Source organism: Homo sapiens, chromosome 3 (genome assembly GCF_000001405.40).
Source record: "Homo sapiens chromosome 3, GRCh38.p14 Primary Assembly".
In the NCBI taxonomy this organism is placed as follows: domain Eukaryota; kingdom Metazoa; phylum Chordata; class Mammalia; order Primates; family Hominidae; genus Homo; species Homo sapiens.
Genome location: NC_000003.12, coordinates 5,306,130 through 5,450,308, shown reverse-complemented (window position 1 = coordinate 5,450,308; position 144,179 = coordinate 5,306,130). Strand labels below are relative to the sequence as shown.

General features: G+C 40.9%; 1 long non-coding RNA gene and 2 pseudogenes across 1 annotated transcript, besides 7 other annotated features; 1 reads left to right on the top strand and 2 right to left on the bottom strand.

Annotated features, from left to right (window-relative positions):
• On the bottom strand, nt 3,206-3,333 carry MRPS35P1 (mitochondrial ribosomal protein S35 pseudogene 1; annotated as a pseudogene).
• Nucleotides 8,762-12,638, top strand: LOC105376936 (uncharacterized). Its single transcript, XR_940567.3, has 3 exons — nt 8,762-8,831; nt 11,517-11,619; nt 12,566-12,638. It is a non-coding gene; the product is annotated as an uncharacterized LOC105376936 (long non-coding RNA).
• Nucleotides 20,963-21,042: an enhancer, noted in NCBI's record as "active region_19387". NCBI's record gives its function as "activates an Ori minimal core promoter by ATAC-STARR-seq in GM12878 lymphoblastoid cells {active_cell/tissue: GM12878}" and the evidence as "EXISTENCE:reporter gene assay evidence [ECO:0000049][PMID:35858748]".
• Nucleotides 21,093-21,272: an enhancer, noted in NCBI's record as "active region_19386". NCBI's record gives its function as "activates an Ori minimal core promoter by ATAC-STARR-seq in GM12878 lymphoblastoid cells {active_cell/tissue: GM12878}" and the evidence as "EXISTENCE:reporter gene assay evidence [ECO:0000049][PMID:35858748]".
• On the bottom strand, nt 63,938-143,767 carry LOC124906205 (UPF0764 protein C16orf89-like; annotated as a pseudogene).
• Nucleotides 73,366-73,485: an enhancer, noted in NCBI's record as "active region_19385". NCBI's record gives its function as "activates an Ori minimal core promoter by ATAC-STARR-seq in GM12878 lymphoblastoid cells {active_cell/tissue: GM12878}" and the evidence as "EXISTENCE:reporter gene assay evidence [ECO:0000049][PMID:35858748]".
• Nucleotides 100,315-101,514: an enhancer, noted in NCBI's record as "MED14-independent group 3 enhancer chr3:5390480-5391679 (GRCh37/hg19 assembly coordinates)". NCBI's record gives its function as "activates an origin of replication core promoter dependent on BRD2, BRD4, P300/CBP and CDK7 cofactors, and independent of MED14, by STARR-seq in HCT116 cells {active_cell/tissue: HCT116}" and the evidence as "EXISTENCE:reporter gene assay evidence [ECO:0000049][PMID:35650434]".
• Nucleotides 100,750-100,894: an enhancer, noted in NCBI's record as "145 bp enhancer 18 fragment used in the MPRA reporter construct; PK_construct_3751". NCBI's record gives its function as "activates an SV40 promoter by MPRA in HepG2 and K562 cells {active_cell/tissue: HepG2 | K562}" and the evidence as "EXISTENCE:reporter gene assay evidence [ECO:0000049][PMID:23512712]".
• Nucleotides 100,817-100,827: a transcriptional cis regulatory region, noted in NCBI's record as "NFE2L2 motif; enhancer activity is reduced when this motif is scrambled". NCBI's record gives its function as "necessary for full MPRA enhancer 18 activity {active_cell/tissue: HepG2 | K562}" and the evidence as "EXISTENCE:site-directed mutagenesis evidence [ECO:0005528][PMID:23512712]".
• Nucleotides 118,934-120,133: an enhancer, noted in NCBI's record as "P300/CBP strongly-dependent group 1 enhancer chr3:5371861-5373060 (GRCh37/hg19 assembly coordinates)". NCBI's record gives its function as "activates an origin of replication core promoter dependent on BRD2, BRD4, P300/CBP, MED14 and CDK7 cofactors, with strong dependence on P300/CBP, by STARR-seq in HCT116 cells {active_cell/tissue: HCT116}" and the evidence as "EXISTENCE:reporter gene assay evidence [ECO:0000049][PMID:35650434]".
• Nucleotides 143,768-144,179: the final 412 nt, after the last annotated feature.

The window sequence follows — 144,179 nt, the reverse complement described above, 5'->3', positions numbered from 1 at the left end:
CCCTTGAAAAATTTGGAGTCATCTTTAGATGGGATGCATGCTCTCCAATTTGCCTCGCACACTCCATCTCTCCAGACTTCACTTAATTATGAACCCAACTGCATCGTGTATCATTGGATTTTGGCACCCTTCAATCAGACTTCACAACTCTCTTCCCATATTCTCAAAATTTCAGCCACACTGGCTTCCTTTCAGTTCAATGAACTCATTAAGCCTCTTCATATCAATATCATTCAACCATTTATAAGAAAAACAGAAGTCTAGATATTTTTAGCAGAAAAATACTTAATACAGAAAACTAGAAACAAAGTTTTGAAGAGCTGGGGAATCAAAGGTCAGGGAAAAGGTCAAATCAAAGGTCAGAAAGTGGAAGGATCACAAAAATACTGTTCCTGATTATCAGCTGCTTTCAATGCAGAATGAGTGATTCTCAGGAGAACACTGGAATCTGCTGGCAAACCTCTCATCTCTAGCACGTCCACATCTATGCCCTGTCCACAGTAACTGCTAAAGAGAAATAGCTGCTTCTTCTCTTCTGTATTTCAAATCCCACATAGTAGAATCCTGCTGGCAAGGAGGTCTGGGAAATGAAGTTTCTAGGCTTCTAGTCATTGCTCTTCAAGGGAACACTAAAATGAGCAGGAACAAAGCTGAGTATCAAAACAGAATTTCCAGCACACCATCACCAAGCCTTTGCAAATAACTCTTGCCTCAGCCTAGAACACACTTCCCACCCCCTTCCCCCAAATCTGGTTAACTTTGGAGGAGAGAAATTCTAAAATTGCTGAGGAAAGTCCTCCAAAACTGATTCCTCAATAAAAGCAATGAGAACACTGAAAAAATTATCAAAAAAATCAACATTTTGAGAACTCAAAAAACTAACCAAAGGCTTGCAGCAATTCAAGGTGGATTTATCCAAGAAAAATAGCTGAATCTTGTTTTTTTTAATGTGAGCTTTGAGGTATCTTATTCTGCCCTATCCCCATTCCCCTTCTCCACAGCTCCCTAGCATGAAAACCAACAGCCTCATAAACATAGTAGCCAGGAAAATCAACAACCTAGCAGTCACTGGAGAAGGCAAAACTGCTTTGGAGTTCTCCCGAAAAGCCCCATTCCCAGATAACTGTCATTATTTGACCTGTCTAGCAGGTCCTTAAATGTCTTTAACCCTCACTTACATGGCTTACCTTGATTTGATCTCAGAACTTGCTTAGTGTAAATATAATTTTCCCTAGGGTATCTGTGCAAAACAATCAGTGGCAAGTGTTTAACATTGCATCTGACTGGGGTGAGAATAACAGCTGACCAAAACAAGAAGCTGACCAAAAAGTTTAAAAGGAAAAGCTGGAGAATGAGATGTTCTTTGGACGCTTTGAAAAGCTCCACCATACCTCCTGGGAACCAGAGGGCAATATACATATGCAAAACTGTGCACATGCCCAGGAAAGAATTGAGAAGTTTTAATCTCTCACCTCTGGATGAACTTGAGGCTCTGTGCAAGCAGGAAGTAAAGATGATTAATAAAGAATATGAACTGCCTTCTGGAGTTAAAAACATGCCTCAGCACATATACACACAAAGCCATTTAGCAAAGTCTCAAAAACTTATTGGTTCAAGACATTTAAGGAAACCTTTCACTGCCTAATTATTAGCTGACCACCAAGCTAAACAAAAAGACATCAGGAGCCACACAAAACAATACGAACTTTATATATTATTTCAGGAAAGTCACGACACAAACAAGAACAGCAAGCCTTGGAGTGGGAAGGAATCTAATTTCCAAAGTTGCCACATTATTTAAAGTGTTCAACTTCTAATAAAATGTACGTGACACACAAAGAAATAGGAAAGTGTGGCCCACGCATGGGGGTGGGAGGAAGGCAGTCCATAGAAACTGTCCCTGAGGTAACTCAGACATTGGACTTACTAGATAAGGAATTTAGATCAGCTATTTTAAATATTTCACAGAACTAAAGGAAACCATGTCTAAGTATCTAAAGGAAAGTATGAAAATGACGTCTTACCAAATAGAGAATAAAGAGATATAGTTTTTTTTAAAGAATCAAATAGAGATCCCAGAGTTGAAAAGTGTAGTAACTGAAATTTAAAATTTCCTAAAGGAGCTTGACCGCAGATTTGAGCTGGCAGAATAAAGAATTAAGAAGTTATAAAATTGAATAATTGAGATTATCTATCCTGAGGAGGAAAAAAGAGAAAAATGAACAGAGACTCAGAAATCTTTGAGATATCATCAAGCATACCAACATATGAATAATGGGAATATCTGAAAAAGAGGAGAAAGGGAACAGAAATAGAAATAATATTTGAAGAAATAACCACTGAAAATTTCCCAAATTTATGGAAAAAAAATTTATATATTCAAACTTTAAAAATACAACTAGGATCAACATAAAGAGATCTACAGAGTAGGATAAATATAAAGAGATGCACATTTAGAATCATTGTAATCTAACTGTAGAAAGCTGAAGTTAGTGGGTGCAGTGCACCAGCATGTCACATGTATACATATGTAACTAACCTGCACAATGTGCAGATGTACCCTAAAACTTAAAGTACAATAAAAAAATAAAAATAAAAAAATAAATCCAAAAAAAAAAAAAAAAGAAAGCTGAAGACAGAATCTTGAAAACAAAAGAAGCAACTCATCACATACACGGGATCTTTGATATGATCAACAGCGGATTTCCCATGAGAACTATTAAAAACAGAAGACTGTAATATGACATATTCAAAGTGCTAAAAAAAAAAATTTTTTTAATTAAAAAAAAAAATTTTGAGACAGAGTGTTGCTCTGTTGCCCAGACTAGAGTGCAATGGCATGACCTCAGCTCGCTGCAACTTCCACCTCCCAGGTTCAAGCAATTCTACTGTCTCTGCCCCCTGAGTAGTTGGGATTACAGGCACGCGCCACCATGCCCAGCTAATTTTTGTATTTTTAGTAGAGACAGGGTTACGCCACATTGGCCAGGCTGGTCTCAAACTCCTGACCTCGTGATCCGCCCACCTTGGCCTCCCAAAGTGCTGGGATTATAGGCATGAGCCACTGTGCCTGACCAGAAAAAGATAATTGACCAAGAATTCTATGTCTAGCAAAACCATCTTTCAAAACCTAAGGTGAAATTAAGGCATTCCCAGATAAACGAAATATGAGAGAACTCATTACTAGTAGATCTAACCTACTCCTCCTTTACTTTCAAATTTTTCTTAGCAGCTTTAATTTGGAGAAATGTTTCCAGGATTTTTTATCCCAAGGATTTATTTTCCCACATATATTCTCCCACATCTGCTTCAGTCTTATTTTGTTTCCATTCTTTGTAAACCTTTTTGTTTGTAACTACTGCCTTATCCTATTTGATTTAAAAGACAACTGCATGAAGCAATAATTAATGTATAAAGATATACTTTGTATTACAAGCACCAAGAATAAGGGAAACCTCAGAGCTACACAGGAGCAAAATTTTTGCATACTATTAAATTGATAATAAGCCAAACTAGATTTTTATAATGTGTTCATTGTAATCCCCAGAGCAACCACTATGAAAATTAATCAAATATAAAAGAAATAACTATAAAACTTAAATAATACATTTTAAAATATCTGTTTAACACTAAAGATGACAGTAATGAAAGGATAAGCCAAAAAAAGACATAGAAAAAAAGGTAAAATAGCAGACTTAACTCTTATCTCATCAGTAATTATATTAAATGGAAATGGTTAACTCACCTATCAAAAAATAGAAACTAGTAGGATAGCCTTAATATATCCTACCTACAAGTGGCACACTCACATACTTTACATTTAAAGGCACAAATACGTTTGGAAGAAAAAATACATAAAACATACACAAACAATAACCAAAGAGATCTGAAGTAGCTACACTAATATTAGACAAAATAGACTTTAAGACAAAAATTTCAAAGGAGATATTTTACAATGACAAAAAGGTCAATCCATCCAATCCATGAGGAATATACTTATAAGTATATATGCACATAACAGAGCTCCAAAATATACGAAGCAAAAACTGCCCGAATTAAAGAGAAATAGACAATTCAGCAGTAATAAAGACTTAAAACCCCTATTTTCAGTAATAAATAAGCAGAAAGAAATAGTAGACTTGAACAACACTGTAAATCAATGTGGCCTAATGGAAATCTCACTTCACCCAGCAACAGTGAATACACATTTTTTCTTTTTTTCTTTTTTGAGATGGAGTCTCACTCTGTAGCCCAGGCTGGAGTGCAATGGAGCAGTCTTGGCTCACTGCAACCTCCGCCTCCCAGGTTCAAGCGATTCTCCTGCCTCAGCTTTTTGCATAGCTGGGATTACAGGCAGGCACCACCACACCCAGCTAATTTTTTTATTTTTAGTAGAGACGGGGTTTCACCACGTTGGTCATGGTAATGAATACACATTTTTTAAAGTACACATGGAATACTCTCCAGCATAGACCATATGTTAAGCCATAGAACAACTCTTAGCAAATTTAAAAAGATTGACATCATACAGCATGTTCTCTGGCCACGGTGAAATAAAATTAAAAATCAGTAACAGAAGGAAATTTGTGAAAATCACAAATATGTAAAAATTAAACAATGCCCTGCTAAATAATTGATAAGTCAAAAAAGAAATCACAAGGGAAACTGAAATACTTTGTGATGAATGAAGACAAAACACAACATCCCAAAAGTTTAGGATATTGCTAAAGCAGTGCTTATAGGGAAATTTATTGCTTGAAACATGTATATTAAAAAAGAAGAAAGATCTGAAATCAATAACAGTCTTCCACCTTGAGAAACTAGAAAAAAAGAGCAAACTAAAAACAAAGTAATCTGAAGGAAGGGAATAATAAATATTAGAGGTGAAATAAATATATAGAGAATACAATAATATTTTTAAAAAATCAATAAAATCAAAAGTGAATTCTTTAAAAAGACCTTCAAATTGGCAAACCTTTAGCTAGAATTCCAAGAAAAAGAGAAGAGACAAGTTACTATAAACAAGAATGAAAATGTTGTTACTATTGATCTTACAGAAATTTTAAAATAGAACAGAATACTATGAACTGTTGCATGCCAATAAATAACCTCAATGAATTGGACACAAGCTCCTGAAACTGAGTCAAGCAGAAATAGAAAATATAAATTGATGTATAAAAATAAAGAGATTTCATCAGTAATTTTTAAAATCCCACAAATAGGCTGGGCGCAGTGGCTCACACCTGTAATTCCAGCACTTTGGGAGGCCGAGGTAGGCGGATCACGAGGTCAGGAGATGGAGACCATCCTGGCTAACACGGTGGAACCCTGTCTCTACTAAAAATACAAAAAATTAGCCCGGCGTGGTGGCAGGAGCCTGTAGTCCCAGCTACTTAGGAGGCTGAGGCAGGAGAATGGTGTGAACCCAGGAGACGGAGCTTGCAATGAGCTGAGATGGCGCCACGGCACTCCATCCTGGGCGACAGAGCAAGACTCCGTCTCAACAACAACAAAAATAAATAAATAAATAAATAAAATAAATAAAAATAAAATCCCGCAAATAAATGTCAGGAACAGATGACTTCACTGGTGAGTTCTACCAAACATGTAAGAATTAACAAAAATACCTCACAAACTCTTCCCCCTCCAAAAAAGTGAGGGGGAGATAATGCTTCATAATTCATTTTATGAAGCCAGTATTACTCTGATATCAAAAACAGACAAAAGATAAGAAAACTACAGACCAAAATCTCTTCTGAATATATATATGCAAACATGTTTAACAAATACTAGCAAACTTAATTCAGCCACATATCAAAACAATTACACACCATGTCCAAGGGATTTATCCCAAGAATTCAAGGTTGGCTCAACATATGAAAAATCAGTCAATGCAATACGCCATATTAAGTAGAACAAATTATTAAAGCATGACCTTCTCAATAAATGCAGAAAAAAAGCATTTGACAAAATCCAACACTCCCACAGAAAAAAATTAAAAATTAGGAACAGATGGAAACGTCAACATTGTAAAGATCATGTACATAAAAGCTCACAGCTAGAATCATACTCATTGGTGAAAGACTGAAACCTTTCTCCCTGAAAATCCAGCACAAGACAAGGAAATCATTTTCACCACTGATGTTCAACATTATACTAGATGTTTCAACCCAGGCAATTAGGCAAGAAAAATAAAGGACATCCAGATTGGAAAGGAAGAAGTAAAACTATCTCTATACACAAGTGATATGACTTTGTCTATAGAAGGTGTTTTTTTTAGCTATTAGAACAAATAAGTTCAGCTAGGTTGCAGTTTACAAGATCAATATATAAAAATCAATTATATTCCTATACACTAGCAAAGAGCAATCCAAAATTGAAATAAATAAAACAAATAAAAAAATATATATACATAGGAATAAATTTAACAAAAAAAGCATAAGCCTCCTCATGAAAACTATACAACATTGTTTTTAAAAAAGAAAAAGTAAAAAAGACCTAAATAGATTGAAATGCATCCCATACTCATGGATCAGAAAACTTAAGATGGCAATACTCCTTAGACTGATCTACAGATTTAATACAAGTCCTATCAAATAATCAGTTGTTATTTTTGCAGAAACTGACAAGTTGATCATAGAATTCATATGGAAATCCAAGAGACCCAAATAGCCAAAAACATCTTGGAAAATATACAAAGTTGGAAGACTAATATTTTCTGATTTCAAAACTCATTACAAAACTATACTAATCAGGACAGTATGACACTGGCATAAGGATACACATATTGATCAATGGAATAGAATTGAGAGTTCAAAAATTAACCCTAACATTTATGGTAAATTTCTTTTTGATGAAGGTGTCAGGACAATTCAATGAGGAAAAAAATTATTTTCAATAAATAGTGATGGGACAATTGAATATCCATATTCAAAAAGATAAAGTTGGACCTAGAGCTCACATCATATAAAAATATTAACTCAAAATCAATCACTGACCTAAAAGGTAAGAGCTAAAACTTTATAAAGAGCTAAAACTCTTGCAAGAGTAAGCCTTTGTGACCTTGGATTAGGCAAAGATTTCTTAGATCTGATGCAAACTACACAAACAACAGGAAGAAAAATAAAGCAATTTAGACTTCATCAAAATTAAAATGTTTGTGCTTCAAAGGACAAAGTGGTGAAAGATAACACACAATGGGGAAAAAATTGCAAATTATATATGCAATAAGGAATTAAAATCCAGAATATAAATAACTGTTACAATTCAACAATAAAAAAGCCTCAATTTTAAAATGGGCAATGAATTTGAATAGACATTTCTTCAAAGACATATAAATATTGAATAAGAATATAAAAACATGTTCAACATCATTAGTCATTAGGGAAATACAAATCAAAACAACAATGAGATACCACTTCACACCCATTAGAATAGCAAAAATTTAAAAGATAGACAATAACAAGTACTGGCAAGAATGTGGGGAAATCAGAACCTCCATACTTAGCTGGTGGGAATGTGAAAAGCACAGTCACTTTGGAAAATAGTTCAGCAGTTACTCAAAATGTTGAGCATAGAATTACTATATGACCCAGCAATTTCACTGCTGGACATAAATATGCATTAGTCATCTCAGTATGCCATAACACCACAGTCTAGTTGACTTAAACAACAACAGTTTATTTCTCATAGTTCTTGAGGCTGGGAAGTCCATGATCAAGGCCCCGGCTGATTTGGTTCTAGGTGATGGCTCTCTTCCTGGTTTGTAGATGGCCACCTTCTTACCGTGTACTTACACAACCTCTTCTTTGTGAGCCAAAAGCTGGCAGTAGAAGATGGGGGTGGAGGTGGGGGATAGAGAAAAAGAGAGATCTGTCTTCCAACTCTTACAAGACTACCAGTCGTATCAGATTAGGGCCCCACTTCTTTGTAATGCTGGGTACCCTTGCTCTTTCTGTAGCACTTGAGAATTCCCAAGAGATCTCAAAAAATTACCTATTTTCTGATTCCTTCTCATCAGGAATCAAATCATCTTCAATATGTGTGAAGTCCGTTTTTGCAAAACTTTATCAGTTTGGATAGTGTGTTGGCCACAGGCAATGATTCATCATTTCTCCTTAATTGCCCTTCTACACAGTCAACCCATGGCTGTTATCAGAAAGAGAAGGGTTTATACAGCAAGTCTGATTTTTTGTGCACTTTATAAGCAATAAATGAAATTAACATGCTTTTCACTTACTTAACAAGAAAGCTAATCAGTTCAGCAGAACTACTCATTCTCTCTCCCCGTAGCCCATCTCTAATGCATATGCCTTATTTCATAATTCTTTGAACTATAGGGAGAAATGTTCTTCACTGGCGTTCCCTGAGAAAAGATTCAAAGAACTAGATGATTTCATAGTACTTTCTCAAATGATTTTGACTTTTTTTTGCTTCTTGTCACTGGAAAAATTTTACTAATTTCCTACATTTTTGGATACTTAAAGACTAAACTCAAATGCATAGGTGAAATGGACTCAATTGTACAACTTCCCAAAGTCATAGGTTGAAGTCCTAATGCCTCCCCACATACTATGTGACTATATTTGGAGACAGGGTCTTTAAGGAAGTGATAAAGGTTAAATGAGGTCATAATAGTGGGGCCCTAATCCAATAGGACTGCTATTCTTACCAGAACAGGAAGAGACACCAGAGAGCCCTCTCTGTGCATACAGAGGCAAGACCATATGAGAATACAGCAAGGAGGGGGCCACCTGCAAGACAGAAAGAGGCGCCTCACTAGAAACCAATCCTGTTGGCACCTTGATCTTAGACTTCTAGCTGCCAGAACTGTAAGAAATAAATTTCATTGCTTAAGCCACTCAGTCTGTGGCATTCTGTTATGGCAGCCTTAGCTGACTGATACAATAGGTACATGGATGTTATCTCCTATAACTTCTATGTGGATTTATTTCAAAAGGGACCAGGAGGAGTGCAATTTTTCCACAGCCCCAATGGCCCTTTTACTACATGGTATTCCTGGTGCACTTAGTTAAAGGCAACAACAACAACACAACTAACCAAAACTTTGAGGTTAAATATGTACCACTGACTTTTGTTTTACTTTTTATTTTGAAATAATTTTAGACTTATAGAAAAGTTGAAAAAATAGTACAGAGTTCCTGTCTCTGTCATCCCTCTAGCAGGAATGAACTAACCTGCATTCTCACAGCAATGCATAGATAGTGCCTGTTTCCCCACAATCTTCACCAACAGAATCTGTTGTCATATTTTCTCACTTTTGCCAGTGTGATAAGAAATATCTCAGTGTTGTTTTAATTTTATCTATTTAGGGAATTTGAAAACTTTTCATATGTTTAAGGACCATTTCCATCTTTGTAAAAAACTGTTATTTTGGCCAGGCATGGTGGTTCACACCTGTAATCCCAGCACTTTGGGAGGTCGAGGTGGGTGAATCATGAGGTCAGGAGATCGAGACCATCCTAGCCAACATGGTGAAACCCAGTCTCTCCTTAAAAAAAATAAATAAATAAATACAAAAAATTAGCTGGGCATGGTGGCACGTGCCTGTAATCCTACCTACTTGGGAGGCTGAGGCAGTAGAATTGCTTGAACCAGGGAATCGGAGGTTGCACTGAGCCGAGATCGCGCCACTGCAATCCAGCCTGGCGACAAAGCAAGACTCCCTCTCAAAAAAAAAAAAAAAAAATTTTTATTTCTTCTTCTGATTTTCCTATTAGGTTTTTAGTCCATTGCCTCTAAATTTCTAAAAGTTCTTTATATATTAGGGATATCCACCTATGATATATGCTATGAATACTTTTTTCCAATTTTTCAATTGTCTTTTCACTTTGTTTTTTGTGAGGTAAGAACTGTATGTAGTCAAATTTATCACTTTTATTGCCTTTGAATTTTGAGTCATAATGTGAAAGTCTTCTCAGACATTAAAAAGGAATTCACCCATATTTTATTCTACTATTTGTATGGCTTCAGTTTTTGCATTTAGGTTTCCAGTCTATTTGCTGTTTATTCTTATATATGGTGTAAAATATGGATCTAACATTTAACTGCTTTCCAAATAGCTACCAAGTTGTTGGAGCATGATTTATTTAAAAATTTATCTTTATGCTATTGATTTGAGATGCTGCCTTTGTCGTATCTGACGTTTTCACATGTATTTGGGTCTCATAAGCATTTCTTTCCTAGGACATTAGTCCGTTTATCTATTCATGTGCCAGTGACCCACCAATTATCAAGGCGTTAGAGCATTTCACATCTAGTAGTGCTTACCCTCCTCTCAGAGCTTTTCTTTCACAGTGTTTTCCTTCTTTATTTGTAGATGTTTGCTTTACTAAGGACTTGTCTAACTCTGAAAAATAGCTTATGAGCATTTTCATAGGGATTGCATTTTGTCCTTGAATTTGGATCACAGATTTAAAAGATTCTAAGAAACTGTGGGTATGATCCCTCAAACTCTAAAGGGAGAAATGGCTAAATGGCACAAGACATTTAAAAATAAGTTGACAATAGAATTGAAAACTGTTCACTCAGTATGATAAGGTGGAGGAATCTAAAAAACTAAAGTGGTTTTTAGGGCACTCACTCTGAAGGTTAACTTCTTTTTAATGTATTTTCAACATCACTAAAAGCTTGCTGATTCTTTTTCCTTAGATTGTCTTTAGAACTGGTCCCCTTCCCTTTTTTGGCATCCACTGTCATTGCCCTAATGCAGCTTCTCAGCTTTTCTCTCTTGCATTCTAGCAACAAAGTCTTAAAATGTGTCTAATATCCTAAGAAAATAATAATGGTAATGACTTGTCTGAAACTGAACTCTCATTTCATGACATTGCAACTTAAAACCCTGTAATAATTCCTTGCTGCCTTCAGGAGACTTCCCAAATTCCCATTCAAGGCCCTTTATAATCTGACCTAGCTCAATTATTCTAGGTTTATTTTCCCTCTTTCTGCCATCCTCCTTCAGGATGTCACGTTGCTCATTTTCATATGTCACGTTGCTCATTTTCATATTTTTGCCTTAAATGCCCATAACATTCTTCTCCTATTGAAATTTCCTACACATCTTTTAGGATTCAACTCAAAAGGCCAATGTGCTGGGATGTTACTGTGTCTTCCCTATGTGCTCTGTACTTATTTATACCATAGCATTGATCAGCACTTTAGGGTACGCACCTACAGGACTTACTCAGTCCTCGCTATGAGGCCCATGACGTAGCATAGTCTCTGCAGCTTTGACAAATTGACAAAGGGAGTTATAGTGGAAGACAAACACATAAGATGAACTCAGTCCACAGGAATCTCAAGAAAGAAAAGCAGAAAATGAACTTAGACTTTAGAAATATTTTAAGAACGATAAAACAGAATTTGTCATGTATGTGTGGAAAAAGAACAGCAAGACAGGGATACACTCATGCATAGATTCTTAGTGGAAATGATAATAGACACCAGCCAAAGAGCATGGAGTGTCAATTCCTAACTTGCTTACATCTTTACCACAGAGAACGGGACCACCCATCTTGATGTACTATTTGTGCAAATAATGGAAAAGCATCCCTGTCTCAAGACACTTGACAATAACCTGCTAGAAAATTGTCATAACAAGTATGTCTTCATACACATATATATAAAAATTCATACAGAATATGTATAAGTTATATATTATTTTGAATATTATCTTATATATCACATATAACATAATATAGTTATGTATAGTACATACAGCAGCCCTATCCACAGGGGATATGTTCCCAGACCCCCAGTGGATGCCTGAAACCACAGATAATACTGAACCCTATATACACTACCTATTTTTCTATATATACATACCTATCACAAAGTTTAATTTGTAAATTAGCCATAGTAAGAGATTAACAACAATACTAATAAAACAGAACAATTAAGTACACTGTAATACAAGTTATATGAATATGGTCGCTCTGTCTCTCAAAATATCTTATTACACGGTAAAATACTCACCTATTTTCAGACCACAGTTGACCACAAGTAACTGAAACTGCAGAAAATGAAACATGGATAAGGAGGCACTACTGTATTATTAGTATAAAAATACTAATCTATGGTGGCTACATTGTGAATGGCACCTCCTAGAGTTGTGCAAATAGTAACAATAGAATTATCATCTGTCTGATAAAGTAACTGCAGTTAAGAGGGACTAGAAGCCTAAAGTAGCTAAGGAAGTTATACATCGTAGGAGATTGAGGCTCACAGCCAGGAAACACACACACAGTCTTCTGCAAGAGCTGATAGTTGCTATACAGGCACACCCTCGGGAATCCTCCAGCATTCACAGGGGATGGGAGAGCTTCCAGAAAGAAGAATGGAAAGGAGGATTTTGAAAGAGTAACTGCTGCCTAGAGGTTGGTTGTCAGCACAATTCGACATGAAATATTTTTAAAGATGTCTCAAGAGCATTTAGAAATGAAAATGCCTCTCTCTAGAACATGGCTCCCTAAGATTAAATCAGGCTATACTAACTTAACTGACTTTTCGATAATGTGGCCACACTATCTTGCCCTTTTTCATACAGACACACAATGGGCATTTATCAAGAGACAAGAGAAATGGCTTAGACAGATCTCAACTTCATCCAACTGTTTTTCAATCCCTCGTGATAAATTTCTGCATAAGATGAAGAAGCATGGTCTAGTTAACCGTGGAGCTACGTGCAGTTATTTTTAAAATCTGTAAGGTATGTTATTGGGTGGAAGAAAAATAAAAACAAGGTTAAAACAGTGTATGTGATGTCATCAACTGTATGAGAGAAGGAGAGAGTATGTATTTTATCTGCCTGTATATGCATGAAAACATCTCCGGCAGGACATTAAAGAATGTATAGTCTTTGGGAGTCATGAAGAAAGGGCAGAAGGGAGACAGAGATAAGAGAAAATCCTTTTGCTGTGTGATGCTTGTAATTTCTTAAAAACCATGAGAATGTATTATTACCTATTCAAAATAAATACAAATACACATACATATAATTATGTATCACAACTCATTTAGAAAACTTATCAAAAGACCATTAAAGGGATGGATACATATCTTCCCAGAGTGGGGACTCTGATGATAACCTCTCCCATTCAACAGATCCTCACCAAGTGCTTACCAAAAAGAATGATTATATAATTAAGGTTGGCTTAACCAACAACTAAAGAACCTAGGTCACTTCAGTAAGCCAAATCCCAAGGAACTCTTCAGTTTGAATATAAAATAAGAAAGTAGCATGACCATGTGGGTTAACAGAAGTGAACAGACACAAAATACATTAAAAATTAACCCAACTGTAAAAGAAATTACATGAACAATAAGAATAACAAAATTCATATAACTTTGAGCTACTCACATAAGCCAAGAACTGACAGTATTGCTAAGAAACTGGTTTACAGAGCCATTGCCAGTGAATGTATTTTCAGGTTGGCAGTTCTAAAAATATCTGATGGTTATGAATATGCAACTTGCTGAACATCATTATAGGTAGGTAGGAAAATAACATTAGTAATCATATAGCACTTTGAGATTATTTAGATGAAGGTTTCATAACTCAAACAACTTTCAGCAGCTTTCCTTCTCCAGTTTCCACCTTGCTACAACTTGCTGCAGAAAATCTACACTTTGTTCTTTTCATTTACAGTTAATCATATTAGAATAGATCTGGTAAGTAAACATGCCTCTAGAACTTAGAATTATTAACAATCCTGGAGAACAAGAACTTTAGTGCAATAATGTGTTAAGGTATAACTCAGGGGAATGTTAAAGCAAAAGTATAGGCTATGTTTTTGCCCACTCTGGCATAAAAAATTAGGAGTTTCAGCATTCCCAATAGGTAGCAAGGGGTGCCAAGGAAATCTGTCATGGACCAGTTGCAATAGCAAAGAGCAAAGCTGCGTCAACAAGTCCCCTGCATAAGCTGGTCCAGGAACCTCTCCTCCCCTCCCTTTTATTTTATGAATTAGCATGATTGGAAAGGAACTAACAATTGGAGAAGAAACTGGGAAAGTTATTTTAGAAAATCCCCCTGGAAGCTTCTTATTCTGAATAAGGTATGGATCAGAGCACTCATCCTTGGTTCCTATAGAACATGGGGTGTCATGCAACCAATAAATTATCCTGAGATTCTGCCCCACAGAGGATCTCTGTCATATTTTAAGTTGCCCCCAAAACCCAGAATCTTCCAAAAGTCATGACTGCTCTGGAAATGGTCTGAGTATGAAGACGTACCTTATATGATGTTATAAACATCTTCCTAAAGATCTCAGTGGGGCCAGGTGCAGTGACTTGCATCTGTCATCTCAGCACTTTAGGAGGCTGTGGCAGGAGGATCACTTGAGACCAAGAGTTTATGATTAGCCTGGGAAACAAGATCCCCATCTCTACAAAAAATTAAAAATTAGCTGTGCATGGTGGCATGCCTGTAGTTACTACCATTACCTGGAAGGCTGAGGCAGGAGGATGGCTTGAGCCCAGGAGGTCGAGGCTGCAGTGAGCTATGATCGTGCCACTGTATTCCAGCCTGGGTGACAGAGCAATATCCTGTTTCTTTAAAAAGCAAAAAACAAAAATAAAAACAAAAAAAACAAAAAAAAAAACGATGAGGGAGTACTTGCTATGCAAAAGAATTTTACTATAAATTCACAGAATTTTATTGTGATACTACAGAATCATCCCTCGATCTACCTTTAGTCATCTGGTTCTTGATGTCCCAGGAATTATTCAAACATAAATACTTTGCCCCAAAGTTTATGTTTCTGCAATATAAGGGGGAAATTCCTAGCCATGTAATATATCCAAGTTCACGTATCTCAGGAATACACATTTTCCTTAAGGATTTCTGTACGTGACCTGGGGCATTTTAGCCAGCTCAGCATACACATGAATAAAAATCACATCAGGGAAAGTGAAAAGTAAAGGGAAACATTTACTTCTATTATACTTTAAAGCATTATAATTACATTTACCCTGAATGTATTGGACAAAAAAAGTCAAAGATAATATAAGCCCCAACCCCATTGTATATAAACCAGAACCACATGATCCCTAATAAAGCATAAAGGCATATTTAACAGTTCAATTTTTTTTTTCTTTTTGAGACAGAGTCTCGCTCTGTTGCCCAGGCTGGAGTGCAATGGCACAAGCTCAACTCACTGCAACCTCCGCCTCCCGGGCTCAAGCAGTTGTCTCGCCTCAGCCTCCTGAGTAGCTGAGCTTATAGGCATGCACCACCATGCCTGGAAAATTTTTGTATTTTTAGTAGAGATGGGTTTCGCCATGTTGGCCAGGCTGGTCTTGAACTCCTGACCTCAGGTGATCCACCTGCCTCGGCCTCCCAAAGTGCTGGGATTACAGGAGTGAGCCACTACACCTGGCCAACAGTTCAATTTTTCTAACATATACTAAGCATCTATTTTAAATATAGCAGTGTGATACTTCCTGTGGGGCACACACCACTAAATTGTCAGTATCTCCTCACTCCAGTGCTTCCGAATTGGTGGGGCATGGGGGATTTACACTGCCTAAGTATACCTGAATCAGAGCCACAATGTGACATACTTTCATATTTCTAGTTCCCATGCAATCAATCCAAAAGCATTTTCATATAGTCCTTTTGAAAATCCTTTTACATGAAAGTAGAGATTCCTGGTAGATTTTCAGTTTTGACAAAGCAGTCATTAACAAAACCCCAACTACGGATGCTAAAACCAGACCTAGACTTGACTTTGGAAGTAAAGAACCTGCTCCTCCCTTAACATTTACCATATCAGTAAATGGTACCAACTACCCAGTTGTCCATGCTCAAAAAATGTCATTCATGTGTCTTCTTTCTTCAACTCTCACATCCAGTCCTTCAGGAAACGCTCATCTTCCCCTCCAAGTCAGTCCTCTCCCTACCTCATGTATTACCACCATGGTGCAAGCTACCATTACCTCTTGCCAAAAATCCTGCAATAGCCTCCTTACTGGTCTCAGGATTCCATCCTTTTCCCTCTATAATCTCACAGTTTAAAGCAACCCTTTAAAACCTGAGTTGACCATTTGTTTTTATAAGTAACATTTGATTGGAATGCACCCATTTATTTTACATTGTCGATGGCTGTTTTCATGCTCAAGCAGAAATACTTGTCATTCAGCTATTTACAGTTTACTAAGCCCTCTTTTAAAGTATAAATCAGATCAGGCCATCCATCCCCTTCTAAAAAAAAGCTCAATAATTGATCTTTACAGCTGGAAGAAAATCCAAACTTTCTTCCTTTAGTCTACAAAACCCTAAATGAACTAGCTCTTACCCCACCACACCTCTCTGTCTGAGTCTGCCTCCTGCCCACATTGCGGGAGTCACACTGATTTTTGCTCCCAGTTCAGGATCTGTGTAGGGCATCCTGTTCCCTCTGCTTGGGACCCTTCTCCAGACCTTTGCCATTCTGGATCTAGCATTAAGAACCCCTTGCCTCTGGCCACCCAATCTAGATTATTCCCTCTACTTTAAATCATCGTGCTTACTTGCGTGCTTATGCTTTATCATAGCATGTAAACTTCACAAGGACTGGGAGCATATCTGATTCATTCACAAGTCTCCCTAGCATCTAACAAAGCATACATATTAGGAGCTCATAATATAATTATATCAAATGAATGACAGAAATCCTACTGGTTCATCAAATTTGGTCTCTTTTCTATGCAAAGGGCACTACATTCTAACCAAGAGGAATGTACATCTAAAAACCCATTATTGAGGAATTAGGGGAATTGCTTAGATGAGGTGGACATAACACAGGCACCAGAATCACACTGACCAGGGTTTAATTCCCAGCTTCAACACTTACTCACTGGATTCCATTTCCCAAACTGCAGTAATGCAATTTTTTTTTTTTTTTTTTTTTTTTTGAGACAGAGTCTCGCTCTGTCACCCAGGCTGGAGTGCAGTGGCACAATCTCAGCTCACTGCAAGCTCCACCTCCCGGGTTACGCCATTCTCCTGCCTCAGCCTCCCGAGTAGCTGGGACTGCAGGTGCCCACCACCTCGCCCGGCTAATTTTTTTTGTATTTTTAGTAGAGACGGGGTTTCACCATGTTAGCCAGGATGGTCTCGATCTCCTGACCTCATGATCCGCCCCGCCTCGGCCTCCCAAAGTGCTGAGATTACAGGCCTGAGCCACCGCGCCCAGCCTAGTAATGCTATTTATCTCAGGGTGTCTTGGGGAAGATTAATTTATGTGAACACACTGGCACGATGATTTTACAATCTTTGATCACATCTCTTCCCAGCCAAAACTGAACACCCTTCACTTTTGAACCTGTCCTAACATAGGGTCCTTGACATGAAAATTGCTTGTGCTAGAAATAAAAAAAAAGCAACACATAAAAATAATGTCTCAGATGCAAAGGCATTAAAAAGTCCTTCTTCGTTCCCTAACAGAACCATTTTTGTCACAGAATTTGCATCCTTTATGTAATTCAAATACAAGCACCTCTTTTTCAGTCAGCTGAGATGTAGTTATACACTAATATTTTCACTTCTAGAGTCATTTTTTATCAAAGAAAGCTTGGCAGATGCAGTAATGAAGGCAAGACAGGGTTTACTATTGCTTCAGATCCTAGCAAATGCCTTCTGATGATATCTACGTTATCTCATGATGCATGGAAACAGGCTCCTTTTGCTATACCCTGTCTAGGAATGCATATGAGTTTATCGCACTCTGCGCCATCAGGAAATCGAGTCCAGGAAAAAAAAAAAAAGACATCAAGTTTATGAACTCAGTTCTGGTGCAGGTAATTTTAACCAGACAGAATTGCTGAAAAACCAGTCAGCCATCTCTGGCTTGTTCCATAGGGTCACACAGCGCCATCGCTTCTCAAGAAGCAGACCTTGAGACAAGAATTTGAGTGCAAGTAATTTATTTAAAACAGAATCCTAGAAAACACCAGTAGGGGAGTTGAGAATGAGACAGGGAAACAAAAATAACCAGTAAAAAGCAAGTTATTATTAGGGGGTAACTGGAGTTTAATATCCCCAGGAAACTCTGGGGCTCAGAGTATCCCCAAGTTATCCCTCGTAGGGGCGAAAGAGCCATGGTATTTACAAACTGCCTCTAGTAAGTCACTGGACGATGGCTGTTCCCAGAGGGCACTAATTCTCCAACACCAGGAGCAGAGTGTGCTCAAACCACCAAGGCAGCCTGCAAGACAACAGAAGCAGAAGCTGACAACTGAAAGTCTGCCCTACGTGAAATATGATGGAAAGTCTAAAGGGCTGTAGGAGGAACACAGGCAGTATCTGCCCACAGGCCATCTATGAGTCACTAAGTCTGGTTGGATACATGCAACTCCTACCCTGAGACCAAGGTTCAGAAAGGGGATGTGGGGGAAATGTTGGAGTGATTGATTCGCCTATTGCATGTTAATTAATTACCTACTACATGACAGAGGACATGGTCATGAAAAAGAACATTTATAACCCCTGCTTCTGCTTCTCTTTAGCACTTGTGTTAGTCAGGGTTTGACAGGGAAACAGGACCAATAGGAGACAGATTTATCGATTATGAGGAACTGACTCATGTAACGATGAAGGCTGAGAAGTCCCATGAACTGCCATCTGCAAGCTGGAGACCCAGGAATCCCAGTGGTGTAATTCAGGCCAAGTCTCAAGGCCTGAGAACTGGGGGAGCTGATGGAGTAAATCCTAATCTGATGGCAGGAGAGGATGAGATGAGAGATGTCCCAGCTGAAGCAGCTGGACAGGAGAAAACGGGGTAAATGTCTCTCCTTCCTCCACCTTTTGTTCTATTCAGGCCCTCAATAGACTGGATGATGTTCACCCACATTGTGATCCACTTTACTGGGGTTACCAACTGAAATCTAATCTCATCCTGCAACACCCTCCCAGACACACCAGAATGATGTTTCATCTGGGCGCTCCCTGGCCCAGTCAACTTGATGTATGAAATCAACCATCACACCAATCCATGCCCCTCTGCACACCCTAACCTCAAGCAAGCCGGCTCCTTCACAGGCCCATGCATCCTCACAGGTTCTGTTTGAATGACATTCTCCCTTGAAAGGCTCCTTCATCCTCCTCCTGGGCTCAACTCAGCATTCAGCAGCCTGTGTTCCTGTAAAACTTCGTGTCTCTACTAATGTTTGTCAAGGTATATCATAATTCATTATTTTATATCTGTTTGCTCCTACCAGGCTCCAGGTTCCTTAGGGGCTAATAGGGTTGGGCTGTGCATCCCCACCCAAATCTCATCTCAAATTATAATCCCATTTCAGGGGAGGGGCCTGGTGGGAGATGACTGAATCACAGGGGCAGGTTTCCCTGCTGCTGTTCTCATGATAGTGAAAGAGTTCTCACAAGATCTGATATAGTTTAAAATTGTGGCACTTCTCCCTTCACTGTCTCTCTGCTGCCACCATGTAAGACATGCCTTGCTTCCCCTTTGCCTTCTTATTGTAAGTTTCCTGAGGCCTCCCCAGCCATGGAAAACTGTGAGTCTTTTATTTATAAATTACCCAGTCTTAGGGAGTTCTTTACAGCGCATGAAAATGGACTAATACAGGGGCACAGAGACTATAAGCACTCAGCACCGAGCAGGTACTCAATAAATGTTTAATTGAATTGAACAAAAGGAGAGTCATAGCAGAGGGACAAATTAAATCAGAATGACAGTATTCTAAACAATAAGATAGACCATTTATAAGCAGAAAGATGTTCATTAAGAAGTGTTTATAAAATATGATCTTAAATAAATGTACACATATATGCAGTAAAAGATAATAAGCAACCACATTTTAACAGTGAACTGACTTTTGGTTTATCTATATTTTCTAATTTTCCTGGCCATTAAAGCATATTAACTATATAATATAAAAGTTAAGTGGATCTTTAAGAACAATGTAAGCTCTATTATTGAAAAGCGAGGGTCAGGCCAGTGACAACTAGCAGATCTGCAGGTTAGACAAGGAGGCCAATGAGCAATCAAATACTCAGGGCCCACAGAGGAGATGACTTTGAAATGGAGGCAGCTTCTGTCTTGGATACAAACCTTCATTTCCATCCTATGATGAATCCATCCTATGAGAGCAGAAGCCAGTGACTGGTTCTCAGAGTGAGACCATCTGGGACTATGTGGGAGCTAGTCTATTAGGTTAGGGACATGGTAAGAGCCAGGCTGAAGGGGACTGGGGAGACAGGAGATGAGGGTGTGGATCCTCACTGCTTCCTGGCTCTTGGTTTCCTGGTCTTGTTCCCACCTTTCTCATAAGCAGCCCCACCTTACAAACTGAGTTCTTGATTGTGTGCAGAGCATCAAATAAACAAAGGGTGGGAGCTGAAATAATCCAATCCCCAATGATCCACTTCTCTATCTCTTAAAACACTGGAATATCAAATGAGAAAGGCCTTTAGTGATCATCTTCTTCAAATGTCTGGTTTTACAGATAGGAAATATCAAACATCAAAGAAGAGAAACATTTTTAACCCAAAGTGGTTATTTGCTTTCAATTAACATGCCAAGTTGGTTAGATAGGGGGTAGCTGCTGGAAGTGCTATTAGAAAATATCTCTGACTCCACAATCAGGCCCAACTGTGAAGAGAGTTGAGTTGATTAGTAATGTCTGCCCAGGGCAATGGACAGGGCATAGGTGGCCCACAAGCAGTCCTCTCCTTAAGCCCTCAGCAGCAGCAGCAGGAAAATCTAGTACTTGTAATAGAAGCCACACATGGAAGGAAATGGCACCATACACAAATTTTCTAACTTAATAGAAAGCTGATGCTTTGAAAGATGACATGATATGCTCAAAGTAATTTAAATGGCAAGCAATAGAATACGGATTCCAATTCAAGTCAGCCTGCTCCTAAAACCCAAGCTCTTGACCATTATGCTATAGGATCCTCCTTGGCAACTGTCCCTTTTACATTAGCCCTTGATGCACCTTGCTCAGCTCTCACAGCTCTTCTAAAATAGCCTTAAGACTCATCTACTTCTGATTTCACTAGCCAGTGCTGTTTGCTTCACACACAAGGACCAGATGTCCCAAATCAATCTTCTTTCAGGTCGAAAGTTTGCCATTTTCTGAACCTTTACCACAGAACCTCTTTTACATGTCATTTGGTTCCAGCCCTTCCTCCTAACCTGCTTGATTTATTCACATGGGGAAGAATGACTCACAAGTTGCACGCAGACAAACCCAGCTGTGTACCAGAGATAATTATTTCAGAGTAATTAAAATGAGCTATGGGCTGCCAAACTGAACACCAGAACGTGATTCTGCACTTTCTCTCTTATCTGCCTAGTCCGTTTTCTTCTGTCAAAGGGACTGCTTGCTAGGATGGGGGCTCCCCAGCCCTAATACATTAATCATCACACTTCAACTGGCTTATTAAGGGATCGTCTCTACACAGAAGACTTCCTACAGCTCGACAAAACTGTAGTCTGAAATCAGAGGGCTCCAAGGTGACCACTTACGCCACTTGCTGTTGGTGAGCTCCCCCATCATCTGTCCCAATCTGACACCAGAGTGTCACAGGACAGTAGGAACGGTGGGAGAAAAGGAAAAAAGCAGCTGGGACAAAAGGGAGGAGCTGGATCTCAATGCAGCTGCCCCTCCACCCTAAACCATTGCACTGACGTTCTATAGCATGGGTTTTAGCTCCTCCATATAATGACCTTGAGTTCCACTCTGTCTTTAGGTCCCCTCAAGCAGAGCTGAGATGGAGATGTTTGTGCAAGTGATTTACTGAGGAACTGCTCTCAGGGAAACCTACAGGGGTGTGAGAAAGATGGGTTAGGGCAGAGGAGCATCAAGGCAAACCATACCTCCAGAAAGCTCTCAGCCTGGTGCCATGAGGGCTCAGAAACGTATATAGTTTGTATCGCAGAGTTGGAACCACCAAATAGCAAGGGAAGCGAGTTACTGTACTCTTCCAGGGTCAAGAAGCAGCAAGGATTCACTCTCCTTTCCTGTCTCTCCAGTCCCCTCCAGCCTAACTCTCTTACCATGCCCCTAGCCTAACAGACTAGCCACCACATAGTCCCAGTTCTTCCCATTCTGAGAACCAGTCACTGCTATACTCTTCAGTCATTACCAAGGGCCACCTCTGTGTCTGCGGGGCAGAAGGTGGACTATCTCCTGGCCTGGCACTCCCATGAGCCAAGAACCACCCTTGGAAAAGAAAGGTAGGAGTGAATCGTTAGCAGGCAACACCCACAGCAGCTGGGAGAGGGGAACGCCAATAAGGTAACAAGGAACTGAGTGGGACACTAACAGTGCCTGCTAAACTCTCTTAAATTGTTTTACTTCATTTAGACTAAGAACACTGAACTTGCAAAGGATCTCAAGTCAGGAGTCCTGAACCTGGGGTCTATGGCCCCCAAAATATCCATGCTTGACCTCGGGGATTATGGGATCCCACTAATTAGAGGATTATGGTTTGCAAAATGTGCATAAACATCATTGACACGGGACAAGGGACACAGGTCTCATTTGATTGTCTGTAAAGTAGATGACCCTCTTGGATTCAGAAATTTTCCTCTGAATTTCTTCACAGCAAGGGCAGCTATAACCAGCCTCCTCCATGCAGCTTTCCCTGATTCTTCCTAGTAAAAGTGAATTGCTCCTTTTTTTTTTTTTTTACCTGGAGTGTACCTCAGAGGCATATCTGGGGGCATGGGCAGTAGACACTACCTTACATATTCCAAAAGTAGCAACTTTTTAAATTTGAAGATGGTGATGACAATGATTAAAGCTAAAGTTTATTAAGTACTTGCCATTGTCCAGTTGTCATTCCAAATGTTTGCATGTACCATCTCATTTAATTTTCAAGCAGGAATGGTTATCCTTGGAAGAAGGAATGGTTATCTCATTCTCTCATATAAGAAAACTGAGACATTATGTAACTTGCCCAACTTCCAAAAGCTCGGAAGCAGTAGAATCAGAATCCGAGCTCACGCAGCCTGACTCCAGAGCTGCAAGGATGTTAGAGGAAGCCATGTAAAAATCAGCAGCTGAAGCATCAGGGCTCAGACTCAGAGCAGGGAAGAAGACACACAGAGGACTGGGGGCCTTTTAATGCTCCTGTTTCCCCACGACCGATGGCACAGGCTGTGCCCTTGGGACACAAGTACTCAAACTGCTTATAAGCGAATAAATTAAACAGTTTAATGAGATAAATTGAGTAGACAAGTACCTAGCTCAGTTCCTAGCACCTGGTAGGAGCTCAGTAAATGGTTAGCTTACCTTCTATTTAAAGAAAGAAAGCTACTTTTATCCCTTTTCCCCCAGATACTTCACAGTGTCTCAAAAAACTATGTTAGGTACAAAACTACTGAATTGAATTAAATGGGTGTCAGAAAGAGGAGGATTGCAAAATTCAAATCAGATAGTAGGAGAGTATTGAGGAAGGAAAGAAGAAACGAGAGAAAAAAGGAAAGAAGGGAAAGGAGAAGCCAAACTTCTATTGCGAGAGATATACCCAGCACGTCCAAGTCAGCGAGATGCCGCTGACACACATCTGCAATTTGATTTGAAAGAGCCCAGTGTAACTTGCATCTGTAATTGGATTTTCCTGTGCATGCCCAGAGCGGAAAGGGAAAATGCTCACCTGAATTGGAAAGACACTGAATGAGAATGCATATTCATCTTGCCCCTCTCCAAGCCAGTACTCCCACTCCCTGTTTTTTCCAGACACTTCTCCATAGCATTTTATCACGCGCTCCTTTAATCAGTCAACACCACAGCGCCACCTACCGTCCCTGGATGCACACGGGTGAGGTAGGCCTCGGCTTGGACCTGAGGGAGATTGTAACGTGCTAGACTAGGGCCCATTCATCAGTCCTGTGACAAGCCTGGCTACAACGAAATTGCCACTCAGCATTTCCAGTGGCAGACTCGCTCCCCTCCCCTTCTCGATGCCAGGCTCTTTCTCTCCACCGAAGCATTTTCTCACCGAGTAAATGGGTAATTCAAAGAAAAGGAAAGTCTCCCAGGAAATTCGACATGGTGCTGGACTGGTCACGGATTTTCTCGTGCTATGACTAGGAGGATTTGTGGCTACAAGGAAAAAATGCTCAATAGAGCTAATCACTCCGGCAAGTGGGAAGCGACCCGGTAGGCTGACATGCACGTCTGACTGGCAACTATTGAAAGATTTCATTTGGTTTCAAGCTCTAAAACTATACCAACAATTACAAAATGAGTTTTCTGAATGCATGGTGCTTGCTTGAGCAGGCTAAGTAAACTGCTCTTCAGTTACCCCAGCTGGGTTCAGTGTCTTCTCAGGGAGCTGCCCACAGGCACCTGCAAAACATGTCAACCACCACGACTGACAGTACCACCGGCCAGTCATACAAATGGCGTTGTGTCTGAGATCTCCCCGCTTCTCAGCCCAAGTCCACCTTGTCCATTCTGCTGTGCAATGCTGAAACTGTTTCCCAAGCACCCTCATTAATTGACTTCCAGTTAGATTCTGTAGTGGGAGATACTGGAGGAAATAGGAAGGAGGGAAAGTGACTTTCTTGTGTTTTCAGCTCATCCTGGCCTTGCTGCAACCCATCAGATAGCTCCTGCATCTTTCAGTATTCAGGGCATTTGCCCCTCAATGTCCTACCCTGGGGCCCCTGAGCCAGCTAAGTACCAAACATACGGCAAGCTCCCAGAGACTGGCCACCAGCCCTGCGTACGGCAGCAAGCTTCTCTGCCCCACTCAGCACCTGGATTTCTGTAACATCATGTTGTCCCGAGGGTGGTGACTGCTCCCTCAGTGATTCCTGTGCCGCTTCAATGTCTGCTTTTTATCTTTTCCGTCTTCCCACACCATGTAACCAACTCCCTTGATTGTTTCCCCTCAGCTGGAGATTTCTGGACTGGTTTTGATTTCTTGACTTTATACAGCAGATACTGTGCACAGACAGTCAAGGGTATAAACAGTGAAATGTTTTTGAGAGATCAAGAACTGGTTTATGAGTCCTATATGCTTTTTTTTCAGGATGCCTGTTAAGAGCAGGCAGATAGAGGCCAGGCACAGTGGCTCACCCCTGTAATCCCGGCACTTTGGGAGGCCAAGGTGGGCAGATCACCTGAGGTCAGGAGTTCAAGACCAGCCTGACCAACATGGAGAAACCCCATCTCTATTAAAAATACAAAATTAGCCAGGCATGGTGGCACATGCCTGTAATCCCAGCTACTTGGGAGGCTGAGGCAGCAGAATCACTTTAACCTGGGAGGTGGAGGTTGCAGTGAGCCAAGATCACGCCACTGCAGTCCAGCCTGGGCAACAAGAGCAAAATCTCTGTCTCAAAACAAAGAGGAGGCAGCTGGGAGCCAGACAGATGGGTGGGGAGGTGTCTTTAAACCCTGACTACGCCACTTACTATTTGTAGAACCTTAGACAAGTTACATGATCAAATGGCCTCAGTTTTTCTCATCTGTAAGATGGGGATAGTCATGACACCCAATGCAATGAGTGTAAGGAAAATTCCAGGTTCTGGGTTTATTCAGAAAACTACTACCCTGAACAGTCTGCGAATCCTTGAGCTGATAACAGAGATTAAATTCCAATCGAGAGAAGTCTCATGCAGGAGAGCTGCAATGGGCAAGGCAGGGACCTGACTGACAATAATAGCTACATTTTGTCTCTGCCTAGTATATGCTAAATGCTTTATATGCACTGACTCTCTTAACTGGGACAACCAACATGTAAGATGGATAGTATTGTCTCCAATAAACAGATAAGGAAACCAGAGCTCGAAATGGATAAAACACACACACACCTCAAATCACACCAGTAAGGAGTTGGCTAATCCCCAGCCCCAGTCTGGCTAAGTAGTTCCAGAGCCCATGCTCTTAACCATGAAGCTGCCTAGTAGAAGAATTGATAAGGTCACAAGCTAAGAAAGTAAGGAGAATGGAGCAAGGACAGATACGTGGAAGCCATGCACGAAACAAAAATAGCAAACAGGGAACGTACTTAGTACATTTCTTTTTTGTACACCTCAGGACAGAGGTTCCTGCATGAAGGCATCATGTAAGACCAGGTTGCAGGGATGTCCTGGCAAATATCGAATCACTTAACTATTATAGGCTCAAAGGCTTTGAACCCCTAGGGTCCTCTCAGAATTTTGAGCTTTGAAGAATTCCAATATTAAGGAAGCCCACTGAGAAAATTGGCTCCCATGAGACTCTCCCCACCAGGCACTCAGTAGCCAGTTCCACACAGACCACCAATAACTGATTCCAGCAGTGAAAGCAGGTGCTGGGTCTTATGCATAGAGAACATAGCAGTGTGGTGCCATATGTATGTGAAAGTAGGTTGTAATAAGTCCACACAAATCACTGGGTTCAGTGCATGCGTGCTAGAAATAAGCTTTTCATCTACAAGAAAATCATTGATCATTGCTAATAAAATAAGTAAGCACTTCCTGTATCATAATCAACTCTGCCAAGGCTCAGCCCAGTGGGGCCCATCAGAAGCTTTGTAATAAGAATGAAAAGTTACAGAAGCCTTAAACAATAGAGCAGCTGAGAAAAGGCCCCACTGGACTTGGGCGGTGCCAGAAATCCTGGCACAGTGAAATAGGGAACTGGAGGGAGGGTTCATGAGATAGTCAAAAACATCTTGGTTGCCTGCCTGCATTTGCTGGAAGGGACTGTTTTACAAAATGCTCACCGCAAAAATCACTGTCAAAGAAAACTCCCACTCCTACCCACCCACCCACTTAGTGGAAAGAACTTCTAGGCACTGGTGGTGAACAAAGCCACAAGAAAGATCACAAAGGTGGAAGATGATCCCCCAACCCAGAACACCAGAAAGGATTTTTATGTGATAGCAGTCAACATTCCTAACCCTAACCAATACACCACATGTCCCAGGCAGAGCAAGTCCCAACTTTAGTTCTTCTCTGCAGAAAGTAGCAACAGGGACACAAAGCAAACAGCAGGGTGGGTCTGGGGACTTCCTTCTGGAGCTTCCTCTGGGTTATGTTGGGTCATCAGGGGTGACCACAGCTTGGCAATAGCACAAGTGAGAGCTTCTGAGTGAGAGAGAGCCGGACGCTTTCAATTAAATAACTTGCCACTTTCAAAGCACGCTGAGGAGGAACACATCTCACCTGACCCCGTCAGTCACTCCCTTTTATTAATAACAGAGGGTTTGTGTTTTGACTCTTCTCCCTGGAGGATCAGAATGAACACTGACAAGATTTGGTAGCATTTCAAGGTTGGCAACCTCTCAATAGCAGCTTACAAATATTAAAAAAGAAAAAAATACTCTCATTGACCAGCAGCAAGAATGTAGGAATACGAAAGAAACTATTATTCCCATGACATTTAATCAGTCTGCCCAAGCACCAGAACAAACTATCCCCTATCACTACTTATTGGTGATGGTACCCAGGGGGGATGGTGGTATAAAATACTGAGGTTTTTTTTTTGCAGTTTGAGTAAGAAGTATTTATTTTTGTCACTACCTTACTGTAAGTCTATTGTATTTTTTTTTTATTTTTTCTTGAGACAGGATCTTGCTTTGCCACCCAGGCTGAAGTGCAGTGGTACAATCATAGCTCACTGCAGCCTCAACCTCCTGGGTTCAAACGATCCCCCTGCCTCAGCCTCCCTAGTAGCTAGGAGTATAGATGCACACCGCCACACCTGCTCTTTTCATTTTTTTTGGTCGTGGTGATGGGGAGTGGTGGAGGTGGGCATTGAGACACGGTCTTCCTTGTTGCCCAGGCTGGTCTGAAACTCTTGGCCTCAAGCGATCCTCCCGCCTTGGCCTTCCAAAGTGTTGGGATTATAGGCATGCGATACCATACCCATTGTAAGCCTATTTTAAAGATGATGCTGGCTGCTGGAATAAATGAGCTTGAAAGTATCTGTAGCTTGACTTGAACTGACATTCATATCTTGCTCACAGAACAGTCTATGGAGGGCATTCCTGATCTGTGGTCTGCTTTCATCCACCTGGTAAGTTAAGAAAACAGGCTACTTCCAACTGTCGCTCTGCCATCCCTGAAGGTCTTGGAGTTGGCTTCCAGCTGGCAAAGAAGAATAAATGCGTGTACAACGTACACACACTGCTTACAGTTCTGGGCCCAGAAATGACACCTCACTTCCACTCACACTTCAGAAGTAAGATCCAGTCTTTGGATCACATCTAGACAGAACAGATAGAACAAGGAAATGAGGTCTCTAAATGAGTAATTCTTAGCAAGAATTCTGTATCACGGAAGGACAGACACAAATATCAGGTGATGACTACCTGCCTCTGCCATACTCAGTGGACCTGGATTTCCATGTCTACGAACATAGAATAAATTTACTTTTAAGTGAAATGTAAGAAATGAGTCAATTTAAAGAAAAATATACATGTATAAATACTAGTACAGATGGTGTGTGATTGACCCCAATTTTCAGAGTGAAAGAAATTTAGAAAACTCAAAACTGTTACACACAGGAATCCCCTTCTCGCTGTTAATAGAGGTGGCATATTTTCCCTTCAAATCTTCTACCCCCATCAGAAGACCTTTGTTTTAAATAGTTGATAGCAGCAGTTCAGGTAAGTTTTTGGAAGAACAGTTAGCCACTAGAGCTTATCAGCAACAGGTAAGGTGAGTCTCTCTCTAAAGTAGAATTTCCTTAGCTATTCAGGCTGATGAAAATCTTCAACCATATCAAGTCCAGACCCAGGGCACTCATAAAGTTTTCATTTGTTTGTTTTGGTTTGTTTTTTGTTGTTGTTTTGGAGATGGAGTCTCACTCTGTTGCCCAGGCTGGAGTGCAGTGGCACGATCTTGGCTCACTGCAACCTCCGCTTCCCAGGTTCAAGTCATTCTCCTGCCTCAGCCTCCCGAGTAGCTAGGATTACAGGTGTGCACCACCAAGCCCAGCTAATTTTTAGTAGAAACAGAGTTTCACCATGTTGGCCAAGCTGGTCTCGAACTCCTGAGCTCATCATCTGCCCACCTCAGCCTCCCCAGGTGCTGGGATTACAGGTGTGAGCCACCGTGCCCGGCCAAGAAAGGTTTTGTATTACAGTTGTTTTGTTATTTTTACAAACATTTATCTAGTAAGAACTTATTATTAGTTTCCTCTTTATCAAGTGCATTTGTCTCTGTCACCTTTGTCAAAGTGCCTGCATGTCATACTCTTTTCCTCTGAAAATTTGCTATTTCTTTCAGGGCTATTTCTTTTGTGTGTCTCCTCAATGTCTTGCACAAAAATTACATTTTCCAAAACAACTGTATTTACTGAGTGTATTTGTCAATTTTTGCTGCAATGTAGCTATGTAATAAAAATACCCTAAATTCAGTGGCTTATAAAAACCAGCATTTATTTCTCAATCCTGAGTCTGCAGGTAGGTTGTAACTCCACTGCACCTCGCTGGAATAACGTCAAGCTTGGCTCCAAGCTGCAGATTGCATTCTGATCAGCTCCACAAGCCATTTTACTCTCCTTCAACTGGTTACCTAAAACATATTCTTTTAATGCAGGAGGCCAAACTAAACCACACAAGATTGTTTAAAGTTCTGTTTACTGTCATTCCCTCTCATATTCTATTAACCAAAGCAAGTCACATAACAAAGTTCAACACTAATGGGGTTCTAGTCCAGGGAGGCACCAAAGACGATTGACAAGGAGTGCAGATATATCATTCTCTTCCTGGGAAGGAGTAAAGAGTTGGAAAAAAAAATACAATCTGCTTCCCAGAGAAATTTTTATTTCCAAAGCATCCTGAGAAAATCCCACACACAAGCAGCCAACTCAACTAACAAGGAATTAGATGAGAAGAAATGAAGATCTTTAAGACTTTGCTATAAAACCAACCTGTGACCTCACTTGGAAACAAACCAGATCATTTTTTAACTTTTCATAAAGTATCTCCACTTGCATTTCATAAAGCAGTTAATGTCAGATCATCTCAGAACTGATGGTAGCAGAAAAGCTCATTCATCATTCCAATCTACTCACGTTTCACTGGTAAGATCTAGTCACACAGATACATTGAAAAGTGAGGCCAGTAGACAGTTCTCTTTGGTGATGAGGATTCTGAGGTCATGTCTGGGTTCATCAGGAAAGCTTTCCACAATGTATTTATGATGTCTGTGTTTCCAAGGGGCAATTGCAGCATATGAACACGAGTCAATTTAAAGGAAAAAAGATTAATAATAGCACAGGGAGTTTGTGACTATGGCCATAATCTTAGGAGTAACTAAAATTTGGAAAACTCTAGACTAGAAATGCCTAAAATACTGAGCCTAAGTCTTACCAAAGCAATAGATTTTACACACACGAAATTCTCAGGCCCCATTAACCCACCTTGTTAACTCTCAGGAATTTAACCTAAGAATATAATGCCCAAAGAAGATGCTTTATAGCACAGACACAAATTGCAGCTGAGCAAGAAGAGCTCAAACTGCATTAATAGAACTATAGAATATTAACATAGCCAATAGGCTCATTAAGGAAGGCACATCTGGAAAACTAAGTTCAATTTGGATGCATCATTTTAAAGTTACACAAGTGACACAATTACAGAAATCCAGAGACTCAGAATTCTATTACTCTAATAATCTTTTAATTCAACTTTTCTGTCCTTATTCACATTTGTATATAACACTTAAATAAATATAATCAACAATATAATCACGATTTTTTCAAACTTATTTTTCTGACATCTCACACTTTTTCCCATGTGGTTACATTTCTCCATATTATAATTTTAACATTTGCATAATAACCCATTAAATTTTTATTTGATATACCATAACACCAACTCCCTATGTTAAATTATTTAAACCAGTTCGCATTTCTTCATATTATGAAATTGTTGTCACTTTACTGAAATTGAGACCTAGTTTTCTTCTAATCTACAGATCTAATAATATCCAAAAGTCAGATTTCTAGCCAGGCATGGTGGTGCATGCCTGTAATCCCAGAACTTTGGGAGGCTGAGATGGTCAGAGCATCTAAGGCCAGGAGTATCACTTGAACTTCGGAGGCAGAGGTTGCAGTGAACCCAGATCACACCACTGCACTCCAGCCTGAGCGACAGAGTGAGATTCCATCTCAAAAAGAAAGAAAGAAAAAAGTAGATTTCTATGCAGAAGACAGGAATATTTGCCCTTTTCCTTAGAGGTCCAGATCAAAGAGATAAATTGTTAAGTCTGTTGTATTGGCATTCAAGTGTATCACTATAGTCAAAGCATTTGTCTTTAGACAAGCAAAGACCAATTCTGAAATGAAATCTATAGTGAAGTCACATATATGCATATATACACATATGTATATATATTCATACATACACATACATATATCTGAAACTTTGACACTATCTTCCATTAGAAATAATAACATTTAGTCAAAACGAAGATGGTAGTTTTTTTTTTTATTAGTATTATTATACTTTAAGTTCTGGGACAAGTGCAGAATGTACAGGTTTGTTACATAGGTATACACGTGCCACGCTGGTTTGCTGCAACCATCAACCCGTCATCTACATCCGGTATTTCTCCCAATACTATTCTTCCCCTAGCCCCTAAACCCCCGACAGGCCTTGATGTGTGATGTTCCCCTCCCTGTGTCCATGTGTTCTCATTGCTCAACTCCTACTTACGAGTGAGAACATGTGGTGTTTGGTTTTCTGTTCTTGTGTTAGTTTGCTGAGAATGATGCTTTCCAGCTTCATCCATGTCCCTACAAAGGACATGAACTCATCCTTTTTATGGCTGCATAGTATTCCATGGTGTATATGTGCCACATTTTCTTTATCCAGTCTATCATTATGGGCATTTGGGTTGGTTCCAAGTCTTTGCTATTGTGAGTAGTGCCACAATAAACATACGTGTACATGTGTCTTTATAGTAGAATGATTTATAATCCTTTGGGTATATAGCCATGAATGGGATTACTAGGACAAATGGTATTCCTGGCTCTAGATCCTTGAGGAGTCACCACACTGTCTTCCACAATGGTTGAACTAATTTACACTCCCACCAACAGTGTAACAGCATTCCTATTTCTCCACATCCTCTCCAGCATCTGTTGTTTCCTGACTTTTTAATAATCACCATTCTAACTAGAGTGAGATGGTATCTCATTGTGGTTTTGATTTGCATTTCGCTAATGACCTGTGATGACGAGCTTTTATTCATATGTTTGTTGGCCGCATAAATGCCTTCTATTGAGAAGTGTCTGTTCATATCCTTCACCCACTTTTTGATGGGATTGTTTTTTTCTTGTGAATTTGTTTAAGTTCTTTATAGATTCTGGATATTAGCCCTTTGTCAGATGGATAGATTGCAAAAATTTTCTCCCATTCTGTAGGTTGCCTGCTCACTCTGATGATAGTTTCTTTTGCTGTGCAGAGGTTCTTTAGCCTAATTAGATCCCATTTGTCAATTTTGGCTTTTGTTGCCATTGCTTTTGGTGTTTTAGTCATGAAGTCTTTGCCCATGCCTGTGTCCTCAATGGTATTGCCAAGGTTTTCTTCTAGGGTTTTAATGGTTGTAGGTCTTGTGTTTAAGACTTTAATCCATCTTGAGTTAATTTTTGTATAAGGTGTAAGGAAGGGGTCCATTTCAGGTTTCTGCATATGGCTAGCTAGTTTTCCCAGCACCATTTATCAAATAGGGAATCCTTTCCCCCATTGCTTCTTTTTGTCAGGTTTGTCAAAGATCAGAAGGTTGTAGATGTGTGGCATTATTTCTGAGGACTCTGTTCTGTTCCTGTTGGTCTATATATCTGTTTTGGTACCAGTACCATGCTGTTTTGGTTACTGTAGCCTTGTAGTATAGTTTGAAGTCAGGTAACATGATGCCTCCAGCTTTGTTCTTTTTGCTTAGGATTGTCGTGGCTGTACAGGCTCTTTTTTGGTTCCATATGAACTTTAAAGTAGTTTTTTCTAATTCTGTGAAGAAAGTCAATGGTAGCTTGATGGGGATAGCATTGACTCTATAAATTACTTTGGGAAATATGGCCATTTTCACAATATTGATTCTTCCTATTTATGAGTATGGAATGTTTTTCCATTTGTTTGTGTCCTCTTATTTCCTTGAGGAGTGGTTTGTAGTTCTCCTTGAAGAGGTCCTTCACATCCCTTGTAAGTTGGATTCCTAGATATTTTATTCTCTTTGAAGCAACTGTGAATGGGAGTTCACTCATAATTTGGCTCTCTGTTTGTCTGTTACTGGTGTATAGAAAAGCTTGTGATTTTTGCACATTGATTTTGTATCCTGAGACTTTGCTAAAGTTGCTTATCAGCTTAAGGAGAGTTGGAGCTGAGATGATGGGGTTTTCTAAATATACAATTACATCATCTGCAAACAGAGACAATTTGATTTCCTCTCTTCCTATTTGAATACCCTTTATTTCTCTCTCTCGCCTGATTGCCCTGGCCAGAACTTCCAATACTATGTTGAATAGGAGTGGTGAGAAAGGGCATCCTTGTGTTGTGCCAGTTTTCAAAGGGAATGCTTCCAGCTTTTTCCCATTAAGTATGATATTGGCAGTGGGTTTGTAATAAATAGCTCTTATTATTTTGAGATATGTTCCATCAATACCTAGTTTATTCAGAGATTTTAGCATGAAAGGCTGTTCAATTTTGTTGAAGGCCTTTTCTGCATCTATTGAGATAATGGTGTGCTTTTGTTGTTGGTTCTATTTATGTGATGGATTACATTTATTGATATGCGTATGTTGAATCAGCCTTGCATCCCAGGGATGAAGCTGACTTGATCATGTTGGATAAGCTTTTTGATGTACTGCTGGATTGAGTTTGACAGTATTTTATTGAGGATTTTTATATCGGTGCTCATCAGGGATACTGGCCTGAAATTTTTCTTTTGTGTGTGTCTCTGCCAGGTTTTGGTATCAGGATGACGCTGGCCTCATAACATAAGTTAGGGAGAAGTCTCTCTTTTTCTGTTGTTTCGAATAGTTTCAGAAGGAATGGTACCAGCTCCTCTTTGTGCCTCTGGTAGAATTTGGCTGTCAATTCGTCTGGTCCTTGGCTTTTTTTGGTTGGTAGGCTATTAATTACTGCCTCAATTTCAGAACTTGTTATTGGTCTATTCAGGGATTTGACTTCTTCCTGATTTAGACTAAGGGAGGGTGTATGTGTATAGGAATTTATCCATTTCTAGATTTTCTAGTTAACTAGCATAGAGGTGTTTATAGTATTCTCTGATGGTAGTTTGTATTTCTGTTTGATAAGTGGTGATATCCCCTTTATCATTTTTTTATTACATCTATTTATTCTTCTCTCTTTTCTTCTTTATTAGTCTGGTTAGAGGTCTATCTAGTTTGTTGATCTTTTCAAAAAAACAGCTCCTGGATTTATTGGTTTTTTGAAGGGTGTTTCATGTCTCTATCTCCTTCAGTTCTGCTCTGATCTTAGTTACTTCTTGTCTTCCGATAGTTTTTGAATTTGTTTGCTCTTGCTTCTCTAATTCTTTTCATTGTGATATTAGGGTGTCAAATTTAGATATTTCCTGCTTTCTCTTGTGGGCATTTAGTGCTATAAATTTCCCTCTAAACACTGCTTTAGCTGTGTCCCAGAGATTCTGGTATATTTTGTCTTTGTTCTCACTGGTTCAAAGAGCTTATTTATTTCTGCCTTAATTTCATTATTTATTCTTAATCCCTAGTTTTAATTTGATTGCACTGTGGTCTGAGAGACTTTTTGTTATGAGTTCCATTCTTCTGCATTTGTTGAGGAGCTTACTTCCAATTATGTGGTCAATTTTAGAATAAGTGTGACGTAGTGCTGAGAAGAATGAATATTCCCTTGATTTGGGGTGGAGAGTTCTGTAGATGTCTACTAGGTCTGCTTGGTCCAGAGCTGAATTCAAGTCCTGAACATCCCTGTTAATTTTCTGTCTCATTGATCTAATATTGACAGTGGGGTGTTAGAATCTCCCACTATTATTATGTGGGAGTCTAAGTCTCTTTGTAGGTCTCTAAGAACTTGCTTTATGAATCTGTGTGCTCCTGTATTGGGTGCATATATATTTAGGACAGTTAGCTCTTCTTGTTGCATTGATCCCTTTACCATTATGTAATGCCCTTCTTTGTCTCTTTTGATCTTTGTTGGTTTAAAGTCTGTTTTATCAGAGACTAGGATTGCAGCCCCTGCTTGTTTTTGCTTTCCATTTGCTCGATAAATATTCCTCCATCCCTTTGAGCCTATGTGTGTCTTTGCACATGAGATGTGTCTCCTGAATACAGCACACTGATGGCTCTTGACTCTTTATCCAATTTGCCAGTCTGCATTTTTTTAATCAGGGCATTTAGCCCATTTACACTTAAGGTTAATATTGTTAGGTGTAAATTTTATACTGTCATTATGATGCTAGATGGTTATTTTGCCCGTTAGTTGATGCAATTCCTTCATAGTGTTGATGATCTTTACAATTTGGTATATTTTCGCAGTGGCTGGTACTGTGGTACTGGTTGTTCCTTTCCATGTTTAGTGCTTCCTTCAGGAGCTCTTGTAAGGCAGGCCCAGTGGTGACAAAATCTCTCAGCATTTGCTTGTCTTTAAAGAATGTTATTTCTCCTTTGCTTATGAAGCTTAGTTTGGCTGGAAAAGAAATTCTGGATTGAAAATTCTTTTAAGAATGTTGAGGCCAATTGCAGTGGCTCATGCCTGTAATCCCAGCACTTTGGAAGGCTAAGGCGGGTGGATCACAAGGTCAGGAATTCAACAGTAAGCTGACCAACACGGTGAAACCCCATCTCTACTAAAAATACAAAAATTAGCCAGGTGTGGTGGCGTGCACCTGTAATCCCAGCTACTCAGGAAGCTGAGGTAGGAGAATCACTTGAACCTGGGAGGCGGAGGCTACCGTGAGACGAGATCGTGCCACTGTGTTCCAGCCTGGGTAACAGAGTAAGACTCTGTCTCAAAAAAAAAAGAATGTTGAACATTGGCCCCCACTCTCTTCTGGCTTGTAGGGTTTCTGCAGAGAAATCTGCTGTTAGTCTAATGGGCTTCCCTTTGTGGGTAACCTGACCTTTCTCTCTGGCTGCCCCTAACATTTTTTCCTTCATTTCACATTGGTAAATCTGATGACTATGTGTCTTGGGGTTGTTCTTCTCAAAAAGTATCTTTGTGATGTTCTCTGTATTTCTTAAATTTGAATGTTGGTCTGCCTTGCTAGGCTGGGGAAGTTCTTCTGGATAATATCCTGAAGAGTGTTTTCCAACTTGGTTCCATTCTCTCCTTCACTTTCAGGTACAGCAATCAAATGTAGGTTTGGTCTTTACACATAGTCCCATATTTCTTGGAGGCTTTGTTTGTACCTTTTTATTCTTTTTTCTCTAATCTTGTCTTCATGCTTTATTTCATTAAGTTGATCTTCAATCTCTGATATCCTTTCTTCTGCTTGATTGATTTGGCTATTGATACTTGTGTATGCTTCACGAAGTTCTTGTGCTGTGTTTTTCAGTTCCATCAGGTCATTTATGTTCTTCTCTAAACTGGTTATTCCAGTTAGCAATTCCTCTAACCTTTTTTGAAGGTTCTTAGCTTTCTTGCATTGACCTAGAACATGCTCCTTTAGCTCAGAGGAGTTTGTTACTACCCACTTTCTAAAGCCTACTCCTGTCAATTTATAAAATTCATTCCCTGGCCAGTTTTGTTCCCTTGCTGGTGAGGAGTTGTGATCCTTTGGATGAGAAGAGGTGTTCTGGTTTTTGGAATTTTCAAGCTTTTTGCACTGGTTTCTCCCCATCTTCATGGATTTATCTACCTTTGGTCTTTGATGTTGGTGACCTTCGGATGAGGTTTCTGAGTGGACATCCTTTTTGTTGATGTTGCTGCTATTCCTGTCTGTTCGTTAGTTTTCCTTCTAACAGGCCTCTCTGCTGCAGGTCTGCTGGAGTTTGCTGGAGGTACACTCCAGACCCTGTTTGCCTGGGTATCACCAGTGGAGGCTGCAGAACAGCAAACATTGCTGCCTGTTCCTTCCTCTGGAAGCTTCATCCCAGAGGGGCACCTGCCAGATGCCAGCCAGAGCTCTTCTGAATGAGGTGTCTGTCAGCCCCTGCTGGGAGTTATCTCCCAGTCAGGATGCACAGGGGTCAGGGACCCACTTGAGTAGGCAGTCTGTCCCTTAGCAGAGCTCAAATGTTGTGCTGGGAGATCCACTGCTTTCTTCAGAGCCAGCAGGCAGAAACGTTTAAGTCTGCTGAAGCTGTGCCCACAGCTGCCCCTTCCCCAGGTGCTCTGTCCAAGGGAGATGGGAGTTTTATCTATAAGCCCCTGACTGAGGCTGCTGCTTTTTTTCAGAGATGCCCTGCACAGAGGGGAGGAATCTAGAGAGGCAGTCTGGCTACAGCGGCTTTGCTGAGCTGTGGAGGGCTCTGCCCAGTTCGAACTTCCCGGCAGCTTTGTTTACAATGTGAGGGGAAAACCGCCTACTCAAGCCTCAGTAATGGTGGACACCCCTCCTCGCTCCAAGCTCGAGCATCCCAGGTTGACTTCAGACTGCTGTACTGGCAGCGAAAATTTCAAGCCAATGGATCTTAGCTTGCTGGGCTCCATGGGGGTGGAATCCGCTGAGCTAGACCAGTTGGCTCCCTGGCTTCAACACCCTTTCCAGGGGAGTGAACGGTCCAGTCTCACTGGTGTTTCAGGTGCCACTGGGGTATGAAAAGAAATTCCTGCAGCTAGTTCAGTGTCTGCCCAAACGGCCGCCCAGTTTTATGCTTGAAACCCAGGGTCCTGGTTTCATAGGCACCCGAGGAATCTCCTGGTCTTTGGGTTGTGAAGACCATGGGAAAAGCATAGTATCTGGGCCGGAGTGCAATATTCCTCAGGGCACAGTCCCTCATGGCTTCCCTTGGCTAGGCGAGGGAGTTCCCTGACCCCTTGTGCTTTCCAGGTGGGGCAATGCCCCACCCTTCTTTGGCTTGCCTTCTGTGGGCCGTACCCACTGTCTAACCAGTCCCAAAGAGATGATCCGGGTACCTCAGCTGGAAATGCAGATATCACCCGCCTTCTGCATAGATCTGACAGGGAGTCGCAAACTGGAGCTGTTCCTATTCAGCCATCCTGCCAGCCTCAGTACAGTTTTTTTTTTTTATATAGTAATTTTTATTTTATCAGTCTTGAAACTGATCTCATCCACAAAGGCATCAAGGCTAAGGAGAAACCTGAGAACTGGATTAGTTATCTATTTCTGGGTGATTTTTGGCTCAGGGACTCTGATGAGGTTGCAGTTAGGATGTCAGCTGGGGTTGCAGACATCTGAAAGCTGCTTGGCCAGGGCTGGAGTATCAGCTTTCAAGGCCACTCACTCACATGGCAGTAGGTCTGTTCCTCACCACATAGGCCTTCCTAGGGCTGGCTGTGTGCCCTCATGACCTAGCAGCTGACTTCCTCAGAGTAAGTGATATAAGAGACCAAAGAGGCTGGGCATGGTGGCTCACGCCTGTAATCCCAGTACTTTGGGAGGCTGAGGCGGGCATATCATGAGGTCAGGGGTTTAAGACCAGCCTGGCCAACATTGTGAAATGCCATCTGTACTAAAATACAAAAATTAGCCAGGCATGGTGGTATGCACCTGTAATCCCATCTACTCAGGAGGCTGAGGCAGGAGAATTGCTTGAACCCAGGAGGCAGAGGTTTCAGTAAACCGAGACCATGCCATTGCACTCCAGCCTGGGCAACAGAGGGAGATTCAGTCTCCAAAAAAAAAAAAAAAAAAAAAAAAGAGAGAGAGAGACCAAAGAAATCACACCATCTTCTATGACCTAGATTCTTAAGTTGCAGTCTTTCATTGTATTTTGTTTGTTTTATTCATTAGAAGCAAGTCACTGAAAACAGCCCACACTACAGGGAAAGAGAATTTGGCTGAACCTCTTGAAAGGAGGAATATCCAATAATTTGATTATGTATTTTAAAGCCACCAAAAAATGGAGAAAGTATGGATTTTATAGTCATGCAGAACATCTGTCAAGTTCTGGCTTTTCCAATTATTGCCTGCTTAACATCAAGGAGATCGCTCAGTGCAATGCCCTTGGCCTCTTTCTTCATCACCAAGTCAGATTATTTGTCTGCTTACCTCACTGAATAATTATGAGACTTAAATGAGATCAAGTAAAATGGTGGGTTTTGTTAGTCATTACTAACACAATAATAAATAAAAATTGAGTATTACTAATGGACACCATCAAAACAGTGATGATTGCTCAGGACTCTAGGTGACAAATAACCTCACTTGAATCACACTCAACAGCGGTCAAACCAAAAATCAACTGTATTGATTCACATAACCAGAGGTACTTCAGGAATAGCTGGGTCCAGGGTCTTATATAGGCAGAGTTCTTTTTCTTTCTATCCATCTTCTGGTTTTTTGTTTTGTTTTGTTTTTTTAATTTCTCTTTTTGTATTGGCTTCAATATTTCCATGCTATAAGTACCTTTATCTATGTGACCAGGAAAATGACTGTAGCAGCTCCATCTTACATCATTCTAATAGCTTATCATCCCAAAGGTGAAGAAGTACCCTTTCTCTGCCAGTCTCCCGAAGTCACAGCTCAGGAAAGCTTCTGATTAACCCTTTTTGGTCACTGCTGTATTCAAAACCCTCCAAGGTCTTCCCTTCATACATCCAATGAACCCAAAGTCCTCATTATCCATGAGCTCCAGTGTGATTTTGTCCCAGCTGCCACTCTGTCGTCATTTCCTATTATTCTGGCCTTGCTCTTGCTATTCTAGTCACATTGCCCTCCTGGCTACAGCTGAGGGCCATTGCACTGGGCAGTTTCCCCTGCCCAAAATGCTTTTCTCTAACATAGTCATATGCCATATTCCTTCACTTCTTTCAGATCAAATGTCACCTTACCATAGAAGTCTTCCATGAGCTCCCTTTCTAAAATCGCAGCTCACCATTCCCATCACTCTCAAACCTCTTCCATGCTTTTTATTTTTTAAGTAATACCATTATCTGACTTTTTGGGGTTTTTTTTTTTTTTTTTTTTTTTTTTTTTTAGAAACAGTCTCACTCAGTCACCCAGGCTGGAGTGCAGAAGCACGATCTCACTGCAACCTCTACCTCCCGGGTTCAATTCGTTCTCACGCCTCAGCCTCCCAAATACCTGGGATAAATGGTGCGTGCCACCATGTCTAATTTTTGTATTTTTAGTAGAGATGGGGTTTCACCATGTTAGCCAGGCTGGTGTCAAACTTCTAACCTCAAGTGATTCACCCGCCTTAGCCTCCCAAAGTGCTGGGATTACAGATGTGAGCCACCACACCCGATCCCTGAGATTTTTATTTAATTTCTGTTTACTGGCTTAGTTTATGTCTTCTCCAACTAAACAGTAAATTCTGTATGGACAGAGACCCTATTTTGCTCACTGCTGTATCCACAAGAATAAAAACCAGTGCCTCACACATGCTCCATAAACATTGTTGAGTGAATGAATGAAAATGCCAATTTATAAACCAATCACTATGACCAGGAAGTGGGGTATTCTGATCAATATTCATGACATGCCCTTCCTTCCAAAATAGTACAGTAGGTCCATGGAATAGGAGAGGCAGTGGCCTCCAACAGAAAGGCAAAGTACAGTTATCAGAAGCAAAGAGATGAGATGTAGGGCAGAAAAAAAACCATAGCTAGCCACCAGATCATGTTTATCCCAATCCCACACAAAGCCCTACAAATAAATGCGAAAAAGAAGGTTGGAGCTAGATGGAAATTTTAAAACTGTTTTATGTACTTCCCAAGACCCACACCCAAGAGCCAGAGTGAAGCTCATGCCTATTTCATAGATAAAAAACACACAACCAGAAAATATACAAATACAAGATTTATCACAATGCCTAATAAAAACTGCAACAACCCCAGCACTCTAAATTAATGATCACCAATATGTGGCACAGCATTAGAAAAGTGAAAGGCATTTTGTGCAAAAGCTGGCATTGAGAGAAAGGCATTAAATCAAACTGCAGTACCATGAGAAGGCAAAGTAGAGGTGGAAAGGATAATTTCTCAAAAAGTAACTTTCTGACTGCGAGAATGGATTGATAGTACTATCCATTCTTTATAGGAAAGTTCCCAACAATGAATTTCCTTGTCATCATGATCTAATATTGGTTACCAGCTATTACTCTCATTCGTCATGTTCCACATTCACGCGGCAGTATAAACAATATCATGGATTTCTTCAGTCGTATTTCACGGCACTTCTTGGAGGGGGTGGATTTTGTATTCAAGTGCAAACCAAAGTGTTCCAAATCTATCTAGGCTTGTAAAAACTATAAATGACCTTCTTGGGGTGCATAAATGCCCAACAGTGCTATAAAATGTAAGGCTGGTTTGCTAGAAGCCTCCCTTACTATAGAAAATTTACTTATCCCTTTACTCAAATTGAAATGAGGCTGCTCACTGAAACACTCCATCTACACAAATCAGATCGCTTCTGCTCACCATCTACGGTCTTCCTCCACCTCCAAGACAACTTGGTTTTCATCTCCCTCTCTCTTTGTCCCATATAAATTGTAGCTAACTTCTCTTGAGTGCCTAATATTTTCTGCTAACCTCTATACAATGTCTGAAGCCTTCGTAGCAGTTCAAGATAGGCATTATCACCATTTTCAGGACAAACCAAGTTCAGCACCTTGGAATAGCTCATCCAATGTCTCCCAATTGCCACTTAGCAGAATCAAGAATTCAACTCTGATCTGAGTCAAAAACTCCCAACTTTTTCAATTCTAGCACATGCTCTCCTCTGCCAATTGCAAAGTTCTGTCATGACTTATTTCAAGTATTCCTTGGATTGACCATTCCAATTCCAACCTTCACCACCTTATGTCTAAATCACTACAACCCCATCCTGATTTGTCCCCACAACTCCAGTTTCTTCAAACTCCATAATTTCCTGACATATTAGTATTCATACATGAGGGTGGGGGGGAAAGCAGAGAGAGACAAAGAGATACAGAACTAGAGCTAGAGAGAGACATCAGCATACAGGCAAACATGAATGGCTTTATGGACAGGGAGAGACACTGACAGAAATTGCCATAAAAACACAGAAATTCACACACTCATACACATAAACATGTGGAGAGAAATAGATACGGTTACAGATCCAGATCTTCACACCCTACACCTGAAGGCTCTGTGTACTCCAATATTACTGACACGATTTCAAAGCTACCTTTCATTGACCTTTTTCATGCTGTTATGTAATTTTCATAATCATCTTAGAAGACCTGTACTATTGTCCCATTTTATAAATGGAATTTTGGAGTCCCTTCTACGTTGACTTGCACTGCTCATAAATGACAGAGTAATAGTTCAACACAGGGGTATTGACTCTCAAATCCAAGATTGTATAGACCAGCAGTTCTCTGCTGGTATAGTTTTGTTCCCCCAAGAAATATCTGACAATGTTTGAAGATTTTTATTATCGAATGGGAGGTAACGGAAGGATGCTGCTGACATCCAGTGGGAAGAAGCCAGGGATGCTGCTGAAGATCCCACATTGTGCAGGACAGCCTTCATAACCAAGAACGATCCAACCCAAAGTGTCAGTAGGATAACCATTGAGACACCCTGGTATAAGCATAAAATCAGATTCTAATCCTCAGGTTTTCCCATGCAGGCTCTAGACTACAACATTCCCACCCTCCTAGACATCTAAATCATTTGAAGTATGTATTTATTCATTAATACAACAAACATTTGCTGAGAGCCTCCTAATTTCAGGCACTGAGACCAAAAAAACCTGATTAAGACATGGCTCCTCATAGTCTATTACAAACAGAGATTAGATATGGAAAAATAACTTCAATTCAATACGCCAAATGCTAATGATAAAGATATATGCAAAGGGATATGGAAGCACAAATGAGGAGCATGTGGCTATGGAAGCACAAATGAGGAGCATGTAACCCAGAAAATACAGGCCCATAATCCCTGATCCTCAATCTGGAGACCTGAGAAGTCTGACAAACTGAAATGAAAAGTTTTAGAAAGTGAAAGTTGTTTTTCCTTTCAATGTGGCACCAAAATAATTTGTGGCAAAACCCAACTTGAACTGAAGCGTCACCTGGGTATCAGTGATTCTGCCAGTCATAAGAATATCTTCTGTTCCTTGCTATTCTTGTAATTTTGGATTTAATTACACCATGAAAGTATCAGAAAGAACTAAATATATGCCAATGGATAACAGAACAGGAATTGTCACGACCAGTAGCATGGAAGGTGGAGTCAGCACAAAAGCTTGATCAAGGTCTATCTGCAAGATACCTACTGATGAATATCGTGTTAGTCTGTTCTCATATTGCTGTAAAGATATTACCTAAGACTAGGTAACTTATAAACAAAAGACATTTAATTGACTCACAGTTCCACATGGCTGGGGAGGTCTCAGGAAACTTACAATCATGGCTGAAGATGGAGGAGAAGCAAGGCCCAACTTACATGGCAGCAGGTGAGAGAGAGCACAGGGAAACTGCCAGACACTTATCAAACAAGCAGATCTCGTGAGAACTCCCTGATTATCATAAGAACAGCATGTGGGAATCGCCCCCACGATCCAGTCACCTCTCGCCAGGTCCCTCCCTTGACACCTGGAGATTACAATTCGAGATGAGATTTGGTTGAGGACACAGAGCCACGTCATATAAAATATGGTGAAGAATCTATGAGACTTAAACAAAAGAGACAAGTTATAGGAGTTTCACAGTGATAATCATGACCGAGAATTAATGATAAATGGGAAAATATTGCAAACAGTTAAAAAAAAATGAAGATCTTGACAGTGTACTGAGTGGATTTTTTTTTTTTTTTTTTACCAAAGAGTTGACAGGTGCCATTGACTGGTTTTTCAGTCTTGAAACATTCTAGAATATACTTTAAACAATTGGACATTAGCAGGAGGTATAACTATTCAGAACATCAGCTACAGAAAGTAACACGTGGCACAGTGTAAAATATCTGAAAAATCAAAAGTGAAAAGTATTCTAGTGATTTTTTCAAGTTACACTGACAATTTGCCAAGATAACATCTGCTGAAACCTTTAGTCTTGAACAAACTTATATGTTGGTAAAACAGCTCTGAATTCGCACTATATTCTTAGAAAAACATTAACAATCAATAACACCAAGAGGTATACGGATCCTAATAGATATGTTGACTATGTTTGCATATGCCAAAGCCTGAGACAGCTATAAGGGGTAAAAAAGTTAATCACAGAAAAAGCCAACATTCACAACGCTACAACATCGATGAACCTTGAAAACATTTGTTAAGTGAAAGAAGCTAGTCACAAAATGCCACCTGCCATATGATTACATTTATATAAAATATCAAGAATAGGGAAATCTAGAGACAGAAAGATTAATGGTTGCCAGGGGCTGGGAAAAGAGGGAATGGGAAGTGACTGCTAATGGGTAAATGGTTTCATCTGGAGATAATGATAATGCTCAGAAATCAGATGCAATGGTTGTGCAACTGTGAATATACTAAAAACCATTGGATGGAACTATTTAAATTGGTATATAAATTATATCTCAATAAATCTGTTAAAAGAAAAAAGAACATAGGGTAATTACATGAATTTTTTTCTGGTACATTGAACAGTACTTTGTACCGGAGGCTTAAGTTGGACTGGAAGAAAATTGTAGAATAGTATTGTTCCTGGACTTGTGCTCTGTATATTAAACTTCTTATGACAAACAACGTGGTTGATACTTATTTCTGTGAAACATACCTATTTTTAAAAAGCCCCATGATCAAGATATGCTATGCTCCATGAAGAGTAAGTACAAACACTTTTTAAATTCTATGCTCACTATATTGAACAGGGAACTTAGGAGTTTAAGATTTCCTTAAAGAGCTTAGTCTTGAGGATGCCATTTACATAGTTGTTACAGTTGGAACAATGTTGATGAGTCAACATTAACAAATGCTTGCCACAGATTTTGAAAATGTGAAGATTTTGAAGGACTTCATATGTGTAATGACAAGATAAGATTATCTTGCTTGCCAGAATAATTACAGAATAAAAAGAAGTTGTCATTGAAAAAAATACTGAGCTTTAACCATGATATACCTGTTGTGTCTTCCTTGGGTGATGGGAAAAATGGCTGAATGGTGGTGTTAAATACAGGTAAGTTTAAGAACATTAGTAATGATAAGGAGGATGTTATTGTGAACATAAGTGAAAAAGAAATCCATATAGATGAATATGGTCAACAAGAAATATTAAATAATAGTTGGTCTTGAACAATGTGTATTTGTCAATGTACAAGAGATTAAGGCACTTTACTCAATTAATGAGCTAACACCTGAATGAAAGCTTATAATGAAACCAATGACAGTGGGAAAAAGACTGAAGGCTGTCAGTTAAAGTGATGATTTATCACTTGAGAATCCCATTTGTGGCAAATCCTCAAATGTCCAAAGGCAATACTGATATATCTTCCTCAAACAACCAGATGGAAGCAGCATTTACTCAACGTATAAGTACAGGTATTTGATTTAGTTGAAACCCGCATATGCTTAAACATTTCCTGAAAGGTTTTCTTAAAAATATAATCCATATTTATCAATGTATGCTCTATTTACTTTTTTACAAGCTTTACTGTACACATAAACCTTAAAACTGATGTTAGATTCTATCCATTCCATGTGAACATTCACATGTTCCAGTACCCCAGTTGCCTCTGGGCATAATTGTACAAGCAAATTTATTTCCTTTTTAAGATGCAAATATTTTTAATTCTAAAATATATCTGGCTCTAAGAGTTTGGGATGAAAAATTGTGGACTTATATCTAATATGCAATTTACCCTTTAAGGTATCTATCCTTTAACTTTTCTATGAAATGAATTATGCTGGTAGGTTTGGTAATGTTAAACCACCTTTGCATTCCTAGAATAAGCCCTACTTTTTCATCATTTTTTTTGTCATGCTTGGCTATATTTCATTTGTTGTTTAACTTTGAATGTTGTATCTTTATTCATAAGTAAAACTTATCTTAGGCTTTCTTTTGCTGCAATCATTATTAGGTTTGAATGTTAAAGTTATGATGCCTTTGTATCATTAAAAATAAAACAATTCTTACACCTTTTTCAATGGAAAGTATTTGTTATCTTTCCAATCTCTCTTCTAGGGCTGTTGATCTAGTTGTGTTTTCTACATTTTGAGTCAAGTTTGATGATTATTATTTTGCCAAAAAAATTATCCATTTCCTCTAAGTTTATGACAATATTGTCTTATAATTAGCCTGATATTTCCTAAATGTATGATTATGGCTTGATTCTAATAATCTTTATTTTTTCACTTTTCTTTTTCTTCATTCTAGCTTGGAAAACTTTGAGTGTTTTATTGATCTTTGCAAAAAACAACATTTGAATCTGTAGTTCTTTTCTTCTTTTTTTAACTTCTGTTGGTTGTTTCTACCTCATTAATTTCAACTGTTAACTTATTTCTCTCTTCCTACTTTGTCTACCTTGATGTCAAAATAGTAAGACAAATAGTAAGCTCCTTTATTTTTTGTCGTCCTTAAATAATGAAGACATTTAAGGCTATGCATTTTTGTCTCATTGAAGATTTTATTGTATCCCTATGATTGGATATGTGTGATTTTACTACTACTTTCCTTACAGCTGCTATTTTCTATTTAATCCAAAAGGTATCTAAGAATGTATCTGTTAACATCCTAGGAATTAAGTTTTTGGTCATGCTTTATTTTTTCCTAAATGTATTGGCTTATGCTTGGAGTTTTGTTTTTTTTGTTTGTTTGTTTTGTTTTTTACCATCCTGTAAAATACTTACTTTAAAAAATTTGTTAACATGTTTGTAGCCAAATACATAACAGATTTTATACGTATTTCATAAACATAAGGGAGAAAACGATATATACTTTACTTGAGGGATTGAAGGTTCTCTATATATATTGAGTTTGTTTTTATTCAAGACTCCTATGTCATCCGTTTTCTAAAAATCTGTCCAATTTTGAAAGAGCTGTGCTAAAATCTCCCGGTATGATTATTTTAAGTTCCTGTTGCATTTCTTGTAGTTTTTGCTTGAGATATTTAGCTACCCTGCTTGGTACATATAGGTTTATGATCACTACATCTTCTTAACAAATTGTGTTTTTTATAATTATGTGATGTCTATCTTCAACTGTTTAGTGCTTTAAACCAGAAATTTTACCAAATATAACACTTTTTTCTTTTATTTTGTTTGCCTTTGCCTGTCACTCTGACTATTCCATTATTTTCACTTGCTTTGTGTGTGTTTAACCCAATTTATTAATGGATTTCATATTATAACCCTACCTGATATCATCTGTCCTTTCAATGAATGCATTTAGTTCATTAGCAACTAATGTAATAATCAAAACACTTGATTCAATTCCTTCCTGGTAATTTTACATTGTAAGTTATTCTACTTTGTTGTGTCAACCTTATCTTCTCATTGATTTCTGTGGTTTGATCAAGTAACAGTTCCTTCCATTCTTTTACTTCTTGCTACTTGGCAAATTCTCTGGCATATCTCTATTCCATTAATGGTTCCTTTCCCTTCTCTAACACAAATAGTTTCCAGACCATGGCAGAACTCTAGAAAGTAGAAATACTTAACATATATCCAAGCTCATTTTTAGGCCAGTAAAGGCTGCTTACTACTATCAAAATACAATTAATCTTCACCATATTCTCATACCAGCAGTAAAAATGGTGATAATTTACCTCATATTCTCTTAAATCTACCTTAATCGACTATATTCTACCTTCTTCTCCTCCATGCTTTAATGTAAAACTTGAGAAAGTTACTTGAATTTGATATATTATAAATTTCCCCCTCTGTGAAATGGCTCTAATAATACCTAATGTACCTTGTGCCAAGCTCAAGAATTAAATGACACCTTGACTACAAAAGCGTGTTAATAAAGACAAAACTGTAAGTATAATAAAACCTGAGTTCCACTTATCCAAAGACATATTCCTCAGAACACTAGTCTCGCAAGATAGTTTGAGGAAAAAAATGGTTTCTGAAAATATGCTTACATATACTCGGAAAATGCTCTGATTCTACCTTTCACTTGGAGATTCCAAATGCATATAAAAATAGTAAAAGCTTTGGGAGGTTTTCAAGTGGAATGAAGAAATTTTGTAATTAGAGCTTGTAACTCTAGGCCCAGACGGACTTCAGTTTGCTTCTTAGTGCTCCTATTTAATGGGTGTAAATTTAGAACAGGTTAATCCCCCTGAGCCTCCATTTGCTCATCTACAAAATGGAAATGAAATAATTTCTCCTTCATAAAATTACTGAGGAAATTCAATGCAGTTATGCATGTGAAGAACTTACAATAGTGCCTGGCACATTGTAAGTGCCTAATAAATGGTAGCAATTATTAATGTTGCCTTATTAATTCTAGTAATATTAAAATTTGCTTAATTTTGTTTTCATACTCTTTTGACCATGGAACATCTTCTCTCCTTGTTATATTAGTAACACACCTCCCCTCAGCGCACCACTGGGAAAGCCCTTTCTTAGGCAACCAAAATAATGTATTTGAGTCCCCTCCATTTCCCACATGTTAGCTACTTGATTTGGCTGATTTCCCCTCATCTGTTATACTTCCCTTAAGTCGGTAGAAGTGATACCCGATCTAGTCTCTGACTGGTTGAGTTCCCAAGAGAAAAACCACGGGACACACCAGCCAGTGCATTTATTCCTGAAAGAAGCCTCTCTAAGCCTGTCTGCTTTTCTATCCTCACAAACTATGCAGAAGCAGATTCACAACTTACAATCCTGGAAATCGAGTACATGTCTAACCCTTTTCTCTGAATTCTAGGAAAGAAAAGCCAAAATATTTTGACTCATATGCCTATTCCCAGTCAATGATTAGTGGCTGTTCAAAGGATCGTGTTGAGAAGGATAGTGAGACCCCAAGCTGAGCCCAGCAAGGAAGAGTACTGTGATCAGTTTAGGTATGCCTGCTAAGAACACAGGAGGGGGGAAGTGGCGGTAAGAGTGCCACATCGCCACATAGCTCTCATACACGATAGCAACAGCACCCATAGCTCTCACGCAGTATGGGAACAGCGCCCATAGCTCTCACGCTCTATAGGAACACCATGCACAGCTCTCATGCGCTATGAGAACAGCATACACACACTATAGGAACACTGCCCGTAGCTCTCTCACACTGTGGGTGCAGTGCCCATCATCCTTTCCCGAGCTCTACTGTGGATCCCCAGGACCAAAAGCCCTAGCAGTGGGAAGGCAGAGAGGAAAGAGGCACTCTTCTTCCCTTCCCTACACCTGTACAAATCCTTCTTCCGGTGTTTAGCCATACTCTCCCTGAAAAAGCTAACGCAGAGGAGGAGGTGTAACAGTTGAGAACAGCCCATCCCTCTGGCCTTTTCCTTTGGCTGCCTACAGACAACATGTATTCCCCAGCTTGAAAATAAGCCTGGGCTCCTTGTATAGGGGCAAAGTCTGATTTATTCCTGAGGCCTGAGCAGGTACCTTGCTCACAGAAAGTACATGGCAGTGGGGCAATGACTAAGGGCTTAAACGCACCAAATGGCCTTGCCTACTAGCACTTAACTCTGGATCTCTACTATTTTTTCCCACATTTATCCTAATAGCAGCTCTTCTGGGAGACTTTCCCATAACCTCCCCAGGAAAAATGGATGAAGCTTTCCTATGGGCAACTCCATTGCTCTCTTGTGAAAAATATATGAGGCTTATACGTTTACATCTCATATCATCTAGGATGGCCCTCTCCACGGCAGGGACTATGTTCTACTTCTGATCCCTCCCGAGCTGAATTTTGAATCTGGCACATGATAGTAGCTCAATAACTGTATATAAAGGCATTAATTTTTTTTTTAAGAAATGAACTAATTTTTCAAAACCAGGAATGAGGAAATGCTCTCTAGTAGGAAAGTTGCCAGTGCTCAATTTGGAAGTCAAAGAATCTTTAGTTACTTGAATTTAGGGGATTCTGCCATTTTATTCAGATTGAAAGTTGAGAAAATAAGCTAAATCAGAAAAGGATACAGAGCTAGAAAAGAGAAACATGACACTTATTGTCCCTAGTCATACTGCTAAAGTATGATATAATTCTCATGACGCTGAGAATTCTGACAGATCTAATAAAGACCTAAAGTAGAAACTGACACATATATCCAGAAAATGTACAATTGGGCATAGAAATTATTAAATTAGCCTATAAACCTGCTAGATTTTTCAAATAGTCTAAAATAATTATAAACCCTTACAGATTTTTGGCTTCATAGCTCCCTTTAAAACAGAATACACAAAAGGCATTTATTAAAATGACACGTGTCATTTATAAAAGACCATGCAGATGGCTTGGGATGGAATGAGGAGATGGGGTGGCAATCAACCAAATGTAACAGAAACTCACTTTAAATGAAAATTCACTTAGAGGAAATTATATGATACATGAGAAATCTATGTCTGCCAAAGTTTTAAAAATTTAGACATCCTGTAAATATCTATCTTATGCTTTTTGTATTCCTGTGAACTCTCTTTTCGAAAGGTTTTCTGCCACTATAGTCATAACATACAATCAATTCAATAACATAGCACTGAATTATTAAATGAGGTTAATGTGTTTGGAGATTCAAAGCATTAACCTCAGTCTTTTTCTCACCCTGAACAACTGCCTTTCAGATGAGATTTATTTTTTCCATGTCTAGTATGGATTTAAAAATCGAAATAATTGAAGCTATTCCATATGAGAAAAATACTTTAGGAACTCTTATAACATTTTTTTGTAAATGCATTCTGAAATATGAAGCCCAACTTGGGTATAGCCTTAAATGTGTATCCTCTATGAACTTCTACAGATTTCTGCAAAATAAGAATGGCCACTGACCAGATCCATCTCCAATCTCCTATCACAAAGGGAGTAGATCAAGAAAGACGGCCCAAAGAGGTTAAGAAATTGTCAAGGTCCATAATTAAAGCCAGAGCCAAAAGAGGCTCCAAATCCCTTAGTCCGAACCTCCTTCTGCAACAGCATACTGACTATGTTCTACCAACCAGACCCCAATAAAATTTTTTAGGCAACCATAAAATAAGGTTTCCTTAGTTGTTATTTACTATTTTTGCTAATAGTAAACAATTACAGGCTAGGTACAGTGGTTCATGCCTATAATCACGGCACTTTGGAAGGCTATTAAGGGCGGATCTCTTGAAGCCAAGAGTTTAATACCTGCCTGGGCAACATAGTGAGACCCTGTCTCTACAAATAAATGAATTACGTGGGCATGGTGATGCTTGCCTATAGTCCTAGTTATCCCAGGAGCTGAGGTGGGAGGGCTGCTTGAGCTGCAGCGTTTGAGGCTGCAGTGAGCTATGATCACACTACTGCACTCCAGTCTGGGTAACAAAATGAGATCTTCCTCAAAAATAAATCAATAAAATAATTACTACACAATATGAACTCCATTCCAGCACAAATTTGGATCTGTTTTGTTTACCGTGGTATTCTTCAGCACCTAGAACATGCCTGGCATATAACAGGCATTCAATTAATTAGGTTGTATTATTTATTGAGAGAGTACTATGTGTTAGACACAGAGCTGAGCACCTCACATAATTATCTCGTTTAATCCCCAAAACACACATATGGACTAAATTGTACCTACCCCCAAATTCACATGTTCAAGCCCTCACCCCCAATGTGGCTATGTTTGGAGATAGGGCCTTTAAGGTGTTTAAGGTTAAATGAGGTCCTAAGACTGGGGCCCTAATGAGGTGGCACTGATGTTCTCATAATAGAAGGAAGAGATACCAATGATATATGCACACAGAGGAAAGGCTATGTGAGGATGTAAGTAAAGGCAGCCATCTGCAACCAAATAGAGAGGCTTCACCCAAAACCAACCATGCTGGTACCTCAATCTTGGACTATCAGGATCCCGAACTGAGAAAAATAACTTCTGTTGTTTAAGCCACCCAGTCTGTGGTATTCTGATGGCAGCCCTACCTGACTAATACACTATCAGAATACTATTTTCATCTCATTTTTCAGATAAAGAAACAGAGATAGAGTAATTTTACTAATGTTACCCCTGCTGGTCTCTAGGTATTTAGAAGGTTGGTGATTAGACAATGGATGTCAAAAGAAAAGAGAAGTAGCTAATTTAGTAGATTTCAATGTGTAATAAATGAAACTCTTTACCGCTAGACTAGCCTTACAAGAGGTCCTCAAGGAAGTTTTAAACATGGAAATGAAAGAGTGATACCTGCTACCACAAAACACACTTAAGTACATGTTCCACAGACCCTATAAAGCAACCACACAAAAGAAACTACAAAGCAATCAGCTAACAACTTCACGATAGAATCAAAACCTCACCTATCAATATTAACCTTGAATGTACATGTTCTAAACATCCCACTTAAAAAAAAAAAAGAAAACAGAGTGGCAAGTTAAAAAATAAGAATCATCCATCTACCCCATTTCTACTAAAAAATACACAGAAACTTCGCCAGGCATGGTGATGGGTGCCTGTAATCCCGGCTACTCAGGAGGCTGAGGCAGGAGAATTGCTTGAACCTCGGGGGGCGGAGGTTGAAGTGAGCTGTGATCGCACCACTGCACTCCAGCCTGGGTGACAAGTGTGAGACCCTGTCTCAAAAAAGTATTCTACGTACCTAGTACTACTCAGAACAGAAGACTGTCTTCCAGATCTGCCTTTTTAATCAGCAACCAAGAAAGAACATAATTATGCACCTAAATCCACAATCCAAAAAGGATCCTAGGTTGGGCGCAGTGGCTCACACCTATAATCCCGCACTTAGGGAGGCCAAGGTGGGCGGATCACTTAAAGTCAGGAGTTCAAGACCAGCCTAGTGAATATGGTGAAACCCCATCTCTACTAAAAATACAAAAATTAGCCAGGCATGGTGGTGGGTGCCTGTAATCCCAGCTACTCGGGAGGCTGAGGCAGGAGAATCTCTTGAACCCGGGAGGCAGAGGTTGAAGTGAGCCGTGATTGTACCACCGCAATCCAGCCTGGGTGACAGTGTGAGACCCTGTCTCAAAAAAGGATTCTACATACCTAGTACTACTCAGAACAGAAGACTGTCTTCCAGGTCTGCCTTTTTAATCAGCAACCAAGAAAGAATGTAATTCTGCACCTGGATTCACAAGCTATCAAAAACAAAACAAATTGTTTAGGGTCAAATGAGGCATTTTGTTCTTTAACAATGTCAAGTACAAAAATCAACTAAAAATGGTTAAAATTTTTCATGATGAAAAACTACAAGTGTTCATGTAGGTCAATTTAACAACGACAGGGGAAAAAAAATACCACAGGACCCACTGCAAGATTTGTGACCAATGGCTTCCTAATAAAACTCTAGTTTTAGGCACTGAACAAAATGGGAAATCCCCATACCATCTTCATCCTGAGTCTGGGACCCTCCTTCCAGTATGAAAAAGAAGCATGAATAAATCTGTGTTTAGGAACGATTTGAAGGAAGTGGACTAACTCAGAAACAAACCCAGAAGGAAAAGAACAGTCAGTTTTACATGTGCACAATTCACTTTCTCCAACAAGTGAATGCTTGATAAATATCAAACAATAATCCAGGACCCAACCCAAGTTATACTACAATGTGACATTTAAACTTGGCTATAATCTGAACCTGAGGGGGAAAAAAGATAAAGGTTTCTTTTCAGGATGTTTTTAGAAGCTTCCTAAGAATAGGGAGCCAGCATTCTCCCCTTTGCACCCCTTAATTGGCCTTATAACTACTACCTAGTACCAAAACAGAGATATAGATCAGTGGAACAGAACAGAGCCCTCAGAAATAACTCCGCATACCTACAACTATCTGATCTTTGACAAACCTGAGAAAAACAAGCAATGGGGAAAGGATTCCCTATTTAATAAATGGTGCTGGGAAAACTGGCTAGCCATATGTAGAAAGCTGAAACTGGATCCCTTCCTTATACCTTATACAAAAATTAATTCAAGATGGATTAAAGACTTAAATGTTAGACCTAAGACCATAAAAACCCTAGAAGAAAACCTAGGCATTACCATTCAGGACATAGGCATGGGCAAGGACTTCATGTCTAAAACACCAAAAGCAATGGCAACAGAAGTCGAAATTGACAAATGGGATCTAATTAAACTAAAGAGCTTCTGCACAGCAAAAGAAACTACTACCATCAGAGTGAACAGGCAACCTACAAAATGGGAGAAAATTTTTGCAACCTACTCATCTGACAAAGGGCTAATATCCAGAATCTACAATGAACTCAAACAAATTTACAAGAAAAAAACAAACAACCCCATCAAAAAGTGGGCAAAGGATATGAACAGACACTTCTTAAAAGAAGACATTTATGCAGCTAAAAGACACATGAAAAAATGCTCATCATCACTGGCCATCAGGGAAATGCAAATCAAAACCACAGTGAGATACCATCTCACACCAGTTAGAATGGCAATCATTAAAAAGTCAGGAAACAACAGGTGCTGGAGAGAATGTGGAGAAATAGGAACACTTTTACACTGTTGATGGGACTGTAAACTAGTTCAACCATTGTGAAAGTCGGTGTGGCGGTTCCTCAGGGATCTAGAACTAGAAATACCATTTGACCCAGCCATCCCATTACTGGGTATATACCCAAAGGACTATAAATCATGCTGCTCTAAAGACTCATGCACACGTATAGTTTATTGCGGCACTATTCACAATAGCAAAGACTTGGAACCAACCCAAATGTCCATCAATGATAGACTGGATTAAGAAAATGTGGCACATATACACCATGGAATACTATGCAGCCATAAAAAAGTGATGAGTTCATGTCCTTTGTAGGGACATGGATGAAATTAGAAATCATCATTCTCAGTAAACTATCGCAAGGACAGAAAACCAAACACTGAATGTTCTCACTCATAGATGGGAATGGAACAATGAGAACACATGGACACAGGAAGGGGAACATCACACTCTGGGGACTGTTGTGGGGTGGGGGGAGGGGGGAGGGATAGCATTAGGAGATATACCTAATGCTAAATGACGAGTTAATGGGTGCAGCACACCAGCATGGCACATGTATACATATGTAACTAACCTGCACATTGTGCACATGTACCCTAAAACTTAAAGTATAATAATAATAAATAAATAAATAAATAAATAAATAAATAAATAAATAAATAAAAAAGAATCACATGCCTGAAAAAGCATACTCAGATCACTGAAGGGTAACAACAGGAATAGAGAAGCCAGTCTTGCATAGTACAGACCTATGAAGTCCGATATTCTGCATTATTGCCTCGCAGAATTTAGGGGAAAGCACTATTGAAGGGTCTCACAATATTATCACAGGTTTAGTATCCTTGCACATGAAAACCAGAGGAGATGGCACAAAATCACCTAGCAAAACAACTCACTAATTGAGCATTCTGATAAGGCCCTCCAGCCACCCTCTTAAAGGAAGGTCCAGCCTCCGTAAGACCTAATGTTATGAGATGGTAAAGCATTTTGGCTGAATGCTGATGGTTACAGGAAATGTAAGATCACTCTTCTAACAGCTAAAGAATTATATGCCAGTTGCCCCTAATAGCGGTGAGATTCTCCACTTTCATTTGAAATAAGGAAATAAATGTCTCTGCAGTTTAATATTATCCCAGATAGCAATATCATTGGCGTCCTTGCTTTAGTCATATTGTGCTCAGACAAGGAAGACATCCATCTTTTCAGTATGCTTTTGTAGCCCATTTGAAGTGTAGAACTGAAGAGCCTCTTAGAGAGAAACCTGAGAGAGAACAAGACTTATGACTGTGATTACGCTATCTTACCAAACTGAAAATGTGCCAAATGGAATCTTCAAATTAGAACTGAGGCCTCAACTGTAAACAGATTGCAATCTGTACCTCCTAGAAGACTAACATGATATTGTTATCATTGTAGAGGTATATTGTTCTGAATTAATATTAGCTTGTTTTCCCCCAATGTAATTTAAATGAACCTAATTCACTGAAATGAACTTACAACAGGGACTTTTAGTAAGTTTCATTAATAATATTGATAAAGAAAACATTAAAATACTATATCAGTCCTCCCTGACTCTCTTCTTTGGCCTAGCTATCTAGTGAGAAACCAGGGAGGTTTTGTGTTAGCATCAGTGGTGGAGTGAACTAAGAACGTACACTCGGCCAGGCACGGTGGCTTACTCCTGTAATCCTAGCAGTTTGGGAGGCCAAGGCAGGCAGATCACAAGGTCAGGAGATCAACACCATCCTGGCCAACATGGTGAAACCCTGTCTCTACTAAAATACAAAAAAAAAAAAAAAAAAATTAGCGGGGTGTGGTGGTGTGTGCCTGCAGTCCCAGCTACTCAGGAGGCTGAGGCAGGGGAATCGCTTTGAACCCAGGAGGGGGAGTTTGCAGTGAGCTGAAATGGTGCCACTGCACTGCCCTCCAGCCTGGCAACAGACTGGAATGCAGTGACTCCGTCTCAAAAAAAAAAAAAAAAAAAAAAATAGACTCAAGAATTAGAAGGTGTAGGTTCAAAAATCTATGTTCTACGCTATCTAACATGATAGCCACATGTGGCTATGGAACACATGAAATGTGACAGATATCTCAGGATCTAATTTTTAAATATTTCATTTTAATTAATTCTAATTTATATAGCCTCACATAGCTAGTGGCTACCACACTGGACAGCACAGCACTATACCTGTCACTTACTAGTTGTGTGTCTTTGGATATGTAAGTTAACTTTTCTGTGCCTCAGTTTACTCATCTTATAGACAGGGATAAAAATACTCCCTCGTAGAGTCATTGAGGAAATAAGGGAGACTATGCAAAGCCGTCCACACAGTGCCCAGGATGTGGGCTATTCTTCTGCGACATCTTTTCACCCATCCCTCCTCTACATTACCACTGTCTTCACCTTTGTCTGGCTCCTACCGTGCTCACATTATCAAAAGACCTTCTTAACCTGTCTCACTCCCTCTAACAAGTCCCAACTTCAGTCCTCCCGGTAAAATATAACCAATAAGTGTTTCTAAAATACAATTCTCAGCATATTATCCCTCTGTTCAAAATCTTATAGCTATGGTCTGACGCAGTGGCTCATGCCTGTAACTCCAGCACTTTGGGAGGCCAAGGCAGGCGGACTGCTTGAGCCCAGTAGTTAGAGATGAGCCTGAGTGACATGGTGAAACCTCATCTCTTAAAAAAAAAAAAAAAGAAAGAAAGAAAGAAATTATCTGGGCATAGTGGTATGTACCTCTAGTCCCAGCTACTCAAGAGACTGAGGCAGGAGGATCACCTGGGCCCAGGTAGGTCAAGGCTGCAGTGAGCCATGATTGTGCCACTGCACTCTACCCTGCACAACGGAGACCCTGTCAGCAAAAAAAAAAAAAAAAAAAAACTTATATAGTATGACCTTCCACAGAACATAGAGTTTTGGCTTTTGAGGCCCTTTTTATAATCTATCCCAAGCTCATGTTTCATGTAATCTCCCACTGCACTCCAGAAACAACCCACAGTGCCAAGAGACGGGACAACTTGCCCTTCCTCAGACCACCATGCATATTTTTACTCCATTTTCACTGGTTGACAACATGCCCATACACAAAGCTCAGATCCTTTTCCCTACTTTGTCATACTTATCCACTGAGGCCTCTCCCAAGACATCTCACTTCAGAAGCCATCCCCTTTGAGTTGCTCATGGAAAGGACAAGACATTTAACAATCACAGAGCCTCTACCAGCACTTCACTGTTTGTGCGTGCATTTCTTGGTTGCCCTCCAAGAATAAAACCTTCTTGAAAATGCAAGGTTATGCTTTTGTGTCTCCCCAGTGGTGCCTAGCTTGGTACACAGCAAGTAGGCGCTCATGACATGTGTGATAAAGAAATACCCTTAAACATGAACACAGACGCTGTTCAAATTGAAAACTAGGATCTTTGGAAATCTCTGCTATTCACACCACTAAAGGCATTTGAAATTCCTCCCTCAAAATAACTGTCTTTCCATAAACACATGGAAAGAAAATCTGGGCAAGTAGGGATTACTAAACCAATGTATGCTTTAAATAAAGCCTCAATAATTCCTTGTTCTCCTTCTGAGTCCTACTAGAGAAATTCTCCTTAGGATGATACAATCTTGTTCTTCAATTCCTTACAGCATGTGCTGTTTATAGGCTAAAGGACATCTACAACCCTCCATAAACTCCTCCCTCCCTTTCCCTCTTAATTTTCCCCACACCTCACTTCTCTCCCCTTGACTACACCTCACTTCTCTCCCCTTGACTTCCCATCACCCTCAATTACCCCAACTTTGAAGAATATTTTTAAACAAGGCCCCAGCCATCTTTTCTCCCACCCTTCAAACCCTCCAGAAAAACCCACCTCAAAATACTTCCTCCCTGTCCAGTAAGATGACCCATTTGCACTTCTGTTTGCAACAGATATTCAAGGAAAGAGAAAAGTGAAAGCAATCAGAAAATGTCTTGAAAATCCACTTAGGTCAGAACCTTAGCAGTGGCTTCTGGCACAGAAGACAGATCTCTGATCTCAAGGAGAGTTCTCTACAAAATATAATGCCAAATTGTTTCTTGTAATTTATACTCCCTTTTCAGACATTCTTTACTCTGTAGTTCTTAAACTTTAGAGCACATTAGAATCATCAAGAGTGTTTGATGGATGCTGATTCCTAGGGATTGCCACCAGGGAATCTAAGTCAGTGTGCCGGGAGCTACCCAGAAATCTGCATTCTAGTGGGGACTCAGCTCATTCTCTCACAAGGTCAAGACCACACTGACAAACACTGCAACAGCCTCACCTTCCTCTCTGTGCTGGTTCTCTGTTCCCCTTCTGTACACCAAGATAACAAGAATAACTAACTGCAGCCAAAAGGCCTAGATCTTCTGGAAAAACACAATCTTCCCAGCGAGAGTAATTAGGTGAAGGAGCTAAGGCAGAACAAGGTAATCAGGCACGCAAGGTAAAGACAAAAAGGCTCACAGTAACCAGAGGTCAAAGCAAATGGCAAATCAGGAATCTCAACAGAAGAGCTAGGAAGTTCAGTACAAGCGAAAGGAAAGAAAAAAAAATTGTAACATCTCAACATATGTAGAGCATCACATTTAATTGCAAACTGCCAACTCTTAAAGGGAAACTCAACACATTTAAACATGAAGTATCTAAGCTGAACCAGATCAATTAACACGGTCTTAGACTCATCAAATCAGATCATTTCCTGAGATCAAAGAGAAGAAAGAATAAAGGGTAATTTCAGAGCACTAGGCAGGCCCAGTCTGGGTCCTGACATAGGAAGCAGGAGGACAGAACATTTGTAGGAAATTAGAGGTATTAGTAGGTAAGAGAGATGATCCTAATAATAATAGCTGGGGTGGACACACATTCTGAGACAGACTTTGGATGATCACTATTCCTATCCCTTGTCCCTGCATGATCAATGACTGATATCACTTACTTTCCTCCCCAAGAGTTCTCTTTTAACAGTAAATGATATAATCACTCCAATATGGCTAACAGCCGCATGCTAGACATTGAGCTAAGAGCTTTACCTACATCATTTCAACCCTAAACATTATAAAGGACCAATGTTAATACTGTTATTATGCCCGTCATTAGGCTGAAGAATGTTGGAGCCGGTGGAAGTTAAATTACTTGCCTAACACCAAGTCAGCAGGTGACAAGACTTGAACTCAGGTCTGCCCAGGCAGTTCTTTTAACATAAGGACAGGTAAACTGCAGCCCACAGACCAAATTCAGGCCACCAGCTAATTTTGGAAACAGAGTTTACACGTTTAAAAGAGGAAATAGTGGAAGACAGCCGCCCTGTTCATTTGCATATTGTCTGTGGCTGTTTTCACACCACACGTGCAGAGTCGAGTAGCTGCAACAGGGACATTCTGGGATGCAAAGTGGAAAATATTTACTATCTGGCTCTTTACTGGAAAGGTTTGCTGATCTGGGCTTTTCCTGTCAGCCTCAAGAGAGCACCCAAAACACAAATTCACAAAATTAGCCCTTCCACCAGGGATCATCCAAGATCAAGGAAAACATGAAGACAAAATAGTAGAATAATTTCCCCAGTTTGGACATTTCAGATTTTGATTTTTTTTTAACCTTAAGGTTTATAACATGTTGAGTTGTCAATAGTTACAATAAACCATTATTTCTTAGGTTAAAAAAAAAAAAAAGAGGCCAGGCAGAGTGGCTCACACCTTTAATCCCAGCACTTTGGGAGGCCAAGGCAGGTGGATCACTTGGAGTCAGGAGTTTGAGACCAGCCTGACCAACATGGTGAAACCCCATCTCTACTAAAAACACAAAAAATTAGCTGGGCGTGGTGGTGGGTGCCTGTAATCCCAGCTACTCAGGAGGCTGAGGCAGGAGAATTGCTTGAACCTGGGAGGTGGAGGTTGCAGTGAGCTGAGATCGAGCCACTGCACTCCAGCCTGGGCAACAGAACCACACTCCATCTCAAAAAAAAAAAAAAAAAAAAAGCATTAAAAAAAAAAGTACCAAAAACCAGGGCAGGAAATATGTAAGATAAGCCTGGAGTGTCTTGCTCTGTCAGAAAGTTAAAAAAAAAACAAGTATTCCAAAAATCCCACAAGGATAGGATACATCAAAGGGACACAAAAACCAACTGAAAGAGCTCCCAATGGCCAAAGCTGGAACAATCTGAACAGCAAAATAAAGCAGCATTCAATTATAACCCAAAGTTAAAATAAATATCCATGAGTCCATAGCAATATAAATGAATGATTAATTGAATAAATAAATGGGGAGAAAACTCTTGTGCAGAAGAATTTCAAGTAATTTATGCAGATATTCCACCCTAAAGGAGAAGGAGGAAAGTCTGATCCTTAAGTCTGGGCCAAACATAGCGACTTCCTCCCAAAGAGTAAAGCATGAAAGGGTGGAGGGAGGGGGAAGTAATTTTACAGTGGAGAAACCGGACCGACACTGCCTCAACCAGGTGATCAAGATTCATCAGTGATGAGTCATGTTGATAGTACATACCTTTAATATGATGTGGTGGGAATAGCGTTTTACCTCTGTGTCCTTGCTCTCCAAAACCCATAACCCTGGTCTAACCATGAGAAAACATCAACCTAATTCCAGTCAAGGAGCACCCTACAAAATACCTAACCAGCTTTCCTCAGTGCTCTCAAGTCATCAAAAACAAGGAAGGAAACTGAGAAAAGGCCACAGCCAAGAGGAGCCTGAAGACACATAATGACTGCATGTAATGTGGTATCCTAGATGTGATCCTTATGCAGAAAAAGGACATTAGGAAAAAACTAAGGAAATGGGAATACAGGAAGAACTCTAGTTAGTAATACTTAGCAACATTTGTTCATCAACTGTGAGAAACGTACAATACTAACATAAGAGGTTAAAACCGGGGAAACGGGCGTAGAGTACAGGGGAACGCTCTGTACTGCCTTCGCAATTTTTCTGATATCTGAAATGATTCTAAAATTAAGTTTACTTTTTTAAAAGAGGACAAAAAATAGCATCTGCTTTCCACATTTAAACTCACAGGAGGATCTATCTTGGAAGAGATTTCCTTTCGTCGTGCAGTTTACATACTATAATTCTAATTTTGTCTGGAAGGTGCAAAACACGGATTTTAAAATTATCCCCATGTAAATAATTCAGCCTGTGATTAGTGCCAAAACAGAATAAATTAAACCTGGTATAGATTACCAAGTTACTGTGAGCAAAATTCTGTATTTAAAAAAACACTTGGGATAAAGAAAATGCTGCTTAGTGAAATCCTGGAAGATATAATTCAAGCATCAACAGCATACACAACCCTATCTACTTAGCCAGGCTTGGTAATACAAATAGTGCTGGTGTCACCCATTGTTCTTTGAAAATTGATCCTCCTGCATAGGAGGAAAAAAATTTGCAGGGAAGAGTATACTCAGCTTCAAAGCTACATACCATAATAACATTTTCCTCACCACAAACAGGTCTACAGATTCCTCTAGGCACTGCTGGCAAGGGGCATATGGCATGCTACCCTAGGAAAATATGCAGCCCAGCTCCTATCTCTCCAGCCACACTGAATTTTCCTCTATTGCACGAAGACACTAAATTCTTATAACATACTTTTCTCACCTCATCACTTAATGAAATTATAACAAAATGTCTGACTATAATTGTTAATTGAAAGTCCATCTCCTATATATTAAGTGGAAAGCCTTGTGAGGACCACGTCTATTTTGTTGACCGCTATATTTCTAGAATTCCATGTACCTAAGTCCTGGCATATAGTAGACGCTCGATAAATACTTTTTGAATGAATGAAAGCATTTATCAATCATAGGCTATTGGAGTTTAGCTCAAGTCTACAGATAACCCCAAACAATTTCAAATTTATGGATTTCCTCCAGCAGTTCACTGAATGCATAAATCTGCTGTGAGTATCATCAAAATCTTGCCTTTGGCTCATTTGCTTTATTTGTGCAAAGTCAGGTTTATAGGTTCAAACAACTCAGTAATAGAAGACAGAATGATTAGCATTATCTTCGTGTTCAAAGTGTCAGAAAAAAACAGCAAAGAGTTACATGTAAGCTTCCAACTGCATTATCAATTTCTATGAAGAAACTTATTTTCTAGAGGCTAATTTCTCCTGGGCAGATTTTTTTAGGCTATGTTATTGCAAGTCTATGCTAATTCGCATAGCTACTTAAACTATGATCTTATGTTTTGAATAACTGCCTCCCAAATAACACTGCATCCAAATCAGAAAAGTCATAGTTTATACAAAACTTGGGGCTGGGCACAGTGGCTCACGCCTGTAATCCCAGCACTTTGGGAGGCTGAGGTGGGTGGATCGGAGGTTGGGAGTTCAAGACCAGCCTGGCCAACATGGTGAAACCCCGTCTCTTCTAAAAATACAAAAGTTAGCTGAGCATGGTGATGTACTCCTGTAATTCCAGCTACTCGGGAAGCAGAGGCATGATCATTGCTTGAACCGGGACCCAAGAGATGGAGGTTTCAGTGAGCCGAGATCGTGCCACTGCACTCCAGCCTGGGCTACAGAGTGAGAATCCATCCAGAAAAAAAAAAAAATAGAAAGAAAACTTGGAATCAGTATGCTGTCATGTAAAGAGTAAACAACAAGGCTCAGAAGACCCAATTCTAGTCATGGCTTAACTCATAACCGTTTGTCAGAAAACTTTTACAAAATACCTTTAACAGATGCTATCCTAGGAGGCATGCAGTTCAATTACTTAAGCAGTCTAAACCACGTCTCCAAATTTATATAAAAACATTAGATCAAATGTAGAATAAACATTTTCAACCACCATCCTGGCTACTCAAAATCCCATAAAACAACATAAAAGTTACTGGAAAACAATATAAATCTGTAGCATTGCTCTGTTGTTTAAGTATTGCTAGATAAAAAATCTGCATTCTAAACTTTCAGTGAGCCAGAAACTTTAAGGCTCCCTAAATATAGAAAGCATATAAGATAAGTTTAGGGAGATCAAAACCCAGAGAAAAGCCATAGACAATGATACGATGTGCAAGACAGGTGACAAGGACATACGTGTGGTTCAGAAGAAGTATAAACCCAGAGGTAATTGATACAAAGAGGTGTTTACAAAAGACAGGTAAGTGAGAAAGGAATCAAGGTGGTAAATAGATACTCTCATATTTTACTGTGGATATTGAGGTATTTCTTAAATATATTATTTTTGCAGTGAAGAGTCATTTTTGCAGTGAAGAGTCATTTTTGCATGTAAATAACACTGAAATAAACATGTTAATAGAACTGAAGGATGATGCATCCCAGATCTACTTTTTTCTTCTGGTAAAGGTAGAATCACAAGAAAAGTAGGAGCACATTTTCTAGCATCTAGGTCTACTTTAGGAGCGCAGCTTGCTGTTTCTTCAGCCCAACATCGAGAAGAGAGGCAGCAGATGAACTGACGGTATCCAGGAAGGTTGTAAAACACCACATTTCATAAAGATAACAGACCCTCAGTTCCCCAGATTCAACACATACCTCTGTTGTTCCTTCTTTACAATTAAACATCCTCTTTACAATCTGGACAGAATAATATGCAGACGTGCTTATTTACTCATAGTTTAATTAATGTCAATAGAGATCAGGAGAGTTTTTCAAGGAGAGACCTGGTATAAAGCAAAGCATGAAAACATTTATTGGTCCTCTACCCTCCACACCCCCATTTCAGAGCACTCTTCCCAAAGGCTAGCTACATTAGGCTCAGACAAGCCTCATTTCAATTAACCTCTTTCTCTGATTTTAGGTCATCCTACTCTGTGGCTCCCAGATAGCACCACAGAGGGACATCAGAAAAAGAAAAGCAGTATATGATTAGAAAAGTAAAAACTACAGAAAAGACAGGTGGCAGAGTTAGCACCCCAATGCATGGATTTATCCATTGAATATCAAAAGGTCACTTTTCCTAAGCTAGGATCACCAGAGCATTCTAAAACTCTCATCTACTACTGAAGCATTTCAAGTTCATACACTGATATAGGCTGGAAGAAGATTGAGCATAAACTGTCTTTGAGATGTCTTCAGCTTCCTGTTAAAGGGTAAGAACATCATGAGTTAAGGTTGGGATGATCGGTACCTTGCCCCTTTTGCCTTCATATCATGCGTGTAGCTATATTTCAACAATATTCCTGAGCTCATGGGAAATCAAAAATAAAAGGCAGGATTATAAATATAAAACATGTCTCTATGTTATAGTGATAGACCAGGGAGACAGATGGGGAATGAGGTCAAGCAAGGAGATGGTGTCTGAGAGACAGGACAGCAAAAGTGGAAAATTCAGGGAAAAGTAATTTCCAGCCCTGAAAAGAGCAGAGAAACAGACAAGTCTATTTCATCCTCACTAGCTCGCAACACGTTAGGGGCTGCAAAGCTCCAAAAGAAACCTTACCTTGATAAAGCTGCACACTCAAATCAGTGCAGCTAATATGGGGAAGAAGTTTTTGACTCATGCCTCCAGACTGAGATATTCCCTATTCCATTGAGACTTAGGAACTGATTTTACCCTGCATTAAATTGACCATGCAAGCCTGCTGCTTCACAAAAAGATATTCCTATGTGGTCACATTCTAAAAAAAAAAAAAAAAATTCCAAGCCCAAGGATTATGTTTTCCTACATAGCACCTACCAAAGGCCTTGGCTCACCATGTGTGGGTGTGTACGCATACACACACCAGTGTGTATGTATATGCAAAAGAATAATGATTGGTGACTTCACGTTTTATTCCTCGCTCTAAGTCCATCCCTTCTAGGCAAAGGTAAGAGAAAGAGAAAAAATACTAAATAACAGCCTTCTGAGATTACCCTGTACCCTGCTAACCTCCTCAAGACATCAGAAGAAGGAGCTTACATCTTTTCTCCCTCTGTGTTTTCTTAATAGCAACAATGCCAATAAGTAGAACAGAAAGACACAGACAGCAGTGTGATTTATTACCTGTACTGACTTGAGCGGAGTCAGCAGACTGAGGAAGAAGTCAGTGGTATCTAAAGGTTTAAAACTATGACCTCGGGTGGCTGGCAAGATGGCCAAATAGGAAGTACTGCGGTCTGCAGCTCCCAGTGAGATCAATGCAGAAGGCGGGTGATTTCTGCATTTCCAACTGAGGTACCTAGCTCATCTCATTGGGACTGGTTAAAAACTAGGTACAGCCCATGGAGGGCAAGCCGAAGCAGGGTGGGGTGTCATCTCACCTTGGAAGCACAAGGGGCTGGGGAACTCCCTCCGATAGCCAAGGGAAGCCATGAGGGACTCTGCTTTTCCCACATTCTGTGCAACTCCCAGGCCAGGAAATTCTGTCAAGTGTCTACACCACCAGGGCCCTGGGTTTTAAGCACAAAACTGGGCGGCCATTTGGGCAGACACTGAGCTAGCTGCAGGAGTTTTTTTCATACCCCAGTAGCACCTGGAATGCCAGTGAAACAGAACTGTTCACTCCCCTGGAAAGAGGACTGAAGCCAGGGAGCCAAGTGGTCTTGCTCAGCAGATCTCACCCCCATGGAGCCCAGCAAGCTAAGATCCACTGGCTTGAGATTCTCGCTGCCAGCACAGCAGTCTGAAGTCAACCTAGGATGCTTGAGCTCGGTGGGGGGTGGGGCGTCCCCCATTACTGAGGTTTGAATAGGTGGTTTTCCCCTCACAGTGTAAACAAAGCCACTGGGAATTTCGAATGGGGTGGAGCTCACCGCAGCTCAGCAAAACTGCTGTAGCCAGACTGCCTCTCTAGATTCCTCCTCTCTGGGCAGGACATCTCTGAAAGAAAGGCAGCAGCCCCAGTCAGGGGCTTATAGATAAAACTCCCATCTCCCTGGGACACAGCACCTGGGCAGCTGTGGGCACAGCTTCAGCAGACTTAAATGTTCCTGCCTGCCAGCTCTGAAGAGAGCAGTGGGTCTCCCGACACAGTGCTCTAGCTCAGCTAAGTGACAGACTGCCTCCTCAGGTGCGTTCCTGACCCCCATGCCTCCTGACTCGAAGACACCTCCCAACAGGGGCTGACAGACACCTCATACAGGAGAGCTCCAGCTGGCATCTAGCCAGGCCCCTCTGGGACGAAGCTTCCAGAGGAAGGAACAGGCAGCAACCTCTTCTGTTCTGCAGCCTCCGCTGGAGATACCCAGGCAAACAGCGTCTGGAGGGGACCTCCAGAGAACTCCAGGAGACCTGCAGCAGAGGGGCATGTTAGAAGGAAAACTAACAGAAAGGAATAGGATCAACGTGAACAAAAAGGATGTCCACACAAAAACCCCATCCAAAGGTCACCAACATCAAAGAGCAAAGATAGACAAATCCACAAAGATGGGGAGAAACCAGTGCAAAAAGCCTGAAAATTCCAAAAGCCAGAATGCCTCGTCCTCCAAAGGATCACAACTCCTCACCAGCAAGGGAACAAAACTGGACAGAGAATGAGTTTCACAAATGGACAGAAGTAGGCTTCAGAAAGTGGGTAATAACAAACTCCTCCGAGCTAAAGGAGCATGTTCTAACCCAAGGCAAGGAAGCTAAGAATCTTGAAAAAAGGTTAGCGGAATTGCCAACTAGAATAATCAGTTAAGAGAAGAACACAAATGACCTGAGGGGGGTGAAAAACACAGCACGAGAACTTTGTGAAGCATACACAAGTATCAATAGCAGAATCAATCAAGCAGAAGAAAGGATGTCAGTGACTGAAGATCAACTTAATGAAATAAAGCATGAAGACAAGATTAGAGAAAAAAGAATGGAAAGGAATGAACAAAGCCTCCAAGAAATATGAGACTAGGAAAAGACCAAACCTACATTTGATTGGTGTACCTGAAAGTGACGGGGAGAATGGAACCAAGTTGGAAAACACTCTTCGGGATATTATCCAGGAAAACTTCCCCAGCCTAGCAAGACAGGCCAACATTGAAATTCAGGAAATATACAGAACACCAAAAGATACTCCTGGAGAAGAGCAACCCCAAGACACATAATTGTCAGATTCACCAAGGTTTTAGAAGGAAAAAATGTTAGGGCAGCCAGAGAGAGAAAAAAATCAGGTTACCCACAAAGGGGAGCACAACAGACTAACAGCAGATCTCTCTGCAGAAACCCTACAAGCCAGAAGAGAGTGGGGGCCAATATTCAAAATTCTTAAAGAATTTTCAACCTAGAATTTCATACCCAACCAAACTAAGCTTCATAAGTGAAGGAGAAATAAAATCCTTTACAGACAAGCAAATGCTAAGAGATTTTGTCACCACCAGGCCTGCCCTACAAAAGCTCCTGAAGGAAGCACTAAACATGGAAAGGAACAACTGGTACCAGCCACTGCAAAAACATACCAAATTGAAAACACCATCAACACTATGAAGAAACTGCATCAACTAACGGACAAAATAACCAGCTAGCATCATAATGACAGGATCGAATTCACACATAACAATAATAACCTTAAATGTAAATGGGCTAAATGCCCCATTTAAAAGACACGGACTGGCAAATTAGAAAAGAGTCAAACCCATTGGTGGGCTGTATTCAGGAGACCCAACTCACGTGCAAAGACACATATAGGCTCAAAATAAAGGGATAGAGGAGTATTTACAACAAAATGGAAAGCAAAAAAAAAAGGAGAGGTTACAATCCTAGTCCATGATAAAACAGACTTTAAACCAACAAAGTTCAAAAGAGACAAAGAAGGGCATTACTTAATGGTAAAGGGATCAGTGCAACAAGAGCTAACTATGCTAAATGTATATGCACCCAATACAGGAGCACAGATTCATAAAGCAAATTCTTAGAAACTTATGAAGAGACTTAGACTCCCACACAATAATAGTGGGAGATTTTAACACCCCAACTACCTGGAAACTGAATAACCTGCTCCTGAATGACTACTGGGTAACGTAATTAAGGCAGAAATAAAGAAGTTCTTTGAAACCAATGAGAACAAAGACACGATGTACCAGAATCTCTGGGACACAGCTAAAGCAATGTTTACAGGGAAATTTATAGCACTAAGTACCCACAAGAGAAAGCAGGAAAGATCTAAAATCGACACCCTAACATCAAAACTAAAAGAACTACAGAAGCAAGAGCAAACACATTCAAAAACTAGCAGAAGACAAGAAATAACTAAGACAAGAGCAGAACTGAAGGAGACAGAGACATGAAAAACCCTTCAAAAAAAAAATCAATGAATCCAGGAGCTGTTTTTAAAAGATTAACAAAATAGATAGATGACTAGCCAGACTAATAAAGAAGGAGAGAGAGAAGAATCAAACAGATGTGATAAAAAATGATAAAGAGGATATCACCACTGATCACACAGAAATACAAACTACTATCAGAGAATACTATAAACCCCTCTATGCAAATAAAATAGAAAATCTAGAAGAAATGGATACATTCCTGGACACATACACTCACCCAAGACTAAACCAGGAAGAAGCTGAATCCCTGAATAGACCAATAACAAGTTCTGAAATTGTGGCAGTAAATTAATAGCCTACCAACCAAAAAACATCCAGTACCAGACGAATTCACAGCCAAATTCTACCAGAGATATAAAGATGAGCTGGTAGCAGTCCTTCTGAAACTATTCAAAACAATAGAAAAAGAGGGAATCCTCCCTAACTCATTTTATGAGGCCAGCATCCTCCTGATAGCAAAACATGGCAGATATACAATAAAAAAAGAAAATTTTAGACCAATATCCCTGATGAATATCGATGCAAAAATCCTCAATAAAATACTGGTAAACCAAATCCACCAGCACATCAAAAAGTTATCCACCATGACCAAGTCGGCTTCATCCCTGGGATGCAAGTCTGGCTCAACATACACAAATCAATAAATGTAATCCATCACATAAACAGAACCAATGACAAAAACCACATGATAAGCTCAACAGATGCAGACAAGGCCTTTGACCAAATTCAACACCCCTTCATGCTAAAAACTCTCAATAAACTAGGTATTGATTGAATGTATCTCAAAATAATAAGAGCTATTTATGACAAATCCACAGCCAATATCATACTGAATGGGCAAAAACTGGAAGCATTCCCTTTGGAAAACCAGCACAAGACAAGGGTGCCCTCTCTCACCACTCCTATTCAGCAGAGTATTGGAAGTTCTGGCCAGGACAATCAGGCAAGAGAAAGAAATAAAGCGTATTCAAATAGAAAGAGAGGAACTCAAATTGTTTCTGTTTTCAGATGACATGATTGTATGTTTAGAAAACCCCATCGTCTCAGCCCAAAATCTCCTTAAGCTGATAAGCAACGTCAGCAAAGTCTCAGGATAGACAATGTGCAAAAATCACAAGCATTTCAGAGAGCCAAATCATGGTGAATTCCCATTCAGAATTACTAAAAAGAGAATAAAATACCTAGGAATCCAACTTACAAGGGATGTGAAGAACCTCTTCAAGAACTACAAACCACTGCTCAACGAAATAAGAGGACACAAAAACAAATGGAAGAACACTCCATGCTCATGGATAGGAAGAATCAATATTGTGAAAATGGCCATACTGCCCAAGGTAATTTATAGATTCAATGCTATCCCCATCAAGCTACCATTGACTTTCTTCACAGAATTTGAAAAAACTGCCTTAAATTTCATATGGAACCAAAAAAGAGCCTGCATAGCCAAGACAATCCTAAGCAAAAAGAACAAAGCTGGAGGCATCATGCTACCTGACTTCAAACTATACTGCAAGGCTACAGTAACCAAAACAGCATGGTACTGGTACCAAAACAGACATATAGACCAATGGAACAGAACAGAGCCTTCAGAAATAGCACCACATATCTACAACCAACTGATCTTTGACAAACCTGACAAAAACAAGCAATGGGGAAAGGATTCCTTATTTAATTAATGGTGTTGGGAAAACTGGCTAGCCATATGTGGAAAACTGAAACTGGACCCCTTCCTTACACCTTATATAAAAATTAACTCAAGATGGGTTAAAGACTTAAACATAACACCTAAAACCATAAAAACCCTAGAAAAAAACCTTGGCAATAACTTTCAGGACATAGGCATGAGCAAAGACTTCATGACTAAAACACCAAAAGCAACAAAAGCCAAAATTGACAATAGGGCCAAGTTAGACTAAAAAGCTTCTGCAAAGCAAAAGAAACTATCATCAGAGTGAGCAGGCAACCTGCAGAATAGGAGAAAATTTTTGCAATCTACCCATCTGACAAAGGGCTAATATCCAGAATCTACAAGGAACTTAAATTCACAAGAAAAAAAAACAACCCCATCAAAAAGTGGGAGAAGAAAATGAACAGACACTTCTCAAAAGAAGACATTTATGTGGCCAAGAAACATGAACAAGCACTCATCATCACTGGTCATTAGAGAAATGCAAATCAAAACCACAATGCGATACCGTCTCATGCCAGTTAGAATGGCGATCAATAGAAAGTCAGGAAACAGATCCTGGAGAGGATGTGGAGAAATAGGAATGCTTTCATACTTTTTTTGTGGGAGTGCAAATTAGTTCAACCATTGTGGAAGACAGTGTGGTGATTCCTCAAGGATCTAGAACCAGAAATACCATGTGACCCAGCAATCCCATTACTGGATACATACGCAAAGGATTATAAATCATTTATAAATTATATACATGCACACATATGTACATTGCAGCACTGTTTACAATAGCAAAGACTTGGAATCAACCCAAATGCTCATAATGACAGATTGGATAAAGAAAATGTGGCACATATACACCATGGAATACTCTGCAGCCATAAAAAAAGGATGAGTTCATGTCCTTTGCAGGGACATGGATGAAGCTGGAAACCATTATTCTCAGCAAACTAACGCGGGAACAGAAAACCAAACACCACCTGTTCTCACTGATAAGTGGGAGCTGAACAATGAGAACACATGGACACGGGAAGAGAACATCACATACCGGGGCCTGTTGGGGGATGGAGAACTAGGGGAAGGATAACACTAGCAGAAATCCCTAATGTGGATGACGGGTTGATGGGTGCAGCAAACCAGCATGGCATGTGTATACCTACGTAACAAACCTGCACATTAGGCACATGTATCCCAGAACTTAAAGTATAATTTAAAAAAAAGAAAGGAAAAAAACCAAAAAACCAACTACAGCCTCAACATCAACACCATCCTTTTGTTTATAACATAAATGATTTCCCTCAAGACCTCATTCTTGGTTTTGCATTACAGACTCCAGACCTTTGCTACAAGGTGGAGCTCATTAAACCATGCTTTGCTCCACTAGTAATTATGATTTTCTCATCTGGGCACCAACTCTCTTATAATAATGTCATTACCATAATGCAGGGTTCCTACAGATAGAGCAGCTAACAGCTTGAGAGTGCCCAGTGTGGCCTTGACAAAAACCTTTAACTCTGTTTGTTCCTATTTCTAGTATGTCCTGGTCCTCCCTCATTCCACTCTTGTGGTTGGTTCCATTCTCCATCTCTCCTTGTCTTGTCCCTGCTTCTCTTTTCTGTGTGGCTGACCATGGGAGTGGCTCTTGAATTTGCTACTTTTTTTCTGCAGATTTCTACCATCTCACTTTTGATTCCTTTCCCCCTCATACAAAAGATCCCCACTCTAAGCAATTTTTCCCAATAAATCATAACAACTACTATAATTAGTATAAGTGTATACAATTTATACAATTGAATGAGTGTTTTGTTTGTGCCTAGCACAAAGCTAAATGCTCTACGTACTTTCCCATTACCATTTAATTTTCACAACAGTCACATGGGCTCATTATTGTCCCTATTTGAAAGAAGAGAAAATCAAAGCTCGTAAATGTTTGTTTCTGGCCCAGGGTGTAAAGAAAAGAGAACCCAGGTCCGCTGTTGGTGGGAATGTAAATTGGAATAGCCTTTATGAAAAAAAGGGATGGAGGCTCCTCAAAAAAGTAAAAATAGTTCAGGTATGGTGGCTCATGCCTATAATCCCAGCACTTTGAGAAGCTGAGGCTGGTGGATCACTCAAGGACAGGAGTTCAAGACCAGCCTGGCCAACACAGTGAAACCCTGTCTCTACTAAAAATAAAAAATTAGCCGGGCATGGTGGTAGATGGCTGTAATACCAGCTACTCGGGAGGCCTAGGCCTGAGAATAGCTTGAACCTGTGAGCTGAGATCACACCACTGCCCTCCAGCCTGGGCAAGAAAGCAATACGATCACCAAAAAAAAAAAAATTAAAAACAGAACTAACATATGATGCAGCAAATCCACTTCTGGGTATACATTTTAAAAACTGTGGATGCTCTTCCTTTCTGTTTGTTAGTTTTCCTTCTAACAGTCAGACCCCTCAGCTGCAGGTCTGTTGGAATTTGCTGGAGATCCACTCCAGACCCTGTTTGCCTGGGTATCACCAGTGGAGGCTGCAAAACAGCAAATATTGCTGCCTGATCCTTCCTCTGGAAGCTTCATCCCAGAAGGGCACCTCCCTGTATGAGGTATCTGTCGGCCTCTATAGGGAGATGTCTCCCAGTCAGGCTACACGGGGGTCAGGGACCCACTTGAGGAGGCAGTCTGTCCATTCTCGGAGCTCAAACGCCATGCTGAGAGAACCACTGCTCTCTTCAGAGCTGTTAGACCAGGGATGTTTAAGTCTGCAGAAGCTGTCTGCTGCCTTTTGTTCTACTATGACCTACCCCCAGAGGTGGAATCTACAGAGGCAGTAGGCCTTGCTGAGCTGCAGTGGGCTCCGCCCAGTCAGGGCTTCCTGGCCACTTTGTTTACACTGTAAGCTACACAAGCCTCAGCAATGGCAGGTGCCCCTCCTCCACGTCAAGCTGCAGCATTGCAGGTGGATCTCAGACTGCTGCGCTAGCAGTGAGCAAGTCTCCATGGGCGTGGGACCCACTGAGCCAGGCAGTGGAGGTTATCTCCTGGCTTGCCGGTTGCTAAGACTGTGGGCAAAGCACAGTATTAGGTCAAGGGTGTACAGTTTCTCCAGGTACAGTCTGTCACGGCTTCCCATGGCTAGTAAAGGGAAATCCCCCGACCCCTTGCACTTCCCAGGTCAGGCGACACCCTGCCCTGCTTCAGCTCTCCCTTCATGGGCTGCACCTACTGTCCAACCAGTCCCAATGAGATGAACCAGGTACCTCAGTTGGAAATGCAAAAATCACTCGTCTTCTGCGTCAACCTCACTGACAACTGCAGACTGGAGCTGTTCCTATTCGGCCATCAACGAAAAGGACATCCACACCAAAACCCCATCTGTAGGTCACCAACATCAAAGACCAAAGGTAGATAAAACCACAAAGATGGGGACAAACCAGAGAAGCAGAGAAGCAGGAAAGCTGAAAATTCCAAAAAACAGAGCACCTCTTCTCCTCCGAAGGATCGCAGCTCCTCGCCAGCAAGGGGACAAAACTGGACGGAGAATGAGTTTGAAAAGTTGACAGAAGTAGGCTTCAGAAGGTCAGTAATAACAAACTTTTCTGAGCTAAAGGAGCAAGTTCTAACAAATTGCAAGCAAGCTGAAAACCTTGCAAAAAGGTTAGACAAATGGCTAACTAGAATAAACAGCACAGAGAAGATGTTAAATGACCTGACGGAGCTGAAAACCATGGCACAAGAGCTTTGTGACGCATGCACAAGCTTCAGTAGCCGATTTGATCAAGTGGAAGAAAGGATATCAGTGACTGAAGATCAACTTAATGAAATAAAGCATGAAGACAAGATTAGAGAGAAAAGAGTGAAAAGAAGAGAACAAAGCCTCCAAGATATATGGGACTATGTGAAAAGACCAAATCTACGTTTGACTGGAGTATCAGAAAGTGACAGGGAGAATGGAACCAAGTTAGAAAACACTCTTCAGGATATTAACCAGGAGAACGTCCCTAACCTAGCACGGCAGGCCAACTTTCAAATTCAAGAAATACAGAGAACACCACAAAGATATTCCTCAAGAAGAGCAACCCCAAGACACATAATCGTCAGATTCACCAAGGTTGAAATGAAGGAAAAAATGTTAAAAGCAGTCAAAGAGAAAGGTCGGGTTACCCACAAAGGGAAGCCCATCAGGCTAACAGCATCTCTCTGCAGAAACCCTAAAAGCCAGAAGAAAGTGGGGGCCAATATTCAACATTCTTAAAAGAATTTTCAATCAAGAATCTCATATCCAGCCAAACTAAACTTCATAAGTGAAGGACAAATAAAACCCTTTACAGACAAGCAAATGCTGAGAGATTTTGTCACCACCAGGCTTGCCTTACAAGAGCTGCTGAAGGAAGCACTAAATATGGTAAGGAACAACTGATACCAGCCACTGTAAAAACACACCAAATGGTAAAGATCATCAATGCTGTGAACAAACGGTATCAATTAATGGGCAAAATAACCAGCTAATATCATAAAGACAGGATCAAATTCAAACATAACAATATTAACCTTAAATGTAAATGGGCCAAATGCTCCAATTAAAAGACACAGACTGGCAAATAGGAAAAGAGTCAAGACCCATTGGCGTGCTGTATTCAGGAGACCCATCTCATGTGCAAAGATGTACATAGGCTCAAAATAAAAGGATGGAGGAAGATCTCCCAAGCAAATGGAAAGCAAAAAAATAATAATAATAAAAAAAGCAGGGGTTGCAATCCTAGTCTCTGATAAAACAGACTTTAAACCAACAAAGATCAAAAGAGACAAAGAAGGCCAGGTAATGGTAAAGGGATAAATTCAACAAGAAGAGCTAACTATCCTAAATATATATGCATCCAATACAGGAGCACCAAGATTCATAAAGCAAGTCCTAGAGACCTACAAAGAGACTTAGACTCCCACACAATAATAATGGGAGACTTTAACACCCCACTGTCAATATTAGACAGATCAATGAGACAGAAGGTTAAAAAGGATATCCAGGAATTGAACTCAGCTCTGAACCAAGCAGACCTAATAGACATCTACGGAACTCTCCACCCCAAATCAAGAGAATATACATTCTTCACAGCACCACATCGCACTTATTCTAAAATTGACCACATAATTGGTAGTAAAACACTCCTCAGCAAATGTAAAAGAACAGAAATCACAACAAACTGTCTCTCAAACCGCAGTGCAATCAAGCTAGAACTCAGGATTAAGAAACTCACTCAAAACCGCACAACTGCATGGAAACAGAACAACCTGCTCCTGAATGACTACTGGGTATATAACGAAATTAAGGCAGAAATAAAGATGTTCTTTGAAACCAATGAGAACAAAGACACAACGTACCAGAATCTCTGGGACACATTTAAAGCAGTGTGTAAAGGGAAATTTATAGCACTAAATGCCCACAAGAGAAGGCAGGAAAGATCTAAATTTGACACCCTAACATCACAATCAAAAGAACTAGAGAAGCAAGAGCAAACAAATTCAAAAGCTAGCAGAAGGCAAGAAATAACTAAGATCAGAGCAGAACTGAAAGAGATAGAGACACAGAAAACCCTTGAAAAAAAAAATCAATGAATCCAGGAGCCAGTTTTTTGAAGATCAACAAAATAGGTAGACTGCTAGCAAGACTAATAAAGAAGAAAAGAGAGAAGAATCAAATAGATGCAATAAAAAATGACAAAGGGGATATCACCACCAATCCCATAGAAATGCAAACTACCATCAGAGAATATTATAAACACCTCTATGCAAATAAACTAGAAAATACAGAAGAAATGGATAAATTCCTGGACACAAACACCCTCCCAAGACTAAACCAGGAAGAAGTTGAATCTCTGAATAGACCAATAAGAGCTTCTGAAATTGAGGCAATAATTAATAGCCTACCAACCAAAAAAAGTCCAGGACCAGATAGATTCACAGCCGAATTCTACCAGAGGTACAAAGACGAGCTGGTACCATTCCTTCAGAAACTATTCCAATCAATAGAAGAAGAGGGAATCCTCCCTAACTCACTTTATGAGGCTAGCATCATCCTGATAATAACAATAATAATAATAATAAAGCCTGGTAGAGACACAATTAAAAAAAAGAGAATTTTAGGCCAATATCCCTGATGAACGTCAATGGAAAAATCCTCAATAAAATACTGGCAAACTGAATGCAGCACCACATCAAACAGCGTATCCACCATGATCAATTCGACTTCCTACCTGAGATGGAAGGCTGGTTCAACGTACGCAAATCAATAAATGTAATCCATCACATAAACAGAAGCGAAGACAAAAACCACGCGATTATCACAATAGATGCAGAAAAGGCCTTCGACAATATTCAACAGCCCTTCATGCTAAAAACTCTGAATAATCTCAAAATAATAAGAGTTATTTATGACAAACCCACAGCCAATATCATACTGAATGGGCAAAAACTGGAAGCATTCCCTATGAAAACCAGCACAAGAAAGGATGCCCTCTCTCACCACTCCTATTCAACATAGTGTTGGAAGTTCTGGCTAGGGCAATAAGGCAAGAGAAAGAAATAAAGGGTATTCCATTAGGAAAAGAGGAAATCCAATTGTCTCTGTTTGCAGATGACATGATTGTACATTTAGAAAACCCCATTGTCTCAGCCCAAAATCTCCTTAAACTAATAAGCAACTTCAGCAGTCTTCAAGGAGAACTGCAAACAACTGCTCAGCGAAATAAGAGGACACAAACAAATGGAAGAACATTCCACGCTCATGGATAGGAAGAATCAATATTGTGAAAATGTCCAAACTGCCCAAAGTAATTTATAGATTCAATGCTATCCCCATCAAGCTACCACCGACTTTCACCACAGAATTGGAAAAACCTACTTTAAAGTTCATATGGAACTGAAAAAGAGCCCGCATTGCCAAGACAATCCTAAGCCAAAAGAATAAAGCTGGAGGCATCATGCTACCTCATTTCAAACTATACTACAAGGCTACAGTAACCAAAACAGCATAGTACTGGTACCAAAACAGATATATAGACCAATGGAACAGAACAGAGGCCTCAGAAATAGCACCACACATCTACAACCATCTGATCTTTGACAAACCTGACAAAAACAAGCAATGGGGAAAGGATTCCCTATTTAATAAATGGTGCTGAGAAAACTGGCTAGCCATATGTAGAAAACTGAAACTGGATCCCTTCCCTACACCTTATACAAAAATTAACTCAAGATGGATTAAAGACTTAAATGTCAGACCTAACACCATACAAACTCTGGAAGAAAAGCTAGGCAATAGCATTCAGGACATAGGCAAGAGCAAAGACTTCATGACTAAAACACCAAAAGCAATGGCAACAAAAGCCTAAATTGACAAATGGGATCTAATTAAACTAAAGAGCTTCTGCACAGCAAAAGAAACTATCATCAGAGTAAACAGGCAACCTACAGAATAGGAGAAAATTTTTGCAATCTACCCATCTGACAAAGGGTTAATATCCAGCATCTACAAGGAACTTAAACAAATTCACAAGAAAAAAACAACCCCATCAAAAAGTGGGCAAAGAATATGAACAGACACTTCTCAAAAGAAAACATTTCTGCAGCCAACAGACACATGAAAAAATGCTCATCATCACTGGTCATCAGAGAAATGCAAATCAAAACCACAATAAGATACCATCTTACACCAGTTAGAATGGCGATCATTAAAAAGTCAGGAAACAACAGATGCTGGAGAGGATGTGGAGAAATAGGAACACTTTTACACTGTTGATGGGACTGTAAACTAGTTCAACCATTGTGGAAGTCAGTGTGGCGATTCCTCAAGGATCTAGAATTAGAAATACCATTTGACCCAGCCAACCCATTACTGGGTATATACCCAAAGGATTATAAATCATGCTGCTATAAAGACACATGCACATGTATGTTTATTGCAGCACTATTCATAATAGCCAAGAGTTGGAACCAACCCAAATGTCCATCAATGATAGACTGGATAAAGAAAATGTGGCACATATACACCATGGAATATTATGCAGCCATGAAAAAGGATGAGTTCATGTCCTTTGCAGGGACATGGATGAAGCTGGAAACCATCATTCTCAGCAAACTATCACAAGGACAGAAAACCAAACACCGCACGTTCCCACTCACAGGTGGGAGGTGAACAACAAGAACACATGGACACAGGGAGGGTAATATCATACACTGGGGCCTGTCAAGGGTTAGGAGGCTGGTGGAGGGATAGCATTAGGAGAAATACCTAATGTAAATGATGAGTTGATGGGTGCAGCAAACCAACATGGCACATGTATACCTATGTAACAAACCTGCACTTTATGCACATGTACCCTAGAACTTAAATTAAAAAAAAAAACTGAAAACAGAATCAAAATTACAGGAAAGAAAAATCACTACCTCAAAGAGATATCTGCATCTCCGTGTTCATTTCAGGATTATTCACAATAGCAAAGCTATAAAAAATAACCTAAATGTTCATTAATAGATGAATGAATAAAGAAAAGGTGGTGTATATACATAATGAATAACGTGGTGTATATACACAAAAGAAGGAAATCCTGCTGTTTGCATATCATGGGTGAACATGGAGGACATTATACTAAGTGAAATAAGCAAGACACAGAAAAACATATTATATAATCTTACTTATATGTGAAATCTAAAATAAACTCACAGAAGTACCGAGTATGCTGGACACAGTGGCTCACGCCTATAATCCTAGCACTTTGGGAGGCCAAGGTGGGTGGATCCCTTGAGGCCAAGAGTTCCAGACCAGCCTGGCCAACATGAAAAAACCCCATCTCTACTAAAAATACAAAAATTAACCAAGCGTGGTCACGTGTACCGGTAATCCCAGCTACACTTTGGAGGCTGAGGCATGAGAATTGCTTAAACCCAGGAGGCGGAGGTAGCAGTAAGCTGAAATCGCACCACCGCATTCCAGCCTGGGCAACAAAGCAAGATTCTGCCTAAAAAAAAAAAAAGAAAAGAAAAGTACAGAATAGAATGGTGGTTGCCAGGGGATGGAGGGAGGGGGAAACAAGGACAGGATGCTCAAAGGGACCAAATTTTAGGTGTGCAGGATGAGTACGTTCTGGAGATCTACTACACAGCAGTGCCTGTAGCTGACAATACTGCCTTGTATACTTAAAATCTGCTAAAAGGGTGGACCTTATGTTCAGTGGTCTTTCCACAAAAACATATTATAATTATGTTACTATAACTTAAATCATAATAATAAAGTGAGTAGAAGGAAACTCTGGGAGATGATAGATGTGTTCACAGCCTTGATGGTGATAATGGTTTCATGGGCATTTAGTTATCCCCAGACTCATGGAGTTACGCACATAGGATACACAGCTTTTCATATGTCAACCATACCTCAACAATGTAGTTTAAAGGAAAAAGTCACTTTCCCAACATCTGTTTGACTCCAAGACCAGAGCTCTTCACCAATTCTACACTGCCCACAGCAGCCCTCAGTCCAGCATTTTGTGTGATTTTTTTTTTCCCTTTGCAACAATAACATTACATCAAAGGCATACCTAAAAGTGATGTAACTGCAATACTTTCGGAAGACTGTTTATATTAAACACACACAAATCAGAAAATAATTTTTAAGTGTGTCCTGATGTATGATTTTTTAAATGTATAAAAATCATGAATCGGGACACAAATAAATAAATAAGGTTAAGATGGGTAGAAAAATGGTGGTGGTACATAGTCAATCTTCAAGAATTATTTGTTCATTTATGTACAGCTTTCATGCAGAGTAGCTCATGTTCCACAATGTCAGTTTCATAATAATTTTCTTTTTACCAACACGATCGGTTTTATTTAGAGGCAGACACTATCTACTACTATGCGGCAGAATGGATACAGGACTCTGAAGGATACCAAAAATTTTCCCATTTAAAACACCTCATATTTCACCACTTGAAGGTAATATTCTTTGGGGCTGACCTCTTTTTTTTTTTTTTGAGATGGAGTCTTGCTATGTCACCCAGGTTTGAGTGCTATGGCGTCATCTCGGTTCACTGCAACCTCCGCCTCCCGAGTTCAAGCAATTCTCCTGCCTCAGCCTCCCAAGTAGCTGGGATTACAGTCATCTGCCACCATGCCCAGCTAATTTTTGTATTTTGGTAGAGATGGGGTTTCACCATGTTGGCCAGGCTGGTCTCAAACTCCTGACAGGTGATCCACCCACCTCAGCCTCCCAAAGTGCTGGGATTACTGGCATGAGCCATCACACTCAGCCAGGGCTGACCTCTTTTAAAATATATATTTATTCACAGGGAAAAATAACCTTAAGCCACTAATAGCTTAGTGTGAATAAATATTCCAAGTGCTTCCTGAGAAAAGAAACTAGAATAGAAGGAACAAGCACTGTTAGTTCTTTAGGCAGACAGACAGAGCCCTGATCTGGAGGAGGTTACCCAAAAAGGATGGTAGATGGGTCAAGACTAATTTTGGCCTGAATTCAGGGCCATTGTGTTGGCCTGAATCAGTGCTTCTTTCTAATGTGAAACAGCTATGCTGTGTAAGAATAGGTTTCATTGAAAAAAAAAAAAAGATGACAAGACAACAACAACAAAAAAACCACTGCTCATAATCCTAGCCTTTGGGGCCTACCTTGCCCTAATGAATACATACAAAAAATAAAACTGAAAGATTGCATAGAAAAATGCTATGCTTGATCAGTTGCAACTATCCAACAACTTGCTTTAAAAGTAGAAGCATCCAAGTATTTTTTGTTGTTGTTGAATCAAAGGAATGAGGTGCTTTCATCCTAATTGAAATTATACATCCTTTGCATTCATAAAACTTCGGTAACAATTTGAACTGCCAAGGTCTTTAATAATGAGATTATTTGCCTTTCAGAATTGACAGTTATGTTAAAAATCCCACTTCTTTCATCCAGAGTTGAGTGCTGCACATTCAACCTGAATCTTTTTACTAAACATATGGAGTATTTCATAAGTTTAAAAAGGAGAGAAAGCTTTCAAAAGTATTTTTTCCTCCTTAGCTTCCTAAAAAAGTCAGTCTATTTTTTAAAGTATCTAAAGAGTCTTATTTCACTATTTTTGAGTATAATGTTCAAAAATATTAGATAGCCGAAAGACTCAGAGAATCCAATGTGTTCTTTTCTGTTCCAGCTAACGTCAATTAACACCAAAGTTATTACAATCGTTTGAACTAAATCACTGAAACTAAACATTAAATTTAGACATCAACAAATTATGTAGATCAAGGTGGTTCCCCTTTAACAGCTCAACAATTTAAATTCCTTCCCAAATAGAGACAATACTTCTGGACAAGTCATTACACATTACACTTTAATGAGACGCCAAATCCTACTTTAAAATAAGTCTTGATGTACCTGCCATGCTCACTTCTTTGATAGAGGAAACTCATTCAAATGATGTATGAAAAAAACTTTAAAATGCTACCCAACCATAAAGTGATATAATTTATTGTAATATTCAAAGTAAACTTTTCATTTCTACTTTTAAAAATACCTAATTATAATGCCTTAGTGTCCCGATTTTATTGTGTGGTAGACTGCTTCATATTCTACAGTCTTACAGTGTCAAATAAACCTCTGCCTCTTCCTGACTTTTTTTATGAATTAATGTACATCCTGAATCTGTATTAGAATATGTTATCTTTTTGAGAAAATTGTCATACTTTATTAAAGTCTTAACTGCCAGGAAGCAAGGTAGAAAAGCATAAGTAGAGGACCCAAAGCTTTAAAAAAATTCTAAGAAGACAAATAATAGTTAACACTTATAAGTTGATCACTGCTTTCTGAGCTCTTTACACACTAAGTCCTTTAATCCTTACAATGACCCTGTAAGTGCTGTTTACACAGGAATTAAAGAAACTGAGGTACTGAGAGGTTAAATAACATCCTAAGTATCTTACCTTTAGTAACTTGCTGTGATAGTTAATACAGAATGTCAACTTGATTGGATTGAAGGATACAAAGTACTGATCCTGGGTGTGTCTGTGAGGGTGTTGTCAAAGGAGATTAACATTTGAGTCAGTGGGCTGGGAAAGGCAGACCCACCTTTAATCTGGGTGGATGCAACCTTAACCAGCTGCCAGTGTGGCTAGAATATGAGCAGGCAGAAAAATGTAAAGAGAGACTGGCCTAGCCTCCCAGCCTGCACCTTTCTTCCGTGCTGGATGCTTCCTGCTCTCAAACACCAGACTCCAAGTTCTTCAGTTTTAGAACTCGGACTGGCTCTCCTTGCTCCTCAGCCTGTAGACAGCCTATCATGGGACCTTGTGATCATGTGTGTTAGTACTTAATTAACTCACCTTTTTATATATATCTATTAGTTCTGTCCCTCTAGAGAACCCTAATACTCTTGGCTATGTCCATTTACACACTAGTAATGGGCATAGGCAAGTTATTAAAAGTAAGGTATTTAGGAATATGTATGTTTAGTAACATGTCCATTTACTTATTGATATGCTTAGTAATATGTCCATTTACTAATGTGTAAATGGACATAGGCAAGTCATTAAAGGTAAGATTGGATAATCAAGCAATGTTACCTATATTTAAAAATAGGGAAGACAACCGTGTTTGCCCTTGGTTCCTCTGTCAACAAACTCCAAGTCTGCAGAAACTTGGGGCTATTATATTCTTATTAAAAGTAACTTACTTGTCATTCTTAGATGCAAAGAAGGAATGACAGCAAGAGTCTTGCTTTGTTTTTATGAGGAGAGGACCCATGAACAGAAGCATCTCTTGAAAAGATTAAGGCTAGTTATTTACATTAATGGCAATTATATTAATAAATCATCCAATACCAATCTTTTATAAGCTACTTAGAAAATCAGTTTTGAGTTAGTGAGAGAGGAAGTAGCAAAGGCCTTCCATCAGAAAGAGGAAATGGGGGTGAATTTGTAAGCATGTGCATGTATATGGGAGTCAGGGCAGGGTCTTAAATAATCACAGATCAGTAGGAAGGCTTTGGGTTAGAGTAATAGGGTGTCATTTAGAAGGAGGACACAGAATAAAGAAAAAAAGATGACAAATGTAATTATGCTGCAGTTTGGCCATGGGCCCTGATGATAGCTAAATTCACCCAGGCAGACATGGGTGAGTTACACAGCGCATGGGAACTCTGTACTCTATAACCAAGAATTGTAAAAGAAAAGCCAAAGACAGTCATAGTTATGTGGATCTATCCGATTGTTTTACAGAGCCTTTGTGGAGTTGGTCTAAAGTTGTGATTTGAGGACACAGTCCTCTAGACTGCCAGGCCAGCCCTAGACTCCTGATACCTACAGCAAGGGGTTAGAGCCCAGCTAGGAAGGTAGAGGGGAGAGTCCACAAAAGACTCCTAAGACTACTCTCACTTCTGACACCAACCGCAAGTTCAGGGGTTTCTCGAAAACCACCCTCTGGTTCAATAATTCTCCAGGACTCACAAAACTCCCTGAAAACAATTATATACATGGTTATGGTTTATTATAGGGAAAGGATACAAATTAAAATCAGCCAAAGGAAGAGGGCAGAATCTGAGAGGGCACCAAACATGAAGCTTCCACTGTGCTCAGGACATTACCCTCTCGGCATCAATGTGTGACAATACGCATGAAATTGTCAGCCAGGGATGCTCATCTGAGTTTCTATGTTCAAAGTTTTTATTGGGGCTTGTATTCATTTCCTAAGGCTGCCATAAAAAAAAATACCATAAATTGGGTGGCTTAAAACAACTCAATGTTTTTGTCCCACTGCTCTAGAGGATGGACAACTGAAATCAACGTGTCAGCAGGGCCTCACTCCCTCTGAAACCTGTAGGGACAATCCCTCTTTGCCTCTTCTAGTTTCTGGTGTTTGTCTGCATTCCTCATCGCAGCTACATCCATTCCCATCTCTGCCTCCATCGCCACATGACATTCTCCTTCCACGTGTCTCTCTCCTCTTTTCATAAGGACACCAGTCATATTGGATGGTGGATGGCTTCATCTTAATGAATTACATCCACAATGACCCTATTTCCAAAGGTCACATTCCATGATACTGGAGTTTAAGACTTCAACATATCTTTTGGGGGGCGCATGATTCAACCCATAAAAGGCTTCCCTTACATAGGCTTGATTGACTGATGGCCCACATGGCTGATATCACTTTCCAGGTTGATAGTGTGGCCCTAAACCCCTACCCTAGATCACATGGTTAATCTTTCTGGTGTGTCCAGCCATTGTCCAAAACAAAGACACTCCTATCAGATATGACATAGGTTGCCTTCGAGAAGCTGAGGACAAAGTCCAGAGCTCTTTTTGAGCAAGGCAAATTCTTTACTACACAAAGCCTTAATAATTTTACACTGATTCATCTTAAAGCTGTGTTTTAGAATATCAGAAGTAAAAAAGATTATAATAGATATGTACAGATGATTAAGATGACAATATTACATATAGTATTCAGTGGCAGTGGTAGAAATGATGTCAGCTTTCTTAGTCAAATAAGCTTTAAAACTTTGATTAAAAATTCACTGATATTTTAAACAGAGTTCAGATATTTTGAGATACAAAAACTAGAAATAATTTTATTGTTTAAGTGACAAGAAAATAGCAGTGAAGTCAAGGAGAATATACATTTACATACATCATTTGAGAGAAAATCTTCCTAGTTATTTTTATAGCAATTACTGTGACATTTCCTATACAAAATTAAAACATGTAAACCCTCTTATATCCCAATTTCACAATCTTCATGATCACAAGTTGGTTTGAGGCCCTTAAGAAGCCATCCTGACCTCAATATCCTCTCCAATACGGCTCAATACCAAAGACTGCTCCACATTTGGAGTACCATCACTTTATCAAAAGAGGGGTGAACAGGTGTTGATGATGCTAGCACCTGTGATTGTCACAAATGTAATAAGAAGAAAATGTAAAGAATTTTAAAGTAGAGAAAATGCAAAACAGTGTCCTCAGAATTTAGGATCTAAAACAGCTGGTTATCTATTTGAACGAGTCTCTACAGAATGTTCCTTGAGAATGAGGAATATGTTGTTAAATGTACATGAGGCCAACCATATTCAAGCTGAATCCATAGAAACATGGTCAAATGGGGGAGGTGAAAAGCCCTCTCTTTAACTCAGGCAAAACAAATCTGACCAGGAGAAAAAAAAGAAAAAAAAAGCATTTTCCAGAAATTAAGTTTGGGGTTTCCTTCAGAAAGACAAATGAATCTAGAAATATTCTAATTCTCTATTCTTCCCTCTTCCCCCACTTAGTCCATTTGTGCAGTTATAAAAAATACTATAGACTCATTAATTTATAAAGAATAGAAGTTTACATCTCACACTTCTGGAGGCTGAGAAGTCAAAGATCCAGATGCCAACGTTTGGTGCCTGGCGAGGGCCCATTCTCTGTTTCCAAGATGGCGCCTTGTTGCTGTATGCTCAGGAAGGGATGAATTCTGTGTCCTCACATGGTGGAAGAGACGGAAGGGCAGGAACAGGTTCCCTTTGATCTTGAGCCCAGTTATAAAGGTGCTAGTCACATTTATGAGGGTGAAGCCCTAATAACTTAATCACCTCCCAAAGGACACACCTCTACAGATTGTTACATTGGGGATTAAGTTTCAACATGAATTTTGGAGGGGACAGCATTATTCAAACCGTAGCACCCATCCTGAACCTTATTGGGCCCTCTGAGCGTCAGACCACCTCACCTTGTTAACAAGTGCTGTCATTCTACACTGCTCAGGTTTCTAAGAAGAAACACAGGTCTAGCATTATAACCTGCTTCCAGTTCAGCAGACTGGAGATCTCCATGCAAGCAAGCTGAATCTTTTGAGAGTGAAAAATATAGAGAGTTAGAGTATGTCTTCAACTTGCTTCTGTTACTGGATCACTAAAATGCCCTTTGTCTGGCTGATTCTTCCCCTCTCAGATCTCAGTCACTCTAAGTACCTTCTCTGACTCATGAGTTAAGCCCCAACCCCATGACATTCTGAGCTCTTATCCTCCCTGTAGTATTCCATTCATCAGGCTTACCTATCTGCATCGCAACTGGCTGTTTTCTTATCTGCCTCTCCAGTAGACACCAACCTAGGTAAGGCAGAGGCTATACCTAACCTGATCCTCACTGTGTCTTCAGTATCTAATACCATGCTTGGCAGCACATAGTACTCAAGAGATGTCTGTAGAATGAAATAGAATAGAGCAACATGGAAAGAATTTCAATGGAACGAAATGGCATGGAGTGGAATGGAATGATGTAGTCCCATGACTCCCCCTCTTAGTAATTTTTCTATCTAGAACTGAACCCCTAACCTATGAAGACTACCTTGGGCAAAGAAGCAGTTTCAACAGAACAAGCTAACAACAATTAAGAAGTGTGATAGCAGACCTGAAGTGATATAATCAACCACGCAATATGGAAAGCAAACAAGCTCAAGAACAATATTGCTTCTACCAGAGATGGTTGGCTTTGAGCATCACTAAGGTAGACAAGCAATACAGTAGATCCCATGGTTTACTCAGGTAATTAGAGATGCATTTCCTTTATTCTACCTAAAAAAAAAAAAACTCTCTCTCAGATTCTGTCTACATATTAATACTTTCCAAGTTCACACCACTTAGCCCCCAATGCATTTTCACCTTCCCCAGAATACACCAGCTTGCTATGCCGTCTAGATGGAGAATTATTCCTGGATTTCTACAATTATTTATTGAGTTCCCAAGAGTTAGAGGGCCCATGCCACTGTAAGACAAAATTTAGGAGCACAGACTTGAGTTGGAGAGAAAAGGATTTGAATGCTGGTTCTAGCACTAACTAGCTCAGTGTCCCTAAGGTAATTATTGAATCTCTCTGCACCTCAGTTTTCTCATCTATAAAATGGGACTAGTAATTCTTACCTCACAGACAAGGCCTCAATTTATTGCTAGGATGTTTTGCAGCCCTGTTTATAGAGGTATGGGGAATAACAAGTGAAATGCAAAATGCCTCCCTCAAAGTTAGTACCCTGAAGTGCTAGCTAATATCACACCAAGGCGAATCAGATATGGATCCTGTCCTCAAGGAGCTTAAAGTCAAGAATGGAAAATTACGCATGCATACATAGGAAATAAACCACATAACACAATTGTCAGTGCAGACAAGGGACAACTGAGCCTGGAAAGAATCCAACTGTTTCTAGCTACTGCCTGGTAACTTCTCATTCGTCTTGTGAAACATTTCTGAGACATGTCATATTGAAAGAAAATAAAGACCAGTATGGGGGTTACTAAAATCAAAGGTTAAAATCCAAGAGGCCAAAATTAATACTTGTGAATCTCTACACTTATGCAAAGTTCTTCAAAATGCAGATGCCTGAGCACTATATGGCTCATTCTGATGTCCACAAATCAGCCGCAGATGCAGAAGTAGTAGCGTGACTATAGTTTGATTAAAATGTAATTTATTCTTATTGAGGGCCTTTTCTGTGCCTCACTCAGTGGAGAGCTCTCTACCCATCAGGATTATTACTCTCCTAATGAACCCAGTAGAGCATGAAGAGGAACCAGTTAAGTCAGGATGGTCAGCTTAGAAACGTGACGGCCTAATCCAGCTTGGGAACAACATTCCCAACTCTCCTGGAGGGAAGAGCTCTAATTAATGATAGCAGGGCACATTGCCTACTCCAAGATAAAGCTTGGCTTTAAACTCCAGCCCATGGAATCAGACTCTTTCAACTTTTTAATATACGGATTTTAAGACTTAGTTCAGCAAAAGAAGGAAGGATATTCTCTATTTCCATTCTCCTCAGCATGTAACTTCATATGCATTACTGAAATATAAGTAACACTTTTAATTGCATGACAAAAATATTCCATGCAGCAACTGCTCTTAATAATATACTTACCATTGCTCGTTTCATTACCTGATAATTACCAGATCATTAGAGCAATAATATATCCTTGTGGGATAAACTTATGGCAGTAATTTTAGAGAAAAGAATAGAAAATCTCTCTTAAAGTTGCCAGCCAGTAGGCAATGTGCAGAATTAGCTACTGAACTAAATGAATAGAAAAGTACTTTCTAAAAGTAAACAGCAGTATAATGACATTTATAGCTAATTCTGGATCATGAAATCAAAAAGAAAATGGCTGGAAGTTCCAACCCTCTCATTTTACAGGTAAGGACAATGAGGCAGTGAAGTTGAATTGCCCCCACAGGCTAATTGTGCCAATGGGAGCAGAGTCTGGACAAGAATGGGTCTCTCATCCCCAATTTCAAAGCTCCTCCTTTTTTATCACAGCATCCTCTAAATGCAATATACACTTGGTTTTTAAAATCCGGATGAACTGAAATATTTGGAGAATACAAAGAGCTAGTTAATTGGATTTTCGAGTTAAACTGAGTTCAGACCAAAAACTAATCTTTTCTAACTCACAATTTTTACAGGGGTTGAAGAGGCAAGATCTCAATGTCAAGTCTCTCTCACCCTGGTTCCAATTATCCAGCCCAGGACACATTTTCTCCAATCCACTTGGACAACTTCTCATCAGCCTACAGATGGCAGCTTAAGAACCCCTTCCTCGGCCAGGCCTTGTCTATCTTCAGACTAGGTGAACTGTTCAACTGTGTGGGACTATAGTTCTGTCTCCTGTGATAAAATCACATCATTATTTGTAACTAACCACTTCATATTTGTTTCTCCCCACTAGAGCATTAGTTCTCAAACTTAACCATATTTTATAATCGCCTGGATTGCTTGTGAAACTACACATCACTGGGCCTCACCCCTGGAGTTTCTGATTCAGGTCTGAAGTGGGTCCTGAGAATTTGTAGTCCTAACAAGTTCCCAAGTGGTGCTAGTGTTACAGACACCACACACCTTGAAAACCACTAAGCTTCTGGGCACAGTGGCTCACACCTGTAATCCCAGCACTCTGGGAGGCCGAGGCAGGTGGATCACCTGAGGTCAGGAGCTTGAGACCAGCCTGGCCTACATGGCAAAACCCCGCTTCTACTAAAAATACAAAAATTAGGCAGGCGTGGTGGCAGGTGCCTGTAATCCCAGCTACTCCAGAGGCTGAGGCAAGAGAATTGCTTTAAACCCAAGAGGCGGAGGTGGCGACAAGAGTGAACCTCCAGCTAGAAGGAAGGAAAGAAGAAAGAAAAAGAAAAGGAAAGGAAAGGAAAGGAAAGGAAAGGAAAGGAAAGGAAAGGAAAAGAAAAGAAAAGAAAAGAGAAAAGAAAAGTAAAGAAAAGAAAAGAAAGCACTAAGCTAGACTATGAAACTCATGAAGCAAGGGGCAAAGTCTGTCTTATTCATCATTCTATCCCTAGTGTCTAGCACAGTGCCTGGCACACAGTGAGTTCCCAAAAACTAGATGATAAATGAAAGATTTTCCTGAGACAAAAAGTTACAACTCCAAATATCTAGAGTATAACATTAAGGGAAGCTTGGTGAAGGATATACAGGAACCCTGTAGCATCTTTGCAATTTTTCTATAAATCTAAAGGTATTCCAAAAATAAAAGTTTTATACACACACACACATATATCCATGTTCAGGTATGACCTTAAGATATACCCTGCATGTTTCTTTTTTTAGTCAATTTCTAATAGAAGTTGATAGAAACTTTTTTTGCTCTTCTCCTCTTGCTGGGAAACACTATCTAGTCCTAGGTAATTGAGCATTCAGGGTTGGCTGGCTTCTAGTAAATAGCTGCATCAGGTTTTTACCTGTAATTGTAGCAGACCCCTCTGACTTCAGCTCCCCTGGACCAAATGAAGAACAGATGTGCACCTGGATGATGCTTTCCATTATTCAGTGGAAGTATCCTAATCATCAGTAAATTACTTCCTGAGTGCCCTTTGTGAGCATGCAGGGCCCGTCTTATACAAAAAGCTGAGATAGCAACTGCCTGTTGGAGGGATGATTTACAGGCTCTAGGAAACCTTCTTGGCCCCCAAATATTCCTTACTGCTTCTCCCCTCCAACCTGCCACTGGGCTAGGATTTCCAGCAGGAGAGAGACGACCTTTAGGTTTCAAGCCTTGCCTCTCCGTAAGTCCTCTGTTAAAATGCCAATGTAGTAGCACTTTCAAACATTATCCATCATTTTACCCCTAGATAGGATTCATTTATCAGACTGCTTCCCAGTTTGACAGCCAGCCACAGGAGCCACAAAAAAAGTCATGCTTGGGAAGGGAGCACGAAAGAGCAGACCTCTGGGTCTAGAACCTCAGGGCAGGGGACACACAGGAGAACTGGGTTTCTGGAAGAGAGGTTGGCCAAAGGTCTTGGAAGGGAAGGAAGGAAGCGGCTAAATGATGTACACCTGGGTGTTAGCCAGCCCTAGGATTCACTGTGCATTTTCAGTGGATCTCATTTACAGAAAAGATATGACCCTTGCCTTCAACCTAGACAAAAGCCAAAGTCCAAAGATAATAACACATAATACTAATTACAGAGTGCCAGAGTCTGTGCTGGATACTTAATACATTCATTCATTTAGCACTGTGAGGGAGCTATGGATCTGATTAGATCCTCCTAAGACCTTGGGTGATAGTTGTTATTGTCCCCTTTTATCACTAAGAAACTGAAGCTCAGAAATGTCCAAGCTCCCACATTAGGTAAGAGGCAGAGCTGGGGTTTATCACTATACACTATGTTCTTTTCTTTGCTATGCTACCTATAATGAAAAAGGGTCAGCATTAATAATGTGAATTATTATTGCATTGCTAATAATTAATGCTAATAATGCATAATTATTACCATTAATAATGATAATAATAAGGGGCATGGTTTGTCCAAACCTGCCTCTTCTGGCTGTAGTACCTTTGGAAAGTGAGTAGCCATTGCCGAGCCTAGAAAGCAGAGCACCTGCTCCAGGCTAAGCACAACTTCAATGTTTGCTACTATTAACATTACTATTATTTTCTTTTTATGCCAAAAATAACATTAAAAAAGAAGTTATTTTTAAATGTATTCCTGTTCTTGGAACAAAGGGTAGAGAGATAAGGAAGAAAAAGCTACTAAACTAGTATAAACAGGTAAAACAAAACCATTACAGAGGGTGATACATTCTAGGAAGGAAATATACAGGATACATGATGAACAGTTGTGGAGATTGGGAAAGGCATTTTAGGAAAGGTGATTAGGGCAGGTCTCTGAGGAGCTGATGTTTAGGTCAAAATGTGACTAAGTTGGTAGCCATACAAAGACTATAAGAAAGGGCATGCCAGGCAAAGGGATGTAAGCACAAAGGCCAAGAGGTGTAAAAGGGCTTGACTTGTTTGAGGAATAGAAGGAAGACATAGCTTGGCTTGAGCCCAGTGAGCCAGGAGAGTGATAGAGTGACAGTTGGAAAGGTAGAAGAAAGCCAGATGACGCAGCTTGCTTTGGGTCCTGGTGAAAAGTCTGAATATTATCCAAAACACAAAAGATAATGGAAAGTTTTAAGCAGGTAAGTGATATAATCTGATTTGATTTGGGTTTCATTTTTTAAATCCCTTTGGCTGTTCTGTGGAAAATGAAGTATGGCCAAGAATAAAAGTACAGAGATCAGTTACAGATGCTTGACAATAGTTAGGTGAAACATGGTGATGATGTTGACTAGAGAGGTGAAAGTGGAGATGATTAGATGGAAAAATTTGCAATACATTTAGGAGATAACCCAAAGGACTTGGATTCAGTGTGGCCCATGAGAGAAAAGGGAACATTCAGTTCTGGCCTAGCGCCTAGAATGCTGGTTAGAGAAACTAGGTCAGCATACAGAGAAAAGGAGGTTTGGGAAGAAAAATAAATTGTTGAGAATTTTGAGAAAAATAAAATGTTGAGAAATCATGTTGAATACTTCATACATGAGCAGGGGACAGGGTCAATGACACACACATGTCAATCATCAGCATTCAGATGTTCTTAAAGCCATGGGTCTGGGTAAGAAACCTAGACGGAGTATTGAGAGAGAGGTAAAAAGGGCTCAGGACAAAACCCAGAGGAGTCTCATCACTCCGAGGAAGGAAATCCAGTACAGAATAAGGAGGAATGACCCAAAGAAAATGGCATTGCAGAGATGAAGGCAGGAGGAAGGTCAAAGATGATGAGTAGTCACTACAATGAAGACAGAAAAGGACCTCTTAAACTTGACCACGTGAAGGTTGTTAAAAACAAGACCAGTTTTATTGGCTTGATGAAAACAAAAACCTAATTGGAGCAAGTTGTGGAGAGATTTGGAGATAAGGAACAAGAAACAGCAAGTGTGGGCAACACTTACACATTTTTTGCTGTGAAGGGAAGAAGAAGAGGAGGATATCAGCTGGAGGAGGATCTGGCACCTGAAGAGAGCTGTTTATTTATAAGAGATACCTAGCGCTCATTCATATATCTGGGTTAACAAGCCAGCAGACAGAAAAGAAGTGATACCAAAGAGGAAGAGACCTGCAGGAGCAAAGACCTTGCAAGGGCTAAAGGCTGGACCCTAAAGCATCGAAGAAGAGGTTGGCTTTTGACAGCAGCAGGGACACTCCTCCTAGGGAGCACAGGAAGACAGAGTAGGGGGTACAGCTGCAGATGAGTCTAGAGAGTAGGCAATGGGGCCATAAGGGGTTCCACTGGCCTTTCAAGTAGTCTCAGTTTTGGTATTCTTAAGATGAAATGACTGTATAAACTAGGATCTCCAAACAGAAACAGAAGTATTGTTTCTATCTATAGAATAACTTAAAGGTCAAATAATCCAAAGCCTTCCTTCCACAGAAAAGGTTGAAGCAGTTCAGTGACTGGCTGCTAGGACACAGCTTCTTAGTAACAACTATGAGGCTAGAAACCAGTCTATCAGGATCTCAACCTTTTTGCAAAACAACAAAATTTTCTACTGTCTACCTTGTACTTTCATAGACTGAGATTTTCTCTCAGTACATGGGCAAACAGATAACATACCATCTTATATTCCTTGATTTTTTTTTCCCCACCCATCTGCTGGCTATAGATAGTCACAGAGTTAACAGTTAACCTTTTTCCAAAAACTCACCCATGAAGCTGGGGGTGGAGCTTTTGGAGATAGATGGAAACAAAAGCAATGAACCCACACCAGGTCTCAATTAACATTTCCAGGCTACCACTGCAATAAAGGGCAATTTGGTGTTTGTGGAGCTGTTTCCATTAAAATACTCTCACAGCCTCTTCATATACTTCTTAATTACGATGCTGAAAACATTTGGCTTGAGGAAGAAAGTGCACTGGGAAACTTAAGTCAATATGAAAAAGAGGCAAAGTCTGACACCAGAAAAATGGTCTGTTGACTTAATTTGGGGACATTTTCCCCCTCAATAACGAAGCAGACCAACCTAGCAAGTTGACTAGCTGGAGCGAAAATGCAGAATTTGACACTTTTATACCCAGAGTTTCTTTTATTGTTAAAGCTTTTTCTTTTTATATACTTAGGGTGCACAAGTACAGGTTTCTTACATGCATATACTGCATCAATATTGTAACCAATAGGTAATTTTTCAACCCTCATCCCCCTCCCACCCTTCTACCTTTTGGAGTCTCCATTGTCATTTTTCCACTGTGTATGACCATGTGCACCCACTGTTTAGCTCCCACTTATAAGTGAGAACATGCCATACTCACAGTTGGACATGACATCTGGCATAGAGAAGAGCTCAAAAAACATTTGCTATTATGCTGAGTGAAAAAAAAAAAAAGCCAGATTCAAAAGGTTACTTCTTGTACAGATCTATTTATATAACATTCACAAAATGACAAAATTACAAAGATGGAGAAGTGATTTGAGATAGCCTGGGATTAGGGATGGAGACTGGGCTCCAACAACCGAAGAGTAGCTGAAGGCCATTCTCACATGGTGAGGGAAAAGTGCTGTACCTTGATTGTGATGGTGGTGATGTGGGTGATGTGAATCTATACATTTGATAAAATTGAATACAACTACACACACATGCACTCCCACAAAGTAGTCCATGTAAAAACTGGGAAAAGATTAATACATTCTGTAGATTGGACAAATGCCACTTTCTTAGTTTTGAAATTGTACTGTAGTTATGCCAGATGTTATACTGGGGGTGGGGAGAAATCACAAGCAGCCCAAAGCCCTGAGACTGGAAGGGACCCTTACCTTGGAGGTGGGTGAGAACTTACAGAGAGCTCTCACCCTTGCCCCTAGCCTCTGCACATGCACAGCTGTCATTCAGTGAAAAGGTCAGAAGAGGAGGGTAGAGAGGAAGCTGAAGAGCAATCCCACCCCCCCACCTCCCCCCGCCCCCCGCCCCAGCCAATCCACATCACACTTGCTCTGCAAAGAGCTCCAGGTAGAAACAGACTCAATGTGTCAGACTAGACTGGACCACACAGCCTCCTTGCCCAGGTAAAATGGATGCCAGGCGGAAGAATAACTCACAAACAGGATCTTTTATAATAAAAAGAGCAGTGGAAGCTTAGGAGAACACTTTAAATATATTGGAAATACAATTTATGAGCAAAAGTAGCCATGCCTAGGAGGACTGAAGCCACCTGTAATGCTAATTGTGTTGTTTTTCTGGATGCTAGTTTCCTACCACAATTCTGTGTGTAATTGCTCTTGTAATCTCAAATTTTTAGTTTTCACTAACTGGTTTGGAGAATCACATCTTTTTTCCCAACTTGTCTCTCATGATACTTCCTACAAAGTTCTAAGTAGACAGTCACTACACGCTTGCAGATTTATTTCATTTGTGTTAATGCATTCTTCATTACCATAAAAGTGTATTGATTATTGACAACCTTATTGAGTTACACTGTTCATACTTCCAGGGCCCATCTCCACACCAGAATAGCTTTACCTTTCAAAACATGCCCCTGTCCCAGGATTATGGACACTGAAAATATTCCAAGACTGAAATGAGGCTCCAAATTCCCTAGCCTATTCATCATGGAGCTTGTTCATTCATGGCTGACCTGTCTTTTGATACCTTATACCTTTGGACTTGGTTTGAACCTCCCATTCCTTTGGACTACTGTTTTTGTCTTTTTAGAGACAGGGTCTCACTTTTGCCCAGGCTGGACTCAAACTCCTGGGCACAAGCGATTCTCCTGCCTTAGCCTCCCAAGTAGCTGGGAATATACGCACGCACCACTACTCCTAGTTTAGATTATTTTTTAACCTGTCATTACGAGAGGCCTTCAACTCCTTCACCTATACATTTGCTTCATTTCCCCCTTGAATCTAAAACAAAGATAAAACGTCATCTGATGCCTTTATCCTCGTTCTAGGCAAAGAATTGGGGTTCAGTAGATTCTTATTAATAGACTGCCTCATGCCTCGCTGAGTGATCTCTTTCTTCTGCCCAATGATTGTGTCTTTATACATTTCTGTGGACAAGTTCTTGTCCTTTTTATATCCTTCATTTGGTTCTTCTTTAAAAATTAAGAAGTAAGACCAGACACAGTGGCTTGCACCTATAGTCCTAGCTACTCAGAAGGCTGAGGCAACAGGATCACTTGAGCTTAGGAGTTCAAGGTTACAGTAAGGTATGATCACACCACTGCACTCTTGCCTGGATAACAGAGCAAGACCCTGTCTCTTAAAAAATAATAAAAATAAGCAACCAAGTAAAAGATAAAAATTCTTCACCCTTTTTTTCTAGGTAGGTAGGAAATAATGTGGTCTAAGAGGTTGAAATGAAAAATTGGACTTCAAAGGAAAAAGAATAATCTGAAATTTAACTGGGTCAAAAAAATGTTAGATTAGCAGAAGCTGGGTAAAGTGTCTTCAGTTTTTCACTGTACTATTTTTTTCAATTTCTTGTGAGTCCATAATTATTTCATGATAAAGAGTTTTAAAGAATAACTGGATTTAATTATATGTATACATTGCCTGATTTCTTTTAACTGCTATCCTCATAAAAATTCTGTTAGCCATTTTAACCCTACCCATTTAACAACTGGGGAAACTGAGTCTGAAGTGTTTTGTGGTGGTTAATAGAGGAATCTCTGGAGCCAAAGTACCTGGGTTCTAATTCCACAGTCACTTAATAGCTATTTAACTGTAAGCAAGTGACTTTTTCTGTGCCTCAGTTTCCTCACCAATAAAATAGGAGATATCACATATTCACTTCAAGGCACAGGGGCTAGAATATTGTAATTAATAAATGCTAGCGGTTATTGCCGTAATCAAAATTCACCCAGAGAAGTGGCAGAGCTGAAATTCAAATGTAGGTCTGTCTAGTTCCTAAGACTTCCTCTTAATTACCATAAAATATTGCCTTCTGTGTGAGTGGCAAACAAAGAAATAAATGAACACAGCTATTCAATGCTTCATCCCCTCTCCCCTGTGCACACACACCCACCTTACATCTATGAATCTTAGCTCTGTATTAGTTTACTATGGCTGTTGTCACAACATAAACTGGGTGGCTGAAAAGAAACTTATTGTCTCTCAGTTCCAAAGTCCAGAAACCTAAAATCAAGAAGTGAGCGGGGGTCAGGCATGGTGGCTCATGCCTGTAATCCCAGCACTTTGGGAGGCCAAAGTGGGCAGATCACCTGAGGTCAGGAGTTCAAGCCCAGACTGACCAACATGAAAACCCCGTGTCTACTAAAAATGCAAAATTAGTTGGGTCTTGTGGCAGATGCCCATAATCCCAGCTACTCGGGAGGCTGAGGCAGGAGAATTGCTTGAACCCAGGAGGCAGAGGTTGCAGTGAGCCGAAACTGCACCATTGCACTTTAGCCTGGGTGACAGCAAGACTCTGTCTCAGAAAAAAAAAAAAAAAAAAAAAAGTAAGCAGGGCCCCTCTCCCTCTGAAACCTGTAGAGAAGAATCCTTCCCCAACTATTCTAGCTCCGGGTGGTGCTCATCAATCTTTGGTTTACAGCTGCATTACTTCAACCTCTGCCTCTGTCACCTTCATGTGGCTGCCTTCTGTCTGTGTCTCTCTCTCCTCTTCATATAAGGATACCAGTTATATAGGATTAAGGGGCCATCTTACTCCAGTAGGACCTCATCTTGACTCAACATCTTAATTACCTTTGCAAAGATCCTATTTCCAAATAAGGTCACATTCATAGGTACCAAGTACCAAGAGTTAAGACTTCAATATATCTTTTGGGGGGACACAATTCAACCCCAAATGCCTCCCAGGGGGTTTCTAAAGCCATCTCAGACCTCACCTACCCTCTTTCCAGTCAGCAAAAACACCTCCTGTACTGCCTGTGCTTCTGCCTCTGCCCAAGACAAGTTTTGGCAGTCCACTGTTTCTTAAAACTTGAGGAGAGTTAACAAGGACTTTGGGGACACAGATGGGCATTTCTCTTTAAGAGCAACTTCAGCTTTCTAGCAGAAAACCCACAAGCACAGGGGCCATTGTGACCTGTCGTCATTTCAAGCTGCTTAAGTGATCATTTATGGTAGGGAATAAAAATTATCACTGTTTTGAAACAGACACTAAGCTGTCTGCTCTAGGTAATAATACCCCCGGGCCAAGCCATTATTTTTCAGAAGCCCTAATGATCAGGATGGGCACGCTATTGTTTATCAAATTCTTTCCGTGTCACAGACAGTGTCTGAATAAGATGAATACTGTCTTCTTTGTCAGCTACAGTCAGTTTAACCAGTTCTTCTCACCTGCCCTCTACGCTGATCAGCCAATGGAAATCAAGTGCAGGATCAGGAACAATGTGGACACACGCCCTGCTCCTGGCTCCCATGGTCAAAAATGCAGGTGGCAGAGAAGCCAGGTTCAAATCCTGGCTCCATCACTTTCAGCCATGGGACACGTTGTTTAACATTCCCTGAGATTCTAGTTCCTCTGTCCCATGGACATGATAACTACCTCCTGGGGTTATTCTGTAGATGAAACACCATGGATGCGTGTGAAAGACTTAGCACAAGACTTTGCATATAATAAGAACCTAAGTTAACGTTTTATTTTAATTCATAGACATTCATAGACATTTAAAGGGAGAAATGAGATGTGGCCTCAGAGAGCTGGCTCATTTTCCTTTCTGAGACCTGCAGACAAACCATGTCCAGCCCATTTCTACTCTGCAGTTCAGAAACCAAAGCCAAACTTCTCACCTCAAGTGTCAGAGGCTACTGCTCCAGAGAGAAAGAAAAACACAACAAATAATTCCTTAACCTGCTACAGTTTACCAAGCACTTTCATTTCTTTGGAAGGTCACAACCTGAGAGGTAGAGGTAACTGTTACCTCCGTCATGAATCGGAGTACATAGTTAAGTGCTTGTGTGAGGGAAGCAGTGGGACATCATGGTTGCAAGACCACACTCTGGCACTAGAGATCATTTGGGTTCAAAGCCCAACTCCATCTCTGGCTTATTTAACCTCTTACTGACTTGACTTCCTCATCTATAAAATGGGAATGACCCGGCTGGGCATGGAGGCTCACGCCTGTAATCCTAGCAGTTTGGGAGGCCGAGGCAGGTGGATTGCCTGGGCTCAGGAGCTCGCGACCAGCCTGGGCAATACAGTAAAACCCTGTCTCTACCAAAAAAACACAAAAAAATTAGCCAAGCATGGCGGCATGTACCTGTAGTCCCAGCTATTCGGGAGACTGAAGCAGGGGAATTGCTTGAACTTGAGAGGTAGAGGTTGCAGTGAGCCAAGATCATGCCACTGCACTCCAGCCGGGTGACAGGGTGAGACTCTGTCTCAAAAAAAAAAAAAAAAAAAAAAAAGGGAATGACCCTAGTTCCAAGTCTACCTTGTAAAACGGGGATAGTGCCAATCTCATGGAGTTACTTGAGGACATTTTAAATGAGTTAATATGTGTGAAGAGATTGGAACATTGCATGGCTCATAGCAACTGCTATATAAGTGTTTGCTAAATAAATGTTAAAGGAACAAGTACATAGTGAGCTGTCAATAAATACTATTAATGGCTATTACTAGCTATTTCAATGAGCAGCAAACTATAGCCACAGAGCAAATCTGACCCTCTGTGCAAATAAAGTTTTATTGGAATATAGCCATATTTATTCATTTACATATTGTCTAAGGCTATGTTCCTGCTACAATGGCAGAGTTGGATGGGTTTAACAGAGACCCTATAGCCCATAAAACCTAAAATAGTTTCCACGTGACCCTTTAAGAAACAGTTTGCCAACATCTTATCTATCTCTTTGACCAGACCAGGAACTTTCAAGCCAAGGATTATACTTTGTATTTACTCACCATTGCAGTCCTAGCATCTAGCATAGGACCTAGCACTCAGCAGATATTCTAGAAATATTTGTTGACACAGTGAATAAATAACTGAAATCCCATTTTATAGGTCGGGCGCCATCATTCAGCCCTTGCCACATGTCAGATACCAAACCAAGTACTTTGTCCTAAGTTATTTAATCCTCAGATGCAGATTATCATCCCAACCTTAGGAGAAAACTGAAGTTGAGGAGTTAGAAAACTACTCAAAATGACACAACTGACATGTTTGAGCTGAAGCTCAAACCCTGGTTTTCTGACTCAAAATGCTACGTTCCTACTTTACTCCCTATCCAAGCATTTAACAATTTGAAAAAAAAAAAAAAAGAAAAATTCATAAATTTCTCTATGGCTGTGTCCTTCAAGCTACATTCTGCATTCCTTTCACTCCTGTGTTTCTCAATTTAAAAAAATAAATAGAAAACCTAGATCAACAATCCTATAAAATTCTGTCCAATTTGCTCAAAGCTCCAGAATTTAACTGGGCCCATATGTCACCAACCTTTCCAGTTGAAAAGTCACTATATTCCCACCACGAAGTGTCTTTTCAGAATACAAGATGCAAATTGATAAACAACTGGTTTGATCTTTTCTGGACTAGGTTAGGTACTAGTTATCTGACTTACTAGCTGGTATAGTATTCTATAGACTGTATGACAGTTATTGAGTTGGGACAACCTAACAGCATGAATGTTTCACATACCAGCAATCAAATTGGGCATATATTCTGATAAGTAATTTCCATTCTCTTTTATTTTTAGCACATATGTTTAACACAAATCTTGCCTACAGATACATTTGCCACCTGTACTGGACCTATTTTATGCTTCTCTCCAGATTTGCTCATCCTCGCCTCTCCCTCAGATCTTAGCTCCCTGCTCAGTGGAGAACCCTGATTGCCACTGCCTGCACCTCACCCACTAACACTGCCAGTTGTCTCAGCTCCCCACAGATAAAAACAGACAAAATTCCTGAGTCACGCTTACAGAAAAGTCTTCAGGGAGAACCACTTAACCAACATTAAACCATATGTGGCTTGTTATTGCAGCATACTCTAGCCTTAGCCTGACTAAATTTGTTAGCATTTCACCTTGTACCCTGCCAAGAGCTAAAGAATCTCTGACCTGAACTATCTCCACGAGGCCAACAGCAATATGCTGTGTCATGCTGAGTAATCATCCTCTGAGATACTACAGTGGTGGGTGGGAACAGTGACATTGTATCCTAGTAATAAGTAACCTGTCTTGTTTTGTAGCAACCCCACCCCTTAAATTAGGTTGACTTTCTCCAGAAGCAAACCTGAGGCAAGGATTCAAATGAATTCTTTCACCTGAGAAACACCAGTAATAGAGTGGAGAAATAAGATGGGGATGGGAAAGAAGTCAACCAAAGGTACACCATTGAGCAAGTTAGTGCTGAGGACGACTGGAGGTCAAGTTCACTGAAGAGCTCTGGGAGACAGTGTAGACTGTGCCCCAGGCTTATCCCAATCAAGAAGCAGAGGAGATGGGGACACTTATTCACCAAATCTCCACCTGTCATTAGAAGTTTGCTTCCAGAGCATGATCCAGCTCTTCCAACTTGCCCTACACACACAGGTTGAGCAGACACAACCACCATCACCCTCCAGCAGAGAGTGCAGATGTTCACAGGTGTACTATACAGTCAGTGCCAAAAGCATGTGTGCAAAGTACATAGCACATCAGCTATTCCTTCTACGTCCAAATTATGCCACCGCCAAACTCAAACCCATGTTAACCACCCATGAAGTTTCTTTCGTGACTAGTAATGCTCCCCTTCTCCCCAGGCAAGAGGTATTAGGTCTATTTAAAAATCTTCTCAACAGCTCTAATTTTATCACAAATATAGTCACTAGGATGTTGATGGAGCCCCACCTACCATCTAAAGGTCCATTTAGTACCATTCACCTCACTTCCCAGTGTGAGTCATTCTTGGTGGGTGGAACATCCCAGTGTCCTGGCTGCTCATGAAATGCCTCATAACTAATTCCTTCAAGCCCAGAGTTCTTGGCATAATGTGGTCTTCCACGGAGCCAAGACATCCTAGGAAGTAGCTATTCCTTAGAAGCGGCATGTACACAATCAGCAGCACTTCATGTCTGCTTTTGAGAGTTCTCTCTAAGTCTCCATTTCAGTAATAAACTGCCTAATCCTGCCCATTTTCCCCACGGAGAGATGATTACGTCTGTCACCCTTGTTATGGTTGGGGGTGGCTCATTCTCATTAAAATGACCTCATCACTGCTTCTCTTTCATAGGCCACTGCAATTATTTACTGAGTCTCTGTGGGTGGAAAGGTAAACTGGAGATTGCTCTAGCTCTCTTCCCTACTTGTGAGTAAATCTAGGAAGCTTCTGGAGAAGCATAGGAAACTAAGGGTCAAGTTGTAGCTCTCTTCTGGCTTAGCACTGAACTGATATGTTGAATGGGGCAGGGGGGAGGGCTGAAATATCAGCACCCACTTCCGTTTTAATGAGACAACTGAACTCCAGTAACTCTACAAGCTCAGCCCACCAGCTACGGATGTCACAGAAGTGGTTTTTTGTTTTTTTTTTTTTTTTTTTGCCATTGTGGATATTCAAAGTAACATTAAGATGGCTTCCATATTTTTTAACTAGATGATTAAAACAAAAAAAATGATTATTTGAAGGAATAGGGGCATGTCTGATTAAGCCCCAGTGCTGAAAATAACCATCAATTCACTGATGATGAATCAGCCTATTTTGGAGAGTCACATGAATGACAGTACAAAAATGGGCACTGATATACAGTTTCATTTTAGAAAAAAATTGTCTTTTTGTTTTTAAAAAAAAAGGATGGAGTTGTTTCAGGATAAAATTAACTAGAAACTGATAATTTAATTTAATTGTGCCACATACAGAAAGAAAGGGTTTGTGGGGAAGAAGGAAAACAATGAATAAGCTGCTACCAGGCAGAGATGGCAGGGCAAGTTTCCAAGCTACATGAGCTATGTTTCCTTGACAGCTTTGGATTATAAAGAAAACAATTGCCCAGACATAAACTAATATTCAGAAACAGCTGCCAGATAATATGTTGTCTTTCCAATGGTTAGAGTATCTCATGAAAAGCCCTCTTCACAGAGCCACTCTCCTCCAGTGTTGATTTACAGAGCACTATTCCCAGGAAAAGCAGTTAGCTTAATTTACAGTAACCCGGGGCTAACCAAGGAAGTGGAGTCAGCAGAGAGCTGGCAAGAGAGTGAAAGATCAGCTCAGGTATTCGTGCAAATCTTTCTTCATTTATTAACTACCAGACATCAAAGTGACCAGATTCCCAGCTACTTATAAGTGCTTTGTCCCTCTATCAAAATGACATTAGCCATCCAAATCCTAGATGACTGAACGTAGCCCTGTCCATGCTGAAAGCAACTTGAAACATCGCCTAACCAATCCTTTGATTTTTAAGTGAGAAGATGGATGCTCAGATGATCAAGTCACCATCCAAGATCAGCCAATCACTTTGCAGTCAAGAAGAACCAGCACTAGTGCCTTATCTCCAGCCCAGGACTCTTTCCACCACTTCCCACAGGCAAAGAACTCTAGATTTTGTGAGAGTGTTACTAACCACAGACTGGGTGATCTGTGTAAGGCATATTGAGCCACATCTTCAACCATGTCTTTTGGGTACGTTAGGTACATCCAAAAGCTTCTTTAATAACACTCAGATCATCAAGATGCTCTTGGGTACACTGAAGAAGTAACTTATTAAGCAAAGTCCCTGTGAAATAAACATCCATTGATCTTTTTCTCTTCACAGTCATAATATACGATGCGACCAAGGGAGAGTCTGGCCACTCTCCAGGAGAAAATAAGTAGTTTCAGATCTCACCTATTTAAGAACAGAGACAGGGACCAAATGATCTCCAAATACTTCTCCTGGTTCTAAGATCCTTTAAGTTGAATTTATGTATTTCAAGGGTTGAATCATAGTCACACTCCTGTAATATAAACTCATAAAAATTTTACCATCTATCTGTCTAGCTCATCACTGAGTACAAAGCATCCTCACTTATATAAACTCATTATCTTATAATAACCCTGTGTGGCTGGAGAGTTAAGAATAACATGTTTTGAACAATCCTGGGAGGGAGAAAAGCATAAAGATTAAGAAAGTCAAGTCAGAGAGGCTCAGATTTAAGCTTCAGCTCTCTCCCGGCCAGCGACCTGATTAGCTCCTCTAGGCCTTGAGTTTTCATCAGTAGGGTGGGCATCATTACTGCAAGATGTAATAAGAATCGGTGATTAATGACGCACTCTAGGTCCTGAGTCCCACTTCAGAGTTTTTCCTATCTCCATATTGCCTTCTTTTCTTTTATATATATATATTTTTTTTTACCTTCAACTTTTAAATTCAGGGGTACATGTCCAGGATGTGCGGGTTTGTTACACAGGTGTACCATGGTGGTTTGCTGCATAGATCATCCCATGTCCTAGGTATTAAGCCCAGCATCCATTAGCTATCCTTCCTGATGCTCTCCCTCCCTCTCCACCCCAAAAGGCCCTAGTGTGTGTTGTTCCCCGCTGTGTTCATGTGTTCTCATCATTCAGCTCCCACTTGTGAGAACATGCAGTGTTTCGTTTTCTGTTCCTGCATTAATTTGCTGAGGATAACAGCTTCCAGCTCCATTCATGTCCCTGCAAAGGCCATGATTTTGTTCCTTTTTATGGTTGCATAGTATTCCATGCTTTAGTATCTGGGGCCTTGCTGACCCTGCCAGGACTAGCCAATTCTTAGAAAATATGTTTTGCAAATGCAAACCAACCAATCCAGAGCCTATAACCCAACCACCTCCTTTACCACTCCAGCCTACTCTATCCACCTGCCCCGATTTCCCCAGGGTCATATATCACACAACTAGGGGCAGCCCCTCTTCCCCCAGAGCCTGTAGGAATTATTCAGCTAGCCAATCCTGAGGCTCCTTACCCTGCCTCACCCATTTCTTCATGCAGAAACCACAATATAATCCCCTTCTCCCAGTTCCCCCTCTGCCTCCTGACCAATGCTGGTGCTTCCCTGTGTGGCCCTGCATGGTGTGTTGTGCTGTTCCCTTCCCCAGGGGAACTGTAACAAACTATCTTTTTTTTCTTTTAGACAGCATCTCACTCTGTCACCCAGGCTAGAGTGCAGTGGCACGATCTCGGCTCACTGCAACTTTTGCCTCCCGGGTTCAGGCTATTCTCGTGCCTCAGCCTCCCTAGTAGTTGGGATTACAGGTGTGTGCCACCATGTCCAGCCAATTTTTTGTAATTTTTAGTTGAGACGGGGTTTCGCCATGTTGGCCAGACTGGTCTCAAACTCCTGGCCTCATGTGATCCACCAGCCTCGGCCTCCCAAAGTGCTGGGATTATAGGTGTGAGCCACCATGCCCCGCCCAAACTATATCTTTTCAATGACAGTTACCTCCTGATCTGTTGGCCTAACTGTATCTCACATTTTCTATTAATACAGTGTATTTTAAAGCAATCCTACCACATTTTACCCACCCCAATCTCCCAACCCAGCACTAGCACAGGAGAAGTCACATAGCAAGCAGTAAGTGACTGCAATGGTTAATTTTGTATGTCAACTTGGCTGGGCCAAGGTGCCCAGATATTTGGTCAAACATTGTCCTGGATGTTTCTATGAAGGTGTTTTTTGAATAAGAGTCACATGTAAATCCACAGACTTTGAGTAAAGCAGGTTGTCCTCCATGATGTGGGTGGGCCTCGACCATCAGTTGAAGGTTTTAATAGAACAAAGGCTGACCTCCCCCAGAGTCTGAGAAATTCTGCCAGCAGATGACCTTTGAGCTTGAACTGAAATTCTCCCCTGGGTCTTCCACCTGCCAGCCTATCCTGCAGGTTTTGGACTTACACCTCCACAATTTCATGATCCAGTTCCTTAAAAATACACACACACACACACACAAACACACACACTGCTGATTCTGTTGCTCTGGCAAACCCTAACACAGAGACTATGAGATTAAATGCACAAAGTCACATCTGCTATGAACAAGAATGCTTGTAGCAGCACTCTTCATAATAGGCAAAAAACAGAAACAGCCCAAATGGTCATTCACAGTGGTCTGAAAAATTTACAATATACTCATTCAACAGAATGCCAGAGACTGATGAAAAGAAATGAACTACAAGTACAGTCAACAAGGATGACACTCGTAAATACAATATTGAATGAGGCAAAACATATTTGTGGTCACAGTCACCCTGGGAAGAGAAACAGGGGAGGTGAGGACCCAAGGGGACTTCTGTAGTACTCCCAGCAACATTCTCTTTCTTGATCTGGGAGTTGGTTACACATGTGAACCAATCACTGAAACATTTATTGAGCTGTACATAGCAGATCTGTGCCGTTTCCTGTGTTTATGTTATACTTCACTGAAGTTTACAAAGATAGAAAAATAAATAAAACTGACATTTGTTAAAAGTCATTCATTATTCCAATCAGCAGCCTGTTTCTAAGATACAGTGGGCATTCACGTACATGAAACCCGCAATTCAGAAGAGAAAGGTTAAACTTGAAATTACCTATGTCTAAATGTATTATATTTCCTAAATTGAATTTTGAAAAACATGCTACAGCCTCTGTGTCAGATCTCTGGAAACACTGAGAAAATTGGGGCTTGGAGCCTCAGAATCACCCCAGTAGGTATATAAAGTACTCTTTTATTTCCATAAGGGACAGCGTCCCATGGAGAACCTGGCAAAATAATCCTCTCAGCATGCAGGTTTTTTTAGAAAACAGAATTTCCCCACTGTAATTATCTCAAGTGTCTCTGGGCAAGTAGAATAAATTAGACATGCAATCTATACTGACACTTCAAGAACTACAAGTCATTCTCTGAACTTTTAAAAGAGGCAAATAAAAAAAAAAGCTAAAAAAGAACAGACAATAAGAGCAAGTGCACTTGAACTTGGGAGGCACAGGGGAGTAGTTTGTTTGTTAAGAAGTGGACTCACTCAGGGGATGTTGCTGGTTTTGTATGCTGGAGATGCAGCATTCAGATGCTGAATGGGAAAGGGGAACTGGAAGCCCAGGAGATCTGTCAGTGCCGGCAGCTCTTTCATCAGGCCTTGGTGTCTATGGGGCCCGGGTTATGTTTAGCACATAGAACAGCAAATGCTTGGTGCTGGCCATGCCTTCAGGATCAACTCTACACTTCCTGAGCTGGCTGCAGGTCCCTTCCTGCTCCCTCCTTCCTCCCCCTTCAAATGGTCTGTGCTATAGCACCTGCACTTTTGGAAGTTATAGGAATGGACCAAGAATATTTACTCTCTTACCTTTGGTCACCCTGTCCGTTACTTGGAAAATGATAACAATGACATGACAAACTCCTGCTCAACCCTAAAGACCCAACTCTTCCAAAAAGCTTTTCCTAACATTCCCCACCCCAGTCTGTGTCAAGCACCCCAGTACATCCTCTGCTGCCCACCCCTCTCTCTGCCACCCCTCGCCCTTGCCTTCCTCTCCTCTCTCTCTACTCTATTGCCAGAAGGTAGGGTTGGGGAGAGATGGGGCGAAAAGAGGCAGAGATGGATTGGGGACAGAAGGGAGGCACACTCCTACACTGGTATTAAAAATCCTAGGGAAGGACTATGATTGGTCAAGCTTGGCTACATTCCTTGACTTTAGACCAATTAACCACCACTGTGGGTGTGAGATATTATGCCCAGAGTCAGGGTCTCTTGCAGGAAGAAAAGGGAAGAAAGGTGCTGAAATAACACACACAACTATTAATACAAATGTTAAAAAATCTTGGTATTCTTAGTAAATTTCAAGGCTACTCCATAAAGGACAAGCTCCAGGTGGGCCAAATTTACCCATATCCATGTGTCTTGCACAAAACTAAACATTGCTCCTAAACCCCTAAGTCTACAGACTCTAAGCTCACGAGACGAAGATGTATCTGTCTTGTTCACTCCCGTATCCCCAGCACATAGCACAGTGCTTGATGGAGCGGGGGAGCTTACTAAACATCTGAGCAAAGAAATAAATAAATGAATGAATAATTCCTTATGGTAACTTGAGAATTTCTTTTCACTAAAAACAGATCTCTCCCCTCACACACATCCCTATACCTCACCCAGGCAAAGGTACACAGAACTCAATGCCTTGCCTTTTATCAGCCAACCACCACTCCCAGAAATAATACATTCTTGAGGTTACCTACAGCATGCTAAGATACTAGAAGCCTCCTACTGTACCGGCAGCTCCTTCTGATTTTTTCCTGAACCAGTTTCCACAAGAAACTTCAAGTGCCTGAACTAAGAGGCCCCTAAACAAAGGAGCCAGCCCTGGAGTCCACCTGCCACAGCTGGCCTAACTCAGGATGAACGAAGCTCATAACCATGAAAGAATCTCCCCTCTGGTATCTTCCTAACTGCGTATCTGACCCAGGCTCAGGAAGCAGATGAAAGTCAGAACAAGATCATTAGGAACCAAATCTCTACAAATGAGGCTGCTTATGGCAGATTTAAAAAGCAACACAGTGCCCTTGTTCTGGGCATGGTGTCGTTTCTCACATGGCTCCTTTGGAAGTGGCCTCTGATGGTACAGCAGACATCAGAGGGATCACATGAAACCGAACAAAACATTAGCACCAGGCAAGTATGGTTCGTCATGGATCTTTTAAACCCTAGTGTGCAGAGAACAGAGAATTGGCTCCAATCAGCCAGACACACACACACACACACACACACACACGCGCGCACACACACACGCACAATCTTTTTTTAGTTGGATGAAACCATCTTTCAACTCACCTCAGGGCTTTCATAGTCAAAACCCAGGCAAAAACACAACTAAAACCACAACACGTGGGCCAACACCAGTTCTGTTTGACACACTTGCTCAGCCCTTGCCAGTTCTGATCTCAGAATACTCAGAGTTACTGCCACCCCTTGCCTCAGTTTCCACATTATACAATTAACTATACGCTCACCATAAGTCCCAGGAGCTGCAGGACAAACCAAAAAGGACAGCTCAATCAAGCACTTTGTACTCCTCAGCAAAAACACAGTGGGTGAATTCATGGGCTCAGGCAAGTCAGGGAAGGTTGTTGAGCCTCACTCTCCTTGTCTATGAAATAAGAATAATGCCTCCTACTTCTCAGGAGAACACTAAAGATTAAATTTTAAAAACAGGTGAAGACTTCATCCAGGGCAGTGCTTGACCTTCAGCAGCAAAAATATTGGTTCCCTGTGTATCCAAATCAAAATAAAGAAACCCAGAACTTCATATTTTACTGCTGCCTTTTGATGTCAATGCATCCGCATAATGAATGCCCTGAGAAGCAGCACTTCACAAGCTGGAAAGCCAGACCCTCCATACAGACCCTACACATGAGATCCCACCCCCATACCAACCACATAGTTGCTAAAACCAGACCACAGATACCAGGAACCCCATCAGACAAAGAGAAGCCACAGAAGTCATTGATTGATAGGGAGGTTGGAGCAAAGCAATGAAGTATCAGGGGGAAAGCAAGCAAGACAGTTGAAGAAAGAGTCCAGCAGACAAGGAGAATAGGAGGAAAGCGGATGGGATGTAGTGACACAAATTTGTGATAGTCCAGATCCTCCGAAGAGCAGACACCAAGATGGGATTAAGCCGCAAGGATGTGATTCGGGGAGGAGCTATGTGGAAGGAAAGCAGGAAGGGCTGTCTGGCTTCTCAGTCTGAGTGATGGAGAGAGGAAAGAAAGGTTGGATGAAAGCGTCCCAGCCTGCTGTGTGGTCTAAGGGGGGTTCAACATGGTTGGGGACCAGCTGCATGAGAACTAGGTCTTCCAGTCATGTTCTCACTGCCTTCACTTCCATAAATCAGCATTTTGTACCAATATGGAAGAGCTTCTCACTCCAGTGATTACACACTAGCCTGGCCTGAGAGCGTAGGTCAAGCTATGAACAAAATGTCATGTGAGAGAATACACCACACTAGGGTGCCTCGTTAGCAGGGTTAGAGACCCACGATGCTTGTTCCAAATGGAATGGTTAGGGGAGGTTCAATAACACTAGAGAGGACTGGAGAAAAAGGCCAAGGAACCAGGGTTTGCTCCTGTCTTTGTTTAGGTCCCCCAGAGGCAGAGCCTGAGACAAGGGCTTGCTGGCAGTTACTCTGAAAGACAAACCAAGGAAGCGGGGTGTAGGGGTGAGGCAAGGGAGACAGGAGAGGAGAAGCTAATATAAGGGGCACTGCTGAGTTCTCAAGAGGCAATGGGAACTCAATTTCCTACAGGACTTGAGAAAACAAAGAATGCATTCCAGAAATGTCCCCTGGAGGACCAGAGTCTGAAGTATTTATCCACTGCCTCTTCTCCCATTGTTTGAGAGCTGTCCCTTGGGGAGTTAATGCCCCTAATCTTCCAGACTGGGAAGGCCTCCAGTGCTAGAGAAAGCCAGCCCTTGGGGTGAGACATTGCCAGTGGCGAGTAAGTCAGAGCCCGCATGAAACCGTCCGGCACAGCTGCAGGGAAAACCAGGGCCGGGCACAGAGTTGAAATGTGTGCACAGGCGGCACACACATTTGCTACAGCTCCAAAGGTCAATTGCAACTGAGTGACTTTAACCTCAACATCTTGTTTCTGTTCTCATCTTAAACACTCCCCATCACCCCAGGTCCCACCAGTGTAAAGCCCTGCTATCATGTTGCGTATAACACTTTAGTTAGATGCGACCTCCCACTCTGACCCCAAAGCATTTGCTCAATAAAGGAGAACTATTCGATTTCGCTGGAGTCCCCTCAGAGGAGAACTCAAAGTGTGTGTGAGCAGTAGATATAGCAAAGCCAGGCCCTCTTGTCTACAAAGTCCTTTTCCTCCCAATAATTCCCACCCAGAGGGCACACTCACCTTGACAAAGGATGGACTCACAGAAACGATGCATGAAGTGGGACAGGTGTACGAGTCCTGGCTAATACCAGGGGATCTCTTTGCTACTGTAGATAAAGTGGGTTTCTGCTTGACTGAGAAGCTAAGAGCAATCACAAACACGCCTACTTTTGTGTCTCTGTTCTGCGCCTGCAACATTGCGGGTGGATTTCAGACTGGTGAGAAGAGCCCACCTTCACCTGCTGTCAATACCTAATCATTTCAGCCAGCGGCCTGCAAACTGTGGGATCTGAATCACCTGGAGAGCTAATCAAGTTCAGCGAGACCTCTGCTTGTTGAGGTGGGAAAGCACCTGCTTGCCTTTACCAAGTTCCCCAGGAGATTCTGAGGCCCACCAAAGTTCAAGAACCTGATTGAAGCCTGGACCAGAGCTTCTCAAACTTTACTGGGCATGTGATTTGCCTGGGGATCTTGTTAAACTACAGATTGATTCAGCAGTCTGCTGTGGGGCCTGCGAGGCTGCAGTTCTGATGGGCTCCCAGGTGATGCCAATACTGCTGGTCCACAGACCATACTTTAAGTAGCAAGGGCCTGTGATACAGAACATAATGGCCTCAAGATGGCTTCACAGGGGATGTACAGGAGTGGCTTTGCTGGGGACTCTTCTTACCTGGTCTCTTAGGTCCCCACAGAGCATATGCACTAGTGATATTTTAAGTGTAAGTAGAGAAAAAATAATTTTTTCTATGCTGCTGCCTTTTTTTTGGAAAATTTGTAACTTTTTTTAACCCAACATATCCAAATATTGTCATTTCAACACGTAATCAATACAAAAGTTATTCATGGCCAGGCGGGGTGGCTCACACCTGTAATCCCAGCACTTTGGGAGGCTGGGGCAGGAGGATTACATTAGGTCAGGAGTTTGAGGTCAGCCTGGCCAACACAGTGAAACCCTGTCTCTCCTAAAAATACAAAAATTAGCCAGACACAGTGGTGAACACCTGTAATCCTAGCAGCTCAGGAGGCTGAGGTGGGAGAATCACTTGAACCAGACAGGCAGAGGTTGCTGTGAGCCGAGATCGCACTGCTGCACTCCAGCCTGAGCAACAGAACGAGACTCCATCTCAAAAAAAAAAGTTATTCATGAAATATATTTTGTTCAAGCATGACGCACCTCTCGTTCTTGGGCTAAAGCCTGCACTAAAAAGCAGCACTCTCAGCCAAAGAGAGAAAAAGTACCCAAGAGTTCCTGGATGTTTTTCCTATACTCTGGCTTTACAGTGGGTTCCTGGGGAGTCTAGGATGACCAACAATCCCACTTTTCCCAGGGCTGTCCAAGTTTCAGCACTGAAAGGCTTTTATTCCAGGAAACACTTCAGTCCCAAGCAAACCAGAGTAGCTGGTCACCCTTAAAAGTCTGTTCCTGCAAAGATCATTCCCCCAGCCCTAATGAGGATCTTTATCTGTGGGTGGGGAAGCAGGTTCATTCCCGCAAGGGATGGGTGGAATGGGTCCCCTATCAAGATCTAAACATTTCAGTAGAGGATTTGTAGCACCAGAGTCCCCAAGAATTAGCACAGCCTCTCTCCACTCCCATCCTCCCTGGTTCTGATACTGAGTCTGAGCCTCGGCTTATCTCACCGGGTTTCATGGGCATTATAAGAATGTGAAAGTACTTTGAAAACTGTGAGATACTGAGTAAACATGCTACCCATACTTACTGAGCAACTACTATGTGCCAAGTTCTCAGCTAAGGGCTTTACGTTTATTATAAGATTTACTCCTTACAACCACCCTAAAAGGCAGGTACTATGATTGTCCCCATTTTGCAGATATGAAAACTGTAGCTCGGAGAAGTTAAATAACTTGCCTACGATCACACATCTTCAGTCTCTGAAGTGACTTGCACCCAGGTCTCTGACTCTAAAGCCCATGAAAACAACAAGATAAAGTTTGGGAAGAGACATAAATGGCAAGACTAATCTCCACACTGCAAGAAATGTGCTCTAAAAGTGAGGTTCTTGACCAAAAGAAAAACAAAACCAAACAAACCAAAAAACAGCAAAAATTTTCAGCAGAGTTTGAGATAAGAGGATACATTATTGTTTCCAAACAGCTTGGCAACATGGTCCAGCTGAACATCATTGTTTAATTGGTAGACTACCACACCGCCAGACACCACTCAGGTTACAAAAAGAAAAACCTTATCTACAAGGCTGGGAAAATGGATGGCAAACAAGGTTCACCAAAGAAAACTAGCCAATAATGAAGCCTAGAGAAAGGACAGAGAAAGGGCATCCCAGCTAAATGTAAAGCTTCCTGTGTAATGAGTACAAAAAGAGATACGAAATTCATTGTAGGAAATTTACCTTAGCCTCAAGGCAGGTAAGGGACCTGGAAAAAGATATAAAAGAGAGAGAAACAAAATTATTAAAACATGTAAATAATGAAAGCATCCACTAAAGAGGATAGAGTCTGCCTTATGCACAAACCTAAAAATAAATTCCTACCTGGTAGGATTTAAAGGGGTCTTTTAAAGGGGATTTTTTATAAAATATCTCTCTCATCCATATGAAATTCCCTTAATAAGAGACTGTCTAAGGCTGAAGATGCCAATTCTCTAGGGAAGAAGAATGACAGGGATTAAAATTATTTCAAAGTGTTTCAATCAGTGGTCACTAATTCCAAATCTACAGGAGTCATGCAGGTAAAGTAAATGAGTAAAGCAGTAGAATGTGGGGTGACAATAGGGAGTGGTGGGGATTGCAGCTAGCTAAAGGGTCCATGCATCCCCTGAATGGAGAGCAACTACTCAGCTCTACTCATTGTTGCCAGGCAGGAAGGTGGGCCTTGAGTGACCCCATACTTTTTTTTAAAGCCGAAATGTCTAGATGTTCATTTTTGAGTGAAGATCTGTACTAAACTTCTTGACAACAACAACAAAAAAATGTTTTAACACAGTGCACGCTAACACCAGACCAAACAAATACCATCAAACAGTAACTGATGGCTTGTGGACTCCAGTTGGAAAATTCTGATTTAAATTGATCATGCGAGGTCATTTCGTGAGCTTTGAGAGAGAGTTAATGTAAAGGAGTTGGGGGTGCCCATGCAGAAAATGAGTACAGAAAGGGATTGCTGATTGTGCAGAGACACTTCACCATGTTGCAATTTGCTCTTCGGGTGCTTCAAAGAGGATAAGATGGATCTTAAAAGAAAAGATTTGCTGGAGCCTTCATCACTCTATTCTTAGCAGAGTTCTGGCTCTCAGGAAGAGCACTGCGTGTGCGTGTGTGTGTGTGTGTGTGTGTGCGTGTGTGTGTGTGCGCGCGCGCACGCTTGCGTGCCCGCCCACACATGATTTAATACTTATATTTTATTTCAGTTTTAAAAAGTAAAATAAAAATATGGGGTAAAATATGAATATCTTAAGCCACATCTTTTGGAATTCACAGGTAACCCCAATTCAATTTACGGTGCATAGGGCTGAAATTAATTGCAAGTAATTTGTTCATCTAAATCCATTTGTTCACAAGAAAACTATTCCCTGGGGAAGTTTTAGCAGCTTTCTTCCACCTAGGCCAAAGGCAGCAGCCCAGTCTAACTCTTACAACTCAGGTGCTTCCAATCAGACAGCATCTAGAAACTTACACAAGACCTTCTGTACGAGGTGTGTCTGGTGTTTTTGAAACAAGGAGCCACTTCACTGTGGCCTGATGCTCCAGATTATTTGCATGCGCAGCAACAGAATCAAGACTTCTGTGTATACATGTTTTTGTTCAACAACTTCTTTATTCCCACACATGGTTAATGACTGTCGGAGAGCTTGGGCATAGTCTCAGGGGTCACTGACTACTTGCTGAGGCCAGCACAGTGTACACAGAGCTGACAGTGGCTGCCAGCAAAGTGCAATGATGTGCTCCAGGTACCATGTTTTAAGAGACACTTTGACAAACATCAGAAGGAAAGCTGCCTGCATGATGGAGAGATTGGGACCATGGCAAAAGAAGAAGAAACAACAATCATGAGAGACTTGAGCACTGCCTTTAAGACTTGATTTGTCACAAGAGAGGGAATCCAGAAAGCATCATTAAAACCAACGAATGGAGGATAATTTATTCTACGAGCATTTATTTAGTGCCTGCCATGTAACAGGATGGTGCTAGAGGCAAAGAACTCAATGGTAAGCTTTGCAAGAGGTAGGCTAAAATCCAAGAAACAAATTTTGTGTTGAGTAACTTCAATAACCAAAATAACTGTTTTCAAATAGTCTCCCTGCCACGTTTGGTACCTCAAATACTTGAAAATTTCTGAGGAAAGAAGCTGAGATTACCAAAGTGAGGAATAAAAAGGTCAGGAGTTCGAGACCAGCCTAGCCAACATGGTGAACCCCTGTCTCTGCTAAAAATACAAAATTAGCCGGGTGTGGTGGTACACGCCTGTAATCCCAGCTACTCGGGAGGCCGAGGCAGGAGAATTGCTTGAACCCAGGAGGTAGACGTTGCAATGAGCCAAGATCACACTACTACACTCCAGCCTGGGTGACCGAGAGAGACCCTGTCTCTAAAAAAAAAAAAAAAAAAAAAAGAGAGAAATGAAAATGCCAACTTGTTTCTGCCTTAGGACCTTTGCACATACTGTTCCCTCTATCTGGAGTACGCTTGCCCTGATCTTCAGGTGGATGGAGCCCTCTAATCATCCACTCAATCATATTACCCTGCTTAATTTTGTTTGTGCTACTCATCAGAGATGCAATACTACTTTATGTATGTATCAGTTATGTGTGTTAATTTCTTCCTTCACATATGAGTTCCTGGGAGCAGAGACCTTATTTGGCCTTGTTCACCACCACATCTGGGGGCCAAAGTATTCAGCACATGGGAGGCACCTGAACTCCTGTTGATTGTTGAACAAACATAATACTGAAAAACTGTGTAATAAATTGTTAATAGTGGAAAAAAAAACTTCATTGAGATTTTTTGTGTGTATGTACGACCTGCAATCAATGTACAAAACCAGACTTGGTTGAAGACAGAGCTAATTTTCTTGGTGTTGATACATCTCCACTTGAAAGGTGAACAGACCACAGAAGCTACATTGAAATCTCCCGTTGCTGAGATGAGTTCTCACGCTCTACTTACAGACTGGATTCTATAGATTTCAATTACCAAAAGTGTCACCACAAGTAATAGTCACTTAAATTCCTTGGCTTTGTAGAAGTTGAAACCCAAGTCAGGTAAACCAGAAACATCTTCACTGATCTGGTTATGTTTTGAACCATTTCCATAGAAACTGGAAGAGTTCCCAGCAGAGGCTTTCTAACTTCCAGCAATTATCTTAAGGTCTCATTAGCATTTTAAATGTCACCTGTATAAATTAAAACTGTTTACAGCTCACAATGTCATTATTTTGTGATTCACAGTTTCACCCTAGCTAGCCAAAACCTGCTTCTTGGAAAATCCCATTCAAAATGTTCTCTCTGCTGGATTAGGCCTGGCACAATCTCCCTCTTGGTTCAAAAATCTGGCTTCCCTTTTTATTCTTCACTTTGGTAATCTCAGCTTCTTTCCTCAGAACATTTCAAGTATTTGAGGTATCAAACTTGGCAGGGAAACTATTTGAAAACAGTTATTTTGGTTATTTAAGTTACTCAACACAATCTACAGCTGGCTTAAAGAAAACAAATGGAGATTTCTGTATATAGTTGTACATCAGTCAAGCATCACTCATCATCATCTATCTTGTTGGTCTATGAGTTACTTTCCTAGATATTGGAGGATGGGATAATGATTTTTGGAGGTCACCTCTACTCCTGGTCATCTTTCACCAAAAACAATACAGTCAGGTGCTGCAAAACAACATTATAGTGAACAATGGACTGCATGTATGACAGTGGTCTCATAAGATTATGATACCCTGTTTTTACTTTACAGTTTCCCTGGTTGGCTATATTTAGAGACACACATACTTAACCATTGTGTTACCATGGCCTACAGTATTCAGTACAACAGCATGCCATACAGGTTTGCAGCCTAGGAGCAATAGGCTATACCAGCTAGCCTAGATGTGTAATAGGCTGCACGACTGGGTTTTTGTAAGTACATTTCATGATGTTCACACAGTGACAAAATTGCCTAATGACACATTTCTTGGCACATATCCCCACCATTAAGTGATGCATGCTTATATTTAAAAACAACTTCTTTTTACACATACTTTATGCCACCTGCATTTGACTGATTTACCTTGTTTTGCTCCAGAATTATAGCGTACAGAGGCATTTTATGCTTCTGCAGTCAAAGGCAGCTGGGTGTAAAAGAAAACGCCTAGGCTATGAAGTCATTTGAGTAGCAATTTCCATCTTTGCTCCTCTACTTACAGCTCTGGGACCTGAAGCAAGTCCCTGCACCTCTATTTGCCTCAGCTGTCTCATGCCCATTGTCTCATAGGGAATCATCAGGGAACAAAGTAGAGACCCTGCCCTCAGTCCGGCTGGAGCTCAGACCTACATAGGAGACACTTGAGGGTCAGCTACAAATATGCCACCCAGCAGCCACAGTGATCTTTCTAAACTTCCCGTCAGATTGTGCCATTCCCTGTTCATAACCCTCTAAAGCAGAGGTCGGCAAACCTTTTCTAAAAGGGCAGGATCGCAAATATTTTTGGTATTGTGGGCCAAAACTCCATCACAACTACTCAAGTCCACCCTTGTAGCATGCAAGTAGCCCTCGACAGCTGGAAACAAATGTTTGGAAACAAATGGGCTTGGCTGTGTTCCTGTAAGACAGCCCACCTCCCCAGCCCCATCTCTCACCCATCCGCCCCTCCTCCAACATGCTTCAGCCACATAGGCCCTTGCTTTCAGTTTCTGGAATATTCCAACCTTGCTCTCTCTCACCCTGTGGATTTTGCCCTAGCCATTCCTCTTGCGTGGGCAGTTCTGCTTCCAGATCAGCACCTGCCCGGCTCCCTCTTGACAACCATCTCTCAGCTTAACATCATCAACTCAGGGGTTTCTATGACTGCCAACCAGCCAGCCACAGTGAAACAGACCTCCCTGCTTTATTTTCTCACAGTATTTATCACCCTCTTATAAGTAGTACTAAGGAGTCAGTTCCCACAATAACAGTTTTGGATGCAGACTGCTGATATTTTCTCAGTCTTATGTAAACTTGAGCAAACTTAGTTTTTTTTTAAATTGTGGTAAAGTTCACATAACATAAAACTTGCCACCTTAACCATTTGTAAGCGTACAGTTCAGTGGCATTAAGCATATTCATATTGTTGTGCAACCAGCACTACTATTCACCTCCAGAGCTCTTCATCTTGCAGAACTGAAACTCTGTGCCTGTAAAGCAATAACTCTCATTCCTCCCTCTCCACCTGCAGGCCCTGGCAACATCTTATCAATTTTTAACATTAACTCTCACCATGCAAAATCAGATTTTAAAAGTCAATTTCTTCTAACCAACTTTCCTACCAGATTTCCACCCCTGAGCCCATTTGATGTAGAGATTCTGGAACCACCGCTGATATTGGATATTTTATCTAATTTTTATCTTTTTTCTCTGTGTAATGTAAGCTCCCTGCAAACAGGAACCTTTTTTCCTACCTGAACAGCAAACATCTGGCACAGGCTAACACAGAGTGGGTGCTCCACAAATATTAAGTTAGTAAACAAATAAGTGAATAAATGACTGTGTTCTTAGTTGGGTTAGACTTTGAGCTACCTCCCAGCAGCTTTGGATAAGTAAAGATGAAAAAGAATTTCAGCTCATGGCAACAGCAGAAAGCAGGAATTCCTTGAAAGCCTGGGTAGTGTCTAAATTGTATCAGCAGCTCCAAGTACTATCAATAGCAGATAAAGAAAGAAAGGAAGTAAAGAGGAGAAGAAGGGGGCAGGCAGGTAGGAATTCAGGTAGAAGGGAGAATGAGAATGTAATTTCCACAGAGAATATGCAACTGGGAGTCCTGGACAGAAAGGACTAAGGAATTAGGTAGTTAGATGGTTAAAGATCCAGTACTGTAGGTCATGTGAACCTCCTGGTTCCTGACCAGGGAATGTAATGATGCCAGCAGGTGTATAAGGAAAATGATGTGTTGCACCGCTTGCAAAAACTTTATTTCAAAACGTCAGCAACACTGGAGTCAAATGTTAACATTTCCATGGCAGAAGCCTCATCATAACCAATCTTCACAAATAGTGGAGGTGGTATGGTTTGGCTCTGTGTCTCCACCCAAATCTCATCTCAAACTGTAATTCCCACGTGTCGAGGGAGGGACCTGGAGGGAGGCGATTGGATCACTGGGGCAGCTTCCCCCATGCTGTTCCCGTGATGGTGAGGGAATTCTCAGGAGATCTGACGGTTTATAAGTGTTTGGCAGTTCCTCCTTCCCACTCTCTCTGTCCGGCCGTCTTGTAAAGAAGGTGCCTGCGGCCGGGAGCGGTGGCTCACGCTTGTGATCCCAGCACTTAGGGAGGCCGGGGTGGGCGGATCACGAGGTCAGGAGATCGAGACCACCCTGGCTAACACGGTGAAATCCCATCTCTACTAAAAATACAAAAAATTAGCTGGGCGTGGCGGTGTGCGCCTGTAGTCCCAGCTACTCGGAAGGTTGAGGCAGGAGAATGGCGGGAACCCGGGAGGCGGAGCTTGGAGTGAGCCGAGATCGCGCCACCGCACTCCAGCCTGGGCGACAGAGCGAGACTCCGTCAAAAAAAAAAAAAAGAAGGTGCCTGCTTCCCCTTCAAGTTTCTCCATGATTGTAAGTTTCCTGAGGCCTCCCCAGCTATGTGGAACTGTAAGTCAATTAAACCTCTCTCCTTTATACATTACCCAGTCTCAGGAAGTTTTGTCTCAGGAAGTTCTTTACAGCAATGTGAAAATGGACTGATACAGGAGGGGAACAAAAAGTACCTGCACCAGGATATCCAGTGTGACTGACCTTTCCTACCCAAGACGAAGCAATAGAAAGAATGTCCCATGGAGCCGGCTTCTGGTTCAGTCCTCTTGTGATCTCTACTCTTGTCTCCAGCCAATGTCTCTGTGACCCTTGGCTCTGACCAGGTAGAGGAGATACTGAGCAACAGTGGGTGGGGATCGGGGGGAGACTGTATATGTTCCTGCCCAGGAGTGATCATTCATGAAGGATGTGACTCACCAACCAGCTTTGATCGTGATTTTGTGCATCAGGTCCCCAGAAATCCTGACTCATTCACTGAGCCATAAGGAGATTGTTTTAAAGCAGTTGAAGTCTCACAGCAAGTTTATACAAACAGAAGTGGGTTAGGCGTGGGACTCGCTGATGTAAATTGGACTTACTCATTGATTCACATAGTCTTCTCTCATAATGGATCCTATATGTAATTTTACCCAGAAGTGTTTGTTGTTCCTGCTGAGGTTAATAAACCTTCGTTGAAAACTTACTGTGTGTAGCTGATCCTGTTAGGCGATTGGGTTGGATAACTATACAGAGATGCTCTAAGTTATTGAGGAATTCGCAATCCAGTGGGGCAAAGTCAACTCAGTTCAGCCAGGATTTATTAGAAAGATGGTATTGGAAAGGAATGTGGAAACGAACTAGTCCCATCTACTCATTTTGCAAATTAGAAATTGATTGGCTGAGGTTAAATGAAGGAAACTCACATATAATTAGATGAGCTGACTCCCAGGGAAAGGGGTCTTTGAAGCCTGATTGTCATTGAGCTATATACTAGGGAAGGAGGGGTGGGGTGAAACAAAGGCCCCTGCTGTCACTGAGCCTGAAGAACTTTTAAAGAGACGACACTGACTTTTTAATGATCCCCATTCTAACTGGTGTGAGATGGTATCTCATTGTGGTTTTGATTTGCATTTCTCTGATGGCCAGTGATGATGAGCATTTTTTCATGTGTCTGTTGGCTGCATAAATGACTTCTTTTGAGAAGTGTCTGTTCATATCCTTCGCCCACTTGCTGATGGGGTTGTTTGTTTTTTTCTTGTAAATTTGTTTGAGTTCATTGTAGATTCTGGATATTAGCCCTTTGTCAGATGAGTAGATTGCAAACATTTTCTCCCATTCTCTAGGTTGCCTGTTCACTCTGATGGTAGTTTCTTTTGCTGTGCAGAAGCTCTTTAGTTTAATTAGATCCCATTTGTCAATTTTGGCTTTTGTTGCCATTGCTTTTGGTGTTTTAGACATGAAGTCCTTGCCCATGCCTATGTCCTGAATGGTATTGCCTAGGTTTTCTTCTAGGGTTTTTATGGTTATAGGTCTAACATTTAAGTCTTTAATCCATCTTGAATTAATTTTTGTATGAGGTGTAAGGAAGGGATCCAGTTTCAGCTTTCTACATATGGCTAGCCAGTTTTCCCAGCACCATTTATTAAATAGGGAATCCTTTCCCCATTTCTTGTTTTTGTCAGGTTTGTCAAAGATCAGATGGTTGTAGATGTGTGGTATTATTTCTGAGGGCTCTGTTCTGTTCCGTTGGTCTATATCTCTGTTTTGGTACCAGTACCATGTTGTTTTGGTTACTGTAGCCTTGTAGTATAGTTTGAAGTCAGGTAGCATGATGCCTCCAGCTTTGTTCTTTTGGCTTAGGATTGTCATGGCAATGTGGGCTCTTTTTTAGTTCCATATGAACTTTAAAGTAGTTTTTTCCAATTCTGTGAAGAAAGTAATTGGTAGCTTGATGGGGCTAGCATTGAATCTATAAATTACCTTGGGCAGTATGGCCATTTTCACCATATTGATTCTTCCTATCCATGAGCATGGAATGTTCTTCCATTTGTTTGTGTCCTCTTTTATTTCATTGAGCAGTGGTTTGTAGTTCTCCTTGAAGAGATCCTTCATGTCCCTTATAAGTTGGATTCCTAGGTATTGTATTCTCTTTGAAGCAATTGTGAATGGGAGTTCACTCATAATTTGGCTCTCTGTTTGTCTGTTATTGGTGTATAGAAAAGCTTGTGATTTTTGCACATTGATTTTGTATCCTGAGACTTTGCTAAAGTTGCTTATCAGCTTAAGGAGAGTTGGAGCTGAGATGATGGGGTTTTCTAAATATACAATTACATCATCTGCAAACAGAGACAATTTGACTTCCTCTTTTCCTAATTGAATACCCTCTATTTCTTTCTCCTGCCTGATTGCCCTGGCCAGAACTTCCAACACTACGTTGAATAGGAGTGGTGAGAGAGGGCATCCCTGTCTTGTGCCAGTTTTCAAAGGGAATGCTTCCAGTTTTTGCCCATTCAGTATAATATTGGCTGTGGGTTTGTCATAAATAGCTCTTCTTATTTAGAGATATCCCATCAATACGAAATTTATTGAGAGTTTTTAGCATGAAGTGCTGTTGAATTTTGTCAAAGGACTTTTCTGCCTCTATTGAGATAATCATGTGGTTTTTGTCTTTGGTTCTGTTTATATGCTGGATTACATTTATTGATTTGCATATGTTGAACCAGTCTTGCATCCCAGGGATGAAGCCCACTTGATCATGGTGGATAAGCTTTTTGATGTGCTGCTGGATTCGGTTGCCAGTATTTTATTGAGGATTTTTGCATTGATGTTCTTCAGGGATATTGATCTAAATTTTAAAAAGTCGGGAAACAACAGGTGCTGGACAGGATGTGGAGAAATAGGAACGCTTTTACACTGTTGGTGGGACTGTAAACTAGTTCAACCATTCTGGAAGACAGTGTGGCGATTCCTCAAGGATCTAGAACTAGAAATACCATTTGACCCAGCCATCCCATTACTGGGTATATACCCAAAGGATTATAAATCATGCTGCTACAAAGACACATGCACACGTATGTTTATTGCAGCACTATTCACAATAGCAAAGACTTGGAACCAACCCAAATGTCCATCAATGATAGACTGGATTAAGAAAATGTGGCACATATACACCATGGAATACTATGCAGCCATGAAAAACGATGAGTTCATGTCCTTTTCAGGGACATGGATGTAGCTGGAAACCATCATTCTGAGCAAACTAATGCAAGGACAGAAAACCAAACACCACATGTTCTCACTCATAGGTGGGAACTGAAGAATGAGAACACTTGGACACAGGAAGGGGAACATCACACACCAAGGCCTGTCCTGGGGTGGGGGGAGGGGGGAGGGATAGCATTAGGAGATATACCTAATGTAAATGATGAGTTAATGGGTGCAGCACACCAACATGGCACATGTATACATATGTAACAAACCTGCACGTTGTGCACATGCACCCTAGAACTTAAAGTATAATTTAAAAAAAAAAAAGAGACAGTACTGATGCAACAGAGTGTTAACAAATGAGCTAGGTGGGTGATGCTGGCAGAGTTCAGAGGAGAGGGCAGGAATGGTCGGGATGGAGCTTTTGGAGGAGATGATGCTTGTGCTGGGCCTTGGAAGAAAGGGAGGATCTGAGAAAAATGAAGCACAACAGCAGAGACAGCAGGGGTGACGCTGTAGAGTCTGAAACAGGCAGGACAAAAGCAAACAGCAGAGCTCAAGCACACTCACCTGCAGAACAGCATTGTAAATGGGCACCAAAAGTCTCACCTTTGAGCAATCCTGGACCTCTCTATGTACTGGTAAATGCATCACAGCTGGCTCTTGGGGAGGGAAAGAGCCCTGATGTATAGCTTCTGACCATTTTCTCAGCAGCTGACCTCAAGGATGGCTGAGATTAACAACAGGCTCACAAATTTCCTGAAAATTTAACTATCAGTTCTTAGAAGTAGTATTCTAAGTGACTTCAAAATACCATTACCTGAGACCCTCTCTGTTTACAAGAATGTTTCTCTCCTGGTGTTTTCATAATAGCTGTCCATTGTTGAGCATTTATGGGTTAGGGTCTGTGCTAATGTTTGACATGCATTATGTCTTTAATTCCTTACAAGAGCTCCATGGGGCTCTTGTTATCCTTAGCAATTAATATTGCCATTTTGCAGATGGGAAAACTGATATTTAAAGAGAGATCAGAAAGCCAAATCCTTCTCTCTCTAAAATTCATACTGTTTTTGTTTGTTTATTTTAAGTTGTGGAATACATGGCGCAGGACGTGCAGGTTTGTTACACAGGTAAACATGCGCCATGGTGGTTTGCTGCACCTATCAACCCATCACCTAGGTATGAAGCTCCACATGCATCAGCTCTTTATCCTGATGCTCTCCCTCCCCAACTCCCTTAACAGGCCCCAGTGTGTGTTGTTCCCCTCCCTGTGTCCATGTGTTCTCATTGTTCAGCTCCCACTTATGAGTGAGAATATGCAGTGTTTGGTTTTCTGTTCCTGTGTTCATTTGCTGAAAAAAAAAATGGCTTCCAGCTCCATCCATTTCCCTGCAAAGGACATAATCTCATTCCTTTTTATGGCTGCATAGTATTCCATGGTGTTTATGTACCACATTTTCTTTATCCAGTCTCGCTGATGGGCATTTGGGTTCATTCCATGTCTTTGCTATTGTGAATCATGCTGCAGTGAACACACACATGCATGTATCTTTATAAGAGAATGATTTATATTCCCTTGGGTATATACCTAGTCATGGGATTGCTGGGTCAAATGGTATTTCTGGTTCTAGATCTTTGTAAAACTCATTCTCTTGAATTTTATACTATACTCTTCCTCTGATCACTGTTAATATTGCTCTCATCATTATTATTCTTGTGATGATCCTTTAGTCTTCAGAACTCTTCCAACCCTGTGCTTCAAAAATGCAAACCAGAGACATGACATGCAGTGGACCCACTGTCCACCTTCAAATATGAAAGGCAGTAAGGGTGGTCGCCTAAACTTATAAGTATGCTTTATTGCTTCAATTTTCAAATTCTTATATTTAATAAAAGGTTAAGAAAGTAAATATGTATGTATATACGTATATTTCTTATAGAGAAAGTACCAACATGTGACTAGGTAAAATGAAAAGGAATCTTCCAGCATTTCTTAAATTTTAGATCCCACAAAGCTTTGAGGGAGAAGTTAGTAGAAACACCTGACTGCTGAATTTTTTTCCTCTTGACTCTCCAAGTCATTCTAAGACAATATCTTTGGTTGGGTTCCCAGGAAGCAGACCCTGAGGTGAGGATTCTTATGCACGGGATTTTTTGAGGGAGCTGTATGAGTCAGCTTGGGCTGCCATAATGAAATACCACAGGCAGGATGGCTTCAACAGAAATGTATTTTCTCATACTTCTGGAGACTGGAAGTTGAAGATCAAGGTATGGGCAGGTCGGGTTTCTTCCGAGGCTCTGTCGTTTGCTTGCAGATGGCTGCCTTCTTGTTGTGTCCTCACATGGCCATTTCTCTGTGCACGTGCACCCCTGGTGTCTCTTTGTGTATCCAGATTTCCTCTTTTCATAAGGACACCAGTCAGCTTGGGTTAGGGCCCAACCTAATGGCCTTATTTTAACTAAGTCCCCTCTTTAAAGGCCCTACCTCCAAATACAGTTGCATTCTGAGGTTCTGGGAGGGAGGGATTCAACATATGAATTTAGGGAGCAGGAGACAACAATTCAGTCCACAACAGGAGTGCACTCAGGAGAAGCCTGTAAGAAAGTGAGGGGAACAGGAGAAGGCAAGAGAAAAGATGTGGCTTCAGCTACAGTCTAGCTTCAGTCTGATCCCACAGGAAGCTCTGGAATATGATAGCGTTAGAGAACGCACCTGAATGCAAGAGAACTGGGCTGTTCCCGGTCTTTTACATGTAGCTGTGGGACCATAAGTTCCCAGGCATTTTCTACCGAGGTTGTTCTTGTGGACCAAGGGAAATTCTTTAGAGAAGGATCTAGCAAAGAGCCTTGAGCAGCCAGCACTGCCAGCAGCTGGGAGATGCAACAGCTGGGTAAATGGGATCTGGGCAGGGCTTCAACAATGTCTATTTCAGACAGGTAACCAAACTAAACTTCTAACAAAAGAACTTCACTTTTGCCTAATCAACCAATCACAGTAATTTTTCAGTATGTTTTCCTGCATGGTAGACCTTAAGACCTAAATTCCTGGTTTAAGATTTCACATCAGCCACAGACTCAAATATTTTGGGTGAAACTGCTGTGAACACTGATAAAGCCACAGAATTTCTTATGTGAGATTGAAATCCACATTTTGCTTCATGACTCTTAAATCTCTACTAGGGCAAGGACTGTGTCTTATTCATTTGTGGGTCCTTAGAAACGAAGGCAGTGCTTGGCACACAGCAGGTGCTTGATAAATGTGCTGATCAGCTAGATGCTTATGAAACCCTCAAGTAAGGTAAGCACCTTGTCCCATTTCACCCAGGACTTTCCCAGTTCTAAAAATAAAAGTCTCATATCCTAGGCATCCCCTCAGTCCCAAGAAAACTAGGACAATTGGTCACTCTATGACTTGAGTCTTTCTCTGTGCTTTTGCATCATTGCTACTTTTGTGACAATCCAATCAATGACTCCATCTTTCCTAAATGTCTCCTAAGAGTTATACTTATTGGCTGGGCACAGTGGATTATGCCGTGTAATCCCAACACTTTGGGAGGCCAAGGAAGGCAGATCACTTGAGGCCAGGAGTTTGACACCAGCCTGGCCGACATGGAAAAACTCCATCACTACTGAAAATACAAAAAAATTAGCCAGGTGTGGTGGTGCACGCCTGAAATCTCAGCTACTCAGGAGGCTGAGGCATGAGAATCACTTGACCCTGGGAGGCGGAGGTTGCAATGAGCTGAGACTGTACCGCTGTACTCCAGCCTAGCTGACAGAGTAAGACTCTGCCTGAAAAAAAATAAAATAAAAATAAAAGAGAACTTATTAGAACTCATAGAACTTATTCAAACAATGCACGTAAGTGTTCCTGCTGCAATTTGGATCATTTTTACTTTTCTCATCTCCAATAGAAACACCACCCAACTACCACAATACTTTGACATAGGAAATTGTAGCCTGTAGTTCTTCCATTCTTTCTTCCTTGTCAAACCCTAGGATAGCCAGTGCTCTTGAGTGAATCTCTGGGTGCCCTGCAGGACATTGCTGCAGGCTTGGAAAAGAAGTCCGAATACATCTAAGGCTCCAGACATTTTTCTTCTTCATCCTCTATATCAAAATGTATCTGTCCCACATCATATTCTCCAGCTAGATAGTGATGACTTTGTCCTCAAAATAACAACGATTTCTTCTAGTTGGAACAAAAAACACTTAAGCACTGGGGCATTTTTTTTGTCTGCTCTTAGACCTTTAACTGTGCTCTACTAGCCAGGATGTGTGGAGTGGCTAACAATATAAACACAGTGCAGACGATCTTAAGGGATGCACAAAATGAAAGGAATGGGAGGTGGAGGTTATTGGTTTGCATAACTAAAAAGTCTGCTCAAGGTAACCGTACACACAGCCGGTGCTCTGTATCTCTCTCCCTCCCAGCTCTTCTCGCCTTGGTGTTACCATCTTTCAGTTTCAGACAAACTCTTTTCATGGGATGAGAAGCCTGTCTCCTGGCCCTCTGACAGGGCCAGGATGTCATCACCCTTGCCATGTACACTGACACAGGACTAAATACCTCCCCCTTGAAAAATCCATACCCAACTCTCTCACAGGGACTCGGGTTGTGCTGGTGGGTCGTGGGGGCATGCATCCACCCTTAACCAGTCATTCTGGCTGAAAATAGTGGGGCCTTCTGATAGTTAGGCTGGGTCACTTGCCTCCTCTGCGGCTGATGAAAGTGTAACTGAGCCACTACCGTAAAAATCATAAGGGATTTGTGTGTGTGTGTGTGTGTGTGTGTGTGTGTGTGTGTGTGTGTGTGTGTGTGTTTAACTTTTCCTTCTTTGTTTTCTTCCAGGCACACTGGCTTGCTCATAGTCATTTCTGTAGAGGGGAGTCACTAGTAATTGATTAACTTCATATCCTAACCCCCCGGGGCTGCTTGCAAGATTCATGAACTTGTTTTTCTTTTAGAGAACAATGATCCTTGGTCATGCAGACCTCCTTGAGAGCATCCAGGAGTTTGACTGGCCTGAGGGATGCAAACAGTTTTGATCATCAAGGGAAGCTCACCTCCTGCCTTACTCATAAAAGCCCCTGGTTATGTTTAAAGGCAGATCAGATTTGAGAGCTCATCTCTCCCATCTTCTTTGGCTTTGGCCAAATCAAATAAACCTTTCTCTGTTCCTAAGCACTGACGTGTCAGTGTTTGGCTTACTGTGCATCAAGTATGCAAACCTAAATTTTGAGGTTCTACAACAAAAGGAAGGGGAGAAGAGAGGAAGGACTAGGTGTGGGGTTGACAAAAACTGAAGCTGTGAAAACCCACCCATCTAGTCCCACATTTCACCTACCTACAGGGCTTTTCTTCATAGCCTTCCTTAACCCGTCATAACATTATCTGGCTAAAGCCCTGTAGCCTTATTTAGAATCTGCTTGAAGAAAGGGATAAAAATATGCTATTAAATCATAATAATAACTGCCTATAAAGAATAAAATGTCAAAGTACACTTGCTTAGGTATCATGCTGCAAACATGAGGGGATGGATGCTCCCTAAAAGGGGGAGATTTTGCTGAACCAGGCTGGGAAAGTTTACAGGTGTTTTGGCAAAGTTTCCCCTGGTTGAGGCCAGAAAGACCTGCCTGCACCCAGCTGCATTCTCCATTCATTCAAACTGCTGGTAGCAACTTCACCCTCTAATTGCCTGTAGTTAGTCATTATGTCTCAGCTGCAAGACTTGGGAATGCCAAGAAGCCAGCACACCCAGAGGTCTTTTGTGTTTTAAATACTTGGACCAAAAAAATTTTTTTTTCCTAATGAAAGCTACCATTTAGACATAGGTGAGCCAATGGACTCTGGTTTGGAAACATTTCAGGCAATCCAACTTTGAAATCCCTGAGGTTCACAGAAGAAACTCAGAGTAGCAGTGTACATAGGAATGAGATTTTACAATCCTCTGAGCTTATTCTTGTGCATGGCACAGACTACAAAATGAGTTAGCCAAATCAGTTAGGGGAATTCAATTCAATTCTATGAACATTAATTGAGCTCTGTTTCAGTGAGAATGCTTTCAGCTGCAAATAACAGCTGAAAGAGCCAATTAAAGCTGGCTTTAAATAATAGGAATTAATTACCTCACATAACAAGAAGTTGGAGATAGGCAGGTCCAGAAATTGGTTAATCTAGCAGCTAAATAATGCCAAGAATATTGGTTGGCTTTTTTGAGATTCCCCTGCAGAGATTATCATGATTTCAATATGGCTGCCACAGCTTCGAACATAACATCGTCACACAACAACATCCAAAAGTAGGAAGGAACGTGGGATTTCTCCATACCCATCTCTTTTTCTAGAATGAGAAATCTTTGTCACAACTCCTTTCAACAGACTTTCTCTTGCATCTCTTTGGAGAGAATTAGATCACATAACCATTCCCAAATTGATAATCCAGAATAGAGGAATACGATAGTCAAAAAGGCTGTAGACCAATCATGATTCATCCCCTAGGTCTGGGCCCACCTTTCTTGAGCATGTTGTCGCCTAAATAAGTTTAGGGATCTGTTGGTAAGGAAGAAAAGGTAAAGCAGTGCCTACTAAGCAGTGTCTTCCCTCAAGCATCTATCTCTGTGCTCTGCACTGGACATGCAAAGATGAACAAACCACAGCCACTATTATAAAGGAGCACACAGTAATACAAGGGGAATGAGCGCCCACAAAACAATTTCTATTATTTGCTTCCCTGCTTAATTATAAAATGGATTGGAAGTGTAAAGAGCTTTGCCAGGTTGTATGTTCTAAAAATGACTACAACAGAACCTTCCATCTCACATGCTCTTCTTACAGTGTGACTTTAACTTTCTGCCCAGTGAAATATGGGGTCTGTATCCCCTCCCTTTGAATCAGGAAGGGCTGATGCTTATGGCTAAGATAACATCATGTGACTTCTAAGGCTAGATCTTAAAAGTTGCCTTGACCTAAAAGTCATATTGACTTTGAAGATCTAGCCTTAGAAGTCACTTGGACACTCTTTGCACACTCCTTCATAGAACCCAGCCACCATGCTGGGAGGAAGCCCAAAGTTCCCATGGAAAGCCCAGCACCAAGTTGTCAGCCATGTGAGCCATCCTTCAGCCCTGGTCGAGCCATTGTAGCTGATGCCCTGTGAAGGAGACAGGCACTGCCCTGACCAAACCACAATTTTTGAGCAAAATAAATGATTATTGTTTCTATAAGCCAAAGTTTGGGGGTAGTTTATCAGATAGCAACAGATGACTGGAACCAAGCTAACATTAGAATTAAGTTTTCAAAATGGCATAAATTAACTACTACCAGAGCACAGAAAAAGAAAAAAATAAATTTTTCCTGGAGAGAAAAGAAAGGGCAATTACAGAGGAAGGGGCTTTAGAGCTTGGTCTCAGAAGATGAATAGAGTCCAGAAGATGGACAACAGAAGGTTAAAAAAGTGGACACACGTGGTGGTTTTGGAAAATGTGGAGTATATGGTGGATATCTGTGAGCTTTGCCTCCTTTGGTAGACCTCACTGTTGATCACCAAGATTTCTGATTCTCCTTTCCATCCAGACACACACCTTCTTGAAGTTAGGTATGGCCATGTGACTTGTTTTGGCCAGTCAATCATCATAGGAAGTGTCATGAGTCTCTTTTGGTGAAATATTTAGGAGCCTGTACACAATTTCCCCATTCTGTTGACTTCAATCTTGAGGCCTCCTGCTGAGATAGTGATATCATAAGATTGTGGAGTTTCTGTGAGCCTGAGTCCCTGAGTGTAACGTAGATTTCTTGAAAAAAAAAAAAAAAAAGTTGTGCCCTTGTTTTATTTTGTTTTGAGGCAGAGTCTTGCTATGTTGCTAGGCTGGAGTGCAGTGGCTATTCACAGGTGTGATTATAGCACACTACAGCCTCAAACTCAAGGCTTTGAGCCATCTTCCACCAGCTGCCTTAACCCAGTTTTGAGGCCCTGTCCAAAAGCCAGACAGTTCCCTTCTAGGACAGTCAATTAAGGCCATACCCCAACCACCTGCTGTATCAGACTCTCATGCTCCAGGCCACTATATACCCACCCTAATTACCCCAGGGCCAAGTACTCTACAACCAAGGACAGCCTCTATACTCCAGAGCCACTGAAATCATTCAAATTAGCCACTCCTATGTCTGCATGCCCTGCCTTACCCTCTCCTTCCCACAGAAACCACAATAGTGCCCACAGTTCCCTCATATTCCTCTGCATCATGACTGACCAAGGTGCATCCCCCAAGTGGTTCTTCATGGGGTGCTATGTTCTCCCAGGGAGCTGTATTTCTTCTCTTGATTTGCATCTGCTCTCGTCAAACCTCATCCATGGTAATAGAGTTAAAACACGGAGTTGCTATGACAAGCTCCAGTCCCCTGCTAACCTGCACTAGGCATGTCACTAGTGCAGTAAGTTCAACTTTACTGCCTTAAGCCATTGAGGTCTTGAGGTTGTTGGTTACTGTAGTATCAGCCCACCCTGACTGAGTACTGCCCAGTCTCATCTTCCCAATTCCCTTCTCAATTTTCTTTAGGAAATCATTGCTCTCTGACTCATGTGGTTCCGATGTGTTGATTCCATTCTCTTGCTCCAGGATAAAACATGTCACCCAAGCCCAGAAAATCAGCACAATTCATCTGTCTTTAAAAAGTATCCAGAATCCAGCCACTTACTTCCATCTTCACTATCCTAGCCCATGCCAACATCATTTCATCACTGGATAACCACACCTGCCTCTTATCTGGCTTCCACAGTCTCTTCTACAGTCAATTTTCAATGTAATAATCAGAGGGGTTACTATGAAATCAGTTTTGAAACATAACTCGCTTCATTTTATTCCTGCTTAAAACTCTCCTAGACTACCCATCTTACTTGGGAAAAGCCACAGTCCTTACAGTAATCAGCAAAGTCCTATCTGACTGGCTATCTGTTACTCCCCTGTCTTCTCCTCTTTCTTTCTCCCAGCTCACTTCATTTCAGTCACATTGGCTGTCTTATTCTGTTTGTGCTGCTGTAACAAAATATCTGAGACTGAGTAATTGATAAATAACAGAAATTTATTGCTTACAGTTCTGGAGGCTGGGAAGTCCGAGATAAAGACGCCAGCATGTTTGGTGTTTGGCTAAGGCCCATTCCTCATTATAGCACCTTCTGGGTGTCTTCACAAGGCAGAAGGTAAAAGGGCGCAAAGGATCTGAGCTAGTTCCCTCCCACCCTTTTAGAAAGCACTAATTTATTCATGAGGGCAGAGCCTTCATGACTTAATCACTCCCCAAAATGCCCCACCTCTTAATCCCACCACAATGGGAATTAAGTTTCAACATGTGAATTCAAGGTGGAGAGGGGACATTTAGACCCTAGCACTGGCCTCCTTGCTTTTCACAAATATGCCAGGCTTGCCCCTGTCTCAGTCCTTGGTACTAGCCATTCCCTCTACCTGAAGCACTCTTCCCCCATATATGATTCACTCCTTCATCTCCTTCCAATCTTCATTCAGATGTCACTTTCTGGGAGAAGCCTCTGTAACACCCAAAAGAAAACTCCAGTCTGTGACTCCCACAGTGTTCCCCATCCTTCTTCCTTAGTTTATTGCTGATCATAGCACCATCTGCAATGCCATATGTTTTAGTCATCCGGCTTCACTAGAATATAAACTGCATGAGAGCAGGGACTTTTACCTGTTGTATTCACTACTGTATTCCCAGGGTTAGGAATAGTATTTAGCACATAAAAACTGTCATAAATATTTGTGGAATAAATGATAGAATAAATGAATGAATTCCATCTCTTTAAGCACGGTTATTCAATCAAGAATAGGCATATGACCCAAACCAGACCAAGACTTTTTAATTTCAGAGACTCTGGTTGGCATTACTGGAAATTTGTGACAGAGACTGACAGCAATCAACAAATTCATGAGCTCCTGCCCGTGGTGTGAAATTGTGGCTAGAAAGCAGTTATTCAGTCTGGGGCTACGTTTTCCAGCCCTTCCTGTGTCCATATTTGGTCATGTAGTCAATTCTCACTAAAGGGAGTTGAGGGAAGGTACAGAGTAAACATTCTTTAAAAAATGATTGCGGTTTCTCCACGCTTTGCTTCCCCATTTGCTAAGTAAAGAAAACTCTGAACCCTAAAGGATGGTGGGCCCTGAATCATTCCATGGAGAAAAGTCATTCACTAACAAGGAACAGCTGCATCCAGATGTCATAAGAGAAAACAAATAAGCTCTTTTTGCTAATCACGAAGACAATTAATTTTAAGAAGTTGCATCTTACAGCAGCTAGCATTATGCCAACAAATTCAAACTGGCTGCTGAGAGTATAGTGTGTAAGCCTGGGGATATCAAGGGCTACTGAGATAGGGAGATGAGAGGTTCTGCCTGGGAAGAACCTCCCTGAACTCACTGATCACAGAGGAAAGCAGATGTGGGGAGACAGCAGATTCACAACGACATCATTTGAGCCCCTGGATGAACTTAGTTCTACCAGTGAACTCTTTCCATTATCTGAACCAATAAATAATCCTTTTTCACTCAAGCCAGAGTGAGGTGAGTTTTCTATTACTCATAACAGAAAGTCCTGACTGATAGCAAGTAGGTGGAGAAAGGTGGAAAAAGAAGATCCAAATGGAGTTTAAGACAAGATCGTGGTGGACCTTGACCACCTAAGAACTTTGGAACTTATAAGCCATTGGCTTTTGTCAGAAAGGCACCAGATGAGGATCTGAGAATCTGAAACATCTTATTACAGAACCAGCAACAGCCATTGCTCTTTTCCGAAGGTGTAATCCACATCAGAACTCAAATTTTTTTCTTGCCTACTGGAAGCAACCTGTTCTCACTCCATATGCCCTTCTGAACCTATCCTGTACTTCTACAATTTTCCGCTATGATTGAAATATTTTAAACTTTAAAAGACAGAAAGAAAATTGGGGTCCAATTTTCTTCAAGCAATGGGGATCTTGAGCACTTTCAAGAGTGTCACTGAAGACCAAGAACTCGTCCACCAGTCACTAACGCTTCAGGTCAATAATCTTGCTGACAGCTGTTGTGGAACAGAGTATTCCAACCCACTTGGGATTGGTTTTAAAGCTATTTAAATTCCTAGAATGTTACAACTGAAGGAAGCTTTCCTCCTGTGTGATGTAGCTGATGTTTCTTAACCTCTCTGTGCTTGAATGTCCACATCAATATAGTGAATATTAAACAGGTTGTTGTAAAAAAAAAAAAATATGTTACATGTAAAGCACTTAGAAATGTGTGTCTTATATAATAATCAATCAATTTAGCTATAATTTTTATTATGATTTGTTTTTATTATCTATCTTTTCATTATTATTTATCTTTCATTATTATTATTGATTAATTGAGTGCATACTATACACCTGGCTCTGGTTCTGAAACAGACGATGTTTCAGATGATACCAGGGATATAGCAGTAAGCAGATATGTTCCTTGCCTTCATGAAAGTTACAGTCTAATAAAAGAAATGGGCAAGAAGATAATTATGCAGATAGGTACTAAGTTACAACAGGAATAAATGCTACCATGAGCATATACCAAAGTGTAACAGACACTGTCAAGCCTTGAGTGGCCTACTCATGTTCTCCTGGCCCACCCAGAATCAGATTGTGTTGAACTTCCTCATACTTATTTTAAAACTTAATGTTGCTTTTTCTTAGAATCACACATAGTAGTTAAAGTGGGGATTGGCATAATCTTTTTCAGAGCTTAAGACCTCCTAAAGATTTAACAAAGCAGAGAAAGAAAGACAGAATTCTCTTTTAATAAGGGCTAATCCAAATTATGTTACTATAATGAAAATTTCTTGAAATAACTGGTTTCTTAATGGACATTCAGAAATCTTAAGAAACAAACACAAATTGTTCTAGGGGCACATTAAAAATGGAAGCTTGACACCCTTGTCGGCAGGCAGGTAGACATAAGGAAAATGCAATATGAGTGAGTGATTATTCCCTGGGAAGTCTAGTGCACGTTAGTTTATGGGAAAGATAGCAAAAGCAGAACAGATGAGGCAACTAGGTAAAGGCAAAAACTTTTCCCTAAGTTACTTGACATTTTATAGTCTTAGACACAAGGCAAGCAACACTCATTATCTCATTATTTCCTATGGGACAATCCAGTTCAGTCAATTATCATTAAAATTTAACTAGAAATTCAATACATTATGCAAATGTTCCATTTATATACTGTCATGTCAAGCCAGTACTGAAATGTAGCTGTAGTTAAAAGGTGTAGATGAAACCCTGGTTCTCTTCCAGAGACATTTCAAAAACAATGAATGACACTCCCTAGCCCAAGCACGATAGAATAAATCTCACAGATAGTTAGGGTCATGTTACCAGAATGGCAAGAGACTGATTGTCAGTCTTCTTTTTTCTAAAGAAATTGAAGTGTAATTACTAGTTACTTCCAAAGAGCAGCATGACTTTTTGTGTCACTTACCAGGAACAAATATGTAAGAATAAGACACACCATCCAGTCTCAATGCAGGACAGAGAAATACGAGCCTCCCAGAAGAGGAGTTGGGCCAGGGTATAGGTAGAAATTCTAGGAAACAAGCCATATTTTAGAAATGGAAGGAAAGAGAGATGCTGTCCACCCTGGTGCAAACCCACATATTCCAGACTACAGTGATTCACTGTACATCAAGTAGGCCAGGTCTTTGCTAGTGCGGTTCCCACTGCCTACAATGCCCTTCCATTATCTTGCCTTGAAAACACCAAACTGTTGGCTGTGGGAACCCAAATGAGTCATTTAACCTCTGATGGAGGTGATTACAGTAACCACTTGACTGGCTTAATGGGAGGAGTAAATACAATATTGTATTTAAGTATCTACCACATTGCCTAGAGCACAATAAATTCTCAATCAATGTTTATATTCATAACAATTAATTAAAATGTATCAAGAGCTGACCTTGAACAGCACACTGTTCAAAGGGCTTTACGTTATTGCTTTATTTAATACTTAACCTTGATTAGCTAGGCACCATTATGCAAATGAGGAAACTAAGGTGCAGAGAGCTGAATTAACCTGCCCAAGGTCACACAGCTAGTAAATGATGGAACTGGGATCTCTGACTTAAAGAATCAGGAAATATGTAAGAATGGTGATCAACAGCAAATTGGCAGATGAACCACTGCTGAGAGTGGCTTCCAACTCAAAGAAGAGAAGGAGATTTGAGAAAAACATAGCACAGTATAGCACAGAGTCCTAAGTCAACAAAATGAGATAGAAATGCGGTATAGCTAGAGACCTGCAATTGCCTTCACAAAGTCTACTGTGAAAATATGTTTCTGCTCTCCCTTGGATCTTTATTTTAACTGTGTAGCCGTACACTTGAGTTCTGTTCTAGGCTGAAGTCGTTTTTAGAAATAGACAAGGTATAAATTAAAAATAAATGCCCACATACATATTGGATGAGAACCACCTGGTTTAATAGCAGCTTACAAGAAATGAATTTAAAGGTTTTAGCTGACTGCAAGTTTATTTTGAATCAGCAGTGTGAGGAGGCACTCAGAAAAAAGACTTTGATCTTGAAGACACATCCATAGAAGCTAAGTGTCCTAAACAAGAGAGGTGAAAGCCCTTCTTTACTTTCACCCAACCTCAGGTGTTTGGTTCTGAAGACTGCATCTGAGGACGGATGCTGGCCGACTGAAGTGTGTCCCAAAGAAGGCGACATTAACAGGAAAGATTCTTAAAACCCTGTCATATGAAGATGGGCTACACTTAGAGAACAGGAGAGTTAGAGGAAATACGATCTAGAGAAAGAATAGATAAGTTGTAGGATTTCTCTGCAAGGCTCCAGGGGACAGAGCCTAGAGCCGGAAGCTAAAGGAAAAATGATTCCAGCCCAATATGAAGAAAAATTGTCTAAAAAAAACAAAATGAGCCACATGTAAAGGACCAGACCCTGGAAACCAGGTTACAAATGGTCACGAATGGTTAGGGCAGATACAACTCCTTACCGTGGCTTGCAAGGCCCTATGTGTCAGGTCCTTACTTGCCTCTCCGGAACCCATGGTTTGCCAGGTTCTTCCCTGTCTCTGCATCCCTCCCCTCTGCCCTTAATCAGTCCTTCATATACAAATTGATTTGTTCCATCACTGGCCATTTGCTCATGATTTCCCTCCATCTAGAATGTTTTTCCATTCCCTCATCACCTTGTTCATTCTTCCTCATTCTTCAGATCGCCTATTAAGAGTCACTTCCTCTAGGCTGGGTGTGGTGGCTCACGCCTGTAATCCCAACACTTTGGGAGGCCGAGGTGGGCAGATCACTTGAGGCCAGGAGTTCAAGACCAGCCTGGCCAACATGGTGAAGCCCCATCTCTACTAAAAATACAAAATTAGCTGGGTGTGGTGGTGTGCGCCTGTAATCCCAGCTACTTGGGAGGCTGAAGCAGGAGAATAGCTTGAACTTGGGAGGCCGAGGTTGCAGTGAGCCAAGATCACACCATTGCACTCCAGCCTGGATGACAGAACGAGACTCCGTCTCAAAAAAAAAAGCAGTCACTTCCTCTAAGGATTTATCTGACACCCCAGATTACGCTCATCCCCATTTGGGGCCTCTCAGAGACCTGTTTATCTTACTATTAGAGTTTTGTGTTTTTATGTCACTTTTTATTGTTTATTATACACACAGACACACACATGCACACACAAACACATATAAACTCCATGAAAACAGTCATCTTGTCTTGTTCACTGCTGTGTTCCCAGATCCTTGTACTTAGTATGTTTTCAATATATATCTCTGTTAAATGGATGGACAGTCAGGTGGGTGGACATATGAATGGAAAGATGGATGAGATGTACACACAAAGTTCCTGCACATATGTGAGAATGGATTATGTAAAATTTTATAAGAAATTTTTCATCAACGTATATCCAACACACAGAGAAGTACATGAGTGGATTAAATAAATGTTTATGGCCTTTCAAATTCTAATTACATGTGTCACTGCCGTTTTGTTGTTCTTGTCTCAATCTACTATTTCAAAATATCTGGAAACTTAGTATCCCCAAAGGCATTCATATTTTTCCTTGACTTCTCGCTCGAATCCCACCAAAATTGTACTGCACTGCTCCCTTGAGCCACCTTTATAACTGCCACTGATATTTGAAGTTATTGAAGCAATAAGATAGTGCTTTAGCCCCTAGACTTCGCACTGCCTAGGAGTCACACTGCTTTCCATGCAGAAGGAGGAAGGCCTTTCTCCTTGCTTTAGGGCACATGCTGTCCAACGGTTCCAAAGAGAAATGCTGGCAGCCAAGGGTATTACAGAGTTTAGTGGAATAGCTCCATTGAGTCAGAGCTCACAGGACACACACCCCCACATACACAAAAACAAAACCACAGAGAGGCTGGTCTTAGAAGCTGATTCAATTATAAAAACCAAGAACTGCATGCCAACTCACTTCCCAACAATCAAAGCCATGTCATTGTACCAGGAACCCTCTTTCTTCAAGATCAATGTTATTCCGTTAAGCTCCTTGATCCTTCCTGAAAATATACCTATGTAGGGGCTGCCCCACCGGTTCATCCAGGATGTCCAGAAATGCCCCAGCCTGAGCAGTGGTGAAGCTGAGAGTCAGCTGGAACTCCCTGCTACAGAGGCATCACTACCTGCCCAGCTTTGAAACATCGAGCCAAAGAATGCCTGACATGGATTCAGCTGCAGGCACTATATAAAACGAAATAATACTTAAGAAGTCCTACCATCTCATAAATCGATCTTGCCACCTCCACTGTCCATTCTTCACCAACCCCAAGTGGCAGCACCTGCTTTTCAAATCTGGAGGCAGAAGGTAGAGTGAGGTCCTGTCCTGGGCCTGTTTGCCTTGGGTCCATGCTCCCGCTTCCCTGCTCTGTTCTGTATCCCAGCAGGACTGCAGGCTATGCTTCCCAGGCTGCCACTGCAGCTTGCTTCTTGCTGGGTTTGGCCAATGTGCGGCACTGGTAAAAGACTGAAAAGCAGGAAGCGGGAGAAGCTGGGGCATTTTTCCCAGGCATCTCCGGCAGTGATTGTATTTCCTTCACGCCGTTAGTTCACTCTAGACAGGGCCACCATGACCCAGCTTGCTCAGGCGACTCCAGTTCCCCCAGGCTTGAATTGTACTCTCTCCTCCCTTTGTCCCTCTGGCCTCGGGATGGTAGGGGCTTCCTATGACTTTCATCTCTGGTTGCCTCACTGTCCCTTGCTTCTTGGCATCTCAGCCTTTCCTTGTTTTTGGAGACAGACTCTCGCTCTGCAGCCCAAGCTGGAGTGCAGTGGTGTGATCTCGGCTCACTGCAGCCTTCACTTCCCGAGTTCAAGTGATTCTCATGCCTCAGCCTCCGAAGTAGCTGGGATTACAGGTGCCCGCCACTAAGCTAGGCTAATTTTTGTATTTTTAGTAGAGATGGGGTTTTGCCATGTTGGCCAGGCTGCTTTCAAACTCCTGGCCTCAAGTGATCTGCCTGCCTTGGCCTCCCAAGTGCTGGGATTACAGGCTGGAGCCACTGCACCTGGCCCGCATCTCAGCCTCCTTATTGCCTATGTATCCCATTGTCTCCATGAAAGGCCTTCCATATTAAATATTCAAGTAATTTTTGTTTCCTGGCTAAACCATGACTAGCGTCAATACCTAAGGGAATAAATCGTCACTCTTTACCCCATGATTGTGTAGATAGTTAGTAATAATGAGCTTTGATGACTTTATATTCACCTCTGATTCAATATATGGAATATGCAGCTTGAATAGTGAACTCTCTTGGTCCCTAGCAGTTTTCAGTTAGGGGATGGGCTATGTATTTAGGGGATTTATTTTAGCCAGACACTAAGATGCATCATTTTAAAATTCCTTTGCTTCCCCTGATGCAAACTTAATCTTGAGAGATGCTTTAAGAGTTTCCTAACTTGTCTAACTTGTCTCTCTGCTCCTACTCTTGACTTCTCAGTCATCTATCTTTGACATAGCAGCCCAAATAAGGCTTTTAAAAATGCACATTGGCCAGGCGCAGTGGCTCTTGCCTATAATCCCAGCATTTGCTAAGGAAAGCAGATTGCTTGAGCTCAGGAGTTCAAGACCAGCCTGGGCAACATAGCGACACCCTGTGTTCACAAAAAAATTAAAAAGTAGCCAAACATGATGGCGCATGGCTGTAGTCTCAGCTGCTTGGGAGGCTGAGGCAGGAGGATCACTTGAGCCTGCGAGTTCAAAGCTGCAGTAAGCCATGATTACACCACTGCACTCCAGCCTCCAGCAAGACCCTATCGCAAACAAACAACAATTAAAAAAACACATTGGATCATGTCACTCCCCTGCTTAAAGCCTTCCACCATGACTTCCCATTGCACTCGGAATAAAATCCAAACAGCGTCCCCTGTGCTCTACATGGCCCCCTATTATCTGCTGCTTGCCTATCCCTGCCTCCACATCTCCCACCTCTGCATCTCCCTGGCTCATTGGCTCCTTTCTGGTCATCACATTCCCAGTTCATTTGTGACCTGGGGACTTCATAATGTGCTGCCCTCTACTCCCAGAACTTCATATGGCTGTCTTGTCTCGCCATTCAAGTCCAACCTAAATTACCTCTGTACCCCTCAGTCATTTTCTATATTTTCAACCTTTTTTTCCCCCATAGCACCAGCAATCAACAATAATCAGCTGCTTCATTTATTGGTTTCCTCATGTGAGAGCACAACCCCTACTGTATCCCCTACTTATTCCCCTACTTATCATCTTATCTTATTCCCCGACTGTATCCCCAGCATTTAGAAGAGTTAAGACACATAGATATTTGTTGAATTAATGACCAAATCTGCATTTCTCAGATAAGAAGACTGAAGCCCACTCGTGTTTAGTAACATGTGTAAGGTCTCTCAGTCTAAGATCTGATGCTATACCTTTTTGGGCACTGCTATTCCAGACCTTCCAATGCTAGGGCCAAGAATTTACACAGAATAGACAAGAGATCAGCCCCTCCTTGAACTCTTCTGCGGAATATTTATTTAAGAATATACTGCCTCTTAGTATTTTATATCTCCATGAACTTTGGCCTTATGAAAACCAAGTAAATAAACAACCACTATTAGCTCTACATTGAATTTCTTTGTGAATATACTCATTGTTGAAATGTGATTTTCCTGGTGATAGATCCTCGTCTAAATGAGTATATGTTTGTATCTCTACACAAATGTTTATAGATATATACATCCTCTGCCCACTCTTTCACTTGCCCATGGCAATTGGCTCTTGAATTTTTATCTGGCGGAAAGACCCACCATGGTGCTATGTTCTGTTCAAAGATGTTTCCCTCGAGGTCCTGGTAGTTCTTGTTATAATTTGACATCAAAAAATAAATAACAAAGAATTACTCAGCAGGCTTAGGAATCCTATCCACCTCAGCTGAGCTCCAAATCATGCCAAGAATCTAAAAGGTCTGACAGAGCTCCCAGCATATTCTTCAGGGGAACTAAATGAAGTATACCACACACATGCCAGTGGCCAGGCTCACGGAGAGCAGCGCTGTCATGGCTCATCTGCCAAAGGCAGGAAAAAAGGGCTGGATGTAGATTTCAAGATCAAGTGCTGCTCATGGAACTGAACTCTGAAGATATTCCTGGGGGCAGCCAGGAGAACAGGTCTAAGGTAATCATATTTTCCCAGACTGCAAATTAGGACACACAAGCACAGAAGAGAATGTTTCTTTTTTGTTTTGGTGTATGTGTGTATTGATTCTATGTATCTAAAGAAGCCAGTAAAATTTAGAATTAACCTCAAATTGTTGGATTTTCCAGGACCTTGGAAAGGCTTGGTTTCTGGGAGATAAATGGAAAGTACATCTTTAAACAGGGTTGTCTAAAAAAAAAAAAAATGCTATTTTTGCATCCCTGTGCCTACCTTTAACTCAGTTCCTAAAAGAGACCCAAAGATTTACACTTTGATCCAGGTGCAGTGGCTCATGCCTGTAATCCCAGCACTTTGGGAGCCCGAGGCAAGTGGATCACCTGAGGTCAGGAGTTCAAGACCAGCCTGGCCAACATGACAAAACCCGAAACCCCATCTCTACTAAATACAAAAATTAGCTGGGTGTGGTGGCACGCACCTGTAATCCCAGATACTCAGGAGGCTGAGGCAGGAGAATTGCTTGAACCTGGGAGGTGGAGGTTGCAGTGAGCCGAGACTGAAACATCGCACTCAAGCCTGGGCAACAGGGCAAGACGCCATCTCAAAAAGAAAAAAAAAAAAAGGATTTCCACTTTGTGCAAAGAAACTTTCAATGGTTCAACTTGCCTGCAAACTACACTGGAAAAATTTTAGGCCAAAATTGAGGACTCTTTCTACCCTACAAACCTAACTTTATCCCCTTTTTCAAACTGTATTAGTCAGCATAGACTAGGCTTATGCTGCAGTAGCAAATAAACCTCAGATCACAGCCTATTCACTTGGTATATTTCTTGCTTAAACTACACATCCAGCAGAAATGCCCAGGGTGCCCTGCATCACAGATGTACTCAGGGACTCTGGCCGGCAAAGGTTCCGTGACCTCGTCGTGGCACATCTAGAACACAAATCTGCCCACTTGGTTGACACTGCAACGAAAGGGGCTGGAAAATTGTGGACAAGTTTTTCAATGCCTGATCCCAGAAGTGATGCGTGTCCCTTCAGGTCATGCTTCTTCGGCCTGTAGTAATCATGTGGCCTCGCCTACCTGCACGGAGGGCTGGGACATGGAGAAGGAGCGATGCAATATGGAGTGAGACTTCTTGGCAGCGCCCTGCAAACCCTCCAGCCTTCAAGAAGAATTGACTACTTATTTAAAAGCCCCTTAGAATCAGGCAGAACTAGGCTCAGCTCCCAGCTCCTCCACTTAATTCCTGGCATGACTTTTGACTATCTAAACCTTCTAAGCCACAGTTTCTTCGTGTATGGAATGGAGGAATAATAATAATACATATGCCATCAAGTTACTGTTAGAATTAAATGAGCAGATTTATGTAAAGTGCTCAGAACGGTGTCTGATACATAGTGAGTCCTCAATACATGGTATTTATGATGATGAAAATGAAGAACATGATGATGATGATGCTATTCTATTCCATAATCATAGCACCTTTAGGAATTTGTTGCCTGAGCCTTTCTGATGTCCATGTCCTCAGTACTAACATAGTATCTGGCCTGCAATAGATACTCAGAAATGTTAAACTTTTGTTGAACTTAGCTGACATGTTGACTTAGCTGACATCTCAATACTTCTTGAGTATTCTCCCCTCTAAGCCATAGTTCTTTTGCTCTTGCTATTTCCCTCAACCAGAATGCCCTGCTAACATCTCTCTGCCTTTTCTTTCTGTCTTTCTTTCTGTCTTTTTTGAGACAGGGTCTTGCTCTGTTCCCCAGGCTGGATGATACAATTATCACAGTTCACAGTAGCCTTGACCTCCCAGGCTCAAGTGATCCACCCCTCTCAGAATCCCAAGTAGCCGGGACTACAGGAGTACACTACTGCACCCAGCTAATTTTTGTTTTGTTTTGTTTTTGTAGAGATGTGTTTTTGCCATATTGCCCAGGCTGGTCTCGAACTCCTAGGCTCAAGCAATCCATCCACCTCAGCCTCCCAAAGTGCTGATATTACAGGCGTGAGCTACCGTGCCTGACTATCTCTCTACCTTTACAGTGCTGCTCCTCCTTCAGTCCTTCTCCACCACAAAGCTTCAACGAGTGACATTAGTCCTGCAGGCCCCTATTTCCCTTTCCTCAGAAGTTCTACTTCTTTTCTTGTCAATAATGGCCCTGATTATTTGACTATCTCACATTCAACATCTTGGTCCTCCAACAAGAATCTAGGCCTCTTAGAAGTAGAGACTGCATATTTTGGACTCCCAGTAACAATTCATAACAATAACAATAATAATAAATATTATTCTTTAGCATCTATAAGCCAATGACTATATGACAGCATTTCTCAAACTTTAGCATGCCTCAGAGTCACTGGGAGGGCTTATTAATACACAGATTGCTGGCCAGGTGCAGTGGCTCACGCCTGTAATCCTAGCACTTTGGGAGGCCAAAGCAGGTGGATTGCCTGAGGTCAGGAGTTCGAGACCAGCCTGGGCACCATGGTAAAACCCCGTGTACGCTAAAAATACAAAAAATTAGCCGGACACGGTGGTGTGTGCCTATAATCCCAGCTACTCGGGAGGCTGAGGCACAAGAATCGCTTGAATCTGGGAGGTGGAGGTTGCAGTGAGCTGAGATTGCGCCACTGCGCTCCAATCTGGGCGACAGAGCGAGGCTGCGTCTCAAAAAAAAAAAAAAACAACAACACACACACACACACACACACACACACACATACACACACAGATTGCTAGGCCCAACCCCCCAGAGTTACTGATTCAGTAGATCTGGGGTGGGACCTGAGAATCTGCATTTCTTTTTTTTTCTCCCCCTCCTATTGTAAGAATTTGCCTTTCTAAGGTGTTACTAGGTGATGCTGATGCTGATCAGCTGGTCCAGTGACTACACTTTGAGAACCACTGTTCTACACGATGTTTTACATTTGACATTATATTTAATCCTCACAACCAGCCTTTAAGGCAGACCATGCTTCCTCATAGAGAGTTGAAGAACAACTCTCTATGAAGTTGAAGAAGCTCAAATCGCACGGCCAGGTTCACCCTGCTGGGAAGCAG